Source organism: Cervus elaphus, chromosome 9 (genome assembly GCF_910594005.1).
Source record: "Cervus elaphus chromosome 9, mCerEla1.1, whole genome shotgun sequence".
NCBI lineage: Eukaryota > Metazoa > Chordata > Mammalia > Artiodactyla > Cervidae > Cervus > Cervus elaphus.
Genome location: NC_057823.1, coordinates 80,813,703 through 80,939,756, shown reverse-complemented (window position 1 = coordinate 80,939,756; position 126,054 = coordinate 80,813,703). Strand labels below are relative to the sequence as shown.

Genomic DNA, 126,054 nt, shown 5'->3' with positions numbered 1-126,054 from the left:
AATACATAAAATATTAGTGAAAAGAAATTATAACAACAAAAATGTTAGTTTGTTGCTTGACATTGTGACAAAGTTTACTGAAATTTCTTCCAGATACTAAGCTTCTGCAGTATTGAATTTACAGGATTATTAGTCAAAGGAACATTTCTGTTCATTTGCTGTTGACAGAACCTTTTTCTTTATTTTATATTATGGACATTTTCAGTCACACAAATGTAGAGAGAATAGTTCAATGAGGCTTCATATATACAGTGTAATAGAGTATTGATTTTTTAAAACACGAAGGCATTTTGGTGTAATATTAACTCTTCAGTCCATAAATTCAATGTGGATCCAGATTTTTTTTTTAATCCTCATATAGTGTCCTTCTTTATCTATCTTTATGACATTTGTTTTAAAGTCTATTTTGTCTGAAATGAGTATTGCTACCTCCAATTTCTTGTCATTTCTGTTTGCAAGAAATATCTTTTTCCATCCCCTTACTTTAAGTTTATGTGTGTCCTTTGCCCCATAGGGGTCATTTATAGGCAGCATATTGTAGGCTCTTGTTTTCTTATCCTGTCAACCACTCTGCATCTTTCAATTGGAGCATTTAATCCATTGACATTTAAGGTAATTACTGATAGGTGTGTATTTATTGCCTTTGTTAACCTTGTTTTCCAGGTAATTTTTGGTTTCTTCTTTGTTGCTTTTTTTAAAAAAAAATTTGTTTTTCCTTTTGTGGTTTGATGAGTTTCATTTTTGTGTTCTCTTCTTCTTGGTTTTTGTGAATCTGTTGAATGTTTTTGACACATGGTTGCCCTGTGTTTCAAGTGTGTTAATCCATTACTATATCTTCTTGCAGTTCAGTTACCTATTACTATATCTTAGTGCAGTTCAGTTCAGTGTGTGCATGCTTAGTCACGTCCAACTCTGCAATCCCAGGGACTGTAGCCCACCAGACTCCTCTGTCCGTGGAATTTTCCAGGCAAGACTACTGGAGTGGGTTTTTGCCTTTTTCATTTTTAATGTTATTTTATGGAATTCTTTCTCCATATCTTTTCATCCCTGTTATTGTTTTTTGAAGCTTAGTCATAGATTCCCAATGACAAGATAATACAACTGTTAAAAGCATTTCTTGTTTTGTTGTATTAAACTATTCTTGTCTTTATAAATACAACCAAAAAAAAAGTGTGGGATTTATCACAAAAAGAAACTAAATGCTTGCTTTGTTGTAAAAAAGGAAAACTGATTATTAGATTATATTAGGTTAGCTAAAATTAAGAAAGCTGGTAGAAAATTTAATTACAAAATGTATTAAGTATTCGGTCAATATTAAAGCATATCTTTTTATTACTGAGATATGATTATTAGATTATTTATATAATTAGAATAATAAGGGTAATATCCTTAGTGTGACATTCCAATTATCTAGTATTTAGGACCTGTGAATAATTTCTAACAAAATAAATGAATGTGATGCTACTATCATAAAATATTATGGATATACTATCTATATTATTTCAAAATATGGTATCTATACAGAGTCCTTATTTCAAGTTAGCAGTTTTACAACAAAGAGTAAATCAAACTATACAGAGCCTGAGTATATTAATTTGAGGTCCTGGCAATTGACACGATGCTTTTCTCCATAATTTGATATAAGCAAGTTGTTGTTTAACATAGTAATTAATTTCTTGTGGCTTTTATTTGAAAAATAAATGGAAACTGGAAGTTTTCCATTTAATGTTTTGAAAAACATTAATATTAATTGCATTAAAAGTATTCTTTGGTTCAGAACTTAGAATTGTGCCTGATGTTTATAGGTAACTAAACCCTTTTTGCAAGTTTTAATACTGAGAAAAGTTCTTGGCTTCAAGTTGTAAGGATACGGTTTGGAAGACTATGTAGCTTGATTAGTTCATAAACAAAATGATATCAATAAAGATTTAAATGTCATTTTGAGTATCAGTGCTGTTTTTTACTTTTCATTATATAGTACACATACTAATGATAAAAATTAACATAATCTGAAGAGAAATTGTGCCATATACGTTTTCTTTGAGTAAATAGAAAGCTAAGAAAGAATAACTTTTGTTGTTACTCTTATCCCAACATGAAAATAATATTTAAAGTATTAAAACTTTGTTGGCCATGTTTGGAAGAGTTTTAGTCTTCTATCAATCCTAGGAACATTTTAGGGGCTGAGGTTGTTTGAGCCTGGTTGTAAAGTCATCCCGTGGGACTCAATTGAGATTTGACCTTAAGTACTGAAAGGACTGATGACTGACTTAGTCCGAATCCTCCAGATTAAGAAAAACAACTAAAGCCAGAAAATTGAAGTTACAAAAATATTTCAATTATTTTACCTATCCTAGGAAGATAACAATCACTTTTGGAAACAGGCTGAGAATAGATGTTAATCAAAGATTTAACAAAAGAGATTCCTTTGACTAACCATCAAAGTCTTATGAACTTCAAAGATTTTTTGAGACAGGCTTTACTTGACAATTCTAGATTCATTGGGACAAGTTGAAAACTAATGATTGAGATTACATTTTTGAATTTCAGTTATCCATGCAACTTCTTAGCTTTATTTTCATGTTTATTCCGTGTTAGCTTTAGTGGCATAAATATGAATTTTGACTGTCAGGCAACACATTTCAAAAAGGCTCTTCTCAATTTCTAAAAAAAAAAAAAAAAATGTCTATATTATCCCTACAGCTTTGGGCCCTATAAATGTGAGGAATCTGACATCCAAGGGAAGAACTGTTCCACCAAGGGATTCAATCACAGTCCACCGGAATGTAAACTGTGATAACCATCTGATCATTCCAGGTTCCTTCACAGGAGAAAAAGGTTTCATGACACTGGTTGGAATAAATACGGATAGAATTTGAGGAATTCACTGGGGACCCCCTTGCATTATCATAGCCAGGGGTAAATGTAGGTTATCCCAGTTCCACACAAATGGAGCATCAAGCCATCAGAATTCTCAAGAATGAAGAGATGGGGGTACACCACCAGGTACATTCTTGGCTGTTTCTGCCCGCAGCTTTTAGAAGGGGCAGCCTAAGGTATCATATCATCCCATTGGTTCCCTTACTCCCCGACAGTAAACTGGATGAAGGATGGACAAGTGGCCCAAAGGAACAAAGCTGCAAACTGAGATGAATCAATGGGGGCTTTCTCTCAGTATCTGAATTTGTCTGTGGCATACTGGAGTTTGTGACCTCCCACTGCTAAGGACCTTGTCTTAGTTGCTTAGGACAGTGGTCTTAGATTTTGCCCTTCCTGCAGCCTACGTGTTCAACATTTCTCTGAATTTTCTGGATATTTCTCCTATGGTAAGTTCTTCCCTAGCCTCAGTTGTTTGAGTTAATTTGAGCAGGATTCTATTATTACATCCAAAATGTTTCAGACCAAGACAGTACCTAAAGCAGTATCAGTTGGATCAAAATGGAAAATATGGTCCAGAAAGAAGGTAATCATTATCAAAACAAGGGCTTCATGGCTCACGCCAAGAGAGTTCCAACTTTATAAGACAGCTTTGACACCTAAGGCTTCAGCTTTGAAGAGCGTATCAGGAGACAGTATCTTTATCAGTGATCATAGTATGTCACAGAGGCTCTTTAGTACAATGCCTGGCGTATAATACACACTTCAGATTTTTACTGCTTCTCATAAATATAAGGATAAGGGAATTTTAAAAACTAGAAAACATTTGATAAGTTGGTAAGACAATGGTTATAATTATTCTCTTTCCTCTACAAAGTTCCAAATGGGTCATTATTTTATACAGGCTTTTAACTAAAAAACAACTTCAATATACTTCTGTACTGTTTGAGTCTTAAAACTGCTTGCATGTATATTTTTCAATTTAAAGGCTAATAGAGAATTCCCTGATTGTCTGGTGATTAGGACTTTGAACTTTCACTGCCGATGGCCTGGTTCAATCCCTGGTTGGGAAGTTAAGATTCCGCAAACTGAGTGGTGCGGCCAAGAAATAAATAAATAAAGACTAATAAAGCTATTTTTCAAGGATTGAATATGTTTAGACACAAAATACATTTAAATTAGAGATGCCAAGGGAACATTTCATGCAAAGATGGGCTCAATAAAGGACAGAAATTGTATGGACCTAACAGAAGAAGAAGATATTAAGCAGAGGTGGCAAGAATGCACAGAAGAACTGTACAAAAAAGATCTTCACAACCCAGATAATCACGATGGTGTGATCACTCAACTAGAGCCAGACATTCTGGAATGTGAAGTCAAGTGGGCCTTAGGAAGCATCACTACGAACAAAGCTAGTGGAGGTGATGGAATTCCAGGTGAGCTATTTCAAATCCTGAAAGATGATGCTGTGAATGTGCTGCACTCGATATGCCAGCAAATTTGGAAAACTCAGCAGTGGCCACAGGACTGGAAAAGGTCAGTTTTCATTCCAATCCCAAAGAAAGGCAATGCCAAAGTATGCTCAAACTACCACACAATTGCACTCATCTCAAATGCTAGCAAAGTAACACTCAAAATTCTCCAAGCCAGCCTTCAACAATATATGAACCGTGAACTTCCAGATGTTCAAGCTGGTTTTATTTTTTTTTTATTTTTATTTTTCAAGCTGGTTTTAGAAAAGGCAAAGCAACCAGAGATAAGTTGCCAACATCCGCTGGATCATTGAAAAAGCAAGACAGTTCCAGAAAAACATACATTTCTGCTTTATTGACCATGCCAAGGCCTTTGACTATGTGGATCACAACAAACTGTGGAAAATTCTGAAAGAGATGGGAATACCAGACTACCTGACCTGCCTCTTGAGAAACCTGTATGCAGGTCAGGAAGCAACGGTTAGAACTGGACATGGAACAACAGACTGGTTCCAAATCGGGAAAGGAGTATGTCAAGACTGTATATTGTCACCATGCTTATTTAACTTATATGCAGAGTACATCATGAGAAACGCTGGGCTGGATGAAGAACAAGCTGGAATCAAATTGCTAGGAGAAATATCAATAACCTCAGATATGCAGATGACACCACACTTATGGCAGAAAGTGAAGAAAAACTAAAGAGCCTCTTGATGAAAGCGGAAGAGGAGAGTGAAAAAGTTGGCTTAAAGCTCAGCATTCAGAAAACAAAGATTATGGCATCCGGTCCCATCACTTCACAGCAAATAGATGGAGAAACAGTGGAAATAGTGGCAGACTTTTTTTTTGGGGGGGGGGGGGCTCCAAAATCACTGCAGATGGTACTTCAGCCATGAAATAAAAAGACGGTTACTCCTTGGAAGGAAATTTATGACCAACCTAGACAGCATGTTAAAAAGCAGAGACATTACTTTGCCGACAAAGTCCGTCTAGTCAAGGCTATGGTTTTTTCGGTAGTCATGTATGAATGTGAGAGTTGGACTATAAAGGAAGCTGAGCGCCGAAGAATTGATGCTTTTGAACTGTGGTGTTGGAGAAGACTCTTGAGAGTCCCTTGGACTGCAAGGAAATCCAACCAGTCCATCCTAAAGGAGATCAGTCCTGGGTGTTCATTGGAAGGACTGATGTTGAGGTCGAAACTCCAATACTTTGGTCACCTGATGCGAAGAGCTGACTCATTTGCAAAGACCCTGATGCTGGGAAAGATTGAGAGCAGGAGGAGAAGGGGACGACAGAGGATGAGATGGTTGGATGGCATCACCAACACAACGGACATGAGTTTGAGTAAACTCTGGGAGTTGGTGATGGACAGGGAGGCCTGGTGTACTGCAGTCCATGGGGTCGCAAAGAGTCAGACATGACTGAGCGACTGAACTGACTGACTGACTGACTGACATACATTTTATAGCTTAAAGAAACAATGCTAGAATGATCACAGCAGAAATGGTATGAACCTTTTATCCACAAATGCTGAGCACCTGAAACACCTTGATACATTCACACATTTTGGTCTTAGAACTCTACAGTATTAAAAATTAGAACCACAAAGGTTTTTTGTTGTTATTTTGTTTTTTGTATATCTGGGTTATGTGTATCAATATTTACTACATTAAAATTTAAAACTGGGACATTTAAAAATATTGTTTTAAAATACCAAGCCCATTACACAATAGCATAAATATTTTATGAAAAATAACTACATTTTCCAAAATATATTTAGTGAGAAGAGTGGCACTGTTTTATGTTTTTGCAGTGTCTTAAATTTTGACTTAATAGAAAACAGCTGGATTCTCATCTGTGTTTCTGCTTCAATCTATTGTAAAATGTTTAGTGGAAACATGAAGAAAATGTGGTATCACACAGATATAAAAGGAAGAAATAATTTAATAGGTTTTTCAGATAATTATAGATCATCCATCTTTTTTTTTTCCTTCATGAAGATTTTATTTTTTTGTTGTTTTTTTGTTTGTTTTAATTTTAATTGGAGGCTAATTACTTTATGATATTGTGGTGGTTTTTGCCATACATTAACATGAATCAGCCATGGGTGTACATGTGTTCCCCATCCTCCTACATCCCTCCCCATCCCATCCCTCAGGGTCATCCCAGTGCACCAGCCCTGAGCACCCTGTCTCATGCGTCAGACCTGGACTGGTGATCTGTTTCACATATGGTAATATACATGTTTCAACACTCTTCTCTCAAATCATCCCACCCTCGCCTTCTCCCACAGAGTCCAACAGTCCTTGTTAGTTCTGTTCTTTACATCTGTGTCTCTTTCGCTGTCTCACATGTAGGGTCATCATTACCATCTTTCTAAATTCCATATGTATGTGTTAATATACTGTATTGGTGTTTTTCTTTCTGACTGACTTTGCTCTATATAATAGGCTCTAGTTTTATCCACCTCATTAGAACTGTAGATCATTTTTCTTGGTACTGTACTCAAAATTGTTAAGTAGGTGGTAGTTTCTTAAACGGTTAGTTGTAGTATAGAATTTGAAGCCACGCCAAGGAACTTTCATTTTCTGTTACATTAAATTTCATTGCTTTGTCTTGCACTTTGAATGGATTCCTTATCCAAGCAAGACCTTATAATATCATGCATTAGTAATTTGTAAAACAATGATTCCTTGAGTTATGCAGATATTCTAAGTGTTGACACATTGTACTATGTAGCATTAAAAAATAACATTTATTAATATCACCACTGATATCAAAGTCCTTAGGTATTGGAAATTGTCAAGCTCACAATGATGAGTTCAAGTTTAGTTAAATTCTAATTTTTCATGTAAAAACTCAGGTTTTATCATTGGCAGAAGATACTGTCAGTTGTTTTCCTTTAAGTGACAAGCTTGCTTTGTTCATTTTTGAGAAAATATCTGCCAATTACCCAAGACTAAGTAACTGGGCTGTCAGTTGTTCTTTCAAGTAAATATTTTTTTCATGAAAAAAATGGCTGGTTCAGTTTGCATCAAGGGCTTTTCTTTAAAACAAGCCCTGAACTTCAGTACAACAGAGCTGTACTCTACCTCAATTCCTTCACATGGAATCTTAAAAAGATATGTACTCAAGATCAAGATTGACTGAAATGACTATTGCTGAATCTTCGATTCCTTCACATGGAATCTTAAAAAGATATGTACTCAAGATCAAGATTGACTGAAATGACTATTGCTGAATCTTCGATGATATTCCTGTGTCCTTTTTGTTTGAGCATGTGGGGTAGTGGAGATATGACTGATAGTCGATGCCATGAATTTGATTCATACTCAGGGCTTCGCTGGTGGTTCACACAGTAAAGAACCCACCTGCAATGTGGGAGACCTGGGTTCGATTCCTGGGTTGGGAAGATCCCCTGGAGGATGGCCTGGCAACCCACTCCAGTATTCTTGCCTGGAGAAGCCCCATGGACAAGAAGAACCTGGCAAGCTACAGTCCATGGGGTCACAAGGAGTCAGACACGACTGTGTGGCTAAGCGCAGCACACAGCACACGGGGTATCCACAGCTGAGCCTAACATTCTTTTTTCTGCCATCACTGCAAGTGTCAACACAGTGAGACAGGCAATTTCACAAATGGTTTTTATCTCATCCACCTTCTAAAAGCATCTCAGGGACACTGAGGGGTTTGTGGGCCACACTTTAAGAACAATTGATCTAAGAGAATTGCTGAGGTTTTGTGTCATCTATCCATCCATTCATCCATCATTTCTTAAGGGCCTGTTCTGACCAGGTATCATAGAAAAATGATGAATAACCTCTCCCCCAACAGCACAGTTGAGGGCAAAACACAAACCTATACAATAATCATAGTCTAGCAGAGGATGTGCACCAGGAGAAAGCCCTGGGGAAGTCATGAAAGACCTTATAGAGACCTTGGCTTAGGGACAGAGCTCAACAGGCTGTGTGAAGAGATCACACCCTTCAAATTTAATTCAGAATTTTTTGATTAGCTCTTGAATTCACAAAGTGACAACAGACTCTCACAGTAAATATTTCAATTAAATTTTCTAAATTCTTACTACATTATGTGACCCCCAAGAAAGGGATAAAGAAGAAAGGGGCAATGACCAGCCTTTATGAAGATTCTATAGCAGGAATCAAACCCAGAACAACTCAACTGCCTGATTTAGTCAGACTGGTTCCTTTTGCAAGCAGAAGCATAGAAACCAAAAAGCCTCCCTTAGAGGACAGGAGGTTGGGTGAGTACCTTTCAAGGTTTGCCTGTTTTCTCTCTACTCTGATGGTTAGGCTGTGAGGTAGCTTTTGTTGGTTAAAATTATGACATAATTAAAAATATGTAGTAAAGTAGCAGTTCCTGGGGAGTGGGTGTAGTTATTTAAGAAACTGATAGAATTAAGTCCAACTCTTTACAGCCCCATGGACTATAGCCCACCAGCTGCTCTGTCCATGGAATTTTCCAGGCAAGAATACTGGAGTGGGTTGCCATTTCCTACTCCAGGAGATCTTCCTGACCTGAGGATTGAACCCTCCACTCTTGCATCTCGTGCACTGGCAGATGGATTCTTTACCACCAGCACTACCTGGGAAAACTGAATTAAAGAGCATTCTTTCTAAAGTCAGAAGGGGAGATGAGTTCAAACGAGATTGGGCGTGTTCCGTGTGGTATGACCATAGATGGGAGGTGAGTTCAAAGGCAGGAAGATGGGGTTTTTATTTTTCTTTCCAAATTGGTATAAAGTAGCAATGTCATCAAATCACTGAGAAATATAGCAATATCTAGCCTCTGTCTTATCCTGTTTGGGTCAGTGGCTCCTCCTGACCCTCTGTTACACGAGCCCAAAATATGTGTTATTAGATTCTTCCTCCTCCCCCATACCGAGCCCAAAATATGTGTTATTAGATTCTTCCTCCTCCCCCATACTTCTCATTCAACTGGTTTACAAAGTCTTAAAAGTTCTTCCCTCTTAACCTTTCCTCTATATTTTGAGCCTTCCCATCCCATTTTGCTGCCACCTTAATTCAAGGCCCGAAAAGGCAATGGCACCCCACTCCAGTACTCTTGCCTGGAAAATCCCATGGACGGAGGAGCCTGGTAGGCTGCAGTCCATGAGGTCACAAAGAGTCGGACATGACTGAGCGACTTCATTTTCACTTTTCACTTTTATGCATTGGAGAAGGACATGGCAACCCACTCCAGTGTTCTTGCCTGGAGAATCCCAGGGATGGGATCGTATAGAGTCGGACACGACTGAAGTGACTTAGCAGCAGCAGTAATTCAAGGTGTCATCTCCTTTCAAGAATTCTAAGGCTCCTTCTCATGCCATTGGAATCATCTTTGTAACACTCAAAACTGATAACGCATCCCTGCTTAAAATGGTATGATGCCTCCTACAGCTTGAGAGAAAAGGAACAAGCTCCTTAGCTTGAAAAGTGAATCTGGCCCCTGCTTAATGTTCAGCTTTGAGATACATTGCCTCCACAAAAACTTTTCTGAACAAGTTTTTCCTCCTTAAGAGTTCCTCTGCTCATGTGCTTCTGTCAGAAAGGCCATTCCCTTTGTCTACATGGTGAATCTTACTTAACACAACTCAAGTATTCTCTCCAAATTAGAACAGACTGCTGTCTCTTGCCACAACCTGGAGTACAGTTCCATTACAGGAGTTATAGCAAATATCCAACATACTATTTACAAGTCTCTCTCCCCCTACTGGGCTTCCTCTGTGGCTCGAGCTTGCCTGGTGGCTTAGACAGCAAAATCGCTTGCAATGCTGGAGACCCAGGTTCAGCCCTGGGTCGGTGAGATCCCCTGGAGAAGAAAACGGCAACCCAGTCCAGTACTCTTGCCTGAAAAATTCCATGGGTGGAGGAACCTCATAGGCTACAGTCCATGGGGTCACAAAGAGTCAGACACGACTGAGCGACTTCGCTTTCACTTTTGCTCCCCCTACTAGACGATAAGAGCCTTGAGACAGAAATCATTTCTGAATTATTTGCCCTGTTTCAATAAATCAGACATCAATTAGGTGTCCCTTTTTCTCCCCCACCCCTGCCCCCCACAATCCCAGAGTTCCTACTGAACCGTGAAGTACTGTTACATGTCTCCCTCATGACAGACACAAGTGACTGGACAAATTAAGGTCTCTGGACCAAAGCCTGGCAGTCCAGATGTACGAGGAACAGAGACGTAATCACAGTGAAGACTAGAAGAGTGACGCTGAGGTGGGACTCTGGATCAAGGCCCCTGAACTCCTGTTGCTCAGGCCGCCAAGCGCTCCTGGATCCTGTCCCACTTCTTTCAAGACCTGTTATCAGTTCTTTTCCATTTCACTAACTCATTACACTCTCATTTTCTAGACTAAAAAGTACTTCAGCACTACTATTCTCATCTTTCTAACACACGATATTCCTTGCATTGATTCATGAACTTATAAGATAGTAAGCTCATACTAGGTAGACTCCCATCTTAAATTTCAAAATGAGAAATATCACATTTTTCTATATATTCACTAGGTATTTAGGTGGTGGTTGTTGTTGTTTTAGTTACAAGGAAAAACCTAAAACCCAAGCTCCAACAAACAAGCAAATGAACAACCTGTTCTGAATAACTTGCATCAATTTCCCACTGGATAAATGAGTATGCATATGGTTACTCAGCAATCAAATCACCTTTACAGGGCCATAGGCCACTCTCCTTTTAAAAGCTCTGATTTTTTGAACAATTGGATCTTGTACGAAAGCATCTTCTAGGGCAAGGATTGCTCTGCAGGCTTGAGAAATGGCGTTTGGATGCTGTGGGATCTTAATATCAATACATTAAACCAGAGAATCTGGAGAGAAAAAAACAGGTGATATTAAATCATTTACTTGTGTCTGTGAACTTCTTCCCAAATATTTAATAATAATACCTTACAATTTTATGTGTCACTTTATCTCAATAAAGCTGAAATTTAAAAAAGGAAAGAAATAATTGCCTAAAGTCATGAAAGCATTCTCTTTTATTCTCTTCTAAATGCTTTATAGATTTAGCTTTTACTTTTAGGCCTAAGATCCCACTCAAATTATTATCTGTGTAGGGTGTGAAGTAGGGATCGTTATCCTTTTTTCCATATGGACCATAATCCATTTAAATTTTACTTTTCAATAGAATAAATTTTATAATTCTCTTATATAATTTTATATGTGCTCATTGTGTCCAACTCTTTGCGACCCCGTGGAGTGTAACCCGCCAGGCTTCTCTGTCCATGGGATTTACTTGGTAAGAATGCTGAAGCAGGTTGCCATTTTCTCCTCCAGGTTATCTTTCCCATCCAAGTATCAAACCAGTATTTCTGGCATCTTCTGAATTGGCAGGTGGATTCTTTACCACTGAGTCACCTGGAAAGTCCTTTTATTCCCGAGAACACTTTAAAATATAGTTTTAAATCTTAATCTAAATAACACTAAGTTGATAAATTTCTCAATATAAAGGTATTTGGCTTTAAGATTAATACTTTAAAAAATATTATTGAAGACCAGATAAATAGTAAAAATAATCTGGGCAAATGAATTTTAAACTTAAATGTAGTTCACTTATAAATTCAACTCTTTTTGTGAAAGCAAAGCATGGTCATTTTTGAACATTTATAATGTAAACAATACTTTTTACCATAGGTTTTAAGAGTTATTCTTTGCTACAATTGTTATAATTTTATAATTATGAAATTTCACCTTTTGCTTTTGGCAAACAACCATAGAAAGTGAAGTTTTAGGTGTTATTTGACCAATAGCACCATATTCAGTTGTAGCTAAAATTTAAAGTAGAATATGATCATTTTCTTTAAGTATTGGCATGTGTACAATGTTTCACGTTATATCTCTTACCGCTATCTATCTACAATGGGTATGATCACATGGTAAGTCTAATAAGAAGGGACTATCTGTTGAACACTTGCTACCAGACGAGCACTGAGCTACATGCTTCCTTTGCAAGAATCTCCCTTAATCTTTACAACAACCCTATAAGGGAATCCTCATCCTCTGCCCGGCCTCCTGCCCCCATTTTATACATGAAGGAATCAAGACTCAATGAGGTTAAATATTTCCCCAAATCCATGGCTGGCAAGGGACAGAGGTGGGGCTGTAAGGGAAATCTATTTGAATTCAAAACCGAAGCTCTTTTCTCTGCACAGCACTATTTTATTCTCTGGGGGGAAATGGTTGATAAAAGACAAATTACATATCTTAGGACATTCATTGGTAAATTACTTTTCAATAAATCAAAGAAAGCAACATGTTTTTCTGAATATCTTGCTCAGGACTATGCCAGATACTGTAAAGACAATTAAGAACGTTCTCTCACCATGAAGGACTTCATAGTCTAGCTAAGGAGACATAATTACAATGTATGACACAACTAGTGAACAGTATCAGTTAAAAGTAATCGTTAAAGTAAAATCTGGAGATTACTGATGGTGTAAGCATTTTTTAAACAAAGCACTGTGCTGAGGACACTGAATTAACTTTTAGAGTGGGACTATATTAGGAAGGGTATTGAAAGAGTAAAATTCAATGAAGTTTGAATTTAAGAAGCCCCTAGAGATTTTTGATTTGGCATTAAGAAAGAGGTGTTTTTAAAGTTGTGTTGTTTTTTTTTTTCCAGCAGAATTATCCAGGGCTTCTTTGAGTAATGTGAGGAATGAAGTCATGAGGAAATAATTTAAAAAAATCTAGTAGTAGAACAAGGGCCTGGAACAAAGTGGTGTGGGTGAAAAACTTGAAAAACAAATAACAGATTACCAGGATTACAATTCTGCTCTCCAATAGTATTTTGCTCACTCTAGATAAGTTACTATGATCAAAACAAAGAATATAAAACAACACATTAATATACAGCTGTCAGGATGCTCTGAACAATAAGGAAATTCTAGATACATCCTAATTTAATCCTCATTGCTTTCAGTAAATAGACTTGATCTTGTTATAAGAAAACTGCTCAACCCTGTGAAAGTTAAAAACGTTTTTAAAGCCCTCTTTCTCTTTTGCAGTCTCTGAAATAATTAGTTCTCCAGGGAAAAGAAAAGAGGATGGCATATTTTTATGGAATCTCTGTAATGCTAGCACCAACATGTAATTTAGTATCTGTATGACACGTGGATTTTTTCAATTATTTTCAATATACCAAAATATTTTTATTAAGGGTTTTAAAGATTCATTTTCCTAAATCATTATTACATGAGGCCCAATGTAATCTCTTCTTTCCAAATCTTGTAGGTAGGTACGGTATTATAAGGACATAAGCCTAAAGAGTAAGCGCTCAATAATTTTTTGACTGGATGAACTGGAACATAAATCAATCATCATAATTTATATGGTAATTAATTTAGATCAGACAAAGAAGGATTGCGAAAGCAAAACATGAAATAATTTAGCAGAATTTTCATCTTAGAGATTAATTTTGATTCCAATGGCTTGTTTAAATTCATGGTTTTGTGGTTCCAAGATGTCATAGAAAACTCGTTTTTTGTCAAAATGATCTCTAATAAAAAGTAAATCTTCAATGGAATAGCTATCATTTTTTCCAGTCCAAATGGTCAGGCTGTACCTGCATCAAAACAAAACAGAATTATATAGTTAACAGAGAAAGATAAGAAACAGTGATGAAGAATTCCAACAAACCTAAACACAGTCACTCTCATTTGTCTCTAACCCAAATTCACACAGAAGAAAAATTAATTAGCACTGGTCGAACTGTATTTTCTTGTTTCATTCCTTCATCAACATCAAAGGGACTAGAGAGAATAAAATTCACATCACTATTGCCTAAATTAGGTAACCCTCATATCTGAATTAATGACTTTAGAAACCTAGAATGGTTAGCCCTGTAAACAGGCCCAATTTTGGACAAAAAAACAGAGGAGATTGTGCTGTTGATCGAGGAATCTGTTCCCCACACAAAACCACAGCTCTAACCTGGTTTCCTCAGCAGCCAGGCCAGAGTCAAAAGCACGACTGGAAGGGACAGTGAAGAGATACAACTGTCACTGACATTCCCAACATTCATATTCACTTCTAAGTGGCCCTGCTATCCCTTCTGGGGGTTTCTGTATGAGATATAAGAACGTCAAACAAAATAAACCTAGATCTATTTCTGGAGTCAAAAAATAATAATAATATATGCAGATTGATTATGGATGCAAGAATATGCTCAGAAATTAAAATGCTACTTAAATCATGTATTTTCATTTCTTCTGGTGACATTACTATTACACTGTTCTTATTAGAATTTAGAGAAACGCAAATCTCTTAAGTATTTTCATATTTATTTTCCTCATAAACATGTCAGAATCCAGGGGAAAATCTCCAAAGCAGTTGTTCTACTAAAGATGGGAAAACAGTCTAACCAATATATATATTATTATTATTATACTGACACATTACTGTCCTTAAGGATGATAACACCATTCTGGAAATGTAACAAAGGAAAGTACTTTGGATTTTGCTCCATAATAGTATTATGTGACAAACCCAAAAGAATTTTAAACTACAGTGGGGAACACAGAAAAAAAATAAGAATTACTCTAAAAACATATTTTTGCAAAAATGGCATTTTTATTACTTTATTCAAGCACCATGGAGACAAACCTTATAAAAAAAACAGATATGAATTTAGGTTAAAAGAAGAGCTTTCCAGTGTTATTTTGCCTCTTTTAATCCTCCCACTATGGTATGCAAACTAAAACAGGAAAAATAAAATTGCCTAAGGGTATTTTAAATTGCATTCATTCAAATCACCTCTCAGGTTTCATTTTTAAAGCTCTTTCTGCTGTGAAATAACATATAGGAAAAGATGCATAAAACATAAATGTAAATTTTGACAAATTATTGTAAAATGAAATCCAGTGTAACACAACACAAACCAAGAAAAGAAATTTGCCAGCACCTTAGGAGACACCTGTATATCAGAGCCCCATCATAGCCTCTCCTCTCCCCCGGAGTTCTCACAACCTAGACTTTTCAGTTGCCATCTTCATGCTTTATTTACCACCTGTATATCCATCCTAAACAATACAGTTTAATTTTTGCCTGTTAATAAATTTTATATAAGTGGAATCATATGGGATGTAATATTTTCGGTATTGATTCTTTTGCTGAATATTTTTTGTGAAATGTATTCAAGTTGAAACATGTAGCCACAGTTTATTCATTTTCTTTGGAAAATAGTTTAGCAGTATTCACTAAAATTAAAAATATGAACACCCTATGACCTAGAAATTCTATTTCTAGAAATTCCTTCCTGATATAATCTTTAGGCACATTTGCACCAGGATGTATGTGTGTGCCCACATTTACATATATATATATGAATGTTCACAACACCAATTTTTGTGATAGACAAAACCATGAAATAATCCAAATATCATTCAATAATAGATGAACTCTGAGGTGCACATAATAGAATATAGAATTCATTATAAATTCTGATTAGAGACCTTTTGATATACAAAAATCTTCCCCAACTCTGCCTAACCTATTCATATTCTTCATGGTGTTTTTTGATGGAAAGAACTTCCAAATTTTAATGTGTTCAAATTACTCAAACATATCCTATATGGCTAGTGATTTTTGTGTCTTGCTTAAGAATTCTTTCCCGTCCTTAACAGTCCTGGAAACACTGACACTCTAGGAGCAATGATTATACTAAAATCCCAGATTTTGCTTTCTAAATACCACCTGCCACTATACTCAAGAAGGGATCCTTGAAGAAGTAACTGATTTGGGAATTGGGACAAGTATGTGATTAGCTTGCCAAGAATACAAGACCTGAGATCTAGTATAAGGAAATATTGAACTGATTGAGACTGAGGATATTTTTCATAATAATGGGCCTGAAGTCTTTAGGACTGTTGCGTGTATGAGAGGAAAGGAAAAATTGAGGAAGAAGGGAATGGCAACCCTCTCTGGTATTCCTGCCTGGAGAATTTCATGGACAGAGGAGCCTGGTGGGCTACTGTCCATGGGGTCACAAAGAGTCAGATACGACTGAGCCTCTAACACTAAGCACTAGGTTGGTTTCAACGCTGAATTTATTCAAACTCATGCACAGGCTATTTGAATGTTATTTTTAACATCCTAGGAAATGTAAAAAGAAAGAAAGGTCCTTAGTTTTTTTAATGAAATGTCCATGATATAGATACTCAAAACTGAGAAAGAAAAAACTACAGACCAATCTCACTTTAAAATGCTGAAATTCTAACTAAAATATTAGCAATAAAATTCAGCAGACTTTAAAAGAATGATAAATCTCAATCAAGAGGGATTTATTCTGTAAATGTGTGGATGATTCAATATATAAAATGCTAATATAATTTTATTAATATATAATGTGAGAAAATGTGGTTATTTTTATAAAAACTGAAAAAGCATTTAGTAAAAACTCAATACCCACAGGAATATGGATATTTCTCTAATATTTGAGTATATGCTTCCCTTACTCTCTAAAGTACAGTGAATTATCAAACTGGGTCTTTCTCTGGATGATTTGTGATAATTATTTGTTTGTTACAATTGTTTACAACTATGTAACATATGTGTTGAGGGCAGTTTTACCAGAATCTTTTCATTTCTTTGTATTCAAATATATCAAACTTTCCTTTTATTGCTTCTGGGTTTTGTGCCTTACCAAGAAGTGTCTTCTCCATTCTGAAACCATACATACAAAAAAAAAAAAAATCATCAATTGTGTTTTCTTTATGCATTTATTGTTTGGCATTCAAATCTTTAATTCATCTGGAATTTATTTTGGAGGAAGATTAAGGAAGGTCATTTACTTTGTTTTTCCTACAGTGTTGCCTGTCCCAATACAAGTTATTGAACTTTTGCACCAATGATCTGAAATACCAGCCTTTTCCTATCCTAAGTTTCATGATAGGGCTGAGTTTATTTCTAGGCTTTCCCTGCTGTCCTATTGACTAACCTATTAAAAATCATAGTATCAAAACTGTTTTACTCTCTGTAGCTTTATAATATTTAATACATGGTCCAACAAATTTTTATGACATGCTAAAATAATAAAATATGGGGAATTCCTTGGCAGTCCAGTGGTTAGGACTTGGTACTTTCACTGCCAAGGGTACAAATTCAATCTCTGGTTAGGGAACTAAGATCTCACAAGCTGCACAGCCAAAACAATTAATTTTTAAAATAACAAAATTTTTATATGGAAAAGACTTGGGATTATGACAGAATTCAAAGGGCAATTATTGTATCCATTTATACTTTTTTTGTTAATGTTTAGCATATTGAAAAAAATGACAGACATTTACTGGGTACCTATTATGTGCAAAAGGTTTTGTGTGGAATAGAGGTGAAAGACCTGATATTAAGATTCATCAAGGAACTTTATTCCAGTGAGGAAGTCTGAGCACTGACAGAATCAGTGTCCATTTTCTGTCTCTTTCTCTCACACACACTGTCTGTATTGGCACTTTTCATCTTTCTATCTTTCACACACACTCACATGTACACACTACACATACCTGTTTGATTGCTTCAACAGCCAAAGTAACTGAGAACAAGACTGCCTGACTAATGCTGCTCTGACAGGAAATGTTACAGGCTGATTTAGTTCATTACATATATATTCCATTTCTTTCACCATTGTCCAACTGTAACCTGAAATGAAAAGAAAGAAATTTAACTTTTCTCACCAGAATCCTGAAAAGTCAATTAAGTAAAAATTAAATTATATATGAATATGTAAATTCATAGGTAATTCATTAAAATTTCCATTTGGATTCAGAGAAAGTCCATGGACTGTAACCTATCAGGCTCCTCTGACCATGGGATTTTCCAGGCAAGAATACTGGAGTGGGTTGCCATTTCCTTCTCCAAGGGATCTTCCCGACCCAAGGATCAAACCTGGGTCTCCTGCATTGCAGGCAGACGCTTTACCATCTGAGCCACCAGGGAAGGGTAAAAATTAAATTATATATGAGCATGTAAATTCATAGGTAATTCAGTAAAATTTCCATTTGGATTCAGAGAAAGTAGAATACCACTTAATGCAGGAAAATATTTCAAGTGGGATGCAGATAAAAAAATTATATCTAAAGTAATGTCACAAATGAACAAGAGCAAATCAAACAAAAAAATTGAAACCTTAGAAAAGAATTGATTAATCTATCAAGTACAAAAAAGGAAATGTTGGCACTATATATATATACATATATATACATATATATGTATATATATATATAAAATTTAAAATTCTAAGGCTCTGCATCATTAATATACTCTATAAACTTAAGATTTTCCACTTGTGTTAAGCTTTCTTTTCCAGGAAAAAGATGGTTGCTAGGTACTTACGAGCTATTTAAGTAATAATTAACTTCAATTTTTTTTAAATGTGGAGGCTAGTCCAAATTACTTACACATTTTATCTAAAATAGAAATAGTGTTTAAATTGGCTTTTACATATGTGTTTTGTGTTTTAAATCAAGTTTAGACATTGTAGAAAATATATCTGCCTATTTATAAACAGCTTCAGAAAAAAAAATGTATATTTTAAAAATAACCCCTAAATTCTATCAAAAGTAGGTTGAAAAAGTACTGGTCTGTAAAGGAACAATTTACAAAAAGCCTATAGCAGCTAAATTCCTCATGAAAGAAGGGATAGGTCTGCTTTCCTTTAAAATCTAGAAAATTGTATCTTTTTAATTAGAAAAAGGGGTTGCTAACATAAGCTACTACTTACATTACTACAAACATATAAACTCTCTTTCCTAAAATTTGTAGCATAAGAAGTAAGGGAGGATAAAACACATGGTGGTAATGACCACAGGCCAGCAGGAGAAAAGTAGCCTGGAAACACTCAACACCAACATGACTTAAAGACCCAGACATGGTTTAATTCAGTTCAAGCCTGAGATTAAAGTCAGAGCTTGACTACACTGACTAAAAAGAGATCCGAAGCAGTATGGAAGCTATTAAATCGTTGCTAGTTTACCTTCTTTAAACACTTTGAATTATAGGCCAAATCCTTTACTAACACTAATAAAATGATTAGAAAATTAAAATAGAACAAATTTAAAGTATACCATTTTTCTCTCGATTATATCAATTGTTGGTCCATGGGTTTTGACCTAAATGTCACTACGCACCAGATAGCAGTTACACTAATCTCATGTTTAGATTTTAAAACTTTACATCTAAAGACAGTAATAGCAAATAACTAAATTTTAAAATGCCCTAAACACAAGATAAAGGCTAACATTTCCATAAATTCTAAATATCTTCTTGGTTAATTATTTTTACCATGTGTTTAGGTGTCCCAGAGCATCTGATTTTACTGGATCCCTGATTTAGGATCCCTAATTAGTGATTTTACTGGACAGTCACTAAATAGGGATGTATGAAGAAAAAGATGAATCCAAATGTTGTAACAAGTTTCATCCAGAAAAAAGAAGCTGAATATCAGGTCCATCGAAAAGAGTACATGAAGAGAAAGAAGAAACTTCCCCGAGAGGAAAGTCCCGTGGCCTCCCACGCCCTCTGTCTAGCCAGAGGGCATGAGGGCACCAAGCTTCCTTTCTAGCAGTCTACATTTCGAGGACCTTCTAATATCAAGGGAACAGAATCCGTGCTCTTCAACCACACATCCCCTACTTCTGGCCTTACATCACTTAAAAAGATTTTATTCCTACTTCTTTATCTTTCATCCAACATAGAGAGTTTGCTTCAAAGTAAAAGGAAAAAAAAGAGTACAGAATGCTCCACAAGTACAGAGAAACCAACTCAGAATTTGCTTAAAGTATGTAAACAGGCAGCTTTGGTTATTCTAGACCTCGCAAATAAATATTTTCTATGGGAGCCTGGTGACAAAATATCACCAGTGAACGAGATCTATCTGAAATAACGGAAGGAAGAGTCATACACACATCTTTAGGGCCAGATCTTTCTCTCCATTAGGCTCTTGGATTTACAGAACATGGTTTTGGTTTTGTATTAAAGGTTATTATTTTTATATCTGAATATATGTTACTTTGACCAAAAAGGAACACATATTTTAAATTATCACCTTCATTCACTTTCTCAGGATGCCATCCTGTTGTCCAACCCAGGGAAAATGTCACATCTGGAAAGAAGGATGTCACAGTGTCTATAAAAGGTTTTGCATCCACTGCTCTGCTATTTCCATTTGGACCAGGAAGAACATCAGCATTAATCCACACCGGACGCTTCAGATGCCTCTTGACATTTTCCAAGAGCATCATGGATGGTTCTACAGCTGCCAAACTAAAGACAATTTGTTGTCAATGAGATACATTCCTAAAGTAAAAGTAAAAAGTTCTTTTAGACTAGTGGCTTTAACATTCTCAAATTCATAATAAAAGTATAATATCATAATGCTTGAATTAAATAAAATCAAAGATTAGATATCACTAGAGGGGAAAGTTAACATGTGCCATATCTTAAAATACTGATTTATATTTATTATTCATGAAGGTACTTAGAAGTTTCTATAAATGTATGAATAATGCCACTACTTATAGATAGAAAGATGTTTCAAAACCCTGTATTATGATCCCTCAGTATAAAAACAATTTAAGAAAAGACACAAACATTCACTCATCGAAGAATGTATAACTAGGATTGAAAATTAAACATACTCACAACCTGCAAATTCCAGTTTATGAAAATACCCAAAGTGCACTCAGACACCATGTCTCTAACATTGGCTAATGACCTTGGGGAAAAGAGCCTCTTTCCCTTTATGTTTCTTGTGTGAGTCTGGACACACAAACACATTTCTAAAAATGACTGCAAAATGTAAAATTAAAACATTTTCTTAAAGCTTTTGTAAACTTCATTTTTCTCCTCTACTGTGAACATCTTTTCTGAAAACTCGAGACAACTATATTTTAGTTACTTTTAAACTAAAAAGCAACTTCACTCCTTTTACTTCCCTATGTCTTTTTGGACAAACGCATTTTGAAATAATAAGACTCTGAACAGCCAATATAATTTTTACTTTTAAAAAATATAAACACAAACTTTATTGGAAAACTACTCTAAATACAATCTTGAATCGCTTCTGAATCTTTGAGGCCTATGCATATTTCTCAGAAAATTAGCTTTTAATGAACACAATGATTGGAGGGACTAAGAATCTGGGAGATGGATATTGGGAGAGAGAACATGCAGCACCCCTTTTCAGTCTTCAACTTTTCTTCTTAATGGACTGAGGTCCTTCTGCCTATGCTTCCACCACTCTTCCTCACTCCTTTTGGGCTTCCTACTTTATGAGCAGAAACTGATAATGTCATCATTATTGTTCGTGTTGTTCAGTTGCCAGTCACATCTGACTCTTTGCAACCCCAATGGACTGCAGCACAGCAGGCTTCCCTATCCCTCACCATCTCCAGGAGTTTGCCCAGGTTCATGTCGATTGCATCAGTGATACTGTCCAACCATCTCATCCTCTGTTGCCCTCTTTTCCTGCCTTTTCAGTCTTTCACAGAGTCAGGGCCTTTTCCAATGAGCCAGCTGTTCACATTAGATGACCAGAGTATTGGAGCTTCAGCTTCAGCATCAGTTCTTCCAGAGTATTCAGGGTTGATTTCCTTTAAAATTGACTGGTTTGAGCTCCTTGCTTTCCAAGGGATTCTTAAGAGTCTTCTCCAGCACCACAGTTAGAAAGCATCAATTCTTTGCCACTGTGCCTTCTTCATAGTTCAGCTCTCAAATCCATACATGACTACTAGAAAGATCATAGCCTTGACTATATGGATCTTTGTCAGCAAAATGATGTTTTTGCTTTCTTTTTTGTCTTTGCTTTTTTTTTTTTTTTTTTGTCTTTGCTTTTTAACACACTGTTTTAGGTTTGTCATAGCTTTTCTGCCAAAAAGCAATCATCTTCTAATTTCATGGATGCAGTTATCATCTACAGTGATTTTAGAGCCCCAGAAGAAAAAGTCTGTTACTTCTTCCACCTTTTCCCTTCCATTTGCCATGAAGTGAAAGGACCAGATGCCAGGATCCTTGTTTTTTTTAGTATTTAGTTTTAAGTTGGCTTTTTCACTCTCCTCCTTCATCAGGAGACTCTTCAAGAATTCCTCTTCACTTTCTGCCATGAGAATGGTATGTATCATCAGCATATCTGAGGCTGTTGATATTTCTCCCAGCAATCTTTATTCCAGCTTGTAACTCATCCAGCCTGGCATTGTGCATGATGTGCTCTGTGTATAAGTTAAACAAACAGGGAGACAATAAACAGCCTTTTCATACTCTTCTCAATCCCGAACCACTCAGGTGTTCCATACAGGGTTCTAACTATTGCTTCTTGACCCACATACAGGTTTCCCAAGAGACAAGTAAGATGGTCTGGTATTCCCATCTCTCTAAGAGTTTTTCACAGTTTGTTATGATACACACAGTCAAAGATTTTAGCATAGTCAATGAAACAGAGATAGATATTTTTCTGGAATTCCCTTGCTTTCCCTGTGATCCAACAAATGTTGACAATTTGATCTCTGGCTCCTCTGTCTTTTCTGAATCCAGTTTGGACATCTGGAAGCTCTCAGTTCGTGTAATGCTGAAGCCTAGCTTGGAGGATTTTGAGCATAACGTTACTAGCACAGGAGATGAGTGCAACCGTCTGGTGGTTTGACCATTCTTTAGTACTACCCTTCTTTGGAATTGGGATGAAGACTGACCTTTTCCAGTCCTGTGGCCACTGCTGAGTTTTCCAAATTTGCTGACATATTGAATGCAGCACTTTCATAGCATCATCTTTTAGGATTTTAAATAGCTCTGCTAGGATTCCATCATCTCCACTGACTTTATTGGCAGCACACTTCCTAAGGCCCACTTGATTTTATATTCCACAATGTTCGGCTCTGAGTGAGAGACTACACCATCATCAATAGCTGGGTCATTAAGATCTTTTTTTGTACAGTTCTTCTTCTTGATCTCTTCCGCCTCATAGGGTCATATTTATTAGTGAGCAAGGATACTGTTCACTAAAACCAGAGGAAATCAGCCTCTCTTTAACTCTGCTCCCATGTAATAAGCTGCTTTTTTCCCTCATTCTTATGCCCCTGAAATGCAGGCCCTAGATTATAGTGGATTAATAAACTCTAATGCAGGACTTTAACAGATTCTAATATAGATGTTGTCATTTCTCTGTCTCAAATGCTTTCTGCCTTGAATGGTATCAACGCTGTGTTAAAAACCACAATTCTGAGATCTGGCCAACTGTACTTCCTACAAAATTCCCTCATTTTTAGTACCTTGTACCTATTACAGGGTACTTAAGCAACTTGTACCTCTTACTCCAAAGCTTGCTTGTCTGCAAGTCCCACACAGCAGCTAAGTGCTGGTGGGGTTCTGCTCTTCAAAAGTGGAGTAGGAGGAAACCTTAAACTAATCCACACATGTCTTACAGCTGACCTCCTCTCCTTTTCTAGAAATGGTTCTGCTTTCTTAAGAAATCTGGTGTCTGTGGAGTTGGGTTAATCACTAACTTCCCGTTTATATTCAACAGGAAGCTTCTTAGCCTTTCTCAATTTAGTAAACTGACATCAGGCTGTTTAAGGATGGCTCGCCATCTGATAATACCTAGTCTCGGCACATTCCCCACCAAACTGACATGGCAACAGCATATAGTAGGTGTCTGCCATGTGCAAAGCACTGCACAGTTAGACATAAAGAGCTACGACACAGAACATAATGAAGTAAGATTTTAATATACATATTCTCTTTTACATGTAAATGTTTTAATTATCACTAATGCAACAGACTATAGTACCGCCACTTTCCCCTTCCAGAAACTTCGATTAAAAAAAAAAACACCTATATTAAGAAAAACACAAAATCTTACTTAGGAAAGAATTAGTTTTAATTTTTGGAACTTTATAAAATAATTACAAAATTCTTCTGGAAGAGTAAATGTGGAGGAAATGCCATATTTGGGGAGAAAAAAAAAAAGACTGAGGATAAACTTTTGCCCAACAGCAAAATACAATGTTTACTACAAAGAATAATATACTAGATTCCTAGCCTGGAAGACTCAATGTGTAAATATTGCAAAATAACAATTCTCTCCCAATTAATCTATAAATTCCTCTGTTCCTTCATCTGGAAGATGAGAATAGGAAGATTCTTAGGATTGTTATAAAGATTAAATGAATTAACATTCAGTGCTCTTAGACCATGGAGGAGGAAATGTCAACCACTCCAGTGTTCTTGCCTGGAAAAGTCCCACGGACAGAGGAGCCTGGCAGACTATAATCCCCAGGGTCACAAAGAATAGGACAGAACTGAGCGACTGAGCACGCTCTTACTCTTAGAACTGTGTCTGACACACAGTATGTGTTTATATAATTGTTATTAAATTCATTCCCCTTCAAATATGTATGATCAAAAAACATGCAAAATCTTTTTCTAACTGCACAGCCTTTTACTGGTGACTGCTAGCATTTAGGAATGAATGAGCTGATCTGACTGGTGAGGAGTCAGAGAGTATATCACATAGAGAACAAGTCTATGGGCAATGGTAAACACTGAAAAACAGAAAACTGAGCACGTGAAAAGGCAAGGAGATCTAAAGCTCTGCTCGTCAAGCACTAAGGATTAAATACTTTATTTCATGGTCCCTGGTGGCTTAGTCGGCAAAGAATCCACTTGTAATGCAGGAGACCACCTGCAATGCAGGAGATGCCGGTTCAATCCCTGGGAAGATCCCCTAGAAAAGGAAATGGCAACCCACTCCAGTATTCTTGCCTGGGAAATTCCATGGACAGAGGAGCCTGGTGGGCTATATAGTTCACGGGGTTGCAAAGAGTCAGCCACAACCGAGTGACTAAACCCCCATTACAGAGAACACTGGACTGGCTCTAGGAAACCTGGAGTCTGATCCTAGCTCAGCTCTCAAGTTTAGCTGTTGTCACGTAACCTCTTTAGGACCAAGTTCCTTGTCAGTAAAATGGAGTTGGACTATTATCATTCTAAAAGCTTTAAGATCTTACAATAGTTTTCATTCACAGTATAAAGAGGTTTACTAGTATATTTAGCCCCACAACAAATGAAAAGGCAAGGAGATCTAAAGTTTTGCTTGCCAAGCATTAATGATTAAATGCTTATTAGGTTTTTAAAAACCCTATGAATAAGATTCCCAATTCTTATTCATTTCTTGAGATGATTCAATTTTAAAATATTGTTCAAAGATAAAGTAAGTTTACCACACATCCTAGATTCTCATAGCAGTTGCCTTCATGGGTTTCATGAAGAGCTTTTATGGTGTCACAATAAATCCCTGGCTCTAGCTATAATTTTTACACTGCCAAAATACCACAAAAGTAAAACTTTCTGTGATGGCCATGGAGAAGAAAATGATACTTAATCTTGCTCTCTTCATTATCAATGTTTCTAACACATTATTTTTAGTAATCAAAGAATTCTAAATAATTCCCCAAATATAATAACACAAATCAAGTAGGAAAGGCATTAACTAACCCAACTTCTGCCAACTCTCTCTCAGACTACTTCTTAACGAAAGTAGCATTTTAAATGTATTGTTCTATGGACTTGTGGACTTGTATTGTTCTATGACTTTCCTGGTGGCTCAGACGGTGAAGCGTCTGCCTATAATGCAGGAGACCCGGGTTCAACCCTTGGGTCGGGAAGATTCTCTGGAGAAGGAAATGGCTACCCACTCCAGTACTCTTGCCTGGAAAATCCCATGGATGGAGGAGCCTGGCGAGCTAAGGCCCATGGTGTCGAAAAGAGTCAGACACGACTGAGTGACTTTACTTTCTTTCTTTCAAATGGACTTGTGGACATAGTGGGGGAAGGAGAGGGTGAGACAAATTAAGAGAGAAACACTGAAATATATACACTACTATGTGTAAGACAGGTAGCTAATGGGAAGCTTCTGTATAACACAGGGAGCTCAGCTCCGCGCCCTGTGATGACCTAGAAGAGTGGGATGGTGGGGGAGCAGGAAAGTTCAAGAGAGAGGGGATATTATATATATATACACATACAACTTATTTACTTCATTGTACAGCAGAAACTAACACAACATTTTAAAGCAATTATCCTCCAATTAAAATTTTAAAAAGGTACTGGGAGTTATTCACATAGAAAAAAAAATTTGCCATTCTATTACTACAATGGTCAGTTATGATAAATTCCTTTATAAAAATTAAGTTTAGCCTCAAAACGTTCCCAAGAAACAATTTTAGCAGACAACTCTGTGGGTCTTTGGTCCATTCCTGAAACATATTAATTTGCAATTCCATTTTCAGTTTAGATAAAGTATAAAGTTACTTAGGTACAGAAATGAGAAGTTACTGATTTTTTTCCCTTATTGTTATTCTACAACAACCAGAAGACTGAACATGTTTATACAAATACCTCTTAAAATCCAGCTTGATGCCTTTATTGCTTTTAATAACTTCAGCCAGCCATTCTTGTAAAGTATTATCACTGTTTATTTCTGGAGGATGGGCCATGATTGGTTGGCCATGTTCTGATCCATCGCTTGGAAGAATGACATCGGCCTCTAGCATATGAGCAGTACCTGTCCACATAAAAGAATCTATGTTAGTGTTAATAGAGACTACAGCAGATGGCATATCCAGTATCTTTTTGAGGAAGATAAAAAGGAGGAAAGAAAATAATATTTATTGAGAAACAACTAAGTGCCAGGTACTATGTCAGGCCTTGCACGTTGCCCTTATTTGTTAGTCATGAGCAAACAGGTAGTGAGGAGTTAAATATCTTTGCTTAGGTCATCCGCAAACTGTTGTCCTAATATCTAATTTCTTCCCAGTATACAGCAAAGTGAGTATACAAAAGGAAGCTTAATAAGTATTTGTTGAAGCTTCTGAGAACACAAATAGTACTTTTATCTTCTCACTCCTGAAATTAGAAACTATAGATGTTTATTGTTTATGTTTGAAACGCTATGCTATAGATTTAGTTCTTTGACCCAAAGCTTAGCTACTATGTAAAAGCACACATCCCTGGAATGGGTAAGAAGCTTCACTAGTCACTTAGTGTGACTTAGCAGGCTTTGGTAGACTAATTTCAAAGATGTCTGACAACAATTCCTCCTATCCTCTCATCTCTTTCTCTTCCCCTTGAATCTGGGTTGGTTTTGTGACTTGCTTTGACCAACAAAAGGAAAACTGTCAGTTCTAGGCTTAGCTCTTAAAAGGTTTGGCAGCTTCTGCTTCCATCCTCTAGAAAGCCAGTTACCATGTAAAGAAGTTCAGGTAAGAATTCTCAGGTAAGAAGACTCAAAAACCACATAGAGAAAGAGAAGCCACATAGAAGAAAACTAAAGCTTCATGTCTGACAGACAGCATTAGGTCTCTGACACGTGAGTGAGGCCATTTCAAAATTTCCAGGCCCAGCTGAGCAACCAGCCAAGTGCAGCAACATGAGTGTCCCCAACCTATTCCACATGGAAGAGAAGAACCACAAAATCAGGAAAAATAATAAATCATTGTTATTTGAAGCCACGAAGTTTTGGAGGTAATTTATCACACAGTAACAGAAAAACAAGCAGAAATAGTTATCTGGAAGTGGGGCACTGGCATAAGAAAAACCTGAAATGTGTGACACTGGCTTTGGAATCCAGTAGATTCTAGAAAGGCACTGTTAACAGAGGCTGGAAGAGCACTGAGAAAACTCTTTTTACATAGCAGTGAAACTTCTGGCAACCCTGGCACTTGTAGCAACTGGTGGAAGATAGATAGGATGCCTAATGAATTTGTGCATTTGGCTAAGGAGGTTTCCAGGCAGAATGTTGAAAGCGTTAATTGGCTTCTTTTAGTTCCTATGATAAAGGACGGAAAGAAAGAGCTGAGTTAAATAATTAGCTGTTTAGACTCTAAGCAGCATAAAGAGGAAATATTTCCAGCTCAGAACTCGTGTGAGTTAGAAAATAAAACCACTCTTTCCATCTGGTGAAAGATTCTCAAAGGAAGAGAAAGCCTCAGTCCAAAAGTCAAGTCCAGGATGCTGCTAGTAAACTATAGCCTCAGGATCAAGGCCAAATCAAGGATACAACTACAGGACACTTTATTAAGACCTGAGAAATATGGAGCCTTGGATACCGATACAACTAGATAAAAGAACTTATAGAATCTTAAGGGTGTTAACCCATAGCACCCTAACTAGCAAACCAAAGGAGAGAGACCTGCCTCAAAGAGATTTGGCAGTAAAGCTTTTGACTAAAGGGATGGTTTATAACTTGATATATAAAAATCCCAGTACATTTTTAATAGAACTGTTACAGACTTGGACCTGAAAAAAGAGAGAGAGGTAAAATGAAAAGAGGTCTGCTGTTGCTGTTGTTCAGTTGCTAAGCCATGTCCGACTCTTTGCAAGACTGTAGCATGCCAGGCTCCTCTGTGCTCCACTATCGCCTGGAGTTTGCTCAAATTCATGTCCACTGAGTCAGTGATGCTATCTAACCATCTCATCCTCTGCCACTCCCTTCTTTTGCCTTCACTCTTTCCCAGCATCAGAGTCTTTTCTAATGAGTCAGCTCTTCGCATCAGGTGGCTGAAGTATTGGAGCTTCAGCTTCAGCATCAGTCCTTCCAATAAATATTCAGGACTGATTTCCTTTAAGATTTACTGGTTTGATCTCCTTGCAGTCCAAGGGACTCTCAAGAGTCTTCTCCAACACCACAATTTGAAAGAATCAATTCTTTATCACTCGGTCTTCTTTATGGTACAACTCTGATATCCATACATGACTACTGGAAAAACCATAGCTTTAACTAGATGGAATTTTGTCAGCAAAGTGATGTCTCTGCTTTTTAATATGCTGTCTAGGTTTGGCACAGCTTTCCTATCAAGAACTAAGCATCTTTTAATTTCATTGCTGCGATCACCACCTGTAGTGATTTTGGAGCCCAAGAAAACAAAATCTGTCATGCTTCCACTTTTTCCTCTTCTATTTACCATGAAGTGATGGGACCAGTTGCCATGATTTTAGTTTTTCAAATGTTGATTTTTAAACCAACAATCAACCAATGTTGATTTTTTCACTCTTGTCTTTTACCCTCATCAAGAGGTTTTCTTATTCCTCTTTCTTTTCCGCAATTAAGAGTGGTATGAGCTGTTTTTCTGAGGTTGTTGATATTTCTGCTGGCAATCTTGATTCTAGCTTGTGATTTATCCAGCCTGGCATTTCACATAATGTACTCTGCATAGAAGTTAAATAAGCAGGGTGACAATATACAGCCTTTCCCAATATGGAACCAGTCCGTTGTTCCATGACAAGTTCTAACTGTTGCTTCTTGACCCTTATGCAGGTTTCTCAGGAGGCAGGTAAGGTGGTCTGGTATTCCCATCTCTTTAAGAATTTTCCACAGTTTGTTGTGATCCACACCGTCAAAGGCTTTAACATAGTCAATGAAGCAGAAGTAGATGTTTTTTCTGGAAATCCCCTGCTTTCTCTATGATCCAAGGAATGTTGGTGATTTGATCTCTAATTCCTCTGCCTTTTCTAAACCCAGCTGGTACATCTGGAAGTTCTCAGTTCACATACTGCTTAAGCCCAGCTTGAAGGATTTTGAAAAGAAATCTATGAACTCTCCAGTTTCTACAGGCAGGAAATAGGCTGAAAAAGCTACTCAGCTGCACATACAGGTCATTTTCCAATAGCTGCATGAAGAGATGCTCAACATCATTAATCTTCTGGGAAATGCAAATCTAAACTACAATGAGATACCAACTCACAAATGCTAGGACAACTATAATGAAAAAGACAGATAATAACTAATGTTGACAAGGACATGGGGAAATTGGAAACATCATTTACTTTGCTGGTGAGAATACAAGAACCCACTCAGCTGCTTCAGAAAAGCTTGGCAGTTTCTCAAAAAAAGTTAAACAGAGCTATATTTAAGATGAAATAGGTCAAGCTTCTGTCTAATTTTATAAGTCACACAAACATGATTTCTCAGTAAAGTGGTATTTAGTATAACATATGTAGGCATTCCATCTTGTCTACCAGTGCAGTTGTAAAGGAACACGTAGGCTTTGGAATTCCTTAAGAGTAATAGTCAGTTTCTCCATTTATTAACGCCATTCATTGCCCATGAGTAGAAAAAAAAAAATCACAAAATGGCAGTGTCAAGAGTCTCAGGCTCCATGTAAATTACGTTCCTGATGGTTCTTTTAAGAATAAGAATGGAAGCTATGTAGTAAGGACAAGAGATCATGGTGGCTTGGACTAGGGTGAAGACAACAGAGATGGAGAGATGTGGACTAATTCAAAATGTATTTTGGAATAGAATTATAATGTCCAATAGGGTAGATACAAAAAAAACCAAAAAACAAAGAATAGATGACTCCCAGATTTCTGGCTTAAGAATATATGCAGACTATGGTGCCATTTACTGAGAGAGGAAGGATCACAGGAAATACATGTTAGCAAACACAATTAAGAATGTGATGCCCATTCATTTCAGTTCAGTCACTCAGTTAGGTCTCACTCTTTGTGACCCCATGGACTGCAGCCGCCAGGCCTCCCTGTCCATCACCAACTCCCTGAGCTTACTCAAACTCATGTCCATCGAGTCGGTGATGCCATCCAACCATCTCATCCTCTGTCGTCCCCTTCTCCTCCTTCCTTCAATGTTTCCCAGCATCAGTATCTTTTCTAGTGAGTCAGCTCTTCGCATCAGGTGGCCAAAGTATTGGAGCTTCAGCTTCAGCATCAGTCCTTCCAATGAATATTCAGGACTGATTTCTTTTAGGATTGACTGGTTTGATCTCCTTGCTGTCCGAGGGACTCTCAAGAGTCTTCTCTAACACCACAGTTCAAAAGCATCAATTTCTTGGTGCTCAGTTTTCTTTATACTCCAACTCTCATATCCATACATGACTACTGGAAAAACCATAGCTTTGACTAGATGGACCTTTGTCGGCAAAGTAATGTCTCTGCTTTTTAATATGCTGTCTAGATTGGTCATAATTTTTCTTTCAAGGAGCAAGCATCTTTTAATTTCATGGCTGCAGTCACCATCTGCAGTGATTTTGGAGCCCAGAAACATAAAGTTTCTCACTGTTTCCATTGTTTCCCCATCTATTTGCCATGAAGTGATGGGACCAGATGCCATGATCTTAGTTTTCTGAATGCTGAGTTTCAAGTCAACTTTTTCACTCTCCTCTTTCAGTTTCATCAAGAGGCTCTTTAGTTCTTCTTCACTTTCTTGCATAAGGGTAGTGTCATCTGTATATCTGAGGTTATTGATATTTCTCCCTGCAATCTTGATTCCATTTTGTGCTTCATCCAGCCTGGTATTTCACATGATGTACTCTGCATATAAATTAAATACGTATGACAATATACAGCCTTGACATACTCCTTTCCCGATTTGGAACCAGTCTGTTGTTCCATGTCCAGTTCTAACTGCTGCTTCTTGACCTGCAAACAGATTTTTCAGGAGGCAGGTCAGGTGGTCTGGTATTCCCATCTCTTTAAGAATTTTCCACAGTTTGTTGTAATCCACACAGTCAAAGGCTTTGGCATAGTCAATAAAGCAGATGTTTTTCTGGAACTCTCTTGCTTTTTTGATGATCCAGTGGATGTTGGCTATCTGATCTCTGATTCCTCTGCCTATTCTAAATCCATCTTGAACATCTGGAAGTTCACAGATCATGTACTGTTGAAGCCTGGCTTGGAGAATTTTAAGCATTACTTTGCTAGCGTGTGAGATGAGTGCAATTGTGTAGTAGTTTGAGCATTCTTTGGCATTGTCTTTTTCTTTGGGATTGGAATGAAAACTGACCTTTTCCAGTCCTGTGGCCACTGCTGAGTTTTCCAAATTTGCTGGCATATTGAGTGCAGCACTTTCACAGCATCATCTTTTAGGATTTGAAGTAGCTCAACTGGAATTCCATCACCTCCACTAGCTTTGTTCGTAGTGATGCTTCCTAAGGCCCGCTTGACTTCGCATTCCAGGATGTCTGGCTCTAGGTGAGTGATCACACCATTGTGATTATCTGGGTCATGAAGATCTTCTTTCTATAGTTCTTCTGTGTATTCTTGCCACCTCTTCTTAATATCTTCTGCTTCTGTTAGGTCCATACCATTTCTGTCCTTTATTGTGCCCATCTTTGCATGAAATGTTCCTTTGATATCTCTAATTTTCTAGTCTCTAGTATTTCCCATTCTATTGTTTTCCTCTATTTCTTTGCATTGATCACTGAGGAAGGATTTCTTATCTCTCCTTGCTATACTTTGGAACTCTGCATTCAGATGGGTATAACTTTCCTTTTCTCCTTTGTCTTTCGCTGCTCTTCTTTTCACAGCTGTTGTAAGGCCTCCTCAAACAGCCATTTTGCCTTTTTGCACTTCTTTTTCTTGGGAATGGTCTTGATCACTGCCTCCTGTACGATGTCATGAACCTCCGTCCATAGTTCTTCAGGCACTCTATCTATCAGATCTAATCCCTTGAATCTATTTGTCACTTCCACTGTATAATCATAAGGGATTTGATTTAGGTCATACCTGAATATTTTTCAGGTTTTCCCTACTTTCTTCAATTTAAGTCTGAATTTGGCAATAAAGAGTTCATGATCTGAGCCACAGTCAGCTCCCAGTCTTGTTTTTGCTGACTGTATAGAGTTTCTCCATCTTTGGCTGCAAAGAATATAATTAATCTGATTTCGGTATTGATCACCTGGTGATGTCCATGTGTGAAGTGTCCTCTTGTGTTGTTGGAAGAGGGTGTTTGCTATGACCAGTGCATTCGCTTGGCAAAACTCTGTTAGTCTTTGCCCTGCTTCATTCTGTACTTCAAGGCCAAATTTGCCTGTTAATTCTCCAGCTATCTCTTGAATTCCTACTTTTGCATTCCAGTCCCCTATAATGAAAAGGACATCTTATTTGGGGGTTAGTTCTAAAAGGTAGTGTAGGTCTTCATAGAACCATTCAACTTCAGCTTTTTCAGCATTACTGGTTGGGGCTCAGACTTGGATTACTCTGATATTGAATGGCTTGCCTTGGAAACAAACAGAGATCACTCTGTTGTTTTTGAGATTGCATCCAAGTACTGCATTTTAGACTCTTCTGTCAACTGTGAGGGCTACTCCATGTCTTCTAAGGGATTCTTGCCCACAATAGTAGATATAATGGTCATCTGAGTTAAATTTACCCATTCTGGTCCATTTTAGTTCACTGATTCCTAAAATGTTGGTGTTCACTCTTGCCATCTCCTGTTTGACCACTTCCAATTTGCCTTGATTTATGGACCTAACAGTCCAGGTTCCTACACAATATTGTTCTTTACAACATCGGACTTTACTTCCATCACCAGTTACATCCACAACTGGGTGTTGTTTTTAAACACTTTGACTCCATCTCTTCATTTTCTCTAGAGCTATTTCTCCACTGTTCTCCAGTAGTATATTGGGCACCTACCAACCTGGAGAGTTCATCTTTCACTGTCCTATTTTTTTGCCTTTTCATACTGTTCATGGGGTTCTCAAGGCAAGAATACTGAAGTGGTTTGCCATTCCCTTCTCCAGTGGACCACGCTTTATCAGAACTCTCCACCATGACCCATCTGTCTTGGGTGGCCCTACAGGGCATGGCTCAAGTCTCATTGAGTTAGACAAGGCTGTTGTCCATGTGATCAGTTTGATTAGTTTTCTGTGATTGTGGTTTTCATTCTGTCTGCCCTCTGATGGATGAGAATAAGAGGCTTATTGATGGGAGAGACTGACTGAGGGGGAAACTGGGTCTTGTTCTGATGGGCAGGGCCATGCTCAGTAAATCTTTAATCAAATTTTCTGTTGATGCATAAGAACTCTATAAGTGAAAACAGCAAATAAGAAGTTGGATAGACTAGTTTTCAGAAGAGAGGGAAATCTGACCTGGAGACATGTATGTGAGTTGCCCAGCCTCTCTCCCTATTCTCCCACCCATGGCTGTTGGGTAGAAGGTTTTTGAAGGTCAGGGTATGCCTCTGCTTTGGGAGACTGCCTGGTCACCATGTTTCCCATCTCAGGGAGAGTCAGAGGAAGAAGTCTGCACATCAAGATTAACAATCCAATGACAGGAGCCCCAACTTTTGACAAGAGCCAGACAACAGAAAACAGCTTTAGGTTTTTTGGTGATTTTCTACACAAGAAAATCCCAAATAGATGCTACTTACATTAAAACAAAACTCAAAGAAATATGCTTATGACTTCCCTGGTGGCTCAGACGGTAAAGCATCTGCCTACAGTGCGGGAGACCCGGGTTTGATCCCTGGGTCGGGAAGATCTCCTGGAGAAGGGAATGGCAACCCACTCCAGTATTCTTGCCCCCCCACCCAAAAAAGGGGGCTCAAAGAAATATTTGGGTTTCCCTGGTGGCTCAGACGGTAAAGCGTCTGCCTGCAATGTGGGAGACCCGGGTTCAATCCCCGGGTCGGGAAGATCCCTGGAGAAGGATATGGCAACCCACTCTAGTGCTCTTGCCTGGGAAATTCCACGGACTGAGGAGCCTAGTAGGCTACAGTCCCACGGGGTCGCAAAGAATTGGACACAACTATGTTTCCCATCTCAGGGAGAGTCAGAGAAAGAAGTCTGCACATCAAGATTAACACTTCAATCATAGGAGCCCCAACTTTTGACAAGAGCCAGACAACAGAAAACAGCTAAATCCCAAATAGATGCTACTTACATTAAAACAAAGCTCAAAGAAATATGTTTATAGAAATGAAGTTAAAAATATCTATCTTGCTTATACTGTTTACATGCCCTAATGCAGCAATTTACTATATTTTTATTAATACATTTAGCTGATGACTATAGTCACACTTTTCCTAAATATGTTACAAAGGTTTTTTTAAAAATATGACATTTTTTATTCTCAAAGAGATTTAATAATTTCTATTTTTAACAAGCATTTCTTTTAATATACATTTTAAAAATCTACATGCAAAAAATAAATATATACATAAAAACAAAAATCCACATGCAGAACTGTCATAACAAAAAATAACATTATATGTAATAACTTTTGTAAACAATTTTGACTATTCTGAGATCAGATGTGTTGACAATGCAACTCTTATGTCGACAAATGGCACTCCTATATTGTTCCTCCTGTACTTTGCTTTTTTAAATCACAGACATTGTTGAAAATCCAATATCACATATTAATGAAAACAGAAACAGCTTCATTAATAACAGCTGTACTAAATTTAAATATTCTGAAAGAAATGAGATAAAGCAGTGTGATACATGTCTCCAGGACCCTGTTTTCTTTCCTTTGTATTTGAAAGAAATTGCAAGATTAGCCAGGACTGAAAAAAGGGACTTGATAAAAAGTACACCCAAAACTATAAAACTTGGGGTTCTGGTTGACTAAGAGAAAGTAAAGAGGATATTATCTGAAAACTAAGTAACCTATGAAAAATTCCCAGGTCAACAGCAGACTGCCGGCAACTGGAAATGACTTCCATTGATTATTTTTAAAACAAGGCTAGAAGTATTCATATTTAATTAAATTATTTCTAGGTCTGAGACTTCTACATTTACTATTACAAACCATAAAATTTAAAGATTGCTTCCAAATTTTTAGCTGTTACAGAGAAATCCAATTTATTTTCTGCTTTGATTTTTATATTGTCAAAAAGGTTGAGATTGTCTATATCAACCTATGAGTTACAATCATTTAGCTGTAGAATCTTTTTGATTTTCTAAATATAAAACTATATTGTCTGCAAATAATAGATATATTTCTTCCTATTTTCTTCTATTTTAAAAAATTGATATATAATTCACAAGCTATAAAATTACTCTTTTAAAGCACACCATTTAGTGGTTTTCAGAATATTCAGAAGGTTGTGCAACCATCATGCGTGCATGTGTGCTCAGTCACTTCAGTCGTGTCTGACTCTTTGCGACGTTATGGACTGTAGCACACCAGGATCCTCTGTCTGTGGGATTCTCCAGGCAAGAATACTAGAGTGGGTTGCCACGCCCTCCTCCAGGGATCTTCCCGATTCAGGGATTGAGTCCGTTTCTCTAACATCTCCTGCACTGGCAGTGCAGTTCTTTACCACTAGAGCCACCTGGAAAGCCCTGTGCAACCATCATCACCATCTAATTCCAGAAAAATTTTATCATTCCAAAAAGAAACCTGTACCCATTAGCATTTACTCCCCAGCCCCTATTCATTTCAGCTCCAGGAAGCCATTAATCAATGTTTTCCTTAAGCATTGTTTCTCCTAAAATTTATTTATTAAAAAACCACTGTTAGGTTATTATGTGCTAGGCACTGTGTTAATTATGAGGCATTAAATATTAGAAGACAAATTTCTGCCCTTTGAAAAGCAACTGAAAATAATATCTTTTCAATAAAAGAAATATATTCAGATACATTATCCAGATACACAATTGAGTTAGATGTGTAAATTGTGTCAATTGAGTAAATGTGAAAATTTTTACAATAAAATATGAGATTACAAGGAAATCTTTCTGTTGGAACAGGGCACTTCAAGCTATGCCCCATCCCTCTGATGATACACCTTCATTCTCTTGCACCGTTGTAGCCAAAAGGGGTACTTCACAGGAAAAGGCTAACTAAACTGCTATAGTGTTCATCTATATACGATTACAGATGGAGTTAGCAAACCCAAAGGCTTGGTTTCTAGCCCAGGCATAAATACTGCCCAAAGCATTATAAATTAGCATTCAATGGCTTCATTCATCCATTAGACAAATATTTTTGAGCCTCTCCTGAGTACGCTGTGAAAGACACAAAAATACATATGACATACAATCGTGATCTTAAACATTTTACTTAAATCACTATATATAAGCAAATGTAATAATACATGAGAACTTTAAATAAGGCATAGTAAAGGTAAATAATTTCTGGAAAATGAGAAAATTCTTCCATTAGGAAAATTTGTTCATTTTGTAAATAAAATGAGATCTTTAAGAAGAATGTTTACATTAGCCAAGAATTTACACTTGAATCATCTAAGGCTCTGGTACCTGCAAATATGACCAGATTTTAAAAAAAAAATTGAATTCATCTAAGCATGGGGAATACTGACTTACTTCTCAGTGCCTCATTCATTTGCACCTTGTGGTTAGCTGCATGATACCAGATGATTTGGGCGCCATCTTCTGTTGTGATCTGGTTATTTCTCAGAAAATATTCCAGTATATTTTCACTCCAAGATCCTAAAATGACGGCATTCATATTAAAAATAATTTTATAGGGTATTTTTTTTTAATCAAAAGGGCACAGCATATGTTGATGGAGAAAAACAAAGCAATAAAACTGAGAAAAGATTTTTAAAAAATTAAGAACCAGTATCAAGATGGGCTTCCCAGGTGGCGCTAGTGGTAAAGAATCTGCTTGCCAATGAAGGAGACGTAAGAGATGAGGGCTCGATCCCTGGGTCGGGAAGATCCCCTGGAGGAGGGCATGGCAATCCACTCCAGTATTCTTGCCTGGAGAATCCCATGGACAGAGAAGCGTGGGGGGCTACAGTCCATGGGGTCACAAAGAGCCAGACATGACTGAAGTGACTCAGCATACATTAAGATGTGACAAATATAAAGAGATATATATATATTTATTTATATATAAATATGCTATAAATGTGGAATAGGAAATTGCAACCCACTCCAGTATTCTTGCCTGGAGGATCCATGGACAGAGAAGTGTGGGGGCTACAGTCCATGGGGTCACAAAGAGTCGGACCTGACTGAGTACGCACACATGCATGCTACATATGATGTAAGCAATGATTAGTAAACATATAGGATAATCTGAGCCTCAGAAGTGTAAAGAGAAATGCAGGAAGAAAAAAAAAACTGTTAAGAAGCAGATATTTTAAAGCAGGAATTTTCACATGGTATCTTCTCCAATTCTAGACCCATAATTAAGTAAAACGTATGTAAAGGCAAAGCTATATTAAAAACATCAAAATTTTATAGAACTTAAACTCTCCACCTGAGGCTCCATTCTATATTTATATTAACCATTAGAATTTTAAATTATACATTTAAGCATGCGTGTGTGCTAAATCACTTCAGTTGTGTCTGACTCTTTTCGACCCTATGGGCTACAGTCCATTAGGCTCCTCTGTCCATGAGATCCTCCAGGCAAGAATACTGGAGTGGGTTGCCATGCTCTCCTCCAGGGGATCTTTCCCACTCAGGAATCAAACCCACTGTCTCTTATGTCTCCTGCATTGACAGGTAGGTTCTTTACCACTAGCGCCACCTGGGAAGCCCAACATTTAAGCATATTCACCTTCAAATTATGAGTGTCAGCAACACTTATGAGTGACTAAGTAAATTCTGAGTTAGTATTTTTAGATTTCTCTAACATGTACAAATATACATAATTCCTGTATCTTTTGACTACTTTTTGGCAGACCAGATTTTTTTTCTTAATTAAAATGTGTGAGTTAATTTAGTTAAGACTAAAATACTTGAATCAGTTCTACTTCATACAATGCCATATCCCACTGAAAGTGAAAGTGTTAGTCACTCAGTCGTGTCCGACTCTTTGCAATCCCTTGGACTGTAGCCCGCTAGGCTCTTCTGTCTGTGGGATTCTCCAGGCAAGAATACTGGAGGGGGTTGCCATTTCCTTCTCCAGGGGATCTTCCCAACCCAGGGATCGAACCCTGGTCTCCTGCATTGCAGGCAGATTCTTTACTGTCTGAGCCATGGGGGAAGCCCCCATAACAAGGAGAAAAGGCTGAAAAACAGTAAGAGTTATCTATAACCTTACCTCCCCAATTTTTATTCATTGTTTTGAACACTTAAGTACCTACCAAGTGGCTACAAATTCCCTATGCATGAGTGTGCATCAATTGTTTATTAATTCTACATAACAACAGTTTTAAAACTTAATGATGGCCATTATAAACTGCTGACAAGACATAGAAAGAAAATAAAATTTGATAAGAGAATGGAGGGGCATATAAAAATAACTTCTAAGTAATATTCATGGAACTTAGTGACTACTCTGCATACTAGGTTACAGAATAAAGAAAGGGGAGAGTTAATTGTAGTATCCACTATCCCCCAAGCAGTCTCCTATAGAAAAACACATGTCCCTTTTTAGCATATGCAATAGTCACAGACCTTTCAGACTCAGATGAAAATATATGGTCATCATTTTTTAAATGTTTAACTTATGCATCTTAAAAAGGCACAGGAATTATTGGCTAAAACAGAAATGTTCAACAATGGTAAGTAATTAAATCACAGTTTATCCTCATGGTAAAATATGTAATTGATGTGGCTGTTAAAAATGAAGTTTATGAGATATGTGACTTCCCTGGCAGTCCAGTGGTTAAGACTCTGCACTTCCAATGCAGGGGGCATGGGTTTTTGATCTTTGGTTGGGGAACTAAAGATCCCACTAAAGATGCTGTGTGGTGTAGAAAACAAACAAAGAAACAAAAATTAAAAAATTCACCCCTATGTTCATAGCAGCACTAGTCACAATAGCCAGGTTATGGAAATAACCTAAATGTCCATGGACAGATGAATGGACAAAGAAAATGTAGTACATATATACAAGGGAATAATACTCAGCCATAAAAAGAACAAAATAATGCCACCTGCAGCAACATGGATGCAACCAGAATGTTAAAGAGTTATTTTTATATGCCTGCATGTCACAATGAAGACCTAGTGCAGCACCCCCCTCCCCAAAAGTCAACTGTTTTCCTATTTACACAGCAATGAGTAAGTGGAAGTTGAAAACACAATACCATTTACATTAAACCCACAAAACCAAAACACTTTGGGATAAAGCTAACAAAATATGTAAAGATCTACATGAGGATAACTACTCTGATGAATAAAATCAAAGAAGAATTAAATAAATGGATAGATATTCCATGTTTATGGATAGGAAAACTCTATATTGTCAAGATATCAGTTCTTCCCAACTTAATCTATAGATTCAAGCAATTCCAATCAAAATCCCACCAAGTTATTTTGTGGCTATCAACCAACTGGTCCTAAAGTGTATGCGGAGGGCAAAAACTCAGAATAGTCAATATAATACGGAAGGAGAACAAAGTGATGACTCTATCCAACATCAAGACTTACTATAAAGCTACTGCAATTAAGACAGTGTTGTTTTGGTGAAAGAATAAACAAATAGATCAACGGACCAAAACAGAGAGGCCCCCAAACAGACCCTCAGAGATAACTGATCTTCAATGAAGGCACAAAGGCAATACAATGGGGAAAAGACAGCCTTTTCAACAAACTTTTTTTTTTTCCCGTAAAAAAAGAAAAAAATCTAGACACAGAACTCATACCTTCACAAAAATTAACTCAATACAGATCATAGACCTAAGTGTAAAATTCAAAACTATAAAACTCCTACAAGATAACATAGAAGAAAACATAGATGACTTTCAATACAGCAATGACTTTTTAGATACAGCACTAAAGGCACCATTCATGAAAGAAATAATGGATATGCTGGACTTCATTAAAATGACAAACTTGTGCTCTGCAAAAGATAACATCAAGAGAATGAAAAAATAAGCTGCAGACTGGGGGAAAACATTTGCAAAAGACACATATGATAAAAGACTATTAACCTAAATATACAAAGAACTCTTAATACTCAACAATAAGAAAACAACCCCATTAAAAAAAAAAATGGGCCAAAGACCTTAACAGACACCTTAACAAGGAAGACAGATGGCAACCATATAAAAAGGTGCTCCACATCACTTTTCATCAAACACAAATTAAAACAATAGGGTATAACTACACACTTACTAAAATGGCCATAATCCAGAACACTAGTATATCAAACGCTGGTGAGGATGTGGAATAACAGGAATCTTCACTCATTGTGTGGGAATGCACAATGGTATAGCCACTTTAAAATAAAGCTTGCCGGTTTCTTACAAAGCTAAGTATATTCCCATCATACAATCCAGAAATCACCCCTTGATATTTACCCAATGGAGTTGAAAAGTTATGTCCATACAATAACCTGCACACTTATGTTTTTAGCAGTTTTATTTACAGCACACTTAGGTTTATAGCAGTTTTATTTACAACTGCCGAAACTTGGAAGCAACCAAGATCTCTTTCAGAATATGAATGGATAAACTGTGGTTCACTCACACAACAGGATTATTACGGTTCGCTAAAAAGGAATGCGCTCTCAAGCTATGAAAAGACATGGGGAAAGCTTAAACACACATTACTAAGTGAAAAAGAGCCAATGTGGAAAGCCGATGTACTCTATGATTCCAACTACATGACGTTCTGGAAAAGACAAAAAAAATCTATGGATACAATAGAAAGATCACTGATTTTCAGTGGTTGGGGGGAAGAAGATAAGTAGGTAAAGCACAAAGGATTTTTAGGACAGTGAAACTATTTTGTATGATACTCTACCATGGACCATGTCATTCATTATACATTTGTCTAAACTCACAGATCCTGCACCACCAAGAGTGAACAATGTAAATGATGGACTTTGAGTGATTGTGATACATCAAGGCAGGCTCACAGATGTAACAAAAGTACCACTCTGAAGAGGAAGATTGATAATGGGAAGCTATGTATTTGTCCCTAGAGTAGGAAATGGCAAACCACTCCGGTATTTTTGCCTGCAAAATCCCAGGTCATGGGTTCGCAGAGGCCAACACGACTGAACACGCATGCGTATGTCAGGTAGGGCTGAATGGAGAACCTCCAGGTCTGCCACTTAGTATTCCTAAGAACCTAAAACTGCTCTTTTGAAAAAAAGAAATCCTTTACAAAAAGGCACAATATTCTTGCCATTCTCGAACTCCCCAAAAGCTTTTCGCGTTTTTAACGCCCACACTGGGAACCAAGGCTCTAGGCCAGCTGATTATGGGCACACGTGGAGAACGCGAACCACGAAGATTCAAAATAGGAAGGAGTGCCACCAGAGGAGACTCTCAAAAGGGCCCCCAACTACGGCACCGGGCCGGAGAAAATGTCCACTCACTGCAAGCCAACAGTGTGGAGCACGGTCTCAGACTCGGAGCCGGGGGAGCCCCGCTTACCAGGGCCCCCGGCGGGCGCTGTCATGGTGACAGTGAGCCTCAGTCTGCGCAGGCGCCGAGGGTGGGCACCTCTGACGACCCGTCACCGGTGGCGAGAAAACCCGACTCGACAGACTAAGAGGAGTGGCCTGCGAGACGGAGGCGGAAGAGGCTGAGGAGCAATGCGCACGCGCAGAGGCTGCAGCTCGAGTTTCGCGGGTGCGCGGTCCTGCCGGCTGTTGTTCGCGTCCAAGTGTCGCGCGACTTGCTCTTCTGAAAAGTAGTCACAGTAGTTCTGTAGAACGTCTCGTCAGGGAGGACGGCGGCTGTGTTGAGACGCCTAGCTGCTGCAGTGGGGCACGAATTTCCAAAGTTCGATATATATATTTTTCTTTTTAATTTGATAACATCCTAAAAAATGACATGAAATCATAGCTTCATAAAGATGAGTATTCCTGCATGAGGAGGCTGAAATGCTAAGTCACATTTTTTCTGTCCCCTCTTCTTGCTGACGGTTTTCTTTAGAAACACTCCTGTCAGAGTCTCCCACCCAGCGCCTTCTTTGCCCTCCCTAACTCCTTTCCACAACCAAGCTGGGATTGGAAAAAGCGCCAGTGGGGTCAGACTGATGAGAATTAGCAACGTATTACTGCCGTATTCTAGTACTGTAACTAATTCCACTCAGTCTGTCAGTTGTAAAATTAGGATAACAAATAGCACACGTTACATAAAGGACAAATGGCAGTCCTTCTCGCCCAACTCTGCAGATTTTGACATAGGTTAAGTCCAGACGAGATGCAATTATCTCACTGTGTCTTCAATTAGGCTGGATTTCCTCAAGATCAAAAGATTTCTTGAGTTTCAGAAAACACTAAATTTCAATGACTTCACTTATCTTAAAGAAAAATCTTTCTGGAGACATACAATTGATCGGCTTGTATTTGATCTGCATTTCCTAATGATACAAAATGTTACACATTTAAAGGGTACAATTTACAATTGAGTGTAGTCATAGCATTGTGCAGCCAGCACCACAATTTTAGAACGTCTCCATCATCCAAAGCAGTCACTCCCCATTTTCTTCCTAAATTTAGGGAGCCACTAATCCACTTTCTGGCTCTATGAATTTGCCCATTCTGGACATTTCATTTAAATGAGATCATACTGTTATTTTGTGACTGGCTTCTTTCACTTAGCAGGTTTTCAAGGTTCATCCCTATGGTAGCATGTATCAGTACTTTCTTGTTTTTTGTGGCCAAATAAATTTTCATTGTTTGCATATACCACATTTATTTGTCCATTCATCAATTAATGGATGAACCATTGCATTGTTTCCATTTCTTGACTACTAGTGAATTTTGACTGCTATAAACACTCTTGTACAAAATTCTGTGTGGAAGTATATGTGGATGTATTTCTCTTGGGTATATACATAGGAGTGGAATTGCTGGTTCATATGTTAACTCATGTTTATCTTTTTGAGGAATTGCCAGTTTTGCCAAGCAGCTACATAAGACATTTTACATTCCCACCAGCAATGTATGAGGGTTCCAGTTTCTCCACATCCTCGCCAATACTTAAAAAAAGTTTAATTATAGTCATCGAAATGAATATGAAGTAACATCTCATTGTGGTCTTTGTGTATTGCTAGTGACTAATAATGCTTAACTATTTACAAGTGCCTATTGGCTTTTTATATATTTTCTATGGAGAAGTGTCTATTCAAATTATCTGCACATTTTAAAATTAGGTTATTTGTGGAGATTTTGTTGAATTGTAAAAATTTTTTGTAAAGTCTGACTACAAATTCCTTAACAAATGTTTGATTTACAAATATTCTCTTCCATTTTACAGGCTGTCTTTTTCTTTTTAAGTAATTTATTTTTGGCTGTGCTGAGTCTTTGCTGCATGCAGGCTTTCTCTAGTTGCTAAGAGTGGGGGCTATTGTAGTTGTGGTGTGCAGGCCTTCTCACTGCAGTGGCCTCTCTTACTGTGGGGCATAGGCTCTAGGCGCGCTGGCTTCAGTTGTAGTTCAAGGGCTCTAGAGCTCGAGCTCAGCAGTTGTGGTACACAGGCTTGCTTACCCACAGCATAAGGAATCTTCTCAACCCAGGGATCAAACCTGTGTCCCCTGCGTTGGCAGGCAGATTCTTATCCACTGTACCACCAGTGAAGTCCCGCAGGTTGTCTTTTCACTTTCTAGATCATACCAGTTGCAGTGCAAAAGTTTTTTTTTTTTTTTTTAGTACAAAAGTTTTTATGACCTGTTGATCACCATATTGGGGCAATATTTTTTAGATTTTTATAGTAACTGGCTCAAACTTACTCTTAACTGTCCATTTTTTAGAACTATATAGTGGAATATGTAAAGAATCTGCCTGCAATGCGGGAGACCTGGGTTTGATCCCTGGGTTGGGAAGATACCCTGGAGGAGGCCATGGCAACCCACTCCAGTATTCTTACCTGGAGAATCCCCATGGACAAGAGGAGCCTAGTGGGCTACAGTCCATGGCGTCACAAAGAGTTGGACATGACTAAGCACAGCACAGCAAGTGGAGTAAGTGGCATGAGATAATGATGTCTGATTATCTTGAAAATACTCCAGCAAAGAAATCAAGAGGTAAATGAAGCAAAAGTGGAAAATCTTGATTAACTTTTGAATCTGAGGATTGTTATAGGAATGAGTACATGGAATTTCATATTACTAAGATTTTCTCTATTTTCAAATGTTTGGAAAATTTTATAGCAAATATGTGTGATTACTTTTCATTTTTTTCCCACAAAGGAAGGGTTTCATGTGTTAAGGGTACATGATACATTGAAGAAAGATGATGTACAGGGCTTTATGAAGATAGAATGTGAAAAATGGGCATTGACCTGATAGTTTGGAGCTGCTTTTGATGACATATTTAAATATTTAAATAGGAATAAATGATATAAAGATAAGTTCTAATTAACCTGATCTGGGTATAGGTGGTGAGATTATATGTACTCCTCCTCTAGGAGTGGAATGAGATGAGGTGTCTGTGGAAGTATGACCTGTGATTCTGGTTAATTTCTCCTGATTTTTTTTTCAAGTTTCAAATATTTTCTTATTCATACAGTATGAAGCTTCCTGAAGATCCCACAACATGATGTTTTATGCAGAAGAAAAACTAAACATTCAACATAAACCATACCCTACCCACCCACCCACCCACCCACACTAAAAAAAAAAAGAAAAAACCCTCATTCCCCAGTAAGGAAATAATGTTTACACTATTTTTCTGTAATGCCAGCCAAGATATGCACAAGCAAGAGAAAGCATTTGCTAAAATATCTGTAACAAATATTTATGTACAAAAAATTCACAAAAGACCAGCTCCCCTCTTGAAGAAGAGCACATGACAGTTGACATCGAAACAGATCAAACCACTGGCTGGGATTATAAGCCACCTACTGATTTATACTCCAGTCTATAAAGCCTTCCAATTGGCTATATTCTATTCTGCCATTAAACCTACTTCCCAATTTTTAAATATTCTTGCAATATTTGTATTTCCCAGATGAGTTCCATCACTTTTTAATTTCCCATTGCCTACAGGTACTTAACAGTTTATTTCTTTAAACACAGAAAGCATAAATTTAATATCTAAGGTGATACAAATTTACCTGTTTCTACTAATTCCTGCTTCTGGAATCTAGTTCCCTCACATGCCTTTTCAGTTTGTGTGTGTGTGTGTTTTGTTTTTACTGTGTGCAAATAGATACCATATTTGAAAATTAATTTGAGACCTACAATTACTTTCTATGGAGAGAATTTACAGTTCTATTCCTCCTAGCACCTGAAGGAGGCATCACCAGTGGGGGACCACCTTAAAGCAAGTTGAATGCTTGAGTCTTTGGGAGATGTAGGCAATTCTAAACTTGGCTGTAATTTTACATAATTTATATTTCTGGTTCATCTTCATCCAAAGGCCAAAACCCTCTGAGGGAATCTCAGACTACTGTAGGGGACTATTGTAGGGGACTATTCTGTCGGATTCACAATTCCTGTTAGATTCACCATCTTGTGTGGGTCTTGAACTTTGATATCTGTCCCCCTTACCCCATTAGGCTATCATATTAGGGGACCATGCTCACTTCTTTTTTTTTGACTGGATGTTCCATACTGTCTTAAAATCTCTTTGAGGTTTTAAGATTCTTTTTGTATTTTAATCAGCTTTGGTTTTTTAGCAAAAGCATACTCTAAATATCCTAACAAGCAATTTGGAGAGAGAGAGTTTCCCACAGTCCCATCTTTGTTCTTACATGGCCAAACCTACTCTTTCTCATGGTATTCTCTGTACTTAGCACATACTCCTTGTGGCATGCAATCCATAAATGTTGATAAGAATTACGCTTAATTTTGTCAGAGCAATTTTTTTTTTAGAAATTTTTACTTAGAGCTGCTGTAAGATACCAGTATTTTGTTTCAGTTACCTAGTATTAGTTGCTTTATGTAATTAACCAACAGAAAATGTAGCAGCTTAAAACAACAGACATTTTGGACTCAGTGGGAGAAGGAAAGGGTGGGATGATTTGAGAGAATAATACTCAAACATATATTTACCATATGTAAAACAGATAACCAGTGTGAGTTTGACTCATAAAGCAGGGCACCCAAACGCAGTGCTCTGTGACAACCTAGAGGGAGGGATAGGGTGGGGAGGGAGGGCGGAGGCGGGGTTCGGGATGGAAGGACACATGTATACCTATGGCTGATTCATACTGACGTATAGCAAAAACCATCACATTGTAAAATAATTATCCTCCAATTAAAATAAAAACACAACAAAAAACATACTTATATCTGAGATTCAGAAATCTAAGAACTGCTTAGTTGGGTGGTCTCTGGGACAGTACAGTCAAGCTGTGGTTGGGGCTGCAATTTGAAGTCTTGACTAGGGTTGGAGGATCCCCTTCCACTTTCCTGGCAGCTGACTTCCCCAAGAATGAGTGACTCAATAGAGAAGGAGAAAGAGAAAGGGACAGACAGGGAGGGAGAGGTGGGGAGAAATGTACCAAAGATGGCAGCCATAGAACTTTTATAATGTAATATTGGAAATAACATCCCATCCCTTCTTCCATATTCTATTAGTCACAAACACCAACAGTGGTACAATGTGGGAAGTGACTACACAAGGGTGTGAATACCAACAGGCAGGGATCATTGTGGGCTATTTTGGAGGCTGGCTAGTATCTTATTTTACCAAAAGGGGGGAAAAAAAACAACTTTATATTCAGAGGTTCAGAATAAAGCACTTGAATTAGACATATTTCTTCATTTGTAAAAACATGAAAATATGGCTGTAATTTTCTCAATGCGAATGCAGATGTTTTCCAAAAGGTGTTAAATATTGTATATCATCCCAACCTAAGCTAAATCCAAAACACAGACTATAAAGAGAAGATTTAAACATACTAAAAATCAGATGTAAAAAACAAAAAAACAATGTGTCAATTAAGTGGTAACAGATAAATTTAGATGGTGAGGCTTAGTATTGAGTAAGAAAAAAAAATAAAGGTTTTAAATATAGCTCAAATACAAAATAACCCTGCAAGTATTTTTGTAAAAATTTGTTATGAGAAAAATAGTCCTCCTACTGAAACATATGGTCATAATCCCAATAATGGATATTCTTCTTGTCTTTCTGCCATTAAGATTGCTTTTATCAATCAAATAGTAGTTTGAGAAGCAGTGAAACTTTTTTAAGATAGAAGCCACATAACTTTTCTAAGTAGAAGCCACATAATCAAAAGTAACTGAGCAGATGACACTGTGTTCTTCAGTGTAAACAGCACACTATATTTTGTATAAAAAATGAGGGGGAAAAAATAAAAATATATATTCCTATTTGCTTCTACTGTACCTAAACCTTGGGAAGATACACAATAATAAAGATCACTTCTTATTGAGATTGGAGAGTGAGAAGAACAAGATACATGCATACAAAGTCGGCAGGAAAATGTATATTGATAAGTTTTTAACATTTCTGATTTTTTAATGTTTATATATTATATATGAACCATTATTTTAACCACAAAAGAATAAATTAAAACCTAGGATTGTTCAGAGGTTTCTGGTTTATTTCAAGATATTTTCTTTTAAAACTTGAGTCAAGTTATCAAAGTTATGCTTGCTATTAAAAAAAACCTTGTATTCTTATAAAACAATATTTAAATCTAGGCTGTTGAAACACCATAGTCAGGCTACTCCTTTTATGATTAAATTATAAGGAAAGATATTCACACAACACAGAAGACTCTTTAAATTGCCTTAAGAGGGAAAATTCAATGTTTTGACATATTATCTACTCTTCAGATGCTCACCTCTTGCCAAGGCAAGTTTAATGCCCATGCCTTCTCATTTTTGGTACAGTTATCCTCCTGGATTGTTTTCCAACAAGTTACTCAAAAGTCATATTGCTATTTTAGCAAATTACTTTTTCTTTGTTAACTATCTGCTTTACATATTCATCTCCAAGAGGGAAAGAACTAGTTTATTCATCTTTCAATCAATGAAGCTTAATAAAGTGTTCTGTGTATAGCAAGCATATAAGACACAGAAAGTCTGCCAGATGGCTGCAAAAAACAAATGGGCTAAATTTTACTTCGTATTTCAAAATTCAGAGAAAAACCAGTACTCTTAAAAGGCATAGACCAAAAATAGATCATTGTAGACTGAGTACAAAGAACCATTCTATTTCTTCATCTTTAAAAAAATTAAAATTTTAAATTAAGTATCAGTGAAGAACATGACAAATGCATTCAGAAACATTTATCTACAAAGAATACTTTAGTGCCTCCAAAGATACAATAACTCCAATTTTTATTAAATGTATAAACTTTATGGGAACAAAGCCAAAGCCATCCCATCATGGGAAGAGCCCTCTACCTTCTGGTCTGGTTATTTTAAAGTAAATTCAGTATTCATAGACTGTACAGTTAACTTACACTGTAAAATAAACAACAAATATATAAAGAAAACAAATTGAGTTTAATATGCATTTGTTTTTATCTTATATGATGTCAACAAATTTCACAAGTTACTACATGTTGCTATTTTATTTAATATCTGCAACATTTTACATTGTTTATGAAGTAGTTACTTCCAGAAGACTGATATTTTCCTTCATGCCATGTCTTTGGCTAGTACTACAGATGTGATTTAGTAGGAACCATATGACCAAACTGATTCAAATTTTGTATTTCCTGGCCTGAGACCTAAGATCCTGAGTTATTACAACCCTGACTTTGTCTTCTAGTTGAGATGCTTCATAGATCTTTTCTTAAAACAGGGCAGACGTGTGCATGTGGTTCTGTCTTGGCCTGGGAGTGTGGGCCCCCTAGCTGGCCCCCAGGCTCAGGGGCAAGGGCCCTGAGAAAGGACCACCCCGAAGCGCTTTTCTCCCGGGCCTGGGAGCAGAGTGCACGGGATGCGGGGAAAGCGGGCCTCCCTCAGGGAGGGAGCTTTTCTTTAAACAGCTTTTCTTTAAACTTTTCTTAAAACAGGGCTATTTAGTGTAGTTTCCTTTTCGTGAGACATAGGAGTGTTTCTGATACAAAAACATATATATTCCACATAAGAATTAAAAAACATTAAAATAATTATATTTTATATAACTTAAATCACAGGATTAACTAAAATATGATTTTTTTAAAACACAATGAACTTTAAAATTTTTTTGCTATTTGAAGTAAAGAAGAAAGTTTTGTAACAGTTTCAGATACATAGACTTTAACTTATGTTAGTATCCTGTTATAAAAAATAATTACCATATAAAGAATTTAAAGTATGCAAAAGTAAGTAGTTCATTTAAATTTATATTTAATACATTGGTGTCAATGAAAATATGCAGACTTGCCAAGAAACTTCTAAGGTTTCAAGGAGAAGTTAAAAAAACACCTGTTTCAGGCTTCATTTATTGCTACATAATGACTACTTCAAGGGTCATCTGGCCTGTCGTCAATCACTCTCAGAAGTGGTATATACAGTGGTATACTTTGGGAGGAAAGGAGGAAAAATAAAGCAATGCAATACAAAAATATCAGCTGTTTATAAATTATTAAAGATTTATAAAACACATACCAAATCACATGTTCTCGCTATAAAAACAATATACTTAAATATAGAAGCACAAAATCCTGAAGCACCCACAATTATTTTAAGAATACCCATTTAATCAACAGAAAGTCATATATATATATAAAATAATAATTCAGAAAGAAAAAAGGCAAAATTCTGATTTTAATGCAAATAATCTGTTTATCTAATCATGGAGGTAGGTCTCCACTCCAATTAAACAAATAAGCTAATCTGCCTTATTCAAAGAATTATCATGTATGTCTAGGATCTGGAAACTGGTCTGTGCCATTGAAATACATTTTTAACAGACTTTAGAAACCAGTAATTTAACTGGCATATAAACAAAACAGGTATTTCCCTCATAAGGTTACATCTGAAAGGAGCCTTCACTAAAATCGTTCTTGGCATAAAAGTGCAGATACTTTGGCTTTAGCATTTAAACAACACAGTAAATGCTACAAATTTCTTAAGGACAAAAGAAATCTGTCTTTTCCAGTAAAGCTTCAAAAACTGTGGATCTCTTCAGTTTTTCTGAGATTTAAACATTGTGCTAATGAATTTTAAAAGATCATTCCTGCCTAAAAAGCAAAGTTTACAAGTTTCAAACATCAAACATATTTTCTTTTAGTGTTTGTGGCATTTCAGCCTTAGTGCTGGAGTTAGTTTTAACAAATCAATTTGTAATATATGATACGCCTCAGTTCCTTCACTCAAAAAGATTTTCTATAATAAAAAATACTAATTCTATTTCTAATGGTAAACTAGTAGAGCTGGAGGTCCCACCATGGATCACAGGGATTAGAGCACTATCAAGATCATTTAGATAATGCTGAGGAAGAAGTCGGCCTTCAGATCCTGCCTGGAATTCAACCTGGAAAAAAAAAAATCTTGGTAAGTCAACCCTACAAAGCGAGCAATCTTGTTTTAGTTCAGCAGATAATATAAAATAAACTATTTAAGAGTATCATTCTATTTAAACATGTCAATACTTCATATTTTCATTCATAAAATAATGTTTTACATTCTCTTTTATTTCCCCATCTACTACATAAATTATAATTGTCCCTCCCACAGGTATTAGGAAAATAAAATTGCCCGCACTTTACTTTAGGTCTCTTCTCTATGAACATGTAAAACACACGGTGGACCAAGGTTTTGAATAATTATCAGTACGACTTAAGTAAAAACCCCATGGTATTTTTAAAAAGATCTGCTTAAAAATATTTTTAATTTGTTGTAAAATAATATTTGAATTGAATTTTGCTGGTGAAAATTACATTTTAATACATATGACTAAAAAAATTAACAGTAATTACTTAAATAATTATCAGGTGCTTCCTTGAAAAAGGAACTTTTAATAGATAAAAATATAAGTTCTTTTTTCCAATAAGAACTGTAACACATCCTGCCTAAAAAAAGCAAACCTTTAGCATATGAAATTATTCATGTTAAGACTGACCATTCTGGGACTTCCCTGGCGGTTCAGTGGTTAAGATTCCACTCTTCCACTGCAAGGGGACATGGGCTGTATCCCGGGCTGGGGAACTAAGATACCACATGCTGCACCACACAGCCAAAAAAAGAGAAAAAGATTGACTGTTCTAATGAAAAACCTGGAGTGAAATCTATTATACTGGATGTTGGAAGCAGCTAAAAATGTACATTAAAATACTACTGGAGTACCATTTTTTAACCTAGTAAATTGGTAAAGTTCAAAAATTTGATTATATACTGCTTTGACAAGAATGTGAGAGAAAGAATACTATCATAAATTGTGGCAGAAGTATAAATTGTCATAACCTCTATTTGAGACAATATGGTAATATCTACTGACTACATACTTGGACCTGGGAGTTCCAGGAATGTTATATACTCACGTTAAGCAAAAGCAAATATTGTGGATACCTTAAATATCAAGCAGTACATACCAAACATGCATAAGAACTAAATAAATTATGGTACATTTATATAGTCAACTACTACTATGCAACTTTTAAAAAGAGTGTGTAATTAATATGAAATCTCCCTAAGATTTAAGTTAAAGCACTGCTTTTTAAAAAAAAGTGAAAAGAGTAGAACAAAAAGGACATACATGTAAATTACAAAGAATACACAGAAATGGATAACATTTGACTGCCTGACTAGGAAGGAAGGATGAAGCAGAGTATGGAAGTGGACTAAAGTGTTAGGAGTCAGGGCAGGAAGGAGGTCTTTCCAGGGCTATTATCTCAGCAACTCTATTGAAACCATTTACATTGTAGCCTGGAGTTAGTATCTCTAGAGGTCATCAATTAAATAAGAGAATTGTGTGAATGCTGCTCTCTGAAAATGTTTAATGAGGTGGCCCTTATATATATATATACATATATATACACACACTTATGAGATAATACCCCTGGAAACTCCTGCTCAGGATCCTACCAGACCTTGCCCTACGTACGTCTTCATCTGTGTATCCTTTAATGAATTTACAAACACAAGCAAATGTTTCCCTGAGTTCTGTGAGTCGCTCTAGCAAATTAATTAAACCCAAGGAGGAAGGGGGGTCATTGGAATTTCTGATCATAACTGGTTGGTCAAAAGCACAGGTGATGACTGTGACTGGCATATGAAGTAGGGGAGGAGGCAGTCTGGTAAGACCTGGAGGTTCTGATGCTATCTCTGGGTGAAAAAGTGACAGTTATGTCAGATTCTTTGTGACCCCATGGACCACAGCCCACTAGGCTCCTGTCCATGATCCAGATTTCCCAAGCAAGAATACGGGAGTGGGTAGCCATCCCCTTCCCCAGGGGGGGTCTTCTCAACCCAGGGATCAAACCCAATTCTCCTGCTTTGCAGGCAGATTCTTTACCAAGGAAGTCCTTTACCAGGGAAGTCTTTTACCAGCGAAGTCCCTCTCTGCATAGATCAGTCAAAATTAAGTTGAATTCTTAAGATACCCTGCTTGTGTCTGAGAATTGCTTATTGGTGTGGGGGAAAGCCTCTACACATCTGGTGACCAAAAGTGTTTTCTGTGACTAGTTAAAAGAGACAGACTGGAAAAAAATAGTAGGGAAGAAATAGGTTTTTCCCTACACAGGAGGAAAAAACTGAAATTTCCCCCTTTTTAACACTTTTATTAGACTTTCATGATTTTAAATCATATAAATATAGAATCTAACCAGCATAATTTAAAAACCTACTTATCAAGCAGGAATGTTGTAATGCAGGGATGAGTAAGCTATGGCCTGTGAGTCGATGTGGCCCACCGTTTTTGAAAACAAACTTTAACTGGAACACAGCTAAGTTTGTTTATATACTGTCTATAGCTGCTTTCACACTGCAATGGCAGAGTTAAGTAGCTGTGAAAGAAAACAGATAGCCCAACAATGCCTAAATTATTTACTGTCTGGCCTTTTACCAAAAACAAAAAAGTTCATGGGCCCCTGCTGTGGACAGTAAAGGAGACGATGTACATGAAGTACATACCAAATATTAATGTTCAACAAATACTAGTTCTCTCCAGTCATCCCAAAGTAAAAGGTTAAAAAACTTTCGATTATTTTAATATAAGATATATTCAGTTCAGAAATACATCAGAAAAACATGTCTCACCATATCAGTGTCAATGGAAACTCTGAGGCCAATTTTATTCATCCCATTACTCTTTAGAGTTTTCAAGTGAGGGCATAGTGCAGCACTACAAGCCATGGCGATTTCTTTTGCAAACTGGTAACGAGCTGCTGAAATAGATAAATCCTGGTCCTTTAGAAAGTAGAATACCTGAAATATATTCAGTTAGGAAACAAGTCATGATTAAGACTAAAAGTAGCTTTAAAAATGTAATTGCTAATTTCAATTCAACTTTATGAATAAAATTCCAAGGTTAGTGCCATGAAATTCACTAGTTAAGAACATTCTCTATATTTGGGCTGATCTATAAGTAAAAACTTAAACCAAAGGTTAGGGGATACAGGAATGACTTAGCTGTTTTTACCTAAAGTTAACATGTAGCAACAAAAGCTTTGTTAACTCGGTTTAAAAAAGAGTATTAAAAAAAAAAAAGAGAGTATTAATGAGTCCATCCTACAAGATACCCATCTTATAAAGACATCTTAATGAAGTTAAGATCAAACAAAGAAATAATGTTCTGTAATTTCGGTATCCTCTATAGTCTCTGTTTATCTTGTATGTACCTAAAATCACAAAGAATACCTAAGAAATTAGTAACACTGATTGACCCAAGAGGTAGAATGAGGGGGAATATGCAGGTAGACTAAGGGGCTGGGAAGCTATAGTTTCACATTATCTTTAATCATATTTTTAAAAATTGGAACAAGTTAAAATGGCTTCCATATGTGAATTCTGATTATAAACTGATATCTATAAAATATTTTATTTTTTGTAAAATAAGAGAAAAATGAAAACTATGGTCAAATAACACGTTACTGCACAAACAAAGATGGCACTGCTGCCAAAACTTAACTGTGAGCTGACAGGCTGTCTCACCGTATAATAAACTGAAATAATCCTATGGGGATCCAGATCTGGTGGATAAAAGGCAGTCTGGGGTGGAGATATGTGTGTCTCAAGGTGTAATGTAAAGTGTAATAAGCTGCACTGAAACATTCAGAAGTTGAGTACTGTGAAATCTCCAAGTTAACAAAAATATATCCAAACACAGTGTAAACAGAAGGGATCATTTTCTAAGATACCTCAGTACACTTTACAATCTTCTCATCAGTTTCAAAATCTGCTTCCAGTTTTATTTTTTCACTTGGAAATCCTTGTAATGATATTCCATCCACTGAACTAATAACACTGCAGAAACAATGTAATAGAATTATTAACCAAAGTGCTTTCTATGAAGTGAATTATAAGATTTGAACAAATGGAATAAGGATAAAAATTATGAAAGCTATTAATTTAAAGTAGCAGTTAAAACATCTCAACTACAGACAAAATAATTAAAACTGTAGTTCACATTCATTTACCAAGATTTTTTAAATTGTGTAGCAAATTATATCTACTTTTTCAAATGCCCAATTCAGACCTAAGGTTTAAAATACCTTAAATAGTCTCCTAACAGAAAAGCTATCTTATGTATTTCAAAAACTGTATTTTGGAATCCTTCAGCATTAGCCCTCTTCTGTTTTTGCTCCAGATCCCTTAGCCAGTCTCCAAAAAAAGAAAGAAAATGGGTAACTGAAGAAAAGAGGGAATGGCATTAATATTCTATAAGGTCTCTAATGTAAACATATATTATTGAATTCAGTTGTTTGTATTTACAATGGATCAACGTAATACAGAATAAACATCCAAAGGATTCCATTACTTACAAAAAATAATTGTGGGAATAAAACCACCATATGACCCAGCAATCCCACTCCTAGGCATATACCCTGAGGAAACCAAAACTGAAAAAGACACATGTACCCCACTGTTCATTACAGCACTATTTACAATAGCTAGACCATGGAAGCAACCTAGATGTCCATCGACAGGTGAATGGATGAAAAAGTTGTGGTACATAAACACAATGGAATATTACTCAGCCATAAAAAGGAACTCATTTGAGTCAGTCCAAATGAGGTAGATGAACTTAGAACCTTTTATACAGATTGAACTATGTCAGAAAGAGAAAGATAAATATTGTATTCTAACACATGTATACAAAATCTAGAAAAATGGTACTGAAGAATTGATTTAAAGGGCAGCAATGGAGAAACAGACATAGAGAATAGACTTGTGGACATGGGGAGAGGGGAGGAGAGGGTGAGATGTATGGAAAGAGTAACATGGAAACGTACATTACCGTATGTAAAATAGAGAGCCAACAGGAATTTGCTGTTTGGCTCTGGAAACTCAAACAGGGGCTCTGTATCAACCTAGAGGAGTGGGATGAGGAGGGAAGTTGAAAACGAAGGGGATATATGTATACCTATGGCTGATTCATGTTGAGGTTTGACAGAAAACAACAAAATTCTATGAAGCAATTATCCCTCAATTAAAAAAATTAATTAAAAAATTGTGAAATAATTTCACAGAAATACGTATCTGGTATATAAGAGGTAGTCTGGGGTGAAAATAGGTATGTGTCTCAAGGTACCATATGGGAGACAAAGTAGCTTGTCTTTCTCAGACTTGGCATAAAGCCTATAGTGCTACACAATGCACATTGTATCACTGGCCCCCTCCCAAACTGACCACCCTTTAATAATTTACAGCATCCTAGATAAAGAAATACACATGATGCTGGTTAGGTACATTTCTGGAAAAAATACTGCATTTAGTAATGAAAGTACATGCATTTAAATTAATGGTATAATTCTATATTTATATTTAATTTTGTTAACAGCATGTTTTTATCCTTTCTCCTCCATCAAATCAGTTACATTTTGATAACAAAAAATGCCTACCCTTTGTTTCCTTTTTCTTCAGAATCTACCCAGCAGATGTCCACATATTCTCTCATGTCCACAGCATCAACTTTCCCACATGTAATTTTAAAGTCTTTTTGTTCTCGTAAAGCTAGCCGCAAGCCATCCATAGTCTCTGGAGTTATTTGTACCATTAAGCCATCTAAAAATGAGAGTTATGTTTCACATTTCTTTTACTAAATATAAATTTATATGTCTATGCCATAAATTTTGCCATCAAAATATGTTCCACAAAAGTTTTAAATCATATTTTAAATCATTCTGATGATTCTTTTCTGTCAGAAAACATCTCTGGACGACAGGAAGTACAATAGCATGGTTCCTACAGGAATATTCAATACGTGAGCCCACAACTGTCCAAGCTCTCTAAGGACAACTTCTGCATGGTTACCATTAAACTTACAATGGCCCTTCTGGGCTGAGAAGTCAAAGATAAGGGTTTAGGGAAGACTGAAGTCTGTGGTCAAGACACTAAAAAGGGGAGCACCTGGAGATTGTGTTCAAGGGTCTCTCTGAGTCCGCGGACTGGAACTGAGGACACAATAGTGACCCTGGATGAGGCCCAAGAGAAAACAGCTATTATACAGGTGGGAACAGAACAGAGATACTAGAATTCAAACAATGTTAGGAGATATTGGTAGTCTCAGTTCAGTTCAGTTCAGTCATTCAGTCGGATCCGACTCTGTTACCCCATGAACCACAGCATGCCAGGCCTCCCTGTCCATCATCAACTCCTAGAGTTTACCCAAACTCATGTCCATCAAGTCGGTGATGCCATCCAACCACCTCATCCTCTGTTGTCCCCTTCTCCTGCCCTCAATCTTTCCCAACATCAGGGTCTTTTCCAATGAGTCAGCTCTTCACATCAGGTGCTCAAAGTACTGGAGTTTCAGTTTCAACATCAGTCCTTCCAATGAACACCCAGGACTGATCTCCTTTAGGATGGACTGGCTGGATTTCCTTGCAGCCCAAGGGACTCTAGTCTTCCCCAACACCACAGTTCAAAAATATCAATTCTCTGGTGCTTAGCTTGCTTTATAGTCCAACTCTCACATCCATACATGACCACTGGAAAAACCATAGCCTTGACTAGACGGACCTTTGTTGGCAAAGTAATGTCTCTGCTTTTTAACATGCTGTCTAGGTTGTCATAACTTTCCTTCCAAGGAGTAAGCGTCTTTTAATTTCATGGCTGCAGTCACCATCTGCAGTGATTCTGGAACCCAGAAAAATAGTCAGCCACTGTTTCCACTGTTTCCCCATCTCTCTGCCATGAAGTGATGGGACCGGATGCCATGATCTTAGTTTTTTGAATGTTGAGCCTTAAGCCAATTTTTTCACTCTCCTCTTTCACTTTCATCAAGAGGCTCTTTGGTTCTTCTTCACTTTTTGCCATAAGGGTGGTGTCATCTTTGTATCTGAGGTTATTGATATTTCTCCCTGCAATCTTGATTCCAGCTTGTGCTTCATCCAACCCAGCGTTTCTCATGATGTACTCTGAGAAACTCATATAAGTTAAATAAGCAGGGTGACAATATATAGCCTTGATGTACTCCTTTTCCTATTTGGAACCAGTCTGTTGTTCCATGTCCAGTTCTAACTGTTACTTCATGTCCTGCATACGAGTTTCTCAAGAGGCAGGTCAGGTGGTCTGGTATTCCCATCTCTTTCAGAATTTTCCACAGTTTATTGTGATCCACACAGTCAAAGGCCATGGCATAGTCAATAAAGCAGAAATAGATGTTTTTCTCGAACTCTCTTGCTTTTTTGATGATCCAGCAGATGTTGGCAATTTGATCTCTGGTTCCTCTGCCTTTTCTAAAACCAGCTTGAACATTGGTAGTCTAGACCAACCAAATAGACAATAGAACCTCATTAACCTGAACTATGAGCCAAGAGAGAGCCCTTACAAAATCTACAAGCAAAAGAGATTTTGAAAATGAGTCCTGCCAGACTGTAAATACCTTAGGATATCCACAGACCCATCTATTACAAAAATACAAAATAAAGACTACACAGGCTTAAGGTAAACAGACATGAAAATGCCAGCTTAAATATAAATAAGCCTTCTTCAGCAAAAGCTAACAATCTAAAGTCTCTTGAGCATATCTATGACAGTACATAATAAAAAATTACCAGACAGTGACAGGACACTGTGAGCCCCTGTAAAACTGGAAGGACTGATGCTGAAGCTGAAACTACAATACTCTGGCCCCCTGATGCGAAGAACTGATTCACTAGAAAAGACCTTGATGCTGGGAAAGATTGAAGGTGGGAGAAGAAGGGGACCAAAGAGGATGAGATGGTTGGATGGCATCACTGACTTGATGGACTTGAGTTTGAGCAAGCTCCGGGAGTTGGTGATGGACAGGGAGGCCTGGCGTGCTGCAGTCCATGGAGTCGAAAAGAGCAGGACACAATTGAGCAACTGAACTGAAAAAACTGAAATTAACTATAAGATGGCCAAAACATTGGATTAAATACAAAAAAAACTTTAAACTACTGAAATATCTGTTCTAAAATATTCAAACACCTAAAGAAAAATACATTCAAAGAATGGAAAAGCAAATATCAGCTAAATGAATAAACAGATTTTTTTACAATCTTAATGGAGAAATAGAAACTGGGAAACCCTCCCTCCAAATTCTAGAACTTTAAAGTATAGTCCAACTGAAATAGAAACCTTAATGGACAGGTTTAATAGTACACTGAACACCATGGAATATTACTCAGCTGTTAAAAAGAATTCATTTGAATCAGTTCTAATGAGATGGATGAAACTGGAGCCCATTATACAGAGTGAAGTAAGCCAGAAAGATAAAGAACATTACAGCATACTAACACATATATATGGAATTTAGAAAGATGGTAATGATAACCCTATATGCAAAACAGAAAAAGAGACAGAGAAGTACAGAACAGGCTTTTGAACTCTGTGGGAGAAGGCGAGGGTGGGATGTTTCGAAAGAACAGCATGTATATTATCTATAGTGAAACAGATCACCAGCCCAGGTGGGATGCATGAGACAAGTGCTCAGGCCTGGTGCACTGGGAAGACCCAGAGGGATCGGGTGGAGAGGGAGGTGGGAGGGGGGATCGGGATGGGGAATACATGTAACTCCATGGCTGATTCATGTCAATGTATGACAAAACCCACTAAATGTTGTGAAGTGATTGGCCTCCAACTAATAAAAAAAAAAAAAAATAGTACATTGAAGATGGCAAAAGAAAGAATCAGAGAATATAAAGGTCAACAAATATGATCAAATCTGAAGAACCCAGAGAAAAAAGAGGAAAATAAAAACAGCATCAAAGACGTGTGTGTTGTGTGTGTGTATGTGTGTGTGTGTGTGTCGCCTGGTCATGTCCAACTCTTTGTGACTTATGGACTGTATGTAGTCCACCAGGCTCTTCTGTCCATGGGATCTCCGAGCAAGAATACTGGAGTGGGTTGCTATTTCCTGCTCTACAGGATGATACAAAACAGCCTAACATAGATATGGATATACATATACACATACATATACATAGATATATATCTCCCAGAAGGAGAAGAAAGATCAGAACATTTTTTAAAATGGTTATGAAATTCCCCAAATTTAATGAAAAATATTGACACACACATCAAAAGAACGCAACAAACACCAAACATGGAGCTCAATAAATGCCAAACAGGATAAATACAAAGAAAACCACATTGAGGCACATCACAGTAAAACTGGTGAAAAACCAAAGATAGAGGCTATCCTGAAAACAGATGAGAAAAAGGGCATATTAAATACAAGGAAAAATTTTAAAATTATGCTGAAGCTGAAACTCCAATACTTTGGCCACCTGGTGCGAAGAACTGACTCATTTGAAAAGACCCTGATACTGGGAAAGATTGAAGGCGAGAGGAGAAGGGGACGACAGAGGATGAGATGGTTGGATTGCATCACCAACTCAATGGACATGAGTTTGAGTAAACTCCGGGAGTTGATGATGAACAGAGAGGCCTGGCGTGCTGCAGACCACAGGGTTGCAAAGAGTCGGACACAACTGACCAATTGAACTGATTACTGTCTTCACTAGAAACAATGAACGCCAAAAAACAAAGAAGTGACATCTTTAAAGAAAATAAGACTTTCAAAGCAGAATTTTATATCTAGGAAAAATACCCTTAAAAAATGAGAATGAAATAAAAACAGTTTCAGAAAAATGAAAGGTAGACAACTTTAGATAAATGAAAGCCTGCCAACTTGTATTACAAAAAATACTAAAGACTTCTGGTGTCTGCTCCAACATGTAAAGAGTGTGGAAACTGTCAGTTCCACCTTTACAATAAGAAAAAAGCTGAAAAATAAATACTAGGAATAAACCTAACTTCTACTCAATATGGGCTTTCCTGGCAGCTCAGCTGGTAAAGAATCTGCATGCAATGCAGGAGACCCTGGTTTGATTCCTGGGTCGGGAAGATCCACTGGAGAAGGGATAGGCTACCCACTCCAGTATTCTTGGGCTTCCCTGGTGGGTCAGTTGGTCAAGAATCCACCTGCAATGTGGGAGACCTGTGTTCGATCCCTGGGTTGAGAAGATCCCTTGGAGAAGGGAACGGCTACCCACTCCAGTATTCTGGCCCAGAAAGTCCCATGGACAGAGAAACCTGGTGGACTACATACAGTCCATGAGGTCGAAAAGAGCTGGACACGACTAAGCGACTTTGGGCTTCCCTTTTAGCTCAGAATTCCATGGATTGTATATCCATGGGGTCACAAAGAGTTGGACACAACTGAGAGACTTTGACTTCCAGTGACTTTCTACTCAATAGAATACTGGAAGTCCCAGCCACAGCAATCATACAAGAAAAATAATAAAGGGATAAAAATTGGAAGGAAAGAAGTAAAATACTGTCATTATATGCAGATAACATGATACTCAATATAGAAAATCCTAAAAACTCCACATAAAAACTATTAAGACTGATAAATGAATTCAACAAGGGACCAGGATACAAGATTACCATACAGAAATATGTTGCATTTCTTTAAACTATCAATGAAATATCAAAGTTAAAAAAAAAAAAACCCTTCAAAAATTGCATTAAGAAAAATACCTATGAATAAACCTGAACAAGGAGGTGAAAGACTTATCCACTGAGAAGTATAAACATTGATACAGGAAACTGAAGATGATTCAAAGAAATTGAAAGATATTCCATGCTCTTGGACAAGAAGAATTAATATTGCTAAAACAGCCATACTATTCAAGGCAATCTACAGATTTAATGTGATCCCTACTAAATTACACATCACATTTCTCACAGAACTTTAATAATCCTAAAATTTATATGGAATTTATATGGAATCACAAAAGACCAGAATTGTCAAAGAAATCCTGAAAAAAGAACAATCTTGAAAACAATCCTGAAAAAAAAAACAATAAGCCTCCCAGACTTTAGACAATACTATAAAGCTACGGTAATCAAAAAAATATGGTAATGGCACAAAAACAGATATATGGATCAAGAAAACAAAAGATAAAGCCTAGAAATAAACCCACACACCTACAGTCAATTAATCTTTGACAAAGGAGGCAGGACTGTACAATGAAGAAAAGAGTTTCTTCAAGACACGGTGCTGGGAAAGCCAGACACCTCATGTAAATCAACGACACTAGAACACTCCCTCACACCATATGCAAAAATAAACTCAAAGTGGTTTGAAGACCTAAATATAAGACATGACTCTATAAAAATCCTAGGAGAGAACACAGGCAAAACATTCTTAGACATAAATCATAGCAATCTTTTCTTAGGTCAGTCTGCCAAGACAAAAGCAAACAAAGCACAAATAAACAAACAGAACCTAATCAAATTCAAAAGTTTTTGCGCAGCAAGGAAGCCATAGACAAAATGGAATGGGAGAAAATATTTACAAATGATGCAACTGTCAAAGGGTTAATTTCCAAAATATACAAACAGTTCATACAGCTCAATATCAAACAAACAACCCAATCAAAAAAAGGGCAGAAGACCTAAACAGACATTTTTCCAAAGAAAACATACAGGTAGCCAACAAGCACACGAAAAGATGCTCAACACTGCTAATTACTAGAGAAATGCATATCAAAACTACGATGAGATAGCACCTCACACCAGTCAGAATGGCTACCATCAAAAAGTTTACAAAATAAATGCTGAAGAGGGTATGAAGAAAAGGGTATGAAGAAAACACAAGTTTAAATGACACTCTTACACTGTTATTAGCATATTAACTGGTGCAGCCATTATGGAAAATAGCATGGAGGTTCCTTAAAAAACTAAAAATAGAACTCCAATAAATAAATAGATCCAGTAAGGCCATTCCTGGGCATATATCCAAAAAAGAGAAAAAGTCTTAATTCAAACAAAAATACATGTATCCCAATGTCCATAGCAGCACTATTTATAACAGCAAAGACATGGAGGCAATCTAAGTATCCATCAACAGATGAATGGTAAAGATGTTGCATATATACAGTGGAATATTACTCAATCATAAAAAAGAATGAAATATTTCCATTTGCAGCAACATGAATCTACAGATTATCATACTAAGTGAAGTCAGACAGAGACAAATATTACTTATCACTTACAGGTAGAATCTAAAAAATAATACAAATGAAGTTATTTACAAACAGAAACAGACACATAGACATGGAAAATAGGCTTATAGTTACAAAGGTGAAAGGGAGAGGTGGGATAAATTAGGAGTATGGGATTAACAGATACACACTAATACATATATAAATAACATGGATTTACTGTATAACACAGGGAACCATATTATCTTTGATAACCTACAATGGAAAAAACCTGTAAAAAAATATAATATGTAAAAAAGATACATACAACTGAACACTGTGCTGTACACCTGAAACTAATATTATAAATCAACAATATTTCAATTTTAATTTTTTCTAGTATTAAAATTAAATTAAAAAATTTAAAAACTGAACAAATGTAAAATGAGTAACTCTTAGATCTATCAAAGAATTGAGGTCACAGGGCAAACTGCTGCCCTGAAAAAAGGAACAAAGTCAAAACCTATCATTAAAAAATTCAACAAAAATAAAACAGGTTTTTCCTTATTCCTTATCACATACAATGTGATATAAGAAATATAACTGAATATATCACATTCCATCATCAGAATGACAGATATGGCACACAAAATTGAGTCATAAAGCTCACTCATTTTTACATGAGAATCCCTTGGAAAATGCCTTGGACAGAGGAGCCTGACGGGCTACTGTCCATGAGATCACAGAGTTGGATACAACCAAGTGATTAACACCAACAATGGAAACATGGCTTCCCAGGCGGCTCAGTGATAACCAACTTGCCAATGCAGAAGATGGAAGAGATATGGGGTTTCATCCCTGGGTTGGGAAGATCCCCAGAGAAGGGAGTGGCACTGGCTCCAGTATTCTTGCCTGGAAAATTCCATGGACAGAGGAGTGTGGCAGGCTACAGTCCGTGGGGTTGTAAAGAGTCGGACCAGGCTGAGTGCATACACATGCACGCACATGCGCGCGCACACACACACACACACAGAAAAACAGATCTAGACAAGAACATTTGCAGTCACTGTTTCTACTGGAAGTCCTAGCCAATAAACAATAAATTAAAAAGGCATGGGGCTCTAAAGAAAGATGTGAAACTATCATTATTAATATATGCTATACTTAATTATATTAAAAACTCTACAAGAATCTATAGGCAAATTATTTAAATGACACAAGTTTAGCAATACAGCTGGTTATAAGATAAAAATACACAAATCAATTAGTTTAATTTCTATGTACCAGCAACAAAATAGATAAAAATTTTAATTTAAAAAGATGCAAGAATACATTAAAAGGATCATATACCATGATCAAAGGGGAATTGTCCCAGGGATGCAAGGATTTTTCAGTATCTGCAAATCAATCAATGAAATATACAACATTAACAAATTGAAGAATAAAAGCCATATGACCATCTCAGTAGACACAGAAAAAGCTTCTTACAAAATTCAAGATACATGTATGATAAAAACTCTTCAGAATGTGGGCAGAGAGGAAACATACTTCAATATAATAAAGATGCCATCCAAAAACTACTGGAGCTCATCAATGAATTTGATAAAGTTGCAGGATACAAAATATACAAAAATTTATTTCATTTCTATGCACTAACAAACTATCAGAAAAAGAAATTAAGGAATTATCCCTTTTACAACTGCATCAAAAAGAATAAAATACCTAGGGTATTTTTTTTTCCCCCACCCTAGGGTATAAGAATAAAATTTAAAAAACCTACCTGAGAAAGTAAAAGACTTCTACTCAGAAAACTGTAAGACACTGAAAAATTGAAGATGACATAAACAGAGATGTGTTCATAGACTGGAAGAATTAATATTGTTAAAATGACCACACTGCCCAAGGCAATCTACAGATTCAATGTAATGCCTATCAAGATACCAAGGTTATTTTTCACAGAATTAGAACAAACAATTTTCAAATTTGTATGGAAACATAAAAGACCCAAACAGCCAAAACTATCTTAAAGAACAGAACTGGAGGAATCATGCTCCCTGACTTCACACTAAACTATTTAATACAAAGCTACAGCAATCCTCAAAACAGTATGGTTCTGGCACAAAAACAGAACCACAGATCAATGGAATAGAATAGAGAGCTCAGAAATAAATCCATGCACTTGTGGTTAATCAATTTACAACAGAGACAAGAACATTCAGAAGAGCAAAAACAGTCTCTTCAATAAGCAGTGCTGGGAAAAGTAGACAGCAACATATAAAAGAATGGAACTAGAATATTCTCTAATACCATGTACAAAAAAAAAAAAAACCCTCAAAATGGATGAATGACCTAAATGTAAGATCAGAAACCATAAAACTTCTAGGAAAGAAAAAGGCTAAACATACTTTGACATAAATTGTAGCAGTATTTTTTTGGATCTGTTTCCTAAAGCAAAGGAAAATAAAAGCAAAAATAAACAAATGGGAACTAATTAAGCTTAAAAGCTTTTGCACAGCAAAGGAATCCATTGAAACAACAAAAAAACAAGCTACCAAATGGTAGAAAATATTTGCAAGGATAAGGAATTAATATCTTAATGGCTCATACAACTCAACATCAAAAAACAAAACAAAACAACCTGATTAAAAATGGGCAGAACACACACACAATGGAATACTACTTAGCCATGAAAATAATGACAAGAATTGCAACAAGAAGAATGGACTTGGAGGGTGTATTATTACATCAACTGAAGTTAAGTCAGAGAAAGACAAATACTGTATCATATTACTTATATGTGGAATCTGAAAAATAAAACTAGTGAATGTAACACAAAATACAAACTCATGGGTATAGAGAACAAACTAGGGGTTACCAGTGGGGAGAAGTAAGCAGGAGGGGCAACAAAGGCGTAGGGGATTAAAAAATACAACCCAGAATGTGTAAACTGAATAAGATACAAGGATATATTGTACAGCAAAGGGAATACCGCCAATATTTTATAGTAACTATAAATGAATATAACCTTTAAAACTTGTGAATCACTTGTGTACACTTGAAGCTTACATAATATTTCATATCAACTCTACCTCCATAAAAAGTAAATTTAAAAAATTATAATGGCATTTATATTACACTAAAATTAAAATAAATACTATTTACATCAGCAATAAGATCGATAAGGAATGAATTAAGAAAAGACATTCAAGTCCTACAGAAAAACTAAAAAATTTTATTGGAAGAAATATTATTAAGTATTATGTAAATAAATTGAAGGTACCCAATGTACATGGATAAGAACAATGAAAATAGAAAATATGCCCATTTCTTAAAATAAAAGTAGCAATTTAACGCAATTACAATAAAAAGTCCAACAGACCTTCTAAACCTGACAAGCTGATCCTAAAATTAACATGATAAAGGCCTTAAACCGGCCAGAGCATGACTAAGATGAGGAACAAGGCCTGTGTGTGGCATCAGAGATACGAAGACTTCCTATAAAGCTATGTAACTGCGATAGCATGGAGGATGATATTAGTGAGAATGCAGACTAAGAACCTCTGAAAATACTCCATAAAAAGAACAAGGAAACTAATAAAGTGGCAGAAGCAACTTTTTTGAAACTCTGGAAATTAACCAAAGACTTGTGCCAATCTGGAGAGTATTTATAAGAAGAATGGCAGAATTGTGATTAAAAACAGCAAGCTTTGTGTCATTTTAACTTTCCTAGTCCCCTCCCCTCCTTTCCAGTTTAGCATTAGCCTTAAAAACCAACAGTCAGCAGTCATAGTAAAAACCAGCAGCTTGGTATACACTGGAGAGGGCAAATGGGGCTAGAACTCCTTCAAAATCTCATTACCAGAGAACTGTCATTTTTTGACTGGTCAGGTGGTTTCTGGAAGACTCCTCCCTAGGAGACTCTGTATACAATGTCATTATTTGACTGGACTCTTAAGCTTGCCCTGTGGAAAGTAAGTCTTTTCTCAGGGAGCATCTGTCAAAAACAAGTAGTGGCCAGTGATCAATAATCATAGCTGCCTGCGGCAGCATGTAATAGTAAAGGCAAACAATAGGCCAAATACTCACAGGAAAATCTGGGGAATGAGATGTCCGTAAGTACTTTGAAAGGCTCTACCATGTATCTGGGAGTTCGGGAGGCCTCATGCATGTGCAATGCTAGTGCACACCCAGCATGTGTGTATGCTAAGACCAGACCTGAGAAGCCCTTAAGCTCTCACGTCACACTGACCTTTAGGCTATAAACAAACAAGAAATGCAGGTTAAAGCAGCATTGTCAGGCTTGAGGTAGACCCGAATATTAGTCATGTTCTAGTTCTTGGCTGCAGAGAAGGCAATGGCACCCCACTCCAGTACTCTTGCCTGGAAAATCCCATGGACAGAGGAGCCTGGTAGGCTGCAGTCCATGGGGTCGTGAAGAGTTGGACATGACTGAGCGACTTCACTTTCACTTTTCATTTTTATGCACTGGAGAAGGAAATGGCAACCCACTCCAGTGTTCTTGCCTGGAGAATCCCAGGGATGGGGTCGCACAGAGTCGGACACGACTGAAGTGACTTAGCAGTAGCAGTAGCAGTTCTTGGCTGAGTGATGATTCACCTAAGTTTGAGGTATTATGCTTTGTAACTTACATATATTCTTTTGTAAGTATCAAATACATTTTTAAAAGGAGACAGAAAACATCTTTACATTAAAGCAATCTTAAAGAAGAAACTCATACCTTCAACTATGCTGGACTTAGCAAGAAATCCTGAAGATGCTTTTAGAGCTCCATTGAATACCACAAAGCTTGCACCTGTCACTGATTAAAAAAAAAAATAACCAATAATAATTATGTTTTAAACTGTTCTTTTTATGGTATATGATATTTGTTAAATGCATGGTCAGAGAAGTTCTGCCATGCCACATAGTGTAGCCAAGGGAAAAAAAAGTAGAAGAAAGGTGTGTGTATGGAGGGGTATTGCTTAAATATACACACAAGCAAGAAGTCTCTGAAAGGATATACCAAAAATTGATAATGTTGGTTTGGTTGTCTGTAGGGAGTGGAAAAGGGTAGTCTGGGGGGTCTAGGGAGGAAAGGAGATTTTGCAGTGTAAATACTTATACCTTGTGAATTTTGTCTACATAAGTATTTATCAAACAAATGTTAAATTCTTAAATTTTAATTTAAAATTAATTTGAATGGAAAAGATGTCAATGGTATGTTTAAAAAGGCACAATATAAAGTATCTAGTATAAAATCATCTAATCAACATATATATCAATATAAGAAGGAAATATCTTAAAATGTCAACAAAGGCCACATCTCACACTTTTTTCTTTTTACTACTCCTTGAAACACGTTTTCCAAGCTTACTACAAATAAGCATACATACTTTTATAATCAGAGGAAAAAATTTTATTAGCAGTCAGAATGTCTATTTTAAATGTTATTTTATAATAATGTATTAATTTTATGGAATACTCACTTCTACTTAACTCAATTTGTTAGGATCTGTATTGCAAGGATTTGGTAATCACAGCAGTCATTGAGACCATTCAGCCGAGTAATGTAATCTTTATCATTTTTACATTCCTGGACACTTAAAGAGTTTTATAAATCATTCTTACACTTATCTACCCTGTGCTTCCTGCTATTAGGAGTTGCAGCAGAGCTTGCAAAACACTCTTTGGCAAAAACACTCCAGAGAACGCACTATATGAGACACACTAAACCTGAAGACATCAAAATAAATACTGTACCCCGAGTCTTTAAACCTAACGTTGCCCAAGATAAACACACACACACACACACACACACACACACACACACACACAAATTAGAAGCAATTTTTTTCTGTTTGTATAGCTAAATATTTAAAATATACTGTTTCATCATCTTCAATTCAGGAAATAAGTAAAACATCTATATATATACATTTCCTCTTTGAAAGGAATTCTATTTTTTGATGGTTTTATGGATCAACACTAGGAACCAATACTCACCTTTTCTAGGATGGCCAGTAGCACTGTTGGCCTGTGTCTGATAAACTCCATCATTCTGTATACAGACTAGATGAGAATCTGCTTCTGTACTAAAACTAGCTCCAATGCTAATGACATGCTCATTAGAAGAATTTATTACTTTCATTACCTAGGGAAAAAATACTCATTTAGAAATATTTTTAACATTTTATGCCTTTATTAGTTGCAATAATTCAGAGTCATATTTCTGACCACCTTTATCAAGCTTTTAGTCTGGACAACTCCCTGAGTCAGAAACAAATGTTTTAAGATAAAATTACCTCAATTAAAATACAGATAAAAATAGTAAGAAAAAGAAAAAATAGAATTAAACATATCCTCTATTAGGAAACAAATCTTAAATTTTAACAATAACTTTTTCCTGCCATTATATATTAGTCCAATTCAGAACAAGAAATTTAACACACTTCTAAAGAAATCTAATGTTCAATATTATTTTCAAAACTTGAATCAAGTAATTATACTTACATCATTGTATTTTTTCCGAGGTATTTTTATGCAGCTCTTCCCCATTTCCATATGAATCAACAGCTGATCTATATTATGCAAGGTATACTGGTAATTTCGAAGGTCCTACATAAAACAATGATATTTCATAAAACTCATACTACTATTCATGAACATTTACCCATTCATTAAATCTTTCTTTTAAAGATTATCTGTCATTTTTAAACTTGTCATACATAACTACCAAAATGCCATCCAGAAAGCATTGCCAACTTCACAAACTAATCCTTCCAGCTACTTTATAATAATATAAAAATATTCTCAGGAAGAACTCTAGTATTTGAGGGTGATCTACTCTTTTCTTTGGGGCTTCCCTGGTGGCTCAGATGGTAAAGAATCTTCAGTGTGGGAGACCTGGATTCAATCCCTGGGTTGGGGAGATCCCATGGAAAAGGAACTGGATACCCACTCCAGTATTCTTGCCTGGAGAATTCCATGGACAGAGGAGCCTGGCGGGCTACAGTCCATGGGATCACAGAGTCAGACACCACTGAATGACTAACACTTTCACTCCTCTCTCCAGTTATACGTCTTCCAAAATAGGTCTTCTAACTGAACATTTATAAATAAAAGCAAGTCCACTGAAATACTTTTCTATAATAAAAGGTAAACACAAAATTAGAGAAATTAGAGTACAAGGGAACCAGAAATCACCTAATCCAATAGTTCCTAGTAAAAATGAGATGACTTAGGCCAGCTTGCTCAAAATCACCAAACTGACTGTACTTTTACTAAAACTTCAACAACTGTGTAAATCTCACATTACCTAAATGTGTAAGCACTGCAGCTGAATAAATCATAGGCAATTTAAATCAGGTATACATAAATGAAGAAATGTGTTCTAAAAGCACTTCATCAAAAAAGCTCATTTATGTTAAATAAATTAGGATTTATTATAAATGAACTTTCATTATAACAAATATGCCAAATTAAAATAGAAAAAATAAATATATAAAATTTGCTAAATTAATTTTTTAAGTAGCAATATAATAATACTTAATAAAACAGTTCAATTACTCACAACAAGTAAGTTCATAATAGTGTGTCCTATTTCTCCAAAAAGAGGTTTTCGGCCTCTGATACTTGTTAAAGGAGCAGGATATGCTATATATAAGAATAGAAAACTGGTTACCATCAACAAAAACCAAAAGAAGCCTTGAATTTATTACAGCTAATTCTCATTTTTCAAAATTTATGAATAAATACCACTTATTCTGATCTTTGGGGAGAGTAAGAGGTGACGTTAACCCATATTGTGTATGTACTAGATGCTACACTGAACTGGGACCTCTATATATGGTGTCCTATTTAAATTGCATTAACAACCCAATTAGGCAAGTATATCTACACTTACTTTATAAATGGGAAGTAGAGACAGAGATTAATAACCCTGCTTGTGGTTTCTAAGCTAAAAACTATTAAAAGAGATATGTAACCAGGATTGCCCAATTCCAAAGCACTTAATCTTTTCATCATACATGTTGTTTACAAACATCATAATGTCTGCAAAATTACCATAACTGGCTGGACCTCTATAAAGTTCTCATAATTTAAAAAGAAACATTCTGAAAATTTAAAACAAAGTATGAAAAATTCAAGATTTTTAAGGGATTTGTAATTAATGTTCAGTTGTGTTAATTAAGGATGATATAGTTCTTGGATCACCATGATAAAAGGAACATGTAGGAAGACAGTGCAAAGAAGTGACGTGGAATCTGTCACCTAACTACTTTTCTCTTTCTCTAGGACACCATAAACACTGCACACCAAAAAAGAAAAGTACCTCGGTGGCAATGCAGCAGGACTTCTGAAGAAAAGGAAAGTAAGAACAGGAAGATGAGACTATTTCTATGACGGTAAAAATCAGACATGTTAAACTGAGAATTTCAGTCCTCAGCTTAGGTTAAATAAATACCTATTTTAATACCTTAAATTAAGTATTAAATTAAATCTTTAATACCTATTATATAGATGTACTTTCTTAAGACTCTAAGAAAACACACCTGACATTATCTACTTAAAACAAATTAAGTTAGGGCAACTCACATCTTTTGCTATTACAAACACATTTTTTTAGTTTTAAAAAATGACAACTAAGCTATTTGGATGACAGAGAATACAGAAAAAATGTAAGTTAGTGGCAAAACACATTAAAATGGTAAATAATATAATTAAGGTAAAGGCTGATTTTTTTACTTCATTGTATATGAATAAGGGAGCATCCTTTGCAACTTGATAGAGGTAATTTTACCTAAAACATTAATCTTCAAAAGGTTATGACTTAGAATGACATTCTGTCAGAGTTAAAAAGGGACTTCATAAATCATCTAACTCAACATTTAATGATATTCCAAATAGCCTCAACATAAAAGTGCAGGAAATTGCTATTTGAAAATTATTAATTTCAGACAGTTTTCAGTCTTTAATCTTGGGACTCTAACTTTTGCCATGAACTTTTCCATAGGTATATTATCTCTAAAACAAAATAATCACACACATACACACACACCCCACAAATTCAAGTTCTAGTCTAAAGTGGCATGAACACCAATAACATCAAAATGCTGGTCTATCTAAAATCCAGCAAAACACAAAGAACTCGGAAAACAGAGACTAATTAACTTCTGTGTATAACTGGTAATTTTTCTCATTACCACTAAACAGCTGTCATAGTTTTCCAGCTCCAACCTGATATTTTGAGAAGTCTCTCAAAATATTACTCTGTGATTTTCCTATTTTCAGTATAAGAAAAACAGATTTAGTATATAGAAGTGATACTGGCAAAAATACTGGCCAAATTTACAGATTATTATGTTCCATAATGATTTAAGATTAGCCAGTAACCTAACTTTCCATAAAAATAACATACAAGTATTAGTATCAGAGACAAAACATGAGGCTGAATGGATGAAACACATGGCTCAGAATGCTATCTCTTAAGCTCTCTGGTTCACAGTACAAAACCTGAGATGAAAGTTAATTTTTTACTTCTTACAACACAATTTAATAGTATCACGTATTTAAATGGTAAGGACCATCCATTCAAATTAGAGATTAATAAATTTGCCAAACAGATTTAAATGTATGTCTCTTTCATGGAATTTGTCCATTTTGAAATAGAAATAGTCACTTTTATAACTTCTCTACATTTAATTTTCCTCCAAGAAAATATCCATTAAATGAGAAGCAAATGCCTACATTTTCCTTATATGTGATATACTTTACATGCAATAAATAAATTACTCTTTTTTGTAAGGGACAAAAGTTTAACACATAAATTATTTTAGCTTAGAGATAACCTTAGAAATATACATAAGCCTGGACTATTACTTCACAACCATTTATGTCTGGCATTATAGTATGTACAAATTGGGGTAAGGAACAATGATTTACCTTCTTAATATATAGGCAACATAACAAAATGAACTCCTTACAGGAAATACTTTTAAGAAAACTTTTCAAGGTTTTCTGTGTTTGGTCTCGAAGTTCAAAAAATTTTTAAGGTAAATTAATAATATAATAATTATGAACATCTAGAAACGCATAACATATCAAGGCTGTCTAGACTAATCTTGTACCAGAGGAGGGCTGTTTCAGAATTTTAAAAGTACATCAAAACAAAAGTAGTAAAACAAAAACAAAAACAAAAGTAGTCCCATTAATACATTAAAAATTCATTTTAATGATATGTGAAATTCTTATTTACAGTCAGTATATGAACCTATATAACTTATTATTCTAAAACTTACCTTTATATTCTGCACCCAATCTCAACATTAAACGCATAGGAAAAACCTTTGCCCAGGGAATCTCTAGCTTCTGGATAAGAATTCCACAAAGAAAAGGATTACTTGGTAATAGGAGATCATCAAGTTTCTGAAAAGTAGGTGTAATAAATAAAAATCCTCCATGATCCTTGCTGCTGAGAAAACTCTCAGTAAAGGTAATACTGTCCAAGTTTTCTATATATTTTCCTAGAAATAAAATCATTAATAAAAAGATTTTGAATTGTTTTGAAGTGGCATTCTGAGTCTGAGTGTCCCAATATAAACTTTCTTAAAGAAAAGCAATATATTTTCCTTACTTTCACTCTTGAAGAAGCATTAAATACCTTGTGTGCATAAAGTGCAGTTATTTCTGCGGATTGGGAATTGTGAACAAAAATTTGAGAATGTTTCTAACCACAGGTGTTTTTAAACTTTTCTCCTTACTTCATGGTCAAGTGAAAAGCCTTTCCATGGTTTCTGGTCAACTGTGGTCCAAAAATACCAAATGGAAAATTAAATAAATCTCTTGCTATCCTGCCCCGCCCCACTGGGATGTGAAGCACACCATGGGTCGTTTGTCCAGCATGCTCACACTGCATATGCTACAGGCCACTAGTCGCTCAGGAGCAGTCTCAGTTATTGGATCAACTGTTACAGTTACTGTGCTTGTGTTCAGGTAACCCTTGTTTCTCTTAATATTGGCCCCAAGGCACAAGAGAAGTGATGTTGGCAATTCGGATGTTCTCTTACTCTGCCTAATTTGTAAATTAAGCTTCATCATAGGTATGTATGAAAAAATAGTATGTGTGTGGTGTTTGTGTGGCTCAGCTGGTAAAGAACCTGCCTGCAATGCAGGAGACCCCAGTTCGATTTCTGGGTCAGGAAGCCCTCCCGTGAAGGGAGAGGCTGCCCACTCCAGTATTCTTGGACGTCCCTGGTGGCTCAGACACTGCCTGCAATACAGGAGACCTGAGTTTGATCCCTGGGTTGGGAAGATTCTCTGGAGGAGGGCATCGCAACCCACTCCAGTACTCTTGCTTGGACAATCTCCATGGAGAGAGGAGCCTGGTAGGCTGCAGTCCATGGGGTCGTAAAGAGTCGGACACGACTGAGCACAGCACATATATATATATATACATATATGCTATTTTTCATATAGTATATATATACTACAGAAAAATAGTACAATAGGGTTCAGTACCATTTCCAGTTTTAGGCAGCCACTGAGGTCTTGGAACTTATCCCCTGCAGATAAAGGGGGACTACTGTGTAGACACATAAAAAGATCAAGAAGGTAAATATATTTTACCTTTTAAAATAGAAAAGAAAACAATAAAGACACTAATCACGTAAAATGTTAGATTTAAGGAGACTGAAAATGATGACTAAGCTCTTTTAAGTAATCAGTAATCTCTTCATAAAATAAACCTTTAGTATAGTTAGCACTGCTAAAAGCAAAAATGCCCCTCATTTACCCATCCCCTGGTCTGAACAGTTAAAAATAAAATACTGTACCTTTCAGAGCATCCTTATAAATGGTGATAAACAATCTGAAGATGTCCTTAGGAATAGTATCTTCATTTGGCAAACATAACAATAGAATAATAATTTCTGCCTGTCCCAAGCCATGCAATCCATTGGTTGAGAAGTACCAGTATTTGTCTGAGGAATCTTAAGTGACAAAAGCAAACAACTATAAATGTCAACTTCTAATTGTCCTATGCATGAAGCACAACTTTTCAAACTCCTTATTTCCCCAATGTTCTCACAAAAACTTTAAACTGAATTGTATAAGATTACTTGTGTAACTGTGTAAGATTACTTCAATAGTTTTGGCCTCAGGTCAAATAACAGGGAGGGAACACAGCCCCTTACTGAGCATGGCCCCGCCCATGAGAACAAGATTCAGTTTCCCCCTCAGTCAGTCTCTCCCATCAGGAAGCTGGCATAAGCCTCTTATCCTTCTCCACCAGAGGCGGACAGAATGAAGACCAGCATCAGAGAAAATTAACCAATCTGATCACATGGACAACAGCCTTGTCTAACTCAAGGAAACTATGAGCTATGCCCTGTAGGGCCGCCTAAGACGGACAGGTCATGGTGGTGAGTTCTGACCAAATGTGGTCCACTGGAACTCCCCCAGTCGGTAGGTGCCCAATACGCTACTGGAGATCAGAGGAGAAATAACTCCAGAAAGAAAGAAGAGACAGAGCCAAAGCAAAAGCAACATCCAGTTGTAGATGTGACTGGTGATAGAAGTAAAGTCCGATGCTTTAAAGAGCAATATTGCAAGGAACCTGGAATGTTAGGTCGATGAATCAAGACAAATTGGAAGTGGTCAAACAGGAGATGGCAAGAGTGAACACTGATATTTTAGTAATCAGTGAACTGAATGGACTGGAATGGGTGAATTTAACTCAGATGACCATTATATCTACTACTGTGGGCAAGAATCCCTTAGAAGAAATGGAGTAGCCATCATAGTCAACAAAAGAGTCCAAAATGCAGTACTTGGATGCAATTTCAACAATGACAGAATGATCTCTGTTTGTTTCCAAGGCAAACCATTCAATATCACAGTAATCCAAGTCTATGCCTGGACCAGTAATGCTAAACAAGCTGAAGTTGAACAGTTCTATAAAAACCTACAAGACCTTCTAGAACTAACACCCATAAAAGATATCCTTTTCATTATATGGTACTGGAATGCAAAAGTAGATGCAAGAAATACCTGGAGTAATAGGCAAATTTGGCCATGGAGTACAGAAGGAAGCAGGGCAAAGATTAATAGAGTTTTGCCAAGAGAACGCACTGGTCATAGCAAACACCCTCTTCCAACAACACAAGAGAAGACTCTACACATGGACATCATCAGATGATCAATACCTAAATCAGATTGATTATATACTTTGCAGCCAAAGATGGAGAAGCTCTATACAGTCAGCAAAAACAAGACCGGGAGCTAACTGTGGCTCAGATCATGAACTCCTTATTGCCAAATTCATACTTAAACTGAATAAAGTAGAGAAAACCTCTAGACCATTCAGGTACGACCTAAATCAAATCCCTTATGATTATACAGTGTAAGTGACAAATAGATTCAAGGGATTAGATCTGATAAACAAAGTGCCTGAAGAACTACGGACAGAGGTTCGTGACATCGTACAGGAGGCAGTGATCAAGACCATTCCCAAGAAAAAGAAATGCAAAAAGGCAAAACGGTTGTCTGAGGAGGCCTTACAGATACCTGAGAAAAGAAGAGAAGCAAAAGGCAAAGAAGAAAAGGAAAGATATACCCATCTGAATGCAGAGTTCCAAAGAACAGCAAGAAGAGATAAGAAAGCCTTCCTCAGTGATCAATGCAAAGAAATACAGGAAAACAATAGAATGGGAAATAGAGAGGTCTTCAAGAAAATTAGAGATACCGAAGGAACATTTCATGGAAAGATGGGTTCAATAAAGGACAGAAGTGGTATGAACCTAACAGAAGCAAAAGATATAAAGAAGAGGTGGCAAGAATATACAGAAGAACTATATAAAAAAGATCTTCATGACCCAGATAATCACAATGGTATGATCACTCACCTAGAGTCAGACAGCCTGGAATGTGAGGTCAAGTGGGCCTTAGGAAGCATCACTACGAACAAAGCTAGTGGAGGTGATGGAATTCCAGTTGAGATATTCTAAACCTTAAAAGATGATGCTGTGAAAGTGCTGCACTCAATATGCCAACAAATTTGGAAAACTCAGCAGTGACCACAGGACTGGAAAAGGTCAGTTTTCATTCCAATCCCAAAGAAAGGCAATGCCAAAGAATGCTTAAACTACCACACAACTGCACTCATCTCACACGCTAGCAAAGTAATGCTCAAAATTCTCCAAGCCAGTCTTCAACAGTACATGAACCGTAAACTTCCAGATGTTCAAGCTGTGTTTAGAAAAGGCAGAAGAACCAGAGATCAAATTGCCAACACCCACTGGATCACTGAAAAAGCAAGAGAGTTCCAGAAAAACATATGCTTTATTGACTATGCCAAAGCCTTTGACTGTGAGGATTACAACAAACTGGCCTGCCTCCTGGGAAATCTGTATGCAGGTCAAGAAGCAACAGTTAGAACTGGACATGGAACAACAGACTGGTTCCAAATCAGGAAAGGAGTACGTCAAGGCTGTATATTGTCACCCTGCTTATTTAACTTATCTGCAGAGTACATTATGCAAAATGCTGGACTGGATGAAGCACAAGCTGGTATCAAGATTGTCGGGAGAAATATCAATAACCTCAGATACGCAGATGACCACCACCCTTATGGCAGAAAGTGAAGAACTAAAGAGCCTCTTGATGAAAGTGAAAGAGGAGAGTGAAAAAGTTGGCTTAAAACTCAACATTCAAAAAAAAAAAAACAAAAAAACTCAACATTCAGAAAACTAAGATCATGGCATCTTATCCCATCACTTCATGGCAAACAGATGGGAAAACAATAGAAACGGTGACAGACTTTATTTTGGGGGGGCTCCAAAATCACTGCAGACGGTGACCACAGCCATGAAATTAAAAGACGCTTGCTCCTCGGAAGAAATATTATGACCAACCTAGACAGCATATTAAAAAGCAGAGACGTTACTTTGCCGACAAAGGTCCGTCTAGTCAAAGCTATGGTATTTCCAGTAGTCGTGTATGGATGTGAGAGCTGAAGTATAAAGAAAGCTAAGCACCGAAGAATTGATTCTTTTGAACTGTGGTTTGGAGAAGACTCTTCAGAGTCCCTCGGACAGCAAGGAGATCCAACCAGTACATTCTAAAGGAAATCAGTCCTGAATATTCATTGGAAGGACTGATGCTGAAGTTGAAACTCCAATACTTTGGCTACTTGATGCGAAGAACTGACTCTCTTGAAAAGACCCTGATGCTGGAAAAGATTGATCGTGGGAGGAGAAGGGGATGACAGAGGATGAGATGGTTGGATGGCATCACTGACTCAACGGACATGAGTTTGAGTAGGCTCCGGGAGTTGGTGATGGACAGGGAGGCCTGGTGTACTGCAGTCCATGAGGTCGCAAAGGGTCGGATACAACCGAGTGACTGAACTAAGTAAAAATCTAAACTATTACTTCAAATCTCATTGCATGTAAAACTGCAAAATTTATTTATATTAATATTTGACTAAAAAAATCAATATCTAATACTGCTTATTTTTTTACAGTTGCGAATCAAAATTCAACCTGACAATGAAATTAATTATTCAGAAATCCTGCTTACCAATTAGGCAAAGAAAAATAAATCGTTACTTACAAAATGCTAACTTGACATTCACAAGTAGATTAGCATTTAAGACAAAAGTAACAGGACAAGAACCTTCGCCTTCAAGAAGCAAAATGATTTGTTCATGAGATGGGTGTTCTTCTACTACAGGCACTAAAACATAAAGATAACATATTAATTAGAATAAACAGGTCTCCTGTTAAATACGCCTATCATAAAAAAGCCACATTTATAAATCCGCCAATGACTTGATCTCAGTTAAAAAGCAAAAACACATGTCATGAAATCAATCAACAACCAGACAACTGTTATATACTACTAATTTTTACTTTTCAATTTATGTGAATATATTAAAATTAGAATACATATAAATTCTGATCAATTATATTACATATATAGTCTATGCACAAATATGTTGATTAAACAGCATACTGACACAATTTCAGCACCTTTAAGCTTTTAAGACAGTTTTCTAAAGTCAACTCCAATCTGCCAGCCACTCCAATTATAAATTCTGAAATTTGCAACTGTAAAAGTAGTCTAGACCCAAACTGTATATACTGCTTGCTGCGATATGCCTTAGGTCAGTGACAAGTGGCTAAGAAAGAACTTGACAATCGACAGGAAAATATACCAATGGCATACAAAGATCAGGCTTACAGTATTTTTGCCACTATCACTAGGATCATGAAATAGCTCCTACCTACAGAACAGAGATCCTAGCCTTCATTCTCCTACACTATCAGGCACAGAACATACTCATTTCATGTGGGATGCAGCATAATGCCTGGAGTTACATGGATGTATTCTTAGGGAACTATTCCAAGGTGGGAGATAGCCACAGAATCTCCAGCTTAAAAAGGTCCTTAGAGATCACCTATATTATCTTCTTTTACAAAGGAAGCTGAGGCCCAAAAGATTAAATTATGCTTCAAGTCATAGGTATATTATGTAGCAGATGAGGAACTAAAATTTCTATTTCTGTCATCCAATCCAATTCTCTTTTCTTTAGGCATTATGCATCTTTAAAAAAAAATGATATGGAGTCAAAACTAATACAGGACTTAAAGTCTATGAATTTTTCTGCTGTACTGGACTTTAAATTAGGGACCCAAATAAGTGAATCACATTCACATTCAAATAAACTCAAGAGGTCAGATCTTTTTAGAATTGTTTTTATACAGTAAGACTTTTTGTAAACTAGTGTTCCATGCCATCATACATATTTCAACCACAGTAAGTTTAAAAAAATAACATTTCCTATATCAGAGACAAAACTCATCAATATAATCTTCTTTTAAAAAACAATAACAAAACTCCTTTTTAAATAAATGCTATCCTACCTGATCCCTTTTCTCCAGATGTAACCAGAAGGGGGGGCAAGCTGTCCTCATCATCAGGTAGAAGACTAACCTTATTGCAAACATTATCATCAATACCACACAATAACCTATAATCTGAAGCACTAGCAACAGGTAAACTGCTGTTAACCAAGACATCAGTAGGATCTGATGGCTCCTCGGTTTCTGCAAAAACATCATCGTCTAGTGTAAAAGCAGCAGATGCAAGCAACCCCTCAGTTCCTGTGTTCGCAGGCAGTTTTTCCACAGGTGGAACCTGACAAGTAGGACTTCGAATTATCTCATTTCTTGTATCTCCTGTGTCACTGTTTGGTTCTTCCACTGGAATAGAATGGGCATGGTCCACTGTGTCTACCATCTGTGAAATACAGAGGACAAAGCCCAAATCAGTTCATGGTCTCTGCTCAAATGTGAAATATTGATTTCTACAGTCAAAAGATATCTTTTTAAAAAGAATAAATAAAATCAAAATGGGCTCAGAAATTCTTTAGAAGCCAAATTTCCCAAGAAACAGTACCATCTTGCTTCTAAATTCAAGTACACACAGGTTTAGCTTTACTATATGCTCAGGTAAGTGTGACTTTAATTTCATAGACTGGAAAAAGGAGGCAAGGAGAAATTCAGGATCCTATCCCATACCACAAAGTGAGCATGTTTATTAGTTCAACCCAAGGCACTCCTCCTCCTAATGACAAAAATGCCTGGCTGAGAGGTGGCAAGGAAGAGGAAAAGGGGAGAAGGCGGAGAGGGGAGTGGTTAGGAAGCAAAATGATCGATATATTCCACAACAGTAGCGATCTGGAATAAACTATACATTAAATCTGCTTCAATTAAGCCCCCCTCCACCCCCCGCTTTTTTAGACTGGCCAAACCTGAGTCAATAGAGAACTGTTTATGAACTCAAGTAATACTAGCCTCTGTAAAAATTCCATTTTGTTAAAATATTGATTGAGGGTAGGTGCTAGCTAAGGAACATACTTTTGGGAATTACTTTTGGTAATTACGGCTCCTTGTAAAACCTAGCTCATGAATTCTTACTGACAAACAACCTAAGTTTACATAGTATGGGAACTTGAAAAGAGGATACATGTGCATCTTGTCTAATATATGTACCCTGGATAAACCAGGTAACTGGCTCAGAGGAGATGCTCAATAAATCTCTGTTTAATGAATAAACAAGATTTCTACTTCATATGTTAATACTTGCTTTTGTAAGTATTATACTATTTTACAATTAAGAGTTCTTAGTGGGTTGGGATTCTATATTATGTCTTCTATTTAACACCTAGTACATCTCTGTAAATATAAACATATATACTACCATCAGATACGTCACTGAATGTTTGAAAATCATTAAACAAATTAGTCTAAATTGCCTTACTAAATCTCAGTTCTATTTCCCCATACTAGTGGTTCTCAAAATGTGGTCCAGTGATCTCAACACCCTTTCAGGAAGTCAGTAAGTCCCAGGATTTTCTTCATTTAGTTTAACTGAAACAACATATCACAACAGACTGAATTTAGAAGTAGATGTAAGAATCTATCTTCTATTAAGCCAGATGTTAAAGAAATTCACACAAAATATAAAACAATGTTATTCCTCTCACTAAACTTTTATTTTGAAAACTCTTCATAAAAATATTATTTCTATTAATGAGTTTATTTTTATTTGTTTAAAATTTTTGTCAGTTTTAATTCAGTAATTATCAATAAACATAACCCACATAACCTATAGTTCTTTTGAGTTCTCAATAATTTTTAAGAGCATAAAGGGGTCCTGAGATTAAAAAAAAATTTAAGAATCATTGCCTTAAACTGGCATTAAAAAATAAAATTTAAAATATATTCACTACATCATATGTTTCTCATTTAATGAAGCTCAAAGAATTTTTTAAAAAGTACTCTAGTAATCGGGGGCTTCTCTGGTGGCTCAGTGGTAAAATATCCGCCTACCAATGCAGGAGAGGCAGGTTCAATCCCTGGGTCAGGAACATCCCCTGGAGAAGGAAATGGCAACCCACTCCAGTATTCTTGCCTGGGAAATCCCACGGACTGAGGAGTTTGGCAGGCTATAGTCTGTGGGGTCGTCAGAGTCAGATATGACTTAGCAACTAAACAACGACTCTAATAATCATACAAGGAATTACCTATGAAATAAAATTTTACTAATTAGCAAGTCATTCTTTAGATTCCTTACCAACGGCATATCGGGTAAGAGAGGACTAAAGTCTTCAGAACATCTTTTACTTCCAGATGATAATTTTGTTGTATCTGCAACTTCACCATTGGGCAATATACCATCTGCAAACCATACTCTCTTCTGTTCTTTGGAGCATAATCCTAGAATCAGTTTAAAAAAGTAATGCATTTTAATTTGATACTGCAATGATTTAATATTAAATAGGTCAGGAAAAGTTTTCAAAAGCTTTTTCTAACTATTGGCAAGCCCTGCATTGCAGGGTTTTAAGGCCTACAGAAATAGCTTTTTGTGATTCATCTACCTGGAATAGTTTTTTTTCCTAATTCCCACAAAGGCAGGGCTGGCCCTAGGAATCCCTTAGTCAAAAAAAGTGTAGACAGGAGAGGTTACACCTTAAAGACATCAAATGTAGATTTAAAGCCTATATTATTAAGGCTAACTTTGTGAGTATGGAGACCAAATAAAGTTTAGGGACTAAAGCACAGGGAGGGAAAATGGAATAGACCAGAGCGTGGAAGGTAAGCAAAGGAAAAAAGTATGAAGAACAGAAAAAAGAAGCATAAAAAGTCTAAAAAAAGAAATGGGATCATTTGGGCATCCGAGGTCAATTTCTACTTCTAACTTAACAGAAGCACGACAGGTTTTGTTCTTATAATGTTGGATATTTACATTTTTAAATATAATTAATTTACATTTCTTAATAGTAATTAATATTTTCCTCTCAAATTTGGAGGAAATAACTAGATGTCAGCATAAATATCTGTTCTCTTTTGTTAAAAAGCATCTATGGAGGAAGGTTATTAAATTCCTACCAGATTTTAGAACATAACATCAAAAGGACCAACTTTCCATATCAAAATACAAATAACACTGAAAAAATTGGATTCATATATAATTTCTGCAACATGGGTGGATATATTTAAAAAGGAATCTTTCCTGTATTTGCAATGCTTCATAATTTAATAATTTTAAAGTCAATATAAGAAAATATATAAATATTTTAAAAAGCAGATTCATCATCTTTAGAGTTGTAATATATAACCATACATACTGAACCTCTTAAGTTACAATGATAAATAGAAAATAGCTATTAAGTTAGAGATAAGTGAAACTCAAAATAGTTAACAGAAATGCTTGAATTTGTCTGACAATTAGTTATTTTCTAGCATGACTAACAGTTTATGTTGAAAAATATACACAGTACTGAATAGCACAGGGAACTACACTCAATATTTTATAATAACCTATAAGGGAAAAGAATCTGAAAAAGAATATATATACATATATAACTGAATCACTGCATCATACACCTGAAAAGAACACAACATTGTAAATCAACTATATTTCAATTTGAAAATTAAATAAAAGTCTATACAGGTTTTACTCAAGATCCTACTACAATAGGTTGTAAAAACGAACAGAGAGACCAAAGGTTTTTAAATCTTTAAAAGTTTTTTAGAAGATATAAGAAACATTTTTCATTGTGGTGAAATACACATTTAAAAACAGATTTTTAAGGAAAGGGAGACATGCCAATTATTTACCTACTGTCTTTCAAATCCAAGCCCACCCTTCCACATGGTGCTCTTTGATACTCTCTGGACATCTGAAAAGCACAAGTCCCAGACCCCCTGCTAGTTGGTTCTGGTCAGGGTACTAATGACAGGCACTGGTTGAAGACTGAAAGGTGGGAAGAGAAGGAATTCTTTCTGTTTTTAGTTCCCGCCAAGATCTCTGCAGCAGCAGCACCACCAGATATACCTACATGTCCTGTGAGTTTCAGTACTCCTTACATCAATCAATTAATCAAGCTGGGAACACTCCTTCAGTCATCTTAACACCAATCCTATGAGGCTCCTTAATGGCCCCAGCATTTGCCACCTGGTGTTCCTCTAGAAGCAACAGCACCAGTCGCATGATGTGGTACCCTAATCCATGAACACCAAGTCTGAGAACCAAGCATCTCCTGGTATTCCTGTACTGAGTTCTAGTAACACTGACTCTCCCCTTTCATTCTCCCAACCCCAGGGATAGCGGCTGCTTCCTGCACTTACTAATCTCTGAGTCACTTGGTCACTCACTCAGTTGTGTCTGACTCTTTGAGACCCCATGGACTGCAGCACGCCAGGCCTCCCTGTCCATCACCATCTCCATGAGCTTGCCCAAACTCATGTCCATTGAGTCGGTGATGTCATCCAACCATCTTATCCTCTGTCATCCCCTTCTCCTGCCGCCTTTAACCCCTCCTAGTATCAGGGTCTTTTCCAATGAGTTGGCTCTTTGCATCAGGTGGCCAAAGTATTGGAGTTTCAGCTTCAGCATCAGTCCTTCCAATGAACACTCAGGACTGATTTCCTTAAGGATGGACTAGTTGGATCTGCTTGCAGTCCAAGGGACTCTCAAGAGTCTTCTCCAACACCACAGTTCAAAAGCATCAATTCTTCAGTGCTCAGCCTTCTTCATGGTCCAACTCTCACATCCATACATGACTACTGGAAAAACCATAGCTTTGACTAGACAGATCTTTGTCGGCAAAGTAATGTCTCTTCTTTTTAATACGTTGTCTAGGTTTGTCACAGCTTTTCTTCCACCCTTGAGTGTCACGTGAGCATGCCCTTTTTGTTCTTCTACCCTTCTAACATACATACCCTTCATACCCTTCTAACTACTTCCCTGTATTAAGTTCCTTCTGGTAGCTAGTCTAGGTTCTCTATTCTCACTAGATTCCCTGAATATTAGAAAACTTCTATTTTAATAATTATCTTTAATATTAGACAGCATTTTCTTCTAGTTACCTTCAACACTTGGTTGTTTAAGTGCTGAGATTGGTAAAGTTGTAGGTGAAGGTATACTCAATGTTTGAGTCTCCTGAAGAGGCGGGACGGTGGCACACTCATCAGAATGATTAGATTTAAGATTAGAACCAGTTGGACTCATCATTCTTTCAAATGCCTGAGCTATAAAGGGAAAAAAAATTCATCTCAGATGTTTTTAAACTTCAAAGTAAGTTATGATAAATACTCTATTTTTCAAGTTGTAAGGAGAAAGAAATCAAATGGCGAAACAAGAAGTAGAACGTGGGAAAGATAATATTCTTACTTCCTTATTTTAGTTGGCAGCATTCTACTTCAGTATAAGCTACCAATTAGTTATTTCAATATAATTTTGGCTTATGTTTGGTATCTACTAAAGAAAATCACTGTTACTTAACATGACCATCTGTTTTTTGCCCTTGTACCCTTACAGTCTATTTCCAGTATAGTTCCTAGTGATTCTTTAAAGACATAAATCGTATCACATCATTCTTCTGTTTAAAATCCTTTAATGGCTTCCCTACTGAAATGAAAATTTAAGTTGTTACAGTGGCCCACAAGACCCTGTCTTAGTCTACATTTCTATTAATTCCGCCTCTGCTTTCCTAGTTAGCTGACATCATTTCTCACTAAAATCCTACCTACTCATCATGATACAGCCACTGAGGCCTTCTTGTTCAGCAGTGAAGCAAGCACTCTTCCAGGTTAGGGTCTGTGCTGTTACTGTTCTCTCTGCCTGGTATGTTCTGCCACATAGCTTTATTCTCTTATCTCCTTCAAGTCTCTGCTTAAATATCATCTTATCATAAACCCTTATTCTTACCACCTTTTAAAATAACCACCTCTTGCCCCTGAATCTGTTACCATCTATCCCTCTTACACTCTTTTATTTTGATTTAGAATATTATCACTATCTGATATTCTCTTTGCTATCCTATCCATCACTCCCCACATTCATAAGCTCTAGGAGATCAAAAAGTTCCATAAAAACAGGAAATATGTGTTGTTTTCAGCTGGATCTCTAAAGCACAGAACAGTGTCTGAACACTGTTGAATGATTTTGTATCCAAAGTACATGGAACAGCACTGGTAGCTCTCCCGTAAGCATTCCTCCAAATTGATCTGCTACAGATGCTGCCACTGCTACAATAATCTTCTTTAAGCGCCACTGAATTAGCACTCTCATGCAATGACTTCCACTAATCAAACATAATATTCAGAGTTTCAAAGTAATTTCCAACTTACCCTAAGTTTATGTAATGGCACTCACATGCATGCTTCTTTAAAACTTACAAAGTCTTAGCACAACTTCCTCATATCCAGTCTATAATGAAACTTCTTCCTGGAATTTGTCTTAAAAAAAGTCCTTGAGACATTTTTCTCCTCTTATTAGTAATATTATTTTAAATGATCATGTCTACTATTTTCAACCCTGATGCTGGTGTTAAAGTAACTTATTTATGTTTTCTTATGGTGTATAAATTAATGATAAACAGAGCCACAAATGAAATTACATGTTATATCAAAACAGAATAAATAAAACAGATACCTAAATAAACAAATCCATTCAAAATATTTTCTTTAATAAACCAATGCTTGATCTCAGTTTCCTAGTAGATTTCTTTAATGACTGTATCATCTCTCCTGGATCCTTAAAGTCAGAATATATTTTAATGTTCACCTAAAAATCTGACTTGTCAACTCAAAGAATGTTTCAAATCTTCTTGGCTGCTTTATTTTTAACCAGGGAGATAATTATGTTGGAGCTTGCTCTAAGATTTCTTAATTCTAGCAGATTGCTTGGCCAGCAGCACCAGCAGCAGTCTTAAAGGCTACTGAAATGGCATAAGCAAAAGACAAAACAACTGTAAGTACTTAAATTCTTCATAAAGACTGGTGGTATTATGGAATTATTAAAAGATTTATACTCTATTATCTTCCAGAGCAGAGGTCAACAGCAGGGAGTAAAGCAGCTTACCTCAGGCTAACAGACTCACATCAGAGCTTTTTGAAGAATTGCTGAAAAAATTTATCTTCATTCAAAAGAGAAAAACAAATTATTATCAAGTATTTATTCTCCTGACTAACAGGAAGCAGTACCTGAGCTAGTGCACAGGTATGGTCTAAAAAGTCCCAAGTAATATTTGCTGGGAATTAAACTGTCAACAAATCTTTAAAAATGCCAAGAAGTACTCAAAAGAACAAACGTGTATTTGAAGAAAAAAACAAACATAGACATATACAGACACATACACAACTGTGAGAACTCAAGTAAGACCACCAAGATTTCTGCTGATGATAATAGTAAACTAGCTAAACATACAAACAAAATTGTAAAACTGAGAAAGGAAAGAAATATGTAAAAGACGAAACTGTACAAATAGTGTAACAATTCTATGAATTTATATAAAAATTATAAATATTATTACTACCTTATCTTTCATTCCCACTGTAGGTTGTAATTTTCTATAAGGTGGGAACTATTATCTTGCCTTATGCTATTAATATATAAGACTGGATACTATTTACTGGTAGATATTCTATAAATGTTTAGATTAAGACGATGAGGATGACAATGATGGTGACAAAAACAAATAGGCAGATGAAATGTAGCATTTAGGGACTTGGTACCTGTTAAAAGTTAATGAACTGCCATTCCAGAAACTGAATGCTTCCTTTCCAGACTGGTAGTAATAATTGTGAGAGTGGAACAAAAAGAAGAGAAACCAAGCCTTGGGATGTCCCACCTAAGCCAGATAAGTCAACACTAGGTCCTCGCCTTAAGAAAATAAAGAAGTTTATCTTTGTCACAATCTAGTTGTTTTTAAGATATATTCAATTACTGGAAGAAGATAGGTCAGATTAATACTCACCTTTACTAATAGTCTCATAGCAGACTACACACACTCTTGCCTCCTTCTCTAGATACTGCAATTTACACTTTCTATTACAACAGACACCGCAAAACACCTGAAGAGAATAAAATATCGAATTTGATTTTGTTTCAAGCATGATTATACCTACTGGAGGCAAACACCATTTTTCTGATTACATGACAAGTTTTCTAATCACTGTAATCATAGGTAATTATTAAAATGCTTTTTTATTTTTATTGTTTTACTTAAATGAGGTTTCTACAACTTAAAATTATATTACTGATGAGAATCCCTTTAAATCAATTACACTAATCAGAAGGGGAAAAAAACTTTCTTAAGTAATAAGTTCACAATTTTAAAAGCTTTCTGTCATCCTTTACAAACCTTTTTTTTTTTTTTCCAACTTTTTGGTTGTGCTGCATTGCATGTGAGATCTTCAAATCCCAATCAGGGATCAAACCCACACTCCATGCAGTGGAAGTACAGTCTTAACCACTGGACTGTCAGGGAAGTCTCCTTCCTTTACAACTTTTAGAAGTAGAATGTTATTCAAAAGAGAAACAGACTCAGATTTACAGAGAACAAACTAGTGGTTACCAGTGAGGAAAGTGAGGAAGGGCAAGAAAGGGGCAGAGGATTAAAAGGCACAAACTAACAAGTACAAAATAAACTACAAGGATGTGTTGTACAGCACAGGGAATACAGCCAGGATTTTATAACTACAAATGGAGTATAATCTTTAAAAATTGGGAATCACTATGTTGTACACTTGAAACTTTCATAATATTATAAATCAACTACACTCAGTTAAAAAAAAAAAAACAGAACAAAACAAAAACCACAAATAGAGGGCTTCTGCTGGCCAATGCAGGAGACACAGGTTCCACCCCTGATCCAGGAGGATCCCACGTGCTGCGGAGCAGCTAAGCCCGTGTGCCACAACTCTTAAGCCTGTGCCCTAGAGTCTGTGAGCCGCAACAAGAGAAGTCACTGCCGTGAGAAGCCTGCACACTGCAACTAAACAGTAGCCCTTACTTGCTGCAGCTAAAGTGAAGTCACTCAGTCGTGTCTGACTCTCTGCGACCCCGTGGACTGTGGCCCACCAGGCTCCTCCGTCCGTGAGATTCTCCAGGCAAGAATACTGGAGTGGGTTACCATTTTGGGAAAAAATGCAATGTTATTTCTATAGGCAAGTCTTAGAATTCACAGACAATTAAGACAGAACACAAATGAAGTCATCTGCAGTGTTCTGAACCTCGGGCAAGTCAATCTGCTTTTTTTCTCAGTGTTTACCTCAGGTATCAAGCATAACACTACCTGCAGAGTAGTCGTGAAATTAACTATTCAAGGATAAACTGGAATCTAACTGAATTCCGTACATCTGATATATTAATGTCAGGGAGAAAATGACACACATTGTTAGATTTCACAAAAATCAGTGTTCCTCATTTCCTGGTATGTAATACCCATGACTGTGTGACATTTATTCAAACTTCAAGCAATCTATAAAAATGGCAGTGCTTTATATATTTCCACATAAATGAAAAACAATGATTTTAAATTAACTGAATCTTTTAATCGTCTATTAATCAGTTTTTCTGTCATATAAAATTTCATTTAAAATGCCTCAAAAGAATAAAAGACAAACATTTTTATAGCTTACTTTTCCACATGCTCGGCAATGATGTCTCCGTTTCGTAAAAGTAAATTTGACTTGGCAGTTCATACAATTTGGAGCTTCTGAATCAGGAACCCAAGTAGGTTGTTTCTGGCCCAAAACAAGGCCATCTTTGCAAGTGTTTGCAGGAAGAGACTCTTCATTTGCAGTTACAAAACTGGACCCACCTTCAAAATTACTTTCTATATCAATGTAATTAGAATTGAAGCTAACCTGAGGGTCAGTCACAGAATCTGTAGTATAGGTGGCTGGAACAGTGGTATTTGTTATCCTGGGTTTACTTTCAGGCATATTTGGAATATCCAGTTTATTTGGTTCCTTTGAACTCCTTGTTCTTGATGGAACACTAAACAATTGCTTAGGTCTGGCCCCTCTAACATGAACAGACTGACTGTTACTATCAGAGACTGATAATTCATTTGTAATCTCAGACTTACTGCTAGATAACCCTTGTTCAACTGGAACTGTACTTTTTTCACCTAAAGAAAGGCTACCATTTTCAGCTGTATTTTGTTTATCAACTGTTTCACAAATCATATTAATACCAGGACTTTCCCCAGTAGCTCCTGCTTCAGCATTGAAATATATATTATCAATACTTCCATCATCTAGGCCTTTCATATCTATCTGATTCATTTGAGACTTTGCATCATTTATATTTTCTTCAAATGATTTTATGTTACTCGTTTGAAGATACTGTTCAGTGAGAAAGGCATCAAGTTCAGCATCACTAATTGGTGCGCCACTTTTCATGCCTTCATCAATGTTAAAGTAATCTAAGTCTTGTCCATCAATATCACTGCTTGAAAAAGTGAGACCTTCACAATGATCAGGAGATTCTGGGGCACTAGCACCAGAAAGCTCTATTTGAGATTCTGCGGGTGTACAAGAACTGCTGTTATCAGGGTAATCCACAGATTCAACTCTAATTACCATCTGGTTAGAATCTACCTTTCTATCTCCCATCTTTTCAGTTAATGGCTGATGAAGTATGTTTTTACATTTATCCTGTTTCAAAAGATCAGTCTCCTTCAAAGATTCCCCACCTGGAGTAACTTTCTTCTGTATTTCTTCATGTACAGTCACTGCATCCTGTACATTATCTTTATTTTCATTCTGGGGTAAAAAATCACCATGACCTTTACTGTCAATTAAAGATCCACACAAAGACCCAGGTACTGGAAGACAGGACAGTGAGGAGTATGTATTTTCACTTGAAACATGTAAAGCTGAAGCAGAATCTTGGATTACATCTCTATTATCATTAAGATCTAAATTTCTGGAGTCTTCTTTTGCAGATTCTTTTATAAATATAGCAGTCCTATCTTCCTCAATGGAAAAGTCGGGTAACTTGGAGCTTTCATCTCTTACATTTGAATCATTTAAGCATAAGCCTCCATTTTTTGGAAGACTGCTGCCTCCTTCTTTTAAACATTCTGTGGCAGCTTTACCTGGCACCTCTTCCTCTTCTTCTACCAAACAGCCAACAGCTTTTACTAACTCACATAGCTGGTTCTTGTGTTGTGGGTGGTCTTTGGCATCAAACACTTTGGAACTTTGTTGAGTCAAAGCAGATGGCATGCTAAAATCAACAACTGGTTCTGACTGATTAGAGATCTTTTTATCCTCTACATTTTCTTTCTCATTGTAATTACATGAATCTGAAAGTGCTGTATCCACTTTTACACCAAATTCTGTAGTTCCACTGATTCCTCTGCTTTGTAATTCAGAGCTGACATCATTCTGTTCCTCTCTGACTGTATTATTACCATGGTCTGTTGAAGACACACAGAAAGTTTCTGACACTGAAGATAAATCCAGTCCAATCAAGGAATCTGCACTAGACTTCGAATCATCTGGCAATAGTTTTTTAATATCTTCTTCACTATTAGTTACATGAACTAAATTACCCATGTCACTTATCAGATCACAGACAGGTTTACTACATCGTCCCATATATAGGGGCTGGATTTCATCTGAAGTGCCACCATCCACAGAAGAAAGGAGATCAAGCCCTGTTACATTTTTTTCATTCTGTATAGAAGTTAGTCCCTCAAGTATTTCTTCAGTCAGGGCAATCTGATTTGTCTCATAACCTGTTTCTGATGAGACACAACAATTAATGCACTGTTGATCCTTTGGTAGCAATGAAGTTACTTGTGAGGCAGTCAACTCCGAAGAGACTGAATAGTGCTTAGAATCATATGCCTTTTGTGCATCTTGGAGATAATCTTGTTCATCTAATTAAAACAGGAATATAATGTTAGTCAGGAGACCCAAATCAAAATTATTACAAAGATGTTATGGTTTCTACAACTTCTAAGCTTGTTTTTTTAGACCAGAGATAGATTACTCTCTTACTGATAATAATTTCAGAATTATTTTTATTTAGATTTAAACTATTTGGGGTTTTTACCTTTAAATGTAGATGTCATAATATGATAGAAACTCTACTTAAAATAACTGTTGCACTATAAAAACCAGACTGAGGAGAAGCTGCAAAACGATCTAACTTCTCTGTGCTGCCCGCCAGGTTCCTTGTCTTCATCCTGAGACAGGGAAGACATGATCTTTCATAGTAACGAAATACCAATTTCATGAAGAACTCTCAAGTTGCTTTTAGCTGGTTCATATGCTGAAAAGAAAGGTCTTTCTTTTACCTAAATTTATATCTGGAAAGAAACGTCTAGTTTTCTTACTTCTATGTCTGGCTATTGGTTCTATTCAGTATAAGATTACACTAATTCATTATAATGAGATATGTGAATGTTTTACAGAAGATAACCATGTGACCAAAATTGAAACCATATTTTGCTAAGAGTACTAATTACCAACATTTTAAAATTACATTAATGGTACAAATAAAAAATCAACAAACCTGGATTCTGTTCAAAATCATCGAGAAGTCTGTCCAAGTCACTGACTGCTGCTTTAAAATAACTGTCCATTCTACTTGTAGACTTATTCAGAATTTAATTCTTGTGTGGCTAAAAAATACAAAGTATGATAGTTCCTTTAATTCATTATATTCCTTTAATTCCACGTATTGCATGCCAAGAAACATAGTTAGGGAATAGACACAAATAAAATTTAAGAGTATTGTTTTGAAGAATCTGTGATATATTTGGGGAAATTCCTCTATACATACAAAAATGACATGAAAACAAACTCTTAACAACATAACACGTATACAGAAACTACTGTAAAATTTAAAACACTCATCTAAATAACTCATGGGTCAAAGAATTCATAGCTGAAAACTAAAAATAGCTGTAAGTACCATGTATCAAATAATATAAAATATACTACATATAAATAATACTGCATGTAAAAACTTGTGAGAATCAGTAAAAGTGGCACTTCAACAGATACAAAGAGACTTAGATGCTTAAACTAGGAAAGAAAGAATGAAAACAAGCTAAGAGCAGAAATTAAAGAAACAGAAAATAAGCATACAAGAGAGGTACAAGAAAGCTAAAATTAACTTTATGAATAAAGTAGATGAACCTTTGATCCGTGGCACAAACTCCGCCAAATAAGCCTGAGAGACCTTGAAGGAATCTATCAATGACTAATGGGAAAATATAAAAGAACACAGGGGCTAAGCTGAAGGTGATCCCACTGGCTTAAATGGGACAAGTGAAGATCAAATAAATGAGGCCTGACCACAAATCAAGAGGATTAGACACACACACACACACCAAGAGATCATAATGATACTAAAAACAGAAACAAAAACCATCACTCATTAGAGGGTTGCTAGGGCAGTAACCCATTACTCTGAAAATTGATATATTAAGAGAAAAGAACTAAGAATTTATTTTGCCCTTTATTTACAAAATGTACTTTAGGATAACAAAATAGTTGATAAGGAAGAGTTCTTTAGATAAGAATTCCAGTTGATAAATGCAGAAGGATGTTAACATTTTAAAAATCATCTCTTTACAGTCCCTACTGCAATAAATTGACTAGGCAATGGCTATCAATGGATGTCAAAACTGTTGAATGAAAGGCTGGTGGGAAACTTTATAACGTGGGATCAGGCCAATACATATGAATCCGGTGATCAATTTCACTATCAATAAATGTGAAAGAACCAAACATTACGTGCTTTATGTGGAAAACACAGAATCACATACAAAATATTCCTGCCTTAAAAAATAAAAACAGTAACTGACTCCAAATCTAATCAAGCTTTTAGCACTAACTGCATGCTTACAGGAAATTCAAGCATAGAGCGACAAGTTAAAGGACGTCATAAGAAAGCAATTAAGACTAAGTGCAGACCAGGGAACACTTCCAGCAATGTTCCTCAAACAGTTGATAGTGAATGACTTTTTAAGCTTTCAGTCTGTTACAAACTGTTACTTTTGTAAAACACAATACAAATTTTGCAGTAATATACAAACAAAAAGATATACATTATTAAACACATGTGAATGGTGGCCTGGAGTAAGGAAAAGGAGAGGGAAATGAAAGATACAAGACAATAAACAAATGAGAGCGCTTTACTAGAGCCACTGATGATAGTTACCACAAACTGCAACACAAGACTCAAAAAAATGATACTTTAAAGACGTAATTAAAAAGGTTAGAGTTTAATACAGAATCAAAGAACTGAAGACCTATCTGAAGAAATAACCTCAAATGCAGCCCAGAGAAATAGGGAAGAAGTAAATATGAAAAGAAGTTAAGAAACATGGATGACAGAATGAGACTGGCGCCCTACCAGGAGGATGGAGAGCACGGAACAAGCATGCTTGTAAAGATACTGCTAGGAGTTCCAGCACTGATCAAAGGCACAACAGATACAGGCCACCCATTACCAAGCAACATAAACACAGCTGACCCTTGAACCACATGGGTCTGAACTGCACAGTTCACTTACATGCAGGTTTTTTTCAATAGTAAATACTGCACAATCAGGGTTGGTGGAATCATGGATATGGAAGAACCATGGATACGGAGGACTTACTATAGGTTATGGAAGAATTTTTGACAGCAGAGAAGGTCAGCATCCCTAATCCTCATATGGTTCAACAGACTACAAAGAGGAATCCATAGTTACTCTATAGTGAAACTTTTGAATCCTGAAGACAGAAGAGACAGGAGGAAAGGGTCATCTTCAAAGGAACAATTAATTATCCTAGCACAAGGTAAACTTCAGAACAATTCTCAATAACAATGGTATGTCATCCTAATTCATTTAAGTGTATTACTTCTATTTCCATAAATTGTGGTTATACCATACATATACAAAAGTACATGAAAACACACAGACACCAAAAGAACTAAAAGGAACTTGGAGGAAGAGATAATATAGGAAGAAGAAACATCAAAGAAACTTTCATTCTCAGAAAAAAAGCAACACAACTATGAAACAGCAACAGGAAGCCATACATTAGGAATATATGGAGAAAAAAGTAATCATGGAAATTGATAGCAGCAATCTAAAAATTCAAGTGAGGCTGACAGGATGAAGTAGAAGCAGTGCTTAGAGGGGTTTTTAATAGTATTAAGTGCATATATTAAAAAAGGAGAATGATCTAAAAATCCATCCTCTCAGTTTCCATCTTGGGAAATCAGAAAAAAAAGCAATTTAAGGCCAAAGTAGGTAGCAGAAAAGATAAATAAAATACATTAGAGCAGAAATCAATAAGTTAAAAACAGGAAAACAACAAAGAAATGAAGAAAATCACTGAAACCAAAAACTCTTTACAAAAGTAAAGTTGATAAACTAGGCTAATTTTAAAAAAGAGAGAAATACAAATTACCAATATCAGAAATGAGAGAGGGGTCATAACTACTAGTCAGGACACTTAGTGATATCATGGACACTTAGAGAAAAATAGAGGAATATTATGAACAACCCTATATCCCCAAACATGATCATTTCAATGAAATGGACCAATTTCTTGAAAAACACAAACTACCAAAATTCACGCAGGAGAAACAGGTAACCTAAAGTCCTACATATATCAATGAAACTGAATTAATAATTAAAAAACCTTCCACAAAATAAGTCACCAAGTCTAGACAGCTTCACTTGTGAATTTTATCAAACATTTAATGAAGAAATGATCCCAATTCTCCAAAGTCTCCTCCAGAAAAATGAAGCAGAGGGAACACTTCCTGAATCATTCTATAAAATCAGCATGACTCTAACACCAAACCATAAAGACATTACAGGAAAGGAAAACTGCAGACCAATGTAGCTTACGAACATAGACGTAAAAATCTACAACAAGATCTACCAAACTGAACCCAACGGTGCATAAACAGAATTATACACCACCACCAAATGGGATTTATCCAGGTACACAAGGGGGGTTCAACATCTGAAGATTAATCAATGTAATGTACCACATCAACAGACTAAAGAAGAGTTATCAAATAATCATACTGACTGAGGCAAAAGAAAAACCATTTGACAAAACCCAATACTCATGATAAAAACTCTCAGCAAATTATGATTAGAGGGGAACTTCTTCAGTTTGGTAAAGAGTATCTACAAAATACCTATAGCTCCTTCCATGGACACATCAAAATTACTATTTATTTTTAAAATATTTATTTATTTATTGTGGCTGTGCCAGGTCTCAGCTGTGGCATGTGGTTATCTTCGATCTGTTGTGGCATGCAGGATCTTTTAGTTGTTGCAGGCAAACTTAGGTGCAGCATGTGGGATCTAGTCCCCTGACCAAGGATCAAACCCAGGCTCCCTGCTTTGGAAATGCAGGGTCTTAGCCACTGGACCACCAAGAAAGTCCTAAGATTACTATTTAAAGAGCAACACTGATGAGAACTTGCAGAAAAGATCTTCTATAACTTAATATAAGAAGAAACCACAACAAGACGGGCAGGAAAGGTGGAGACATGGTACAGTTAAGACGCACAGCCCTGGGTGGGTGACCCATAAACAGCATGAACGATCGCAGAGGTTCTGCCCAAGGAATGAGAAGGCTGAGCCCCGCAGCAAGTTTCCCAGCCTGGAGGTCCTGCAACAGGAGGACAAGCGCCCTCAAACATTAGGCTTTAGGCTTACACTCAGGAAAGCCAGAGGGCCGGGAGAAAGAGAGACTTAAGAGTTCACACAAAATCACACATGCTCTGAGATCCAGGGCAGAAGCAGTAATTTGAGAGGAGGTTGTGTCAGACTCACTTGCTGATTTCAGAGAGCCTCTTGGAGAGGCAAGAGGCAACTGGGACTTACCCTGGGGACACAGATGCTGGCATCGGTGATTCTGAAGAGCTCATTGTACCATTTGGATACTTGTGATGATAAGCATCATTCTGGCTTATTAGCCATAAGATCTGGACCCAACCAACAGCAGGCCAGCATCAGCTCCAGGACACCCCAGATCTCAAAGCCACCCATGTCAGGAAACAGCCCCACCTACCGGTAGGCCAACACCAGCCTCAGGACCCAGCGTCGCCCACTAATGGGCCAGTACTAGTCCTGGGCCAATCAGCTCATGACCCAGCCCTGTCCACCAGCAGTCCAGCATCAGGATTGGGACACCCCAGGCCATACAGCCAGCCATGCCAGGACCTGCCCCTGCCACCAGCAGCGGGCAGCCTTCACACTTAGGGCCTGGCAACCAAACCAGAGGTCAGCCACACCTACCAGGATGCCCACAGCAGTCGTCACACCACAAAGGAAGGGCCCATGCCGTCCACCCAGAGTGCACTCCCTACAGCACAGAGGTCTGCGGACGAGAGGGGAGAGGGCCATGGACACCACAGGACACCTTCTACATGAGGCCACTAGTCCAAGAGCAGGAAGTGCAACCCACCTACCAAACACACAGAGTCAGAGACAGAATGAGGCAACAGGAGAGTACGTCCCAAATGAAGGAATAAAAGAAAACCCCAGAGGAAGAACTAAGTGGAGATAAGCAACCCACTTGATAAACAGTTCATGGTAATGATCACAAAAATGCTCAAGCACTTGGTAGAAGAACAGATGAACACGGTGAGAAATTAGTTCCTAGCAAAGAATTAGAAAACATAAAGAACCAAACAGAGTTGGAGAATACAGTAACTGAAAGAAAAAAATACACTGGAAGGAATCAGCAGTAGGAAAATACAGACGAACAGATCAGTGAACTGGAAGACAGAGTAGTAGAAATCACTCAAGCTGAACAGGAAAAAAAAAAAGAATTCAGGGGAAAAAAAAAGACAAGAGACCTCTGAGACGACATTAAATGTACTAACTTTACATTATAGGAGTTTCAGGAGAGGAGGAGAGAAAGGAGCAGACACATATTGCACATACTGCAAAACACATAACTGATAAAGGACTTGTATCTAAAATCCTCAAAAAAACTCTTAAAATTCAATAATTATTGGGCTGGCCAAAAAGTTCGTTCAGATTTTCCATACGATGTTACGGGAAAACCTGAAGGAACTTTTTAGCCTACCCCAATAGATAATAAACAATCCAGTTTAAAAACAGGCAAGAGTTCTGAACAAATATGTCTCCAGACAAGAAAGGAAATCAATCCTGAATATTCATTGGAAGGAATGATGCTGAAGCTCCAATAGTTTGGCCACCTGATAACAAAGAGCCAACTCATTGGAAAAGACCCTGATACTGGGAAAGATTGAGGGCAAGAGGAGGAGGAGGCAACAGAGGATAACACAGGGTGGATGGCATCACTAACTCAATGGACATGAGTATGAGCAAGCTCCAGGAGATGGTGAAGGACAGGGAGGCCTGGCGTGCTGCAGTCCGTGGGGTCACAAAGAGCCAGACACGACTGAACAACAACATATAGCACAGGGAACTCTGCTCAGTTCTCTGTAATAACCTAAATGGGAAAAGATTTTTAAAAAGAATGGGTACATGCATATGTATAACTGAATCACTCTGCTGTACACTGAAACAAACAATTATTGTTCATCAGCTGTACTCCAACATAAAATAAAAGTTCAAAGGCTTCCCTGGAGGCTCAGTGCTGAAGAATCCACGTGCCATGCAGAAGACACACGTCTGACCCCTGGTCTGGGAAGACCCAGATGCCACGGAGCAACTAAGTTTGTGCCACAACCGCTGAGTGTATGTGCCGGAGCCCAGGAACCACAACTACTGAAGCCCTCGCGCCCTAGGGCCCATGCTTTGAGACAAGAGCAGCCACTGCAATGAGAAGCCCATGCACCACAAAAAAGAGCCCCTGCTCACTGTAACTAGAGAAAAGGCTGCACAGCAATGAAGACCCAGCACAGCCAAAAATGAAATATATAAAATTACTTTTTAATTTAAAAAAGATGAAAAAGTTGCAAACACGCATACGATAAAACACTGAACATTATTTATCTTTAGAGAACTATAGATTAAGATAATAAGATACCTTTTCGCATCTACTACAATGGCTGAAATTTTAAAAAAAACCCTGACAATACCAAATGCCCCAAGGAGGCCAAGCAGCAAGAACTTTCATTTAGGAATGCAACGTGTAAGGTGACCTGGGAAGACACCTTGGTGGTCTCTTATAAAACTACACATTGTCTTACCATATGATCCAGCAACGGTAATACTAGGTATTTACCCAACTGATTTAAAGATTTATGTCCACACAGGCACTTAGGTGTGAAAGTTTATAGCAATGTTATTCATAACTGCCAAAATGTGGAAGCATCCAAGATGTCCTTCAATAGGTGAGAGGATAAATAAACCTTGGTACATCCACGCAATGGAATTTAGTTATCCACTGAATATTATTCAGTCATATGAAGAAATATACTATCAAGCCACAAAAAGATGGATGAATTTTAAAGGGGTATTGCTAAAGAAGTCAGTCTAAAAAAAATCTATGTACTACTATAGGTTTCTAATTTTATGATATCCTGGAAAGGGTAAAACTAGATAGGCAGTAAATAATACATCAGTGATAACCAGTGATCTGGACTAGGGGAGGACTGAACAGGTAAAGCAAAGTGGATTTTTTAGAGTGGTGAAATTATTCTGTAGAATACTATAATAGTGAATACAAAACATTAAGTGTTTGTTAATACCCATACAACTTTATAATACAAAGAACAATCTCAATGTATGCAAATTTAAAAAATATTTAGAAGACTGGAGAACTCAGATGGAACACAGAATTTGAAAAAAAAAAAGTCTAAATGCATTATGAATACATAAAACAACCATGCTGAAGAGGGTGGAAAAATAAAAGTTCTACCTTGGGAAATGAGTTGAGTCTAAAAGCAACACAAGCATTATATTCTAGTTCAGGGATTCCCAACCTCCGGGATCTAATGCCTCTGGGGAAGAGCTGATATAATAATAATAGAAATAAAGTACAGAATAAATGTAATGCACTTGAATCATCCTGAAAGCACCCTACCCACCCCGGTTCATGGAAAACTTGTCTTCCGTAAAACTGATCCCTGGGCCAACCACCCAGCAGAACCACTGCTCTAGTTGATAAAACTGTTTCTCATGGGGGTATAGGTTAATTCTGAAACCATCATACACATGTTAGAAATGAAATTAAATAAATGGATGGCTGATGGTGGGAGCAAGGTCTCCCACTTTCAGAGGGAAAGGTTATAGTTAAGTTAGGGGGAAGAAGCTAGAATATGATCCATACGGTAACAAATTTGAGCTGGAGACATCAGAATAAATTCATGTTCATCTTAATATGCACACAGGGGGTTACACATCTGTAATAATTTTTAACTTGAAATATTTGCAGATATTATCATAAACCCATTTACCTCTTGCTCCATCAGCTGAAAGGGCCTAAAATCAAGACAGTCCTAGCGACAACAAACACACTTGAGCCAGGGCCTGGTTTCTTCAACAGAAGGAACCAAGGTTCCTTGCAGAAATGGCTGACTCTAAGACTGGGACAGGAAATATACAAGAAGGGCATGGAGTATCTTGTAACGCCAGAAAGTAAGGAAACGCATGTGCACAGACACTGCACACACACTATGAACGAGGTATGTCAAAATCTACCTCCCATTCGGTCTTTTTCAGGAACTACTAGAAAATGTACTTTGCCAACATGAAGGTAACAGACACCAAGGAAGAAAGACCTGACATCCTAGAAACAAGCTATCCACCACAGGGGAGAGACAAAAGAAATTCACAGATGACCATAAACGACACTTCAGGAAGACAGCTGTGCAACAGGTCTAGAGAGCTACCCATCAAGATGGAAGCAGGGTGACAGGAAAGATGCTGCAAAGTAAACAGACAGATTATCTGATACATGAGAATCTACCAAAAGATTTACGTCTTGTCTGAAAGGTTGTTAACATATTAAATAAAAGATGAAAAAAGATATATTAAGAAACGAAGATAATTTTAACTATAGGAAAAACACAAAATTATCTAAGAACGTATCATTATAATATACTACCTAGCTCAGCTGCACAAAATATTTACATGGTTAAACAACGTGTGCTGGGACCCTTTGGATTGTAGCCCACTAGGCTCCTCTGTCCATGGGATTTTTCAGGCAAGAATACTGGAGTGGGTTGCCATGCCCTCCTCCAGGGGATCTTCCAACCCAGGGATGGAACCTGCGTCTCCTCGTCTCCTGCATTGCCAGGCAGATTCTTTACCACTGAACCACCTGGGAAGCCCCTAAAAATTAACATATAACATGCAAACATAAAGGAGAGAAGTGCGGTATTTAAATGTGGAGGTTGGTATAACAAAACTAAACTCCCACCTTCTGTAATAGAAGTTGGTAAATAATATCTAAAACTTATTTGTTTACTTTGTGGTAAGATAGGAGTAGGAGAGAGAGAGAGAGAGCTGTATAAGAAAGTGTCTTATTTAAAAACCTAGAGGTGAAAAATAGAGTTGAATAATTGCTGACTGTGGGGCAACATTTCTCCATAAAGGTTCTGTGAGAGAATTAATCCTTAATGCCCTGAGGCGTCCACTCTATGTGATGAATTAACTTACAGTTGGCCCTCCATATCCACAGCTCCTCAGTATCTGAAATTCCTCTGTATCCATGGATTCAACCAAGCAGGATCATGTAGTACTGTAGTATTTATTTACTACTGGAAAAAATAAAGGTCCACGAATAAGTGGACCTGCAGTTCAAACTTCAGTTGTTCAAGGGTCAATTATAGTTATAAATCACCCCTTGGGGGAACTGAGAAAGCAGTTGGTCAAATTATTTTCTGTGTTTGTGATTCCGATGAGGAACATTTAGAAAAGCTGCTTCTGCTTTTGCTTCTGCAGAGGGGGATTTATGGGAGAGGATGAGGGCAGAGGGCTGTTTTTCATTATAAGTCTTGTAGTATTATTTCATTTTTTAAATTATGTACAGGTATCCTTTAGATAAATATTATGTTAAAAATAAACATAGCAAAAAGTAATAAAGGAATTCTGAATACAAAATGTATTAAAAAAAATAAAGTGCAGAACTGAAGGAAACACTTCTCATTAGAAAAAGCCAGATAATTTCTCTTAAAGAATATAGAATTTATTAAGTAATACTTAACAAAGTATTTCTACTTATAAAGTATTTCTATCTAAATAGCACTGTATTACTAAGCACTATGTTCTTTAAGGCACCCAAAAGATACAAAAAAAGTAGGATAATTAATCATAATCTAATAATTTATAAAAGGTATGATGGGGTGTGTGCTTAGTCACTCAGTCATGTCCAACTCTTTGCGACGCCATGGACTGTAGCCCACCAGGCTCCTCTGTCCACAGAATTCTCCAGGCAAGAATACCAGAGTGGGTTGTCATTCCTTTCTCCAGGGGATCTTCCCGACCCAGGGATCAAACCCTGGTCTCCTGCACTGCAGGCAGATTCTTTACCATCTGAGCCAGCAAGGAAGTATGATACTGAAATCTTTTGACATGAAATCTTATTAAACTGCACATACTTCCCATTTCAATCAAGACTGAGTTTATGTGCCAGTAATCTACCTTGTACAGAAGACACAAAATACAAGACATACTCCCTATTCTAAGGAATTTTATTTACATGTGCACAATAACCTGCTTTAAGTAGTATCTTTACTCACTTGGTTATTTATGTACACATAATTTTACAAACAAATATTTACACTATTTAGTTTTAAAAAAATGATTTTTAAAAATCTCTTCATGAGTGAAACCAAATTGGCAACAACGTGGAAGATTTGCCAGAAAACAAAAAACCAACAGTAAGGATGCTCCTAAAATGGTTCAAGTGAGAGATGATGAGAGCCTGAACTGAGACAGATTAGACAGAAAGGAAACAGATACAAAAGTGGCTAGAGAATGGTGACTTTTGGAGAGTGAAAACAAGGGAGAAAGCTAGGATTAGCTAGGTTGCCATCACAAGTGAGTAGGTGGCCAGCAGTACCACTGACCACAGCGGACCATACAAAGAGGAGCAGGACTGAGGGAAAACAAAGAGTTTGCGTTTGAACTGGTGTTTGAAGTACCTTGAGAATGTCCTGGGGGAGATGTCCAATAGGTAGCTGAATGTAAGGATCTGGAATGCAGGAGAGAGGTCTGAGATAAAGATTTGGAAATTGGCAGCACATAGCTGTTAACAGATGAAATCACCTAGGAAGAGAATACAGAAGAGGACAGGAGCCTGATATCAGAAAACTAAAGGTCACAACTGGTATTCCTAAAGCCACTCTGAAAGAACTTTGCCCAGAGTTCTACGTACTTCTATAGAAAAATATCCAGTATATAATGTTAAAAGACAAAAAAAAGAAAAAAATCAAACTATAAAAACTCATGCATAGTACAAACTCATTTTTACAAATAAGTTGTAAAAAAAAAAAAAAATAGTATTAGCCAAGGGCACAATGAAAAAAAAAACAGAGGAGCAAACGCCAAACTATTAATAATGGTGTCTGAGATTATGTAAGCTTTTCACATCTATGTTATATGTCCTTATAGTATTTTTTAACAAAAATAAACTACTATAAATGGGAAAAAAGTTAATTTTGTTCCTTTCCTTCAAAAAATGATAGCATGTATCCTTATAATATAAAAAGATAATACAAATCTTTTAGAAAAACACTTGGACACTGGACCATAAATAGGCAAAAAATATGAACAAACAATTAGTAAAATCATGAAAAAAAATTCAGTGTACAGTCTGTACTATCAAAGTAACACAAATTAGAATACATACCTTTAGCTGCCTACTAAATCAGAATACAATCTTTCTAATAATAAAAGCACACATGGTTGGTAAGGGTCTGATAAAAAGAGCCTCACAGACCCTGATGATAAGAAGTAAATCGGTATACTCAGTCAGGGGAACAATATGACGATATATACCAAAAGACTCAAGAAAGATTCCTAAGATTTGATCTAATAATTCACATTTCATAAATTCAAGAAAATAATTCAAAACAACTAAAATTATGCAAAGATATTTTGCCAGATCATTAATTAAAACAATCTAGACACCAACATTAGGATATAAAAGATTATGTAGACATCAAAAGTAATGTTTACGTCTGTCAAGACAAAGGTACATACTCTATGACCTAGCAACTCTACTTCTAAAGAAACACTAGTACTATACTCAAGAATACATTACAAAGAACTTTCAATGTTGCAGTGTTTGTAATAGTGAAAACTGCAAAGAACCTAACAGCTCATTGATATGAGAATGATTAAATCAGCCTTTTCAAACTGTGGCCTGAGGGCCCCTAAAAACCCCAAATCTTTCTGGGGGTGAAGACCTTCCTGTCCAAATATTTATCTGTGCAAGGATGGCTTTTCTTAATATGCTTCAGCTTAAATAAGGTAGCACACCAAATGAGATTCTACCTGTCTCCTACAATACCAGATGTTAAAGTGATCTACAAAAATGTAAAAAAAAACAAAAAACCACCTTTCTAATATTTTTTAAAAAATACTTTAGCTATTTTAAACATTATTTTTAATATATAATTAATTGGTTTATTGTTAATTTTAAATGAATAAATGAAAACTTTTAGTTTTCAGTTTCAATTTCTAAAGTAGTATATACACTTCATTAGAAAAACAAAAACTCTATTACTCTTCGATAATATTTAAGTGTAGAAAGGGAACCTGAGACCCACTGGATTAAATAAACTGTGATACTTTCATATTATCTAGCATATCAGGGGATGACAGTTAACAGGTAATTTAGTTTTACCTGTAATATAACTATTTCAAAAGATAGTTTGTTCATGTATCAGTAGTGTAATCAAAATCATAGTTATATCTATGAAGTTTTTTTAAAACATGGGGAAATGCTCAAAATATAATTTTAAGCAAGAAAAGTGGGTAATCCAACTGTATATAAAATCTCATCATCTTAATTAAGAAAATGCCACGGGGAAAAGACTCAGGTAAAAAGTCAAAATTAACTATTGCTGATTACCTTTAACTGTGGAATCATAGTTGATTATTTTCCCTTTTCCTTTAACATTAAAAAAAAATTACACTAAACACGCAGTTTAATATCCGGGGGAGGAAAAAAAAAGAAAGAAATTAGATGAAAAACTAGTTCTCCCAGATCAAACCACTGAACTGCTAATTCAAAAGACAAGCTCGAAACAATAAATTAAGGAACCTAATTCGATCAACAAGCTGCCTATTTTGTCAAAGAAAAAAATAGTTATCAAATGTGGGGGCTAGAGGGTGCAAGAACACCCTCAGTCTGGAATATAATAATAGGCAATCACAGTAGTACAAATGAAGTTAACAGTTTAAAAGTTAGATCACCTTTTATAATTTTTCAAAGGTACAAAAGAAAACGTAGACGGAAGGAACGCCGCCGCGTCCTTCGGGTCTAAAACGACGAGAAAAAAAATGCCTGGGTGCGGGAACAGGCTTCGCTAGAGCTCGGGCGGCGATGACAGATCGGTCTGCGGGGGCCGAGTCCTTTCGGCGCAGAGGCTGCCACTCTCTCGCGAGGAACGGCAGCCCCTCGGGCAGGCGCTGCACCCCCGCCCCGGCCGGACAGGCGGCCCGGGGTCACGGGGGGCGCTTCTCCCTCCACCCGCCGCGGCCCCAGGGGGTCGCTCCCCCGGGCAGCGCCGAGCACTCCGGGCGGCCCAGGTGGGTGGGACCCGGCAAACAGTCGCCGTGATTGCCATCCTAGCCTGGCCCGGCCCTCCAGGCTTTACCGAGGGGGCCGCTCAGGTTGAGGGTGCTGATTTCCCAGCCAGTTTCGTGGCGGGGAGGTCGGAAAAGGAATGGCTCCGGGGGGCCCAAGGCTCTGCCCCTGGAGGCGCAGAGGGCCAGACCCAGCGCCTAGCTCAGCGCGACCAGCGGCCACCCCGCCCCCTCCGGGAGGGCAACAGGGGTGAGAAGAAGCCAAGACGCCTGTAACAGGGAACTCTTACCTCCCCACACCCCTGCGGAGCTCTCTGACGACCTACCGAGACGCCGCGCGGAGGAGTGAAGGGCGACCCCGGCCGGGAGTCCAGAGAGTGCTAGACGTCGGCTCAAGGTTTGTTTCCAACCCCTTCCCTCCGCGACCGGGGAAAAAGCAGACAGCGCAGGCGCAGAAGAGGCTTTCCTCTGACTCGCACGCCCCCTCCTTCGGCGTCCGCGGCCTCCACTATCGCAAGGCGCCTGCGCGCAGCGATGCAGGGGTCTAAGCCCCGGGCCCTGGGCTTCTTACCGGAAATGCCTGAGGAGGCTCTGAGGTCGCGCGAATGCCGGGAAAATCGGCCGTAGGTTGGGAGTCGGTTTCTCACTAGAGGCCTTCGAGGCGGGATCCGGTGGCGGCCGGTGTCATTGTCCGGCTTCTTTCGTCCTTCGCTGACCTAGACGCAGCGCCCCCCGCCTCCCACCCCCGGCCTCCTGCGTCCTCCGGCCTGTACTGGACACACCCGCCTGCTGGGCAGCCAACCCGGCCTGCTCCCCCCGCCCCCGGCGCTGCTGCTATCCCGGAAAACCTCAGTTTTTTCTTTTTTTTTTGGCTTCAGACTAGTTTTGCAACCACCCCACCACCCCTCCTCCTGGCAGCAACAGAAATGCTCCTAACCCACTGCCAAGCCTTAAGCCCTCCAGCTGACTGGCCATTCCCAAGGGCTCTGTCTTTGCCTCTCACTTGCTTTTAGTTCTGCTTTTCTGACAGTGGCCACGAGAACAGCTGCCTCTTCTGTCTGCAAACAAAAGCTAACTCATCTGGAGAAGTAAACGTCAATCATGTGATGTATATTTGGGCTTCTTTGAGCTTTACTATTTTCACCACCAATTTCCTGTAAATTTAAATGAGGGATGAAAAGACATCAATGTGGGTGCAGGGTATTACAGACTAGGGAAAATAATCCATCGGTGGCCAAAAAGTTTTAAAATTCACAATCCATACTGGTCTTTCAGAAATTTCAAGAGCTTTAGCATCTCAAGAGTATTTCAGTCTGATGTAAATTTGTGGTGAAAAATTTGAGAGTCAGGATCCAAATCTACAACTTGGACGTATGGTTTGTAATCTTTCAAAGATACTTCATCTTGATTTTCCTAAACTCTGAAATGAAATTGTGTAGGTTTAGCTCAACAGGGAAACGTATTGATTTCTTAAAATAATTTAGTGAGCATCTGCTATGTGACAGACACTGCTTTAAGTGCTTTGCTTAGATTATTCATTTAATCCTAAGAATAATTCTACCAAGTGCAGTGTGCATTTTCTCTACTGTATGTATGCTGTTGCTCCCAGATAAATAAAAAGAAGTCACTAACCCTTATAGAAACAGTCTTACAGCAGTGATGCATGTATACAAGTGCCTATTTGAGATAGAAGTATTTATATTGCACAATGTGAGGACAAAGACTAGAAATAGAAAACACTTAAGACCTTAAACAGATAAATGGGAAAAGTGTCGACATGAACAGCAATTCACAAAATAAGAAATGTGTACTGCATGTTTTACTAATGTTCAAACTCATTAATATGAGAAGACAAAAGAGACATGTCCCCTGGATCTAATTAGTTTGTTTACTTTGTGAGTAAACTCCATTGGTGAGTGTAGAATGAAATGAGCACTCATGCCCTGTTGGGATATAAATGAGGACAAAGATTTTGTAAAGTTACTTGTCAACTCATTTCAAGAAATGTTCACATGACCTAATAAGTAGCTTTTCTTTTGGAAATTATAAGGATATATTTCAGAATACAAAGATTTAGATGAGTAACAGGAAAATATATCAAAAACTCAAATACCTTTCACATACAGATTGTACTTTGTATCACATTTATTTGTTTATGGGTGTTTCCTCTATAGAGTGCATTTTGCTAGGAGTTGTAAGTACTATAAAGATGGATAATTTATGATTTTTTCCCTGAAGAAGTTCACAATCCATTGTGTTATTCTTTCATTTATTAACATAAACAGCTGAAAGATTGCTGCAGTATAGTAAAATTACAAGAGCTGTGTGTAGATGCTTGGCCAACATTTCTTTGTTGGTTGAAATAAATCTACACATCAAATGCAATGCCCGAAAAAATATTAAGGAAAAAGAGTTCTTGGAAAAAGTTGAGTAATAATTGCTGAAATATATTGATGTATTATCTTTCACCTAAAGAGTCTAGTTTATAACTAAATGGACTCTAGAAAAGCCATCATCGTAGTTCTAACATATTTGGTTAATTTATTCCTTAGACTAGCCATTACTTGGATCATCAGCAGTTTTTATTATTTTGAAAGGCAACTAGAATCTTGATTATTTTAAGTGGCTTAAATTTCATTGTAATATGAACTTCCAAAGCTGTTCCCTTTTCTTAAGTAAACTGGGTAGAGAAAATACCAGAAACATATAAAAATAACTATTATAATTATTCATTTGTTTTATGGCTGGTCTGAGACTAAAAAGCAATTTTTAAACTAGGGATTCATTGCTCCAAAATACAGAATGTGACCTGCAACAGTTAGTTACTGATTGGCATTTAAGTGCTATATAGCCATGCTAAAATACCAGTGTTAGAAGGAAAAGAGCTGAAACATCTTTAAAAAAACATTGTCAGCTAGTTAGGGCCAGTTAGATCAGCTATTCAGAACAATGGCACCGATGAAGAAATAGTTATCATTTTGGTGACCATGCCAGCTAGTTTTTAAAAATATATAGAAAAAATTTGGAAGGAATTCTACTAAAATAGTAACTCTATTTTTGGAAGGTGAAATTATGGGTGATTTCTCCCTCTTCTTTTGAGTATTCCATTATTTTCCAAGTTTTTTTTTTTAATAATGAGAACATATTACTTTAATAATCCAAGAGGAAAAATGGAATAGTTCCTTTTAAAAAGAATTGCTGAATTCATAACTGAGTCAACCAATTACTTAATATTCATTATGCAATCTCTGCATGTAATATATTTCATGACTATGAATCATCAGAAAGAAATATACCCAAAATGATTGATGAGCACTTGTATCTGGATACATTCTTAGAGGTGATACATGGTACCGTCATGCCCAGAGCTCAAGTCTGATACTGCTTCAACATCATGACACAGGGTTTCTTGTTGAGGGGGTCAGAATTCTTTGCCAAGTATTTCTAGTTCTTATCTCTTCTGGACATGTGATGGCAGAGTACCTTCTGGTTCCCATGTGGTTGAATAGGGCCGAGTGACTGATTCAGGCTGATGAACTGTGTGAAGTGACATGTGTCTTCCTAGACTGGATATTTTGCTCACCAATGTGTGCTCAAGCAGGTGATGGCAAGACTGAATATAAACATTTTAGGAATCAGTGAACTGAAATGGACTGGAATGGGTGCATTTAACTCAGATGACCATTATATCTAAAACTGTGGGTGAGGAAATGGAGAAGGAAATGGTAACCCACTCCAGTTTCTTGCCTAGAGAATCCTGTGGACAGAGGAGCCTGGTGGGCTGCTGTCCATAGGGTTGCACAGAGTCAGACACCACTGAAGCAGCACATGCATTGGAGAAGGAAATGGCATCCCACTCCACTGTTTTTGCCTGGAGAATCCCAGGAGGAGCCTGGTGGGGTGCCATCTATGGGGTTGCACAGTTGGACATGATGGAAGTGACTTAGCAGCAGCAGCAGTGGGCAATAATCACTTAGAAGAAATGGAGTAGCCATCATAGTCAACAAAAACGTCCAAAGTGCAGTACTTGGATGCAATATCAAAAGTGACACAATGATTTCTGTTCGTTTCCAAGGCAAACCATTCAATATGACAGTAATCCAGGTCTATGCCCCAAACAGTAATGCTGAAGAAGTTGAAGTTGAACAGTTCTATGAAGAACTACAAGACCTTCTAGAACTAACACCCAAAAAAGATATCCTTTTCATTAGTGGGGACTGGAATGCAAAAGTAGGAAGTCAAGAAATAACTGGAGTAACAGGCAAATTTGGTCTTGGAATACAAGCAGAGCACAGGCTAATAGAGTTTTGCCAAGAGAACACACTGGTCATAACACCCTCTTCCAACAACACAAGAGAAGACTCTACGCATGGACATCATCAGATGGTCAATACCAAAATCAGATTGATTATATTCTTTGCAGCCAAAAATGGAGAGGCTCTTTACAGTCCGCAAAACAAGACTGGGAACTGACTGTGGCTCAGATCATGAACTCCTTATTGCCAAATTCAGACTTAAGTTGAAGAACCTAGGGAAAACCACTAGACTATTCAGTGACATAAATCCCTTATGACTGTACAGTGGAAGTGACAAATAGATTCAAGGGTTCAGTGACATAAATCAAATCCCTTATGACTATACAGTGGAAGTGACAAATAGATTCAAGGGATTAGATCTGATTGACAGCCTGAAGAACTGTGGATGGAGGTATGTGATATCCTACAGGAGGCAGGGATCAAGACCATTCCCAAGAAAAAGAAATGCAAAAAGGCAAAATGGTTGTCTGAGGAGGCCTTACAAATAGCTGTGAAAAGAAGAGCAGCAAAAGGCAAAGGAGAAAAGGAAAGATATTCCATTTGAACACAGAGTTCCAAAGAATAGCAAGGAGAGATAAGAAAGCCTTCTTCAGGATAAGGAAGCTGTGGTACATATACACCATGGAATATTACTCAGCCATTAAAAAGAATTCATTTGAATCAGTTCTAATGAGATGGATGAAACTGGAGCCCATTATACAGAGTGAAGTAAGCCAGAAAGATAAAGACCAATACAGAATACTAATGCATATATATGGAATTTTAAAAGATGGTAACGATAACCCTATATACAAAACAGAGACACAGATGTACAGAACAGACTTTTAGACTCTGTGGGAGAAGGCGAGGGTGGGATGTTCAGAGAGAACAACATTGAAACAAGTATACTATCAAGGGTGAAACAGATCACCAGCCCAGGTTGGATGCATGAGACAAGTGCTCAGGGCTGGTGCACTGGAAGACCCCGAGGGATGGGATGGAGAGGGAGGTGGGGGGGGGGGGATCGGGATGGGGAACACATGTAAATCCATGGCTGATTCATGTCAATGTATGGCAGAAACCACTACAATATTGTAAAGTAATTAGCCTCCAACTAATAAAAATAAATGGGGAAGAAAAAAAAAAAAAGCAAGCCTTCCTCAGTGAGCAATGCAAAGAAATAGAGGAAAACAATAGAATGGGAAAGACTAGAGAGGTCTTCAAGAAAATTAGGGATACCAAAGGAAAATTTCATGCAAAGACGGTCACAATAAAGGACAGAAATTGTATGGACCTAACAGAAGCAGAAGAAAAATAAGAAGAGGTGGCAAAAATACACAGAAGAACTGTACAAAAAAGATCTTCACAACCCAGATACTCATGATGGTGTGATCACTCACCTAGAGCCAGACATCCTGGAATATGAAGTCAAGCGGGCCTTAGGAAGCATCACTAAGAACAAAGCCAGTGGAGGTGATGGAATTCCAGTTGAGCTATTTCAAATCCTAAAAGATGATGCTGTGAACGTGCTGCACTCAATATGCCAGCAAATTTGGAAAACTCAGCAGTGGCCACAGGACTGGAAAAGGTCAGTTTTCATTCCAATCCCAAAGAAAGGCAATGCCAAAGAATGCTCAAACTACCACACAATTGCACTCATCTCACACACTAGCAAAGTAATGATCAAAATTTCCAAGCCAGGCTTCTCCAAGCCAGTGAACTCATGTCCATTGAGTTGGTGATGCCATCCAGCCATCTCATCCTCTGTCGTCCTCTTCTCCTCCTGCCTTCAATCTTTCCCAGCATCAGAGTCTTTTCCAGTGATTCAGTTCTTTGCATCAGGTGGCCAAAGTATTGGAGTTTCAGCTTCAGCATCAGTCCTTCCAATGAACATTCAGGACTGACTTCCTTTAGGATGGACTGGTTGGATCTCCTTGCAGTTCAAGGGATTCTCAAGAGTCTTCTCCAACACCACAGTTCAAAAACATCAATTCTTCTGTGCTCTGCTTTCTTTATAGTCCAACTCTCACATCCATACATGACTACTGGAAAAACCATAGCCTTGACTAGATGGACTTTTGTTGGCAAAGTACTGTCTCTGCTTTTTAACATGCTGTCTAGGTTGGTCATTACTTTCCTTTCAAGGAGTAAGCATCTTTTAATTTCATGGCTGCACTCACCATCTGCAGTGATTTTGGAGCCCAAGAAAATAAAGTCTGCCACTGTTTCCACTGTTTCTCCATCTATTTGCCATGAAGTGATGGGACCGGATGCCATGATGTTAGTTTTCTGAATGTTGAGCTTTTAGCCAACTTTTTCACTCTCCTCTTTCACTTTCATCAAGAGGCTCTTTAGTTCTTCTTCACTTTCTCCCATAAGGGTGGTGTCATCTTCATATCTGAGGTTATTGATATTTCTCCCGGCAATCTTGATTCCAGCTTGTGCTTCCTTCAGCCCAGTGTTTCTCATGATGTACTCTGCATATAAGTTAAATAAGCAGGGTAACAATATACAGCCTTGATGTACTCCTTTTCCTATTTGGAACCAGTCTGTTGTTCCATGTCCAGTTCTAACTGTTGCTTCCTGACCTGCATACAGATATCTCAAGAGGCAGGTCAGGTGGTCTGGTATTCCCATCTCTTTTAGAATTTTCCACAGTTTGTTGTGATCCACACAGTCAAAGGCTTTGGCATAGTTAATAAAGCAGAAGTAGATATTTTTCTGGAACTCTCTTGCTTTTTCAATGATCCAGCGGATGTGGGCAATTTGACCTCTGGTTCCCCTGCCTTTTCTAAAACCATCTTGAACATCTGGAAGTTCACGGTTCATGTATTGTTGAAGCCTGGCTTGGAGAATTTTCAGCATTACTTTACTAGCATGTGAGATGAGTGCAAATATGCGGTAGATTGAACAATCTTTGGCATTGCCTTTCTTTGGGATTGAAATGAAAACTGACCTTTTCCAGGGACTCTGGGTGTGGGTATGGTATAAGTCCTCTTGGAGGAGGTCGCCATTAGCCCCACTATAGAGCTGCCAGAACTTACATAGGACTGGGAAATAGACTCTTGAAGGGCACAACAGAACCTTGGGCACCAGGACTCAGGAGAAGGGAATAGTGACCCCACAGCAGACTTGCCTCTGGGTGTCTCGGAGTCTCCAGTGAAGGCGTGGGTCGGTGGTGGTCTGCTACAGGGTTGGGGGCATGGACTGTGGCAGTACATGCCTGGGATCTTTTGAGGGAGATGAAAGTGAAAGAGGAGAGTGAAAAAGTGGCTTAAAGCTCAACATTCAGAAAACTAAGATCATGGCTTCTGGTCCCATCACCTCATGGGAAATAAATGGAAGACAGTGGAAACAGTGTCAGATTTTATTTTTTTGGGCTCCAAAATCACTGCAGATGGTGAGTGCAGCCATGAAATTAAAAGATGCTTACTCTTTGGAGGAAAGTTATAACCAATCTAGATAGAATATTAAAAAGCAGAGAAATTACTTTGCCAACAAAAGTCCATCTGGTTAAGGCTATGGTTTTTCCAGTGGTCATGCATGGATGTGAGAGTTGGACTGTGAAGACAGCTGAGCACCGAAAAATTGATGCTTTTGAACTGTGGTGTTGGAGAAGACTCTTGAGAGTCCCATGGACTGCAAGGAGATCCAACCAGTCCATCCTGAAGGAGATAAGTCCTGAATGTTCATTGGAAGGACTGATGCTGAAGCTGAAACTCCAATACTTTGGCCAGCTCACACCAAGAGTTGATTCATTGGAAAAGACCCTGATGCTGGGAGGGATTGGGGGCAGGAGGAGAAGGGGACGACAGAGGATGAGATGGCTGGATGGTATCACCGACTCAATGGGCATGAGTTTGAGTAGACTCCCTGTGATGGACAGGGAGGCTTGGTGTGCTGGGGTTCATGGGGTCGCAAAGAGTCAGACACGACTGAGCAATTGAACTGAACTGAACTGAACCATTATCTTCATTACCTCCACTGTAGTTTGGCCCCAGGTAAACAGCAGGGAGGGAACATACCTCCACCCATCAACAGAAAATTGGATTAAATATTTACTGAACATGGCCCAGTCCATCAGAACAAGACCCAGTATCCCTCTCAGTCAGTCTATCCCATCAGGAAGCTTTCATAAGCCTCTTATACTTCTCCATCAGAGGGCAGACAGACTGAAAACCACCATCACAGAAAACTAACCAATCTAATAACATGGACCACAGCCTTGTCTAACTCAATGAAACTATGAGCCATGCTGTGTACGGCCACCTAAAATGGACGGGTCACGGTGGAGAGTTCTGACAAAATGTGGTCCACTGGAGAAGGGAATAGCAAACTACTTCAGTATTCCTGCTTTGAGAATCCCATGAACCGTATGAAAAGGCAAGAAGATAGGACAGTGAAAGATGAACTCCCCAGGTCGGTAGGTGCCCAATATGCTACTGGAGATCAGTGGAGAAGTAACTCCAGAATGAATGAAGGGATGGAGCCAAAGCAAAAACAACATGTTTTTGTGATGTGACTGGTGATGGAAGCAAGGTCCAATGCTGTAAAGAGCAATATTACATAGGAACCTGGAATGTTAGGTCCGTGAGTCAAGGCAAATTGGAAGTGATCAAAGAGGAGATGGCAAGAGTGAATGTTGACATTTTAGCAATCAATTAACTAAAATGGACTGGAATGGGTGAATTTAACTCAGACGACCATTCTATCTACTATTGTGGGCAAGAATCCCTTAGAAAAAATGGAGTAGCCATCATAGTCAACAGAGTCAGAAATGTAGTACTTGGATGCAATCTCAAAAACGACACAATGATCTCTCTTCGTCTCCAAGGCAAACCATTCAGTATCACAGTAATCCAAGTCTATGCCCCAACCAGTGATGCTGAAGAAGCTGAAGTTGAACAGTTCTGTTAAGACTTACAAGACCTTCTAGAACTAACACCTAAAAAGTATATCCTCTTAATTATAGGAGACTGGAATGCAAAAGTAGGAAGTCAAGAAACATCTGGAGTAACAGGCAAATTTGACCTTGGAGTACAGAATGAAGCAGGGCAAAGGCTAATAGAGTTCTGCCAAAAGAATGCACTGGTCGTAGCAAACACCCTCCTCCAACTACACAAGAGAAGACTCTACACATGGACATCACCAGATGGTCAACACTGAAATCAGATTGATTATATTCTTTGCAGCCACAGATGGAGAAGCTCTATACAGTCAGCAAAAACAAGACTGGGAGCTAACTGTGGCTCAGATCATGAAGTCCTTATTGCTGAATTCAGACTTAAATTCAAGAAAGTAGGGAAAACCACTAGACCATTCAGATATGACCTCAATCAAATACCTAATGATTATACAGTGGAAGTGAGAAATAGATTTAAGGGACTAGATGTATTAGACAGAGTGCTTATGAGCTATGGAAGGAAGTTCGTGACATTGTACAGGAGACAGGGAGCAAGATCATCTCCAAGAAAAAGAAATGAAAAAAAGCAAAATGGCTGTCTGCAGAGGCCTTACAAATAGCTCTGAAAAGAAGAGAAGCCAAAAGCAAAGGAGAAAAGGAAAGACATACCCGTTTGAATGCAGAGTTCCAAAAAATAGCAAGGAGAGATAAGAAAGCCTTCCTCAGTGAGCAATGCAAAGAAATAGAGGAAAACAATAGAATGGGAAAGACTAGAGATCTCTTCAAGAAAATTAGAGATACCAAGGGAAAATGTCATGCAAAGATGGGCTCAATAAAGGACAGAAATGGTATGGACCTAACAGAAGCAGAAGATATTAAGAAGAGGTGGCAAGAATACACAGAAGAACTGTACAAAAAATATCTTCATGACCCAGATAATCACGATGGTATGATCACTCACCTAGAGGCAGACATCCTGGAATGCAAAGTCAAGTGGGCCTTAGGAAGCATCACTATGAACAAAGCTAGTGGAGATGATGGAATTCCAGTTGAGCTGTTTCAAATCCTAAAAGATGATGCTGTGAAAGTGCTGCACTCAATACGCCAGTAAATTTGGAAAACTGGATAATATCAGACCACATCTCCTCATGTGACATTTTCTTCCTATTATGGTCATTTCCCATTTCCTTCTCATTTTCTTTTTTATTTATCCTCTCTCCTTTCCCCGTTGGTAACTATAAATTTGTTTTCCATGTCTGTGAGTCAATTTCTGTTTTGTTTTGTAAATAAGTTCATTTGTATCATTTTTTTAGAGTCCACATATAAATGATATCATATGATATTTGACTTTGAAGGACTCAGTATGAAAATCTCTGGGTCCATCCATGTTGCTGCAAATGGCAGTATTTCATTCTTTTTAATGGCTGAGCCATATCCTATTGTATATATATACTACATCCTCTTTATCCATTCATCTGTTGACAGTCATTTAGGTTGCTTCCATATCTTCACTATTATAAATAGTACTTGTATAAACATCAGGATGTATGTATCTTTTTGAATTGGTGTTTTTGTCTTTTCCAGATATATGCCCAGGAATGAGATTGCTGGTTCATATAGTAGCTCTATTTTGAGAGTCTTAAGGAAGCTCCATACTGTTCTCTATAGTGGCTTCACCAATTTACATTCCAGTCAACAGGATAGGAGGGCTCCGTTTTCTCCACATCCTCTCCTGCATTTGTTATTTGTAGGCTTTTAATGATGGTCATTCTGACTGATATGAAGTAGTACCTCATTGTAGTTTTGATTCGCATTTCTCTAATAGTGATGTTGAGCATCTTTTCATGTGCCTGTTGGTCATCTGTATGACTTCTTTGGAGAAATGTCTATTTAGGTCTTCTGCCTATGTTTTAATTGGATTGTTTGTTTTTTGGATATTGAGATATACAAACTTTGTATATTTGAGAAATTAATCCCTGGTCAGTCGCATTGGTTGCAAATATTTTCTCCCATTCCACAGGTTGTCTTTTTGTTTTTTATAGTTTCCTTTTTGGTACAAAAGCTTTGAAGTTTAACTAGGTCCCATTTGTTTATCTTTGCTTTTATTTCCATTACTTTAAGAGATGGATGCAAAAAATTTGCTGCAATTTGTGTCAAAGATTGTTCTGCCTATGTTTTCCTCTAGGAGTTTTATAGTATCTGGTCTTACATTTAGATCTTTAATCGACTTTGAGTTTATTTTTATATATTGTTTTTAATTTTTAAAATTTACTTATTTAAAAATTGTAATTTTTTTTCTTAGAAAAAATTGTTACACTCCATTTATAGTTATTTCAAAATACTGGCTTGATTCCTTGTGTTATTCAATACATCCTGTAGCCTATCTTACATCTAATAGTTTGTGCCTTTCACTCTCCCATACCTAAGTTCTCCCCTAATAGTAACTACTAGGTTGTTCTCTCTATATATGAGTCTGCTTCTTTTTTGTAGTATTCACTAGTTTGTGTATATTTTAAGCTCCACATATAGATGAATTCATACAGTATTTGTCTTTCTCTATCTGACTTATTTCACTTTAGCATAATGCTCTCCAGGTCCATGCATGTTGCTGCAAATGGGAAACTTATATTCTTAATTTCCTTCTTAATATCAAGGACTCCTGACCAGTATCTGTGGTCTTAAATTAACACTATTATTTTTCCTAAATAGAATTTTCTCCAGTGACTTTTAATCCGCTTTCATTTCAGGGATGGATTGTCAATTTTATTAGTCTGCACTTTTCTTGCTGACCTTGTATATATTAATTAGATTTAGATTTGACTAAGTGGGCTTCCCTGGTAGCTCAGCTGGTGAAGAATCCACCTGTAATGCAGGAGATGATTCCTGGGTGGGGAAGACCCCCTGGAGAAGGGATAGGCTACCCACTCCAGTATTCTTGGGCTTCCCTGGTGTCTCAGATGGTAAAGAATCCACCCGGAGCAGACCTGGATTTGATCCCTGGGTTGGGAAGATCCCCTGGAGGAGGGCATGGCAATCCACTCCAGTATTCTTGCCTGGAGAATTCCATGGGCAGAGGAGCCTGGCGGGCTACAGTCCAGGTGGTTGCAAAGAGTTGGACACAACTGAGCAACTAAGCCCAGCACACAGCAAGGATATTAGTAACCTGCAAAATGTGAGGCTTAAATTAGATGCTTATTTTCCTTTTGCATTAACAAAATTTGCATTAATGTTACATTTTGTAACATTAACAGACACAGATTTCTAGGGCTGCCGTAGAACTCTGTTTTATGAAGTCAACACAGACTTTGGATCCTTCTAGCTTTTTACTCTGTCAACTGTAGCCTCTATTCCCAAGGTCACCTCATGGTCCAAGATGGCTCTTCAGCTCCAACTATCGTGTCCATATTTCAACCAGCAAGGAAGAAGAAAGTGACATAGTGGGTCAAATGACTCGTGTAAGCTGTTCCTTAAGGAAGGTTCTCTGAAGTTGCTACAGGATGTTGTTGTTGTTTAGTCACTAAGTCGTGTCCTACTCTTTTGTAGCCCCATGGACTGTAGCCTGCCAGGCTCCTCTGTCCATGGGATTTCCCAGGCAAGAATACTGGAGTGGGTTGCTATTTCCTTCTCCAGGGGATCTTCTCGACTCAGGGATCGAACTCACGTCTTCTGGTTAGCAGGGGGATTCTTTACCACTGAGCCACCTGGGAAGCCCTGCTACAGGATACTCTCGCTTATTTGCATTGTTTAGGACTTATTTCCCTGGTCATATATAATTACAAGGGAGACTGAGGAATTGTCTTTAGTTTGGGAGGCCCTGTGCCTGGCTGAAAATTCTAACCTGCCTGGGAAAATGGATATTTGGAGGAAATAGCAATTTCTGCCACATTCTAATTGAATCATGGTGCCACTGGGAGCTGCCTTCTTGCAGGAACACAGATTCATCAAATAATATTGATCTGAACAGTCTCTGCATGATAACTGCAACTCCAGAATAAAGGCTGACTTCTCAACCACACTGGGACACACAATTAATGATTACATTGTCAATGCAAAGTCAAAAAACTAAAACTGTCCCTCCACCTCTCAATGTATTTCTTCCCCTCATCACATTTTTAGGAGAGTTTGCTCTTACTGACTCACTTCCTCACTTCTTGTTTTTATCTTCAACCTTTTCTAAAATGGATTGTCCCTGACTACTTCACTGTTCTTGCAAACACTAACAGTGACCCATGAAGCCAAATTAATCAGGTGCTTTCTGTCATCTTCCTTGGTTTCTCAGCATCTGGCAAAGCTGACACTTCCTCTTTCTTGAAATGCTGTCTTCCTTTGGATTCCATGACACAACATTGTTCCAGAAGCTTTGTGTAAATCTGCTTTGTGTACTTCTCCTCTATCAGAACACAAAATGGTGGATCTCCTAAGAGCTCAGTTCTAAGTCCTTCTCTCCTCCACAACTATACATAGATAAACTCATCTATTGCAGGCTTTAATTATCACATGTGCTGAAGATCCCCAAAACTCTATCTGTAATTTGATCTTTATTTTGTTTTGCAGTCTTTTACTTTTCTTTCAGTGTCAGAGTAAACAAGTAACTTGTATTTGACTAGCCAAAGCTGGTTATTATCCATCTGAATGCACAGAAATTTTAAAACACATATGAGCTTGTCAGCAAACCATAAACCGTATGCCATATTAAGACAAAAAAATACTATTATAGCTTATAATCACAGTATTTAGGCTTTCATTTCTTAAACTGTCAACCAATATGGCTCCTTTGTGGTTGAGAAGGTTCATATGACTGGTTCTAGCCCACTAGTGAGTGAGTTGTGGTTGGAACTACCACGTCATGGCTAGAACACATAATCACCGGCCTGAGACCTTCTGGAGCCATCTTTTCTTTCTTGACAGCCAACAGTATTCAAGATGGTGGCTGGTCTCTTAGCCTAGATCCTTAAGGGACTAAAATTAACTTGGTCACCTCTCTAAACCTCTCCCTCAACCCCCCACGAAGTAATGAAGGTAGTGTAGTATGAGGAAGAAAACAAACTGGTCATTTAGGCACAGACTTTGGGCATTTGTTACCATGACATAAGCCATCTGAGATACCCATCCCAACTGATATAAATGTTTGGACCAGCAGTAAATGCTATTGAACAGAAACCTAAACAAACTTGAGGCGCTGGATTAGGGACTGGCAGCAGGTGGCAAAGAAACTGCTATCAAAGGATGGAAGGATGGTGATTGATCTTGTGAAGAAGTGAAACTTTGGTCACCTGACAACTTGGAAGGTAGGTAACATACCATTGAATGTGTGACCTTAGGAGAAGTTGGAAAAGAGTGTTAGTAGCATATACTGGCAGCTGTTTCCATTTGATAATTTACTATGAGAAACAGGTTCAGGAAAGAATTGGCCAGTTTGCCAACAGAAATGCAGACAGGGACAGAACTTTAAGAGAGGAAGTGATTATAGACCATGAAATCAGTAAAGAGGGAAGTGAAGACTTGAGCAAGGGAGTTGAAAGGATGGTGAAAAGATGGTGGGTGAGAGAGTTTGAAGTCCTCAAGGGGCTGAATGATTGTTGAACTTGAGGTTCCTGAAGGCAGTGAGGTGGACAAACAAGTGGGGAGGAAAAGTGGGGGAAGATTAAAATCACATGAAAAGTAAGAAAGTCAAATATGCTCCATAAAAACAACATCAGCTCTTCTGTGTTCTGCCATGCTCAAGAGCCACTGCGCACAGCAAGAATTCCTGTGTGATGTTCTTAGGCACCCAAGTTCTCCAGGCAGAGGCTCAGCTGGAGGCAGTGGGCCTGGAGCCACAGCTGATGATGTGGGACTTGCTGGCCCCCAGGGAGTGGAAATAGAAGGAAAATGGAAAGGTAAGTTTGGGGGGAAAAAAAAACCCAATTGCTTTCGCTCAAGAAACAGGAAAGACTGGGAAAACTATTCAGAGTTTGGATGAGGATATAGGCATTGCAGAATCAGCTTCTGGTTAAGGGTCGATTTGTGATTGATTTTTCAGGCCTGACCCCAGGCAATTAAGAAGGCTTTATCCAGAATACCTGGTAGGATGAGCGAGGAAGCTGCCCTCCCCTCACCAGACCTGGGGCACAGCCTGCGAACTTCTGTTTCTGAAGGGGGTTGCAGTCAAGGACTTAGGGCCATTCCTATCCGTCACTTTCATTCCAAAATGGTTTTTTGTTTTTTGTTAAATGTGAGTGGCATGTGGGATCTTATAGTTCCCCGAACAGGGGTTGAACCCTTGTCCCCTGCACTGGAAGTGCTGATCTTAACCACTGGACCACCAGGTAAGTCCCTTATAGGTTTCCATCTGAGGACCTCTGCTTCCTTATGAGCGAAGGGGAGAATCTTGAAAACTTTTCTGCTCCCAGACTTTCCCCCTCGTCCCCTCACCAGCGGTGTCAGGATCCTTAAAATACTGGAGCCTTTGGTTCCAGGACGCCTTCAGCAGTAAGACATCCCCATGTAGCTCTGATGCCACTGACTCTCAGCTGGGGTGCCTTTCCATGGGGGAATGTGGAACAGGGGAGCTGGCACTTTCTCGAATTTTAGCTGCTTGCTTATTCCATCACACTGCGTGTGAAGTCACTTCAGTTGTTTCTGACTCTTTACAACCCTGTGGACCGTGACCCTCTAGGTAAGAATACTGGAGTGGGTTGCCATGTCCTTCTCCAGGGGATCTTCCCAAATCCGTATCTCTTACATCTCCAGCATTGGCAGGCAGGTTCTTTACCACAAGTGCCCATTCGATCACAGAAGTGATTAAAGACCCAAAGTCTCTCATTTTTGACTCCTTGCCTTTTGAACTCCTCCCACACCTGGCAGCTCAGCTGAGCTCCTTACAAACAAGATTAGCAGGCAGTCCTCAATCAGGGACTAAAGAGGCAGGAACGCCAGTAACTTCATTCACAGACTCCAACCCTTCTCCTCCTGGGAACCTCAAGGGGTCTCCTGGGCTATCATGGAGACCCCGCAGAAAAGCTCAGCTGTCATCTTCCAGTGATTCAATGTGCTGTCCTAATTCTGCCTTTCCCAATTGACAGCAAGAACGGTATGGGATAAAATAGTCGTGTCAGCCCTGGACGCACATTAGAATCAGCTGGGGACTTACCGAAAACATGCCAGGCCTTCTTTCGCCTAGAGTGTCAGGTTTTAATTTCACTGACTTAGAGAAAGAATACAGTTCCTCACAACTGTATTCTCCAGCACTCCTATTCCCAGATCTCCTATTGTATTCCTATATGTATTCCCAGATCTCCTCTTCTCCAGCTCTGTCGAACCTTGGGTGATTCCTGTCGCTTTCCTGACCCTCAGCTTCCTCCTCTGTGATGTGGGATTGATAACCCTTGACTCCTGGGGGGTGCTGTGAGGATGAAGTGAAGCAAAGTGTCTAGAGGTACCTGGAACATACCACGGGCACAGTAAATGTTATCTCCATCAGAACGTGAATCAAGAGGAATTTCCTGTGAGCCCAAGAGCGAGGAAAGACTACTAGGAAGAAAGAGTTAGACTTGCCTCCTTAAGGAGGAACACAGATTCAATTAGGTGGAGGGGCCACTCTCAGATCTGAGCAATCAGGGCCCCAGTCCAGGGCCCCACATATTGAGGGCTGCACTCTGACCTTCCCCTGTCTGCACCTTGGCCAACAGGGCAAGGAGTCCATAGTGGCCGAGTGCCGTGCCCCCAGGAGCCCACGCCCCCACCTTCTAGATCATGCATTGGGGCCAAGTCTTCCCCAGGCCAGTCCTCCTGAGGGTACCATCCTCCCAGTTTGCAAGTCCAGCCCAAGGGGCTTAAAGGAGGCTGTTTGAGGGGCAGGATCAAATCTTGGATTTGAGGGCTGGGAGTCTATTTACAGACATACGTGTGCATTCCTTCAGGGTGTGGGGGCAGAACCAGGGGTGGGAAGAAAAGGGGGCAGGTCACTGTTCAGGGGCTCTTACACGCTCTGTCACTCCAGCAACACAGACGTTTCAAATGGTGCTGACACCAGTATTCATTTTACAGCCAAGATTAATCTGAACATTTCCGTTTCAGTATTTTCTGGTACGTTTGTTCTTGTGATTAATTTAAAAACAACACTTTGCAATCAAATAAGTGCTTTATCTCTATGCCTGAGATATCGTAAGTGGTTGATAAATACAAGTGTAGTAGAATTCAAATGTATTCACTGCAGCTCAGATGGGGTTAAAGCATCTTGCTTGGTCGAGGGTTTGCAGCTGTGAGGGAAACTGCCACTTGAAAAGAAATTGGTTTCTTCTGGCTTAAAACAGTCCCAAAGGTTTTCTTCTCCCTCCTCATTCTTCCTCCCCTCGTCCCCAGGGGCATCAGGGTGGAGGAAGCTGACGGACATCATAGTGAGGGTGTGTGGAAGGCTGAGGTCTAGGGGTTCTTCCCACTGGTTTCTGCTGACACTGTTTGCGTCGGTGCATCTCACCTGGCCTTCGAGCATCGGCCTCCAGCCTCACTGCCTCTGCTGGGCTGGGCTCAGCCATGGCTCTTGTCACTCCTGATTCTCTGAAACTAGCAGCAGGTTCTACCCAGCTTCCAGCTTGAAGCAATCCCTCTTAGAAGCTCAGCTCATTTCCCTCCCCACCACTGCCACCCCGCCTGCCCACCAGCACAGGCTTTATGTTACACTGATGACAGGAGGAGAGATGGGTGGAAGGGATGATGTGCCGAGCTCTGTGCAGGTACTTCAGCTGTGCACTGCTTTCCACAATCATTTCCCGGAAGCCAGTAAGACAGGCATTTTGACAGGAAGTTCCCATCCAGTCCCTAGCGTTATGGGCCGAATTGTGTTTCCCCAAATTAAAACGTTGAAGCCCTAACCCTCAAATGTGGCTGTATTTGGAGATGGGGACTTTATGGAGGTAACTAGGGTTCCAGGAGGTCATAGGGTGGAGCTGTAATTTGACAGGGCTGGAGTGCTCCTACAAAGAGGAAGAGACCAGAGATCCCACCCTCCTCTCCTATCTCTCTCCTCTCCCTTGCGCACTCACAGAAGAGACCATGTGAGGACCCAGGGAGAAGGCAGCCCTTGACAAGCCAAGGAGAGATGCTTCACCAGACACCAACCCTGCTGGCACCTTGACCCTGGGCTTCCAGCCTCCAGAACTGGGAGAAGGTGCATGTCTATTGAAGCCACGCAGACCATGGTATTTTTTTATACAGCCTCAACAGTCTAAGACTCCTAAGCACCCCAAATTTAATGTCTTCTGGGGACCCAAGCAAATCAGGTGCTACCTGTGTCCTGAACCTCGCTGGCCACGGGAGTTACAGTCCCATACTTCCTTCCTGCCATTATCCTCCAAAACCAGGTTTCAGCTTCCCTCCCTACATTCCCTTAGTCCTTGTTCCCATATTTCTCCTGGGATTTACCGTCTCATCCCATTTGCCCAAAGACCAATCTGCGGCTCAGAGACATTCTTTATGAGGATTTTTTTTTAAATGCCATTTCTCCACTGATGGTCACATGTCAAGCAGCTTCACACATGAACTATAAATTGTTTGTGTGTATGTGGGAATGCTCACACCAAGGAAGGAGGCCAAGGTTTCCCTGCCCTGTCCTCAATCTGGAAGGACAGAAATGCTCTACGGAGGCTCTAAAAGCTCCTTATCGAGGCTGAGCTGACTCTGAGGAAGGACTGGACCCCTTAAGATTCTGGAAGCAATCATCCTGTTTTCTGGGAGTCCATTCTCAGCCTGAGGGTTTTCTCTCTCTCTCTCTCTTTTTTTTTTTGGCCACTCTACCCAGCATGTGGGGTTCCCTGACTAAGGATTGAACTTGTGCCCCCTGTAGCAGAAGCATAGAGTCTTAACCCACTGGACCAGCAAGGAAGTCCTCTTTTTTTCTTTCCCTGTTTTTTTTTCAGCCTCCAGGTTTCATCTCAGCCATGAATCTGTTAGCTTAGGATTGTAGAAAGGGCTTTTCAAAGTAGAGGAAGCAGCACAGACCTCAGTGGAAAGGCCAGTGATTTTGGAGTCAGACTCCTGTGGGTCTGGTTTCTGGCTGTGAGTCTTACTGGAGGACCTTAAGCAAGTCATGTCATCTCTCCAAACTGCAGTTTCCTCATCTGTTAAACAGAAATGATCCTGGCTTTGCAAGGTTTTAATGAAGAGTTCACATTGTTTATGGAAATGCCTGGTTTGGGGTTCTGCAGACATTTACTGTATTCACCCTCTTCTTCCTGAGTCAGTCTGGCCAACAAATCTGAACGGTAGCTCTCCCCCTGCATTGTAGCATGTGTGTGTGTGTGTGTGTGTGTGTGTGTGTGTGAGATAGGGAAGTGGAGGGGAGGAGCAGAAGGGGTGGCTGCCATTTAAAAATCTGATTTATTTTTTTCTTGTGTGAAGGAAGTGTGTCCTCAGAAAACGCAGACTACCCATAGTCTCTGTGTGAACACACCTTTAGGAAGGTGGACCCGCTTTCTAAATGATGCTTTAGGGACCAGTCATTCCTGGATGAAATGTCCAGGACCTTGGCAATCGGCAGTGGGGAGTTCTTGAATGGATGAGTGAATGAATAAATAAAAGGCCTTTTAAAAGCATGATTTGGAACATTCACAGCTCTCCTGGGATTGTTCACTCTCCTGCTCCCTTTGGACTGATGTGGAGAGCCAGAATTGATGTACTGAACTTCAGGTCTGCAGGAAATGCCTCTCAGAGACAGGTACTTTCTGAGAGTCATTTTCCTGGTTATTTCTCAGACCCTTGGTGATGCCACTTTGAATGTGTTATGCCTTGCATTGGGAATACTTTGTTAGGTGGACTCACAGCCTACCTCCATACCCTGTATTACTATTTTGAAATCTAAGAAAAAGGGGAATTC

The 126,054-nt window shown here is 37.8% G+C and overlaps 3 protein-coding genes across 13 annotated transcripts in view; 1 reads left to right on the top strand and 2 right to left on the bottom strand.

Annotated features, from left to right (window-relative positions):
- The window catches only part of ANKRD34B (ankyrin repeat domain 34B), a 14,198-nt gene extending 12,287 nt beyond the window's left edge, over positions 1-1,911 (top strand). For all 5 annotated transcript variants that reach the window (XM_043913507.1, XM_043913506.1, XM_043913508.1 and 2 more), the window contains one exon: positions 1-1,911. This exon is cut by the window's left edge. The gene's annotated coding sequence lies outside the window, so the exon portion shown is untranslated.
- A 9,993-nt stretch (positions 1,912-11,904) lies between these two features.
- Positions 11,905-42,578, bottom strand: FAM151B (family with sequence similarity 151 member B). The gene is made up of 6 exons (XM_043913505.1): positions 42,426-42,578; positions 37,444-37,569; positions 26,771-26,936; positions 20,430-20,647; positions 17,890-18,025; positions 11,905-13,955 (listed from the first exon to the last, which is right to left on the bottom strand). The coding sequence occupies exons 1-6, from the start codon at positions 42,448-42,450 to the stop codon at positions 13,796-13,798; spliced, it is 831 nt and encodes a 276-aa protein (XP_043769440.1). The 5' UTR covers positions 42,451-42,578; the 3' UTR covers positions 11,905-13,795.
- A 5,913-nt stretch (positions 42,579-48,491) lies between these two features.
- Positions 48,492-106,973, bottom strand: ZFYVE16 (zinc finger FYVE-type containing 16). Of its 7 annotated transcripts, none has more exons than XM_043913500.1 (19): positions 106,576-106,973; positions 103,394-103,517; positions 92,856-92,964; positions 89,963-92,217; positions 88,297-88,393; positions 85,406-85,567; positions 82,608-82,750; positions 80,393-80,768; positions 79,080-79,202; positions 75,302-75,457; positions 73,769-73,993; positions 71,041-71,123; positions 69,981-70,085; positions 69,474-69,621; positions 68,209-68,289; positions 56,910-57,072; positions 55,206-55,311; positions 54,106-54,273; positions 48,492-51,382 (listed from the first exon to the last, which is right to left on the bottom strand). In XM_043913500.1, exons 3-19 carry the CDS (start codon positions 92,923-92,925, stop codon positions 51,218-51,220), a joined length of 4,626 nt encoding a protein of 1,541 aa, XP_043769435.1. In that variant the 5' UTR covers positions 92,926-92,964; positions 103,394-103,517; positions 106,576-106,973; the 3' UTR covers positions 48,492-51,217. The 7 variants fall into 7 exon arrangements, with proteins under 7 accessions (XP_043769435.1, XP_043769432.1, XP_043769434.1 ...); XM_043913497.1 differs by lacking the exon at positions 106,576-106,973 and adding an exon at positions 106,295-106,465; XM_043913499.1 differs by lacking the exon at positions 106,576-106,973 and adding an exon at positions 106,331-106,463.
- Between the last annotated feature and the right edge of the window lie 19,081 nt (positions 106,974-126,054).

Coding starts and splice junctions, on each gene's coding strand:
- FAM151B (XM_043913505.1), bottom strand. CDS start 42,450: ATGACAGCGCCCGCCGGGGGCCCTG. Junction 37,570..42,425: donor AGCGCCCGCCGGGGGCCCTG/GTAAGCGGGGCT, acceptor CCGTCATTTTAG/GATCTTGGAGTGAAAATATA. Junction 13,956..17,889: donor CTGTTGAAGCAATCAAACAG/GTATGTGTAGTG, acceptor GTTTTGATGCAG/GTACAGCCTGACCATTTGGA.
- ZFYVE16 (XM_043913500.1), bottom strand. CDS start 92,925: ATGGACAGTTATTTTAAAGCAGCAGTCAGTGACTTGGACAGACTTCTC. Junction 73,994..75,301: donor TTATAAGGATGCTCTGAAAG/GTACAGTATTTT, acceptor TTTTATTTCTAG/GAAAATATATAGAAAACTTG. Junction 69,622..69,980: donor CTCGGAAAAAATACAATGAT/GTAAGTATAATT, acceptor TTTTTTCCCTAG/GTAATGAAAGTAATAAATTC.